This window comes from Hemitrygon akajei, chromosome 17, assembly GCF_048418815.1.
Source record: "Hemitrygon akajei chromosome 17, sHemAka1.3, whole genome shotgun sequence".
NCBI lineage: Eukaryota > Metazoa > Chordata > Chondrichthyes > Myliobatiformes > Dasyatidae > Hemitrygon > Hemitrygon akajei.
In genome coordinates, this window is record NC_133140.1 from 85,485,564 (window position 1) to 85,586,583 (window position 101,020).

The 101,020-nt window shown below is 44.8% G+C and overlaps 1 protein-coding gene across 1 annotated transcript; it reads right to left on the reverse strand.

Annotated features, from left to right (window-relative positions):
* Positions 1-1,115: 1,115 nt before the first annotated feature.
* Positions 1,116-61,460, reverse strand: LOC140740870 (fatty acyl-CoA hydrolase precursor, medium chain-like). Its single transcript, XM_073070451.1, has 14 exons — positions 61,303-61,460; positions 57,769-57,973; positions 53,935-54,076; positions 47,714-47,847; positions 46,134-46,287; positions 43,793-43,897; positions 41,717-41,821; positions 35,120-35,254; positions 32,415-32,489; positions 22,587-22,731; positions 11,648-11,797; positions 8,270-8,342; positions 3,875-4,083; positions 1,116-1,368 (listed from the first exon to the last, which is right to left on the reverse strand). Exons 1-14 carry the CDS (start codon positions 61,358-61,360, stop codon positions 1,361-1,363), a joined length of 1,698 nt encoding a protein of 565 aa, XP_072926552.1. The 5' UTR covers positions 61,361-61,460; the 3' UTR covers positions 1,116-1,360.
* Between the last annotated feature and the right edge of the window lie 39,560 nt (positions 61,461-101,020).

The following is a 101,020-nucleotide window of genomic DNA, read 5'->3' on the forward strand; positions in this document are numbered from 1 at the left end:
TAACGAGGATTATTCCTGGGCCGAGGGGCCTGTACCGCGCTCTAATGCTCGGCGTTCTAACGAGGATTATTCCTGGGCCGAGGGGCCTGTACCGCGCTCTAATGCTCGGCGTTCTAACGAGGATTATTCCTGGGCCGAGGGGCCTGTACCGTGCTCTAATGCTCGGCGTTCTAACGAGGATTATTCCTGGGCCGAGGGGCCTGTACCGTGCTCTAATGCTCGGCGTTCTAACGAGGATTATTCCTGGGCCGAGGGGCCTGTACCGTGCTCTAATGCTCGGCGTTCTAACGAGGATTATTCCTGGGCCGAGGGGCCTGTACCGTGCTCTAATGCTCGGCGTTCTAACGAGGATTATTCCTGGGCCGAGGGGCCTGTACCGTGCTCTAATGCTCGGCGTTCTAACGAGGATTATTCCTGGGCCGAGGGGCCTGTACCGTGCTCTAATGCTCGGCGTTCTGTGGTGAACTAGATATACCTGTCTGACTGCTCCTGTGGCTCCTCCCAAGACCCTGCTGACTACCCCTGTGGCTCCTCCCACAGACCCCTGTATAAAGGCGACTGTAGCCTGCTACTCTCCCTCATTTCCCCAGGATGTAGTGTTGTTCTTCAGTCAATAAAAGCCGATATCTCACTTCCTAAGTCTCGGCGTGAGTTATTGATGGTGCATCACGTTCTAACGAGGATTATTCCTGGGCCGAGGGGCCTGTACCGTGCTCTAATGCTCGGCGTTCTAACGAGGATTATTCCTGGGCCGAGGGGCCTGTACCGTGCTCTAATGCTCGGCGTTCTAACGAGGATTATTCCTGGGCCGAGGGGCCTGTACCGTGCTCTAATGCTCGGCGTTCTAACGAGGATTATTCCTGGGCCGAGGGGCCTGTACCGTGCTATAATGCTCGGCGTTCTAACGAGGATTATTCCTGGGCCGAGGGGCCTGTACCGTGCTCTAATGCTCGGCGTTCTAACGAGGATTATTCCTGGGCCGAGGGGCCTGTACCGTGCTCTAATGCTCGGCGTTCTAACGAGGATTATTCCTGGGCCGAGGGGCCTGTACTGTGCTCTAATGCTCGATGTTCTAACAGGATTATTCCTTGAAACCAGAAAAAAATGCGGACAAGTTGAATGATACATCTTGTCCTTTACTGCAGAGGATTAATGGTACATTATTTCCCAATGTTAAATTTGTAAAAAGAATCATGATGAAAGAAACAGCAATGGTGATGACAAACCCACAGGTCCAGATGGTTTCCAACAGCAGTTTTGAAAACAAGTCGGCCACAACACTGCAGAATACGTGAAGCGTAACCTTCTGAAGCTCTCTTGATCCAAAAGCCGTTCCTTCTATTTGGAAAACTGCACAACTTCACACCACTATTGAAGAAAATTGTTTGAGAGAGCAGACAACAGAGACTGGTTAGCTTGGTATCTGTGGTCAGGAAATTGTCTATCAGACCTCCATGATGATTTTCAGGTGATCAGCGAGAGGTTGGGCCTACAGAGGTTGTTTAGCCTGAGTAAAGTTTTTGAAGAGGCAACCAGGTCAGTGGATATTTAACAGACCTCCACTGGCTCTTGATAATGTCCCCCTCAAAAAAGCTGTTATCATGACTTGCAACGAATGAAAATTAATGCAAATTATTCACTTGGCTGCTAAAATGGTGGAGTATCAGTTGTTTGTGGTGAGCATGCTGTGTTGCGACCGGAATTGTGGCGACACTTGCGGGCAGCCCCCAACACGTTTATTTACTTATTTATTGATTGATTGATTTGGCCCTTCAATCCGCACTGCCAGCAACCCACTGATCTATCCCCAGCCTAATCACAGGGTAATTTACAATGTCCAACTAATCTTCTAACTGATACGTCTTTGGACTGTGGGAGGAAACCGGAGCACTCTACGTCGAGGATGTACCATCTCCTTACAGAGGTTGCCCGAATTAAAATCCGAAATGCGCGCCCGAGCTGTAATAGGGTCGCACTAACCGCTACACTACCATGGCGGCTCATCCTTAGATTGTGTTGGTTGTTAACCAACAAATGATGCATTTCCCTGTGTGCTTCCATGTCCATGTGATAAATAAATCTGAATCTGAAATACGGATTGGGATTGGTGAACGGGTCAATATTCAGGTTACAGTGACACTGAGGTGATCTAAATGCAAACCATGTTTCCACACCTGTTAATCACACATACATCAAATATGCACTACCCACACATCACCACCCACTCACACACACACACAACCACCCACCCACACACACACCACCCACCTACACACACACTCACAACCACCCACCCACACACACACCACCCACCTACACACACACTCACAACCACCCACCCACACACACACCACCCACCTACACACACACTCACAACCACCCACCCACACACACACACACAGACACCACCCACCCACACAGACACTACCTACACTACTCACCCACCCACACACACACACACTACCCACCCACACCCACACAGACACCACCCACCTACACACACACACAACCCACACAGACACCCACACAGACACCACCCACCCACACAGACACTACCTACACTACTCACCCACCCACACACACACACACTACCCACCCACACCCACACAGACACCACCCACCTACACACACACACAACCCACACAGACACCCACACAGACACCACCCACCCACACCCACAAAGACACCACCCACCCACACATCCACACAGACACCACACACCCACACACAGAGACACCACCCACACATCCATGGCAGGGTGGAGGCATCAAATCATAAAGAAATATTAAGCAAACAGAAGGAAAGGCAGGAGGAAGGCCACCAGGGGCAGGTGAGAGGCAGGCGATGACAAGAGGTAAGAGGCCAGTGTAAGGGTTGAGGCTACCTAGACAGAATATGAGGTGTGCTCCTCCAACTGAGAATAGCCTCATCATAGTAGAAGAGGAGGCCATGGAAGAAGTTAGTAAGGCAGTCTCCTGGAGAGAGACAACACGAGGAAATCTGCAGATGCTGGAAATTCAAACAACCACACACAAAACGCTGGTGGAACACAGCAGACCAGGCAGTATCTATAGGAGAAGTACTGTCGAGACTTCGAGACTGTCAAGACTAACTGGAGAGAGAAACTGGAATGTTTCAGACCAGGCGATCCTTCCCCCAAACCGAGGGAGAAAGCTTCAACACCAGAGATTCAACAGATTCTTTAGTATTCCGAGTCCTGATGAAGGATCTCAGTCTGAAACTTTGACTGTTCTGTTCCCTCCATAGATGCTGCCTGCCCTGCTGAGTTCCTCCAGCATTTTGTGTGAGAAAGAAAGCAAGCAGTGGCAGAGAAGGTGGGAGTGGGTCAGTGAGTGAGACAAGGGGAACATCGGCCATAGGGTAATTGCAAGGACAGCAAGGTGCTTTTACCTGTTACTGATTTGTTAGTGTACCTCACCAAGCCTGGCTGCAAAAGGAGGAAGGTCATGCATGGGGCTAGCAACCCCTTTCCAGCAAATCCCACTGCCAGAGAAACGCCAACAGAATCTTCAAAAATCTCATTCCTGGGAGAGGAAGGATCTTCGAAGATGGGCTACTCCTGGAGACAACTTGGAAGAGTGGCTGAGGACAGACGACCTGGCAAACGAGCAGCTTTCGATTGCCTATGCCCCAGTAGGGGAGATGGGTTGAAGAGAATTTGTTAATGAATGAGTTGGGTTAGATCAGCTGAAAGGCTTCTGCACCCCTCATTTTGCTTAACCGGATGGCGTAACCATTCCAGTGGCATTGAGGATACCCAGCTGGAAGCAGGCTCACAGAGTTAGTTCATTTAAGCAGGGGGTTTAACGTGTGCTTGCTGGAGGCTGCAGTTCTACTCTCTGGCCTTTATCACCTGTCGAGCTTTGCTCGGTCTTTGCCCCAGCAAGGTTCTCTGGGGTTTGTTTGATCTCGCTCCCAGCTTGGGGATTGCGGACTTTGGTCAGGATTTTCATTCGATGTTCCTTCAGCTTCGTCCCAACCGTCGGCTTCAGGTTCAGCTGCAGGTAGCTCTCACTCTGATCATAGACTGGCCACAGTGCCAGTCCCTCTCCATTGGGGTTCCTGCAAGCAGTAACCTACACATTAGGGGTATGGTTCACTCAAGATTCAACAGGTAGTCAGAACTTCCCAATGCATCACTGGCACCAGCCTAACCGCCATCAAGGACATATATACAGAAAGGTGCTGGAAAAGGGCCAGTAACATCATGAAGGGTCCCACCCACCCTGCTCAAGGACTGTTAGTCCCACTCCCATCAGGGACGAGGACCAGGGACCACCAGACTCAAAAACAGTTACTTTCCCCAAGCAGTAAGGCTGATCAACACCTCCACCCACTAACCCACCCCTCCACACCCCCCACCACCACTACTTTATCATTTCCAGTCAGTCACCTGATGTACTGACACTCCTGTGCTGAGCGTCACTTTATAGCCACACAATCGATCAATGTATATAAGCTATCTTATGTATTCATATTTATTGTGTTTTTATTAGTATTGAGTGATGTATCTTATTGATTTTTTTGTGCTGCATCAGATCCGGAGTACCAATTATTTCATTCTCCTTTACACTTGTGTGCTGGAAATGACATTGAACAATCTCTCCCACCCACTCCCGTTCCCTTCCCCAAGACGGTGCTGCGTATGGCAGCCGTGTTGCGAGCGCCATTCCAGCTTCACGGTGTACTGCTAATTTCTGCACTTCCTTTCATATTCCTTGTTGAAGAAGCTGATAGTCACATCAGATACGACTGAGTGACTCCTCTGAACATCGGGAAGATGGCATTTACCCGCAACGTGCTTCTTTTGCTACACTGGGAACCCCAGCTTCTGCGATCCATGGGAGGCTCATTTATTACATCACAGCTACCTCGGAAGTGGCGCCAGAGGTGAGGGAGAAGGGCTGTCGCCTGGTGAGGTTGAGACGGCATGCAAATCGACCGCTGCTCACTAGCCTACTCTTGGCTAACATTCATTCCCTGGACAACAAGCTCTGTGAACTGAGAGCTAGAATCTCCTATCAAAGAAACAAAGGAATGTGGAGTCCTGGCTGATGGAGGAGATACCGGATAACACCTTTGAGCCATCTGGATACCCCTCTTCCGGGAGGGTGTATGCGCCCTTAACTCCTGGCGGAGTCGTCGGGGCGCGTCAGGACAAGCTTTTTGCACGAATCTTTTGGTGATTGCTCATCGTACAGTGCGTCTTGGGCATCTGAAACTTGGCGGAGCCCATCCATCTCCAGGCCTTTTTTATACGAGATGGAATTGCTGGCTCGACACTCAACCCAGGCACGGATGGAGAGCGTGCAAGGGAGCTGGGCTGGAGTTCGCTCCAGGTGAACAGGTCTACAAACCTCTGGGAAGAATAAAAGAGATGGGGTGTGCTTCATGCTGACTAATGCTTGGTGTGACCCCCGGAATGTGCATGCTCTCAAATCCTTTTGTTTCCTGGAACTGGAGTACTTGGTGCTGCTGTGTAAACCTTTTTGGCTACCTAGGGAACTCACGGCTGTTATTAACAGAGCTGCGCACATTCCACTGCAGGCTGATACTGAACTGGCTCTGAAGGACCTGTACGAGAACATCAGCATGCTGGAAGACAGAACACCCGAAGGCTGTCAGAGACTTCAACAGAGTGTCGCTGTCTGAAGTCTTTCCGAAATTTTGTCAACATATCCAGGTGAGCACACGGGGAGATAGCACGGCTACTCTCCCTTCCGCAACGCTTACAAAGCGCTCCTCCATCCGTCATTTGGAAAATCCGATCACTCCTCTGTCTTACTTCTGCCCATGTACAGGAAGAAGCTGAAACAAGAGGCGTCCATAGTTAAAACCGTCCACTGTTGATCCAACCAATCAGTCTTCATGCTACAGGACTGCTTTGATGACATCAGCTGGAATGTCTTTCATGGTGAAGATGTCTCCGAGTTCACAGAAAGGGTCACGAGTTTCATTTGGAAGTGCATTGTGACTTTGTCCCCTAAAGATCGGTCAGGGTATATCCAAACCAGGAACCCAGGACCAACAGTTCCGTTCAAGCAGCACTTTCCGCGAGGGACAGAGGTTTCGCTGAAGCTAACCACCAGGAACTCAAGAAACGTGGCTACGATCTACGCAAGGTCATCAAGGCAGCGAACGACAATACAGGGACAAGATCCAGACACAACTCTCCACCAACACACGCAGCTTATGGCAAGGTCTGCACACCATCGCAGATATCAAAGCTAAACACAGTGGCACTGCCAACCTCACAGCCTCTCTCCCAGATCAGCTGAATCTTTTTTACGCTCAGTTTAACGTCACTAACACTGAGCCCCTGAGGCGAGCTGCCGATGTGACCTGCACTTGGTCATCTCTGAGGCTGAGGTACACAGATGTTTCCAAGTGGACAGTCGCAAGGCTGCGGGATCTGACGGCATCCAAGGGCGGGTACTCAGGATGTGTGGGGCACAACTGGCAAGTGTGTTTACAGACAGTTTTAATCTCTCCCTCTCCCAGTGTAGAGTTCCCCCCGCTTCAAATTATCCACCATTGTTCCGATACCCGAAAAGACCAAGGCAACATTTCTGAACAACTGACGTCCTGTCACACTCACCTCAATAATAAGCGAATGCTTTGAAAGGCTGGTCAAGGACCACATCTGCAACATACTACCACCCACACTGGACACCCTACTATTCACCTACTGACACGACCGATCGACAGATGACACAATAGCCACAGGTCTACACTCCGTGCTTACACATCTGGAGAAGAAGGATGCTTATGTGAGAATGCTGTTCTTGGGCTACAGTTCAGCATTCAACACCATAGTTCCATCCAGGCTCGACAAGAAGCTCAGAGACCTCGGCCTTCATCCTGCCTTGTGCAGCGGGATCCTGGGCTTCCTGTCAGATTGCTGGCATGTGGTAAGAGTGGGCTCCCTCACCTCCACCCCTCTGTCTCTCAACACAGGAGCCCCTCAGGGCTGTGTCCTAAGCCCCCTCCTTTACTCTCTGTCCACCCATGACTGTATCACCACTCAGTGCTAATTAAATTTGCTGAAGATACTACATTGATTGGCCTTATCTCAAATAATAATGAGAAGTCACCACCCTGACACAGTGGTGTCAAGAAAACAACCTGTCCCTCAATGTCACAAAAACAAAGGAGCTGGTTGTGGATTACAGGAGGAAAGGAGACGAGCTAGCCACTATTGATGTCAATGGATCTGGGGGTGAGAGGTTGTACAGCTTTAAGTTCCTCGGCATATAGATCACCGAGGATCTCACGTGGTTTGTACGTACCGGTCGTGTGGTGAAAAAGGCACAACAGCACCTCTTTCACCTCAGATAGTTGAAGTATGGGCCCCCAAATCCTAAGGACTTTCTACAGCGGCACAATTGAGAGCATCCTGACTGGCTGCATCACTGCCTGGTATGGGAACTGTAATTCCATCAATCGCAGGACTCTGCAGAGAGTGGTGCAGACAGCCAGCGCATCTGTAGGTGTGAACTTCACACTATTCAGAGACATTTACAACATGTGTAAAAAGGGCCCAAAGGATCATTGGGGATCTACATCACCCCAAACACAAACTGTTCCAGCTGTTACCATCCGGGAACCAGTACCGCAGTATTAAAGCCAGGACAACAGACTCTGGGACAGCTTCTTCCACCAGGCCATCAGACTGATTAACTCATGGTAATACAGCTGTATTTCTATGCTATATTGACTGTCCTGTTGTACAAATTATTTATTACAAATTACTATAAATTGCACATTTAGACAGAGACATAACATAACGATTTTTATTTCTCATGTATGCGAAGGATGTAAGAAATAAAGTCAACTCAATTCAATTCACCAGGTCTCACCTATCACCTGGCAGCTTTCCCTTTACCCCCAGCGCCCTGCCTTCTAATTCTGGCTTCTTCCCCCTTCCTTTCTAGTCCTGATGAAGGGTCTTGGCCCAAGAATGTTTATTCCTCTCCGTAAAGGTTGCCTGACTTGTGGAGTTCCTCCAACTTTTTTTGTGTGATTTACTGTGAAGCACTCAACAAGGCAAACAGCTCAGGTTTTTAGACGTTCCGTCACACTGCACACCCACCACTGCCTACAAAACGCACTGCGGTTTGCCACCCAGGGGACTCTGACAGTAGCTCCCCAATGAGAGGGGAACTGAGAGCCTAGAGCACTGCAGTATAGAAAGAGACCCCAGGTTGTCCATCCCTCCAAGCCCTCGAGAATCAAACATGTTGCTTACCCAGTCTTGGCAAAGTTGGCCCAGTATTTCATTATAGTTCTGCTCAATGCCATCTCCTCAGCAGTCATACTCCCTGGAAAAGTCACACCATCAATGAGACCTCTGAGGCTCGGGCCTAGCATGACACTGAGAAACTGATAGCAATCGAGGTCAGTCACCTTTAAGCGTATCCGCAGGGGATAACATTAACACAATGTGGGGATGCTAGGTCCCGCAAGTGAAGTTAGGGTAAACAAAATCATGAGGGGTATAGATTGGGTAAATGCAAGCGGACTTTCTCCAGTCAGGATGGGTGAGACTAGTACTTGCAAAAAAGTTTTACAGTGGTGTCGCCAGGACTTGAGGACCCAAGTTATAGGGAAAGGCTAATTTGGTTTGGACATTATTTGTGGAAGAATGAGGGAGATTTGACAGAGAAATTATGCGGGTTATGCAGTAGAGAGGGTAAATGCAAGCAGGCTTTTCCACTGAGGAGAGTCTGGACTTAGAGGTCATGGTTTAAGGGTGAAAGATAAAATATTGAAGGGGAACTTGAGGGGGAACTTCTTCACTCAGAGGGTGGTGAGAGTGTGGAATGAGCTGCCAGGAGAAGCGATGGATGCAGGTTCGATTTCAATGTTTAAGAGAAATTCGGATAAGTACATGGATGGGGGAGGTATGTAGGGCTATGGTCCAGCTGCAGGTCAATGGGACTAAGTTTAGCATGGACTAGATGGGCCAAAGGACCAGTTTCTATGTTATAGTGTTCTATGACTATGCAGAGCAAATGGGGAGGAGAGTGTGGGAAGGGGAAGTAATGTATCAGGGCAGTACCAACAAGTCTCTAGAAACATAACACCAGCCTGGACAGATTAACCTGCCCACTGGCATTCCCTCAACCTCCCTGAGCACAACCCTCTCCACCCTGGCACACTCTGGCTGCAGTGCACGCTGTCTCCAAAATGCACTGGATACTCTCATATCCAAGTCTCACACCGCCCTGACTTGGAAATATGTCACCGATGCTTCATCATCGCTGGGTAGAAATCCCAGAACTCCCTCAAAGTGAAAGTTATTGTCAAATGCACAAAAAATGTGTGCACAGATGCAATGGAAAAGTTTACTTGCAGCAGCATTGTGGGTCCATCACGGGTCAAGCCCTTCCCACCATTGAGCACGTCTCCATGAAACACTGTCACAGAAAAGCAAGATCCATCTTCAGGGGCCCCACCACCCAGATCATGCTCTCTTCTCGCTGCTGCCATCAAGAAAAATGGACAGGAGCATCAAGACTCAACCACCAGCTTCAGGAACAGTTATCATCCCTCAACCATCGGGCTCCTGAACCAAAGGGGATAACTTCACTCAATTTCACTTGCCCCATCATTGGAAAGTTCCCACAACCAATGAACTCACTTTCAAGGATTCTTTGTCTCATGTTCTTGATATTTATTTTTGTTTGTTTGTTTATTTATTTATTTATTTATAATTTCTTTTTGTTTGTGCACAGTTTGTTGTCTTTTTCACATTGGTTGAATGCCCAAGTTTGTGCAGTCTTCCATTGATTCAGCTATGGTTATTATTCTATTGATTTAATGAGTGCACCCACAGGGAAATGAATCTCAGGGTTGTATATGGTGACATATACGTACTTTGACAATAACGTTTCTTTAAACTTTGATCACAGGCACATAGCATTATGTAAGCAGCATTCAAAAGAAAAGAGTAGAGAATTTGTGGATGCCAAGTCATTGGTATATTAAAGGCAGAGGTTGATAGATTCTCATTTAGTCAGGGCATGAAGGGATACAGGGAGAAGGCAGGAGATTGGGGCTGAGAGGGAAAATGATTCAGCCATGATGACATGGTGAAGCAGACTCGATGGTCCAAATGATCTATATTACCTTGAGATTCATTTTCTTACAGGAATTTACAGAAAATAAAGAAATACAGTAGTGTTTATTAAAAAGAACTATACATAAACAAAGCAACACACTGGATAGAAGAAGGGTCTTGGCCCAAAACGTCGACTATTTATTCCTTTACAGAGATGCTGCCTGACCTCCTGTGTTCCACCAGCATTTTGTGTGTGTTGCTTTGAATTTCCAGCATCTGCAGACTTTCTCATGGTTACACATAAACCAAGACTGACAAAGAACCAATGTGAAAAAGAAGGCAAAACGTGCATATTTTAAAAATGCTGATAACGTGAGTTGTAGAGTCTGTAGATTGTGGAATCAGTTCAGAGTTGTGCTGAGTGAAGTTATTGACGCTGGTTCTGGAGGCTGATGGTTGTTGGGGAATAACTGTTCCTGAGCCTGGGGGTGTGGGACACAAGGCCCCTGTACCTCTTGCCTGATGGTATAGGTGAGAAGAGAGTATGGCTTGGATAGTGGTGTCCCTTGATGATGGATGCTGCTTTCTTGGGCCAGCACTCCACGTAAATGTGCTCAGTGGTGGGGAGGGCATTGCCTGTGATGGATTGGGCCTTATCCACTTTCTCGAGCCTTTTCCGTTTCTACTTCTGGGGTGCCACCGAGAAGGTGACGCGTGCCTGCAGCTACGCTGGACAACATCAAATACTCCAGTTTCAGTCTGCTACAGCTGAGAACCACAACTACATCGAAGGTCTGTACAGTCAGTAACGTTATTTTAATGGGACTAAAAAAATCTATCACTACCAAAAATCGATGGAACTGGAATGGACTCTGGTCACCGGTGCTGACACACTTCCCTTTTAGGATGGCAGAAGAGAGGATGCCGAGCTGGGCTAAAGGTTCATTCAAGGAAATGTGGTTTTCGGCTCCCAATGCCAACCATCTTGCTGGCAAATACAGTTCTGGTAAATAAGATCTCAGAGCTAGGGCGCTGTACCAGAGGGACATTAGGACCATTTGTGTCTGTTGTTTCATGGAATCTTGGTTAAAACCTTCATTCTAGACACAGCCATTCAGATTGACGTGTTCACAGTACACTATCAGCATAAGACTTTTATATTATATATTTAAAAAATCCGTAGATACAAAACAGTCCGCAGATTCCTAACAGACCTCAGCTCCTCACCAAGTAATAGGAAAGTACACAGAACTGTCGGACTGAGAACGGAGGGTTGATGTTTTTAATTTTCTTTCCTTTAGAGGCACAGCATTGGAACAGGCCCTTCCAGCCAAACGAGCCCGATTGCACCACGAGTAAAATTAACCTACTAACCCGTATGTCTTTGGAACGTGGGAGGAAACTGGAGCAGCCGGAGGAAATCCATGCGGTCATGGGGAGAACGTACAAACTCCTTACAGACAGTGGCGGGTATTGAACTCACGTCGCTGGTGCTGTAAAGCGAATGCGCTAACCGCTACACCACCGTGCCATCCATTCAATGTCACTGAAGGGTTTTCTCACCGTTTATCAAAATGTCTCCATTCCAGAAAGCACTACCAAAGACATATCCAAGCTCGTCTCCGTGGTCAGCCTTCACAAAATCAGGGCGGCTCTTGCTAAGGATACTCGTCCTGTGCTGGAACTCGTACAGATAGACAGGACACCTTGCATCTGAGGAGGGAAGACAGAGGAAAATTAGAGTATTATTACAATCACTCATTTCTCTCTGATACAGCAATCTTGCCCTCAGGTCCTCAATTCTATTCTCCAGTGACTGCACATTTGCTAACCAGATGCTGGGTAGAGATTAGATCAGTGATTAAGAGACTCCCTCTGCTGTCAGCACAGAGACTATATGTTCTCCCCTTCCCGGCATGCATTGCCTCCAGTGCTCTGACTTCCACCCACATTCCACAGACGTACGGGTTACGTCAATTAGTCATGTGTGTGTACTTGGACGGAGTGGTCTTGTGGGCCTCCCCGCCTGTTTCTGTGCTGTATCTCAAAATAAGAACTAACCCCCCAGGAAGGGCAGGGAATGGGGACACTGAAACATGATGAAAAGGTAAGGCATCGGCCCCTTGGAAGAGCAGTTAGTACTGACTTACATTTGCTGGCAGATGTGAATATGGACAGACTTCAATGAGTAGTGAGGTTCTGGAACTTTCTGCCCGAATGGGTGATGAAGGGAGGTAGAAACACTCCCCAGTGAGGGATCACTTGGAAAGCACATTTCAAAGACCACAGATTGACACCCTGGAAGTGGGATTTACCCAGTCAAAGTTCAAAGTAAACTCATTATCAAAGTCTCCATACACTACCCCAAGATTAATTTCCTTGTGGGAATTCACAGTAGATTCAATGAAATACAATAAATTAATGAAAAGAGTGGAGGATCGGAAAATCGGAAGGGATAGGAAAATGTGACAGAAGATTAGAAGATGTTGAATCCTTGTGAGTTGAGTTAAGAAACTGCAAGGGTAAAAGGACCCTGATGGCCTCCCAACAGTGACTGGGAGGTGGACCTCAGATCACAATAAGAAATAGAGAAGGCGTGTCAAAAGGGCAATGTTATGATAATCATGGGAGATTTTAACATTCAGGTCGATTGGAAAATCTAGTTGGTAATCGATCTCAAGAGAGTGAGTTTGATAAATGCCTAAGAGATAGTTTTTAAAGCAGTTTGTTGTTGAGTCTACTAGGGGATCAGCTATACTGGATTGGGTGTTATGTAATGAACCCAAGGCAATTAGGGAGCTTAAAATAAAAGAACCCTTAGGAGCCAGTGATCACAATATGATTGTGTTCAACTTGAAATTTGATAGGGAGAAAGTAAGATCTGTGATGTAGCAGTATTTCAGTGGAGTAAAGGAAATTAGGTTGGAATGAGAGAGGAGTTGGCCAAAGTAAATTGGAAGGAGCTGCTGGCAGGGATGTCAGCAGAGCAGCAATGGCATTTGTTTCTGGGAAAAATAAGGAAGGTGCAGGATGTGTGTATTCCAAAAATGAAGAAATACTCATAGAAACATAGAAAACCTACAGCACAATACAGACCCTTCAGCTTACAAAGCTGTCTCGAACATGTCCTTAACTGGAACCACCTAGCCCTCTATTTTTTTGAAGCTCCATGTACCTATCCAGGAGTCTCTTAAAAGACCCTATCATTTCTGCCTTCACCACTGGCAGCCCATTCCATGCACTCACCACTCTCTGCATAAAGAACTTACCCCTGACATCTTCTCTGTACCTAATTCCAAGCACTTTACAACTATGCCCTTTCGTGCTAGCTATTTCAGCCCTGGGAAAAAGCCTCTAACTATTAACACGATCAATGCCTCACATTATCTTGTACACCTCTATCAAGTCACTTCTCGTCCTCCGTCGCTTCAAGGAAAAAAGGCCGAGTTCACTCAACCTATTCTCATAAGGCATCCTCCCCACTCCAGGTACCATCCTTGTAAATCTCCTCTGCACCCTTTCTATGGTTTCATAGAACAAAGAACATAGAATAGTACAGCACATTACGGGCCCTTCGGCTCACAATGTTGTGCTGACCCTCAAACCCTGCATCCCATATAACCCCCCACTTTAAATTCCTCCATATACCTGTCTAGTAGTCTCTTAAATTTCACTAGTGTATCTGCCTCCACCACTGACTCAGGCAGTGCATTCCACTCACCAACCACTCTCTGAGTGAAAAACCTTCCTCTAATATCCCCCTTGAACTTCCCTCCCCTTACCTTAAAGCCATGTCCTCTTGTACTGAGCAGTGGTGCCCTGGGGAAGAGGCGCTGGCTGTCCACTCTGTCTATTCCTCTTAATATCTTGTACACCTCTATTATGTCTCCTCTCATCCTCCTTCTCTCCAAAGAGCAAAGCCCTAGCTCCCTTAATCTCTGATCATAATCCATACACTCTAAACCAGGCAGCATCCTGGTAAATCTCCTCTGTATCCTTTCCAATGCTTCCACATCCTTCCTATAGTGAGGCGACCAGAACTGGACACAGTACTCCAAGTGTGTCCTAACCAGAGTTTATAGAGCTGCACGATTACATCGCATCTCTTAAACTCTATCCGTCGACTTATGAAAGCTAACACCCCGTAAGCTTTCTTAACTACCCTATCTACCTGTGAGGCAACTTTCAGGGATCTGTGGACATGTACCCCCAGATCCCTCTGCTCCTCCACACTACCAAGTATCCTACCATTTACTTTGTACTCTGCCTTGGAGTTTGTCCTTCCAAAGTGTACCACCTCACACTTCTCTGGGTTGAACTCCATCTGCCACTTCTCAGCCCACTTCTGCATCCTATCAATGTCTCTCTGCAATCTTCGACAATCCTCTACACTATCTACAACACCACCAACCTTTGTGTCGTCTGCAAATTTGCCAACCCACCCTTCTACCCCCTCATCCAGGTCGTTAATAAAAATCACAAAAATTAGAGGTCCCAGAACAGATCCTTGTGGGACACTGCTAGTTACAACCCTCCAATCTGAATGTACTCCCTCCACCACGACCCTCTGCCTCCTGCAGGCAAGCCAATTCTGAATCCACCTGGCCAAACTTCCCTGGATCCCATGCCGCCTTCTGACTTTCTGAATAAGCCTACCGTGTGGAACCTTGTCAAATGCCTTACTAAAATCCATGTAGATCACATCCACTGCACTACCCTCATCTATATGCCTGGTCACCTCCTCAAAGAACTCTATCAGACCTGTTAGGCACGATCTGCCCTTCACAAAGCCATGCTGACTGTCCCTGATCAGACCATGATTCTCTAAATGCCCATAGATCCTATCTCTAAGAATCTTTTCCAATAGCTTTCTCACCACAGACGTGAGGCTCACTGGTCTATAATTACCTGGACTATCCCTACTACCTTTTTTGAACAAGGGGACAACATTCGCTCCCTCCAATCCTCCGGTACCATTCCCGTGGACAACGAGGACATAAAGGTCCTAGCCAGAGGTTCAGCAATCTCTTCCCTTGCCTCATGGAGCAGTTGGGGAATATTCCGTCAGGCCCCGGGGACTTATCCGTCCTAATGTATTTTAACAACTCCAACACCTCCTCTCCCTTAATATCAACATGCTCCAGAACATCAACCTCACTCATATTGTCCTCACCGTTATCAAGTTCCCTCTCAGTGGTGAATACCGAAGAGAAGTATTCATTGAGGACCTCACTCACTTCCACAGCCTCCAGGCACATCTTCCCACCTTTATCTCTAATCGGTCCTACCTTCACTCCTGTCATCCTTTTGTCCTTCACATAATTGAAGAATGCCTTGGGGTTTTCCTTTACCCTACTCGCCAAGGCCTTCTCATGCCCCCTTCTTGCTCTTCTCAGCTCCTTCTTAAGCTCCTTTCTTGCTACCCTATATTCCTCAATAGACCCATCTGATCCTTGCTTCCTAAACCTCACGTATGCTGCCTTCTTCCACCTGACTAGATTTCCACTTCACTTGTCACCCATGGTTCCTTCACCCTACCATTCTTCATCTTCCTCATCGGGACAAATTTATCCCTAACATCCTGCAAGAGATCCTTAAACATTGACCACATCCTTCTTGGAGTGAGGCAACCAGAACTGAGCACAGTACTCCAAGTGAGGTATCATCAGGGTCCTATATAACTGCAACATGACCTCTTGGCTCTTAAACTCAATCCCACGATTGATGAAGGCCAATGCACCGTATGCCTTCTTAACCACAGAGTCAACCTGCATAGCAGCTTTGAGAGTCCTATTGACTCAGAACCCAAGATCCCTCTGATCCTCCACACTGCCAAGAGTCTTGCCATTAATGCTGCATTCTGCTATCATATTTGACCTACCAAAATGAACCACCTCACACTTATCTGGGTTGAACTTCATCTGCCACTTCTCAGCCCAGTTTTGCATCCTATCAATGTCCCGCTGTAACCTCTTACAGCCCTCCACACTATCTCCAACACACTCAACCTTTGTGTCATCAGCAAATTTACTAACCCATCCCTCCACTTCCTCATCCAGGTCATTTATAAAAATCATAAAGAGTAGGGGTCCCAGAATAGATCCCTGAGGCACACCACTGGTCACCGGCCTCCATGCAGAATATGACCATTCTACAACCACTCTTGGCCTCTGTGGGCAAGCCAGTTCTGGATCCACAAAGCAATGCCCCTTGGATCCCATGCCTCCTTACTTTCTCAATAAGCCTTGCATGGGATACCTTATCAAATGCCTTGCTAAAATCCATATACACTATATCTACGGCTCTACCTTCGTCAGTGTGTTTAGTTACATCCTCAAAAAATTCAATCAGTTTCGTAAGGCACAAACTGCCTTTGACAAAGCCATGCTGACTATTCCTAATCATGTTATGCCTCTCCATATGTTCACAAATCCTACCTCTCAGGATCTTCTCCATCAACTTACCGACCACTGAAGTAAGACTCACTGGTCTATAATTTCCTGGGCTATCTCTACTCCCTTTCTTGAATAAGGGAACAACATCCACAACCCTCCAATCCTCTGGAACCTCTCCCATTCTCATTGATTATGCAAAGATCATCGCCAGAGGCTCAGCAATCTCCTCCCTCGCTTCCCACAGTAGCCTGGGGTACATCCCGTCTGGTCCCGATGTAACTATGAAAATGGAGAAGGGGAAGCCAGTGGATGTAGTATACCTGGACTTTCAGAAAGCCTTTGATAAGGTCCCACATAGGAGATTAGTGGGCAAAATTAGAGCACATGGTATTGGGGGTAGGGTACTAACATGGATAGAAAATTGGTTGGCAGACAGGAAACAAAGAGTAGGGATTAACAGGTCCTTTTCAAATTGGCAGGCAGTGACTAGTAGGGTACCGCAAGGCTCGGTACTGGGACCGCAGCTATTTACAATACACATTAATGATTTAGATGAAGGGATTAAAAGTAACATTAGAAAATTTGCAGATGACACAAAGCTGAGTGGCAGTGTGAAATGTGAGGAGGATGTTAGGAGAATGCAAGGTGACTTGGACAGGTTGGGTGAGTGGGCAGATGCAGTTTAATGTGGATAAATGTGAGGTTATCCACTTTGGTGGCAAGAACAGGAAGGCAGATTACTACCTGAATGGTGTCAAGTTAGGACAGGGTGAAGTACGAGATCTAGGTGTCCTTGTTCATCAGTCACTGAAAGTAAGCATGCAGATACAGCAGTCATTGAATAAAGCTAATGGCATGTTGGCCTTCATAACAAGGGGAGTTGAGTATAGGAGCAAAGAGGTCCTTCTGCAGTTGTATAGGGCCCTAGTGAGACCACACCTGGAGTATTGTGTTCAGTTTTGGTCTCCAAATTTGAGGAAGGACATTCTTGCTATTGAGGGAGTGCAGCGTAGGTTCACGAGGTTGATTCCCAGGATAGCGGGACTGTCATATGTTGAAAGATTGGAGCGAATGGGCTTGTATACACTGGAATTTAGAAGGATGAGAGGGGATCTGATTGAAACGTATAAGGTTATTAAGGGAATGGATACACTAGAGGCAGGAAACATGTTCCCGATGTTGGGTGAGTCCAGAACCAGAGGCCACAGTTTAAGAATAAGGGGTAGGCCATTTAGAATGGAGTTCAGGAAAAACTTTTTCACCCAGAGATTTGTGGATCTATGGAATGCTCTGCCTCAGAAGGCAGTGGAGGCCAATTCTATGGATGCTTTTAAGAAAGAGTTAGATAGAGCTCTTAAAGATAGCGGAGTCAAGGGATGTGGGGAGAAGGCAGGAACGGGGTACTGATTGTGGATGATCAGCCATGATCACAGTGAATGGTGGTGCTGGCTCGAAGGGCTGAATGGCCTACTCCTGCACCTGTTGTCTAGTATCCAACTCGATGCTTTCCAAAAGCTTCAGCACATCCTCTTCCTTAATATCTACATGCTCAAGCTTTTCAGTCCGCTGTAAGTCATCCCTACAATCACCAAGATCCTTTTCCATAGTGACTACTGAAACAAAGTATTCATTAAGTACCTCTGCCATTTCCTCTGATTCCATACAGACTTTTCAACTGTCCTATTCTCTCACGTCTTATCCTCTTGCTCTTCACATACAAAATAGTGACAAAATGACAAATGACAAAATAGTACAACTGTGGCTGACAAGGGAAGTCAAAGATAATGTAAAAGCAAAAGAGAGGGCAGACAGCAAAGCAAAAATTAGTGGGAAGACAGAGGATTGGGAAGTTTTTAAAAACAAAGGAAGTAAATGGATCATTGGAGGGGAAATGATGAAATATGAAAGCAAGCTAGCAAATAATATCAAAGAGGATATTGAAAGATTTTTCAAATGTATAAAAAATAAAAGAGAGATGAGAGTGGATACAGGACCGCTAGAAAATGAGGCCGAAGAAATAATGAAGCCAAGGAGATGGCAGATGAACTAAATGTGTATTTTGCATCAGTCTTCACTGTGGAAGACACTAGTAGTATGCCTGATGTTGTTGTGTGTGAAGGAAGAGAAGTGGGTGCAGTTACTATTACAAGGGAGAAGGTGCTGAAAAAGCTGAAAGACCGAAGGGTACGTAAGTCACCTGGACCAGTTAAACCGCACCCTAGAATTCTGAAAGAGGTAGCAGTACAGATTGTGGAAGCATCGGAAATGATCTTTCAAAAATCATTGGACTCTGGCATGGTGTCAGAAGAGTGGAAAATGCAAATGTCACTCCACGTTTTAAGAAAGGAGGAAGGTAACAGAAAGGAAATTATAGACAGTTAGTCTGACCTCAGTGATTGGGATGATGTTAGAGTCAATTGTTAAGGACAAGGTGATAGAGTAATTGGTGACACAGGACAAGGTAGTACAAAGTCAGCAAGGTTTCATTCAGGGAAAATCCTGCCTGATGAACCTTTCGGAATTCTTTGAGATTACAACTAGGATAGATAAAGGGGATGCAGTGGATATTGTAGATTTGGACTTTTAGAAGGCCTTTGACAAAGTGCCACACATGAGGCTGCTTACCAAGTTAAGAGCCCATGGTATTACAGGAAAGTTACTAACATGGTTAGAGCATTGCTGATTGGTAGGAGGCAGTGTGTAGGAATAAAAGGATCCTTGTGTGGTTGGCTGCCAGTGACTAGTGTTGGGACCACTTCTTTTTATGCTGTATATAAATGATTTAGATAATAAAATAGATGGCTTTATTACCAAGTTTGTAGATGATATGAAGATTGGTGGAGGGGCAGATATTGTTGAGGAAACAGGTAGGATGCAGAAGGATCTAAATAGATTAGAAGAATGGGCAAGAAAGTGGCAAATGAAATATAATGTTGGAAAATGCATGGTCATGCACTTTGGTAGTAGAAATAAATGTGAGAGCTATGTTCTAAATGGGGAGAAAATCCAAAAATCTGAGATGCAAAGGGATTTGGGAGTCCTTGTGCAGAACACCCTAAAGGTTAATTTGCATGTTGAGTCAGTAGTGAGGAAGGCAAATGTAATGTTAACATTCATTTCAAGAGGTCTAGAATACAAGAGCAAGGATGTGATGCTGAGGCTTTATAAGACACTGGTGAGGGCTCATTTTGAGTATTGTGTACAGTTTTGGGCTCCTCATCTTAGAAGAGATGTGCTAGAATTGGAGAGGGTCCAGAGGAAGTTCACAAGGATGATTTCAGGAATGAAAGGATTATCATACGAGGAACGTTTCATGGCTCTGGGTCTGTACTCGCTGGAGTTTAGAAGGATGAGGGGAGGATCTCATTGAAACCTTTTGGATGTTAAAAGGACTAGACAGAGTAGATGTGGAACGGATGTTTCCCATGGTGGGAGAGTCTTGGACAAGACGGCACAGCCTCAGGATAGAAGGGCGCTCTTTCAAAGTAGAGATGCAGAGAAATTTATTTAGCTAAAGGGTGGTGAATTTGTGGAATTTGTTACCACATGCAACTGTGGAGGCCAGGTTGTTGTGTGTATTTAAGGCAGAGATTGATAGGTTCTTGATTGGACATAGCATCAAAGGTTATGGGGGGGGGGGGGAAACCCAGGGAATGGGGTTGAGGTGGAGAGAATAAAAACAGATCAGCCATGACTGAATGGTGGAGCAGACTCGATGGGTCAGGTGGCCTAGTTCTGCTCCAATGTTTTATGGTCTTAAAAATTTCACACAAACAAAGATGGACAAACAACCAATGTGCAAAAGAAAAGTAAGTGTGCAGATGCAAAGACACAACAAATAATAAATAAATAAATAAATATGTATGAACATAATTACATAATATTGAGAACACGTGTAGTAGAGTCCTTGAAAGCACATCCATTGGTTGTGAAATCAGTTCAGTGTCGGGATGAGTGAAGTTATCCCCTCTGGTTCAGGAGCCTGATGGTCGATTGGTAATATCTGTTCCCTGTAGAGCTAGCAGGTGTGGGCTGAATGGCCATAAATATCTACAATTCTAAGCAGCAATTGGCCTCTTTACTATGGACAGGAAAATGTCATAGTCATGGAGTTATACAGCATAGAAACAGGCCCTTCCGCCCAAGTAATCTGTGCTGACCAAGATGTCTACTTTATCTGGTCTCATTTGCCTACATTTGGTCCATGTCCCTCCACCCTTTCAGATCCATGCTGGCCTGATGCTTTGCTCTCTCCAGGAACGGTTTATGAATGCTGGATCAAGGTCTCTTTGGAGGCTTTGCTGTGTTTTGCATATCGGGGGAGTGGGAGAGTCCTGTTGAAGGGGCTTGACCAGAAACGCTGACTGTACTTCTTTCCACAGGTGCTGCTGCCTGGCCTGCTGAGTTCCTCCAGCATTCTCTGGGTGGGAGGGGGGTTTGATGCTTTTGCTGGTGTGTAGGGAGGGGGAGGGAGGAGTTGGAGGGGGGAGAGGAACCTTCAGGGCTTTGATGTTCTATCTTCTGTTCGGCTGTCCATCGATTTTCAAGGTTGTATGGAAGACCAGCGGTTGCCCAAGCTGCAGGTCTCCCCTCTCCATGCCACCGATGTTGTCCCAGGGAAGGGCCAGGGCCAAAACAGCTTGGGACCGGTGTCGTCGCAGACCAATGTGTGGTTAAGTACCTTGCTCAAGGACACAACACTGAGGCTCCAACTAGCGACCTCCAGATCACTAGACCAACGCCTTAAACACTTGGCCACGCGCCACACTTAATGTTCTATTGATCTTTGAGAGGGTCTCTTGTTTCATTGATGTCTGTGAAGAGTACGAATTTCAGGTTGTGTACCGTATACATTCTCTGACATTAAATCTAAATCTAAACAGACGGATAATAATGAACTCTTGACCTCACAATATAATTTGTTGTGGCCCTTGTGCCAAGCATATTGCCCACCCTGTATTTTCTCTGTAACTGTGGCACTATATTGTGCATTCTCTTTTTAGAACTAGAAATTGTTATTACCCCTCAACCATCAGGCTCTTGAACCAAAGGGGATAATTTCACTCAACTTCACTTCAAGTCACGTATAGAAGTTTGGTTAGGCCACACTTGGAGTACTGTGCACAGTTCCAATCATCTCATTACAAGAAGGATGTGGAAGCTTTGGAGAGGATGCGGGAGAGGTTCACCAGGATGTTGCCTGGATTAAAGGGTATAAGTTGTGAGGAGAGGTTGAATAAATGTGGATACAAATTCCTCTGAAGTGCCGGAGGCTGAGTGGAGACACTCAGCTTGGTGTAATTAAATTACACTAGTGAAATTTAAGAGACTACTAGACAGGTATATATAGACAGGAATTTAAGGTGGAGGGTTATATGGGAGGCAGGGTTTAAGGGTCGGCACAACATTGTGGGCCAAATGGCCTGTACTGTGCTGTATTCTTTGTTCTTTGAGACGGTCAGTGCTTTTCCCAGGTTAGATTCCCAAACGTTAAATACTAGAGGGTTTAGGCTTAGGGTGAGAGGGGATAAGCTTCATGGAAGTGTCTGGGGTAAGTTTTTTTTTATAAATACAGTGGATTCCAAATAATTAGCCATTGATTAATCAGGGCAACTGCTCATTTGGGAGAACTTTTAAAGAACAAACACAAATTGAGAAAATAGCCAGGATTCCCTTTGTTTATTTGGGACACTGTGCCACTGAATTGTGTCAGGAGTGTGTTGCTGAACAGTTTCTAACTAGAGTCAGTTCCGTGGGGGAGGGCATATGTCAGCGTAAGTTATCACACAGAGAGGTAAGAGGAGGAAATTTCAAAGGAGATATGGGAAGCAAGTTTTTTATATACAATGTGTGGTGCGTGCCTAGAATGCGCTGCCTGGGGTGGTGGCAGATACATTAGGGGCATTAAAGAGACATTTTTTGTTAGGATGAATATGAGGAAAATGCAAGGATATGGACATCATACAGGCAGACGATAATTAATGATTTACGTAATTGGCTTGGCATAACATTGTGAGTCGAAGGGCTGTTCCTGTGCTGTACTCTTCTGTGTTCTATGTATTCACAGTGCGAGACTTAAAGACAGGATACTTGTTTGGATCTTTTACCTCTGAAATATCTTGCGGCTCGGATTGTAGGCTCTATCATCAACACATCTCCCAGCAACTCAAGGTGTAGATCTCTGATCTCTATCCTGTCCTGTGTGTCTCCCATGTACTCTTCTTGGGCTCGTTGCACCTCCTCCTCTGTCAGCTGCCCTCAGAAAGGGAACAACACAGCCACAGTTAATTCTAGCAGAGCAAATTCACAAAACAATAGTGTGCATACAGCTGAACTGCCATCGTACAGCAGAACTTTGTAAATCTCAATCTCCTAACAGACTGGGGCACAGACGGGCTGAATGCACGGCCTTTCTCCCAGCGAAAGAGAACCAAAAACTAGAGGGTGTGATTTAAGAAGGGATGAAGATTGAAAGAAGACCTGACGGGCAACTGGGTGCCACGGTAGCGAAGTGGCTGGTGCAACTCCGGAGTTCGGAGTTCAATTCCAGCCCCATCTGTAAGGAGTTTCTACGTTCTCCCTGTCACTCTGTGGGTCTTCCTCTGGCTGCTCCTTTTCCCTTCCACAGTTCAGAGATGGTTAGTAGGTTAATTGGTCATTGCAAATTGTCCTGTGAGTATGCTAGGGTTAATAGATGTGGGCTGCTGAGCAGTGAAGCTCATTGGGACAGAAGGGGCTGTTCCTCTCTGTATCTCTAAACAAATAAACAAACTTCTTCATGCAGTAAATTTATGATCAAAGTATGTACATGTTTCCAAATACCTCCTTGAGATTCACTTCCTTACAGGCATTTACAGGAAAATTAAGAAAGACAACAGAATTAACACATATACTATGAAATATGTACAGAGGCCACGCTGAAACCCGTCAGAGATCTCTAACCGGTCAGCGACCTTGCTGAATCCCATCAGAGGTCTCAAAACCGTCAGAGGCCTCACTGAAACCAATGAGCAATCTCATTGAAACCATAGGGTCATACAGAAGTACAGAACAGAAACAGACCCTTCAGCCCATCTAGTCCATGCTGAAATTATTTAAACTGACTACTCCCATCAACTTGCACCAGGACCACAGGCCTCCATACCCCTACAATCCATAGACCTATCCAAACTTCTCTTAAACATTGAAATTGAGCTCGCATGCACCACTTGTGCTGTCTGCTCTTTCTACACTCGCACCACCCACAGTGAAAATTGGGATTCCCCTTAAGTTCCCCTTAAACATCTCACTTTTTGCCCTTAACCCATGACCACTGCTTGTAGTCCCACCCAACCTCAGTGGAAAAAGCCTGCTTGCATTTACCCTCTCTGTTGCCATCATAATTTTGTGTACCTCTAGCAAACCTCCTCTCAATCTTCCATGTTCTAAAGGACACAGACTTAAACTATTCAATCTTTCTTTAGAACTCAGGTTCTCCAGACCCAGCAGCATGCTTGCAAATTTTCTGTGCTCTTTCAACCTTGCTTACATCTTTCCTGTAGGTGGGCGACCAAAACTGCACACAATACTCCAAATTAGGCCTTATACAACTTCAACGTAACATCCCATCTCCTGTACTCAGAACATTGATTTATGAAGGCCAACGTGTCAAAAGCTTTCTTTCTGATCCTATCTACCTGCGATGTCATTTAATTATGTACCGGTATTCCCAGATCTCTTTGTTCTACCACTCTCCATAGCGCCTTACTGTTCACTCTGCAACACCTATCCTGGTTGGTCCTCCTGAAGTGCAACACTTTGTACTTGTCTGCATCAAATTCCATCTGTCATTTTTCAGCTCATTTTTCCAGCTGATGCAGATCACACTGCAAGCCATGATCGCCCTCCTCACTGTCCACTACACTCCCAATCTTGGTGTCTTCTGCAAATTCGCTGATCCAGTTAACGCATTATCATCCAGATCATTGATATAGATGACAAACAACAAAGGACCAGCGCCGATCTCTGCGGCATACTGCTGGTCACAGGTCTCCAGTCAGAGAAGGAACCCTGTATGACCACTATCTGGCTTCTACCACAAGGCCGATGTCTAATCCAATTTACTACCTCATACTGAATGCTGAACAACTGAACCTTCTTGACCAGCCTCCCATATGGGATGTTGTTACATGCCTTACTAAAGTCCATGTCGACAATCTCTACTGGCTTGCCTTCATCCACTTTCCTGGTAATTTCCTTAGAAAACTCTATAACATTGGTTAGACATGGCCTACCACACAACACACACCATGCTCTTTTCTCTCTGCTGTCCTCAGGGAGAAGGTGCAAGTACCTCAGGACTCGCACCACCAGTTTCAAAAACAGTTACTACCCCCCCAACCATCAGCTCTTGAACAAAAAGCGATTTACTACACTCATTCTACTTCTGGTGTTCCCACAACCAATGGTTTCACTTTAAGGCCTCTTTATCTTGTAGAATGCCTTGGGGTTTTCCTTAATCCTGCCCACCAAGGCCTTCTCATGCCCCCTTCTGGCTCCTTTTTAAGCTTCTTCCTGTTAGCCTTATAATCTTCTAGATCTCTAACAGTAACTAACTCACTGAACCTTTTGTAAGCTTTTCTTTTCTTCTTGACTAGATTTATTACAGCCTTTGTACACCACGGTTCCTGTACCCTACCATAACTTGGCTGTCTCATTGGAACGTACCTATACAGAACTCCACACAAATATCCCCTGAATATTTGCCACATTTCTTCCATATCTTTTCTTGAGAACATCTGTTCCCAATTTAAGCTTCCAATTTCCTGCCTGATAGCCTCATAATTCCCCTTACTCCAATTAAATGCTTTTCTAACTTGTCTGTTCCTATCTCTCTCCAATGCTATTGTAAAGGAGATAGAATTATGATCACTATCTGCAAAATGCTCTCCCACTGTGAGATCTGACACCTGGCCAGGTTCATTTCCCAACACCAAATCAAGTACAGCCTCTCCTCTTGTAGGCTTATCTACATATTGTGTCAAGAAACCTTCCTGAACACACCTAACAAACTCCACCCCATCTAAACCCCTTGCTCTAGGGAGATGCCAATAGATATTTGGGAAATTAAAATCTCCCATCACAACAACCTTGTTATTATTACACCTTTCTAGGATCTGTTTCCCTATCTGCTCCTTGATGTCCCTATTACTATTGGGCGGCCTATAAAAACCACACAGCAAAGTTATTGACCCCCTCCTGTTCCTAATCTCCACCCATAGAGACTCTGTAGACAATCCCTCCATGACGTCCTCCTTTCCTGCAGGTGTGACACTATCTCTGATCAACAGTGCCACACCCCCACCTCTTTTGCCTCCTTTCCTGTCCTTTCTGAAACACCTAAAGCTGGCACTTGAAGTAACCATTCCTGTCCCTGAGCCATCCAAGTCTCTGTAATGGCCACCACATCATAGCTCCAAGTACTGATCCATGCTCTAAGCTCATCAGCTTTGTTCACAATACTCCTTGCGCTAAAATAGACACATCTCAAACCGTCCATCTGAGCGCATCCCTTCTCTATCACCTGCCTATCCTCCCTCACACACTGTCTCCAGTCTTTCTCTATTTGTGAGTGAACCACCTGTTCCCCAGTCTCTTCAGTTTGGTTCTCACCCCCCAACAATTCTAGTTTAAACTCGCCCCAGTAGCCCTAGCAAACGTCCCTGCCAGGATATTGGGCACCCTGGGATTCAAGTGCAACCTGTCCCTTTTGTACAGGTCACTCCTGCCCCAAAAGAGGTCCCAATGATCCAGAAATCTGAATCCCTGCCCCCTGCTCCGATCCCTCAGCCACACATTTATCCTTCACCTCATCCTATTCTTATTCTCACTGTCACGTGGCACAGGCAATAATCCCAAGATTACTACCTTTGCAGTCCTGCTTCTCAACTTCCTTCCTAACTCCTTGTAGTCTGTTTTCAAGACCTCTTGTATTGAGAGCATCCTGAGCAGCTGCATCACTGCCTGGTTTGGAAATTGCACCATCTCGGATCGCAAGACCCTGCAGCGGATAGTGAGGTCAGCTGAGAAGATCATCGGGGTCCCTCTTCCTACCATCATGGACATTTACACTACGCGTTGCATCCGCAAAGGAAACAGCATTATGAAGGACCCCACGCACCCTTTATACAAACTCTTCTCCATCCTGCCGTCTGGGAAAAAGCACCAAAGCATTTGGGCTCTCACGACCAGACTATGTAACAGTTTCTTCCCCAAGCTATCAGACTCCTCAATACCCAAAGCCTGGACTGACACCTTACTGCCCTATTGTCCAATCTATTATTTATTGTAATGCTTGCACTGTTTTGTGAACTTTATGCAGTCCTGGGTAGGTCTGTAGTCTAGTGTAGTTTTTTTTTCTGCGTTTTTTTACGTAGATCAGTCTAGTTTTTGTACTGTGTCATGTAACACCGTGGTCCTGAAAAACGCTGTCTCATTTTTACAATGCACTGTACCAGCAGTTATGGTCGAAATGACAATAAAAGTGATTTGACTTGACTTGACTTGACTCTTCCCTTTTCCTACCCATGTCATTGGTATCAATATGTACCACGACCTCTGGCTGTCCTCCCTCCCACTGCAGGATATCTTGGATGCGATCTGAAACATCCCTACCCTGGCACCTGGGAGGCAAACTACCATCTCAGCTTCTTTCCTTCGTCCTCCCAGACGGCCATATCTGCACCCAGTGTGTCGAGCTGCAGCTTCTAAGGGACCGAGTCAGGGAACTGGAGATGCAGCTCGATGACCTTCGTCTGGTCAGGGAGAGCAAGGAGGTGATAGAAAGGTGTTATAGGCAGGTGGTCATATCCTTTTATTCCTCAGTTGTACCCATAACGCCTCACTAGATGAGTTCTCCAGACTGTCCTGACTGAGGACTGCTGTAACATTTTCTCTGACTAGTAACGCCACCCCTCCTCCTTTAACCCCTTCCACTCTGAAACAACAGAAGCCTGGAATAATGAGCCTCCAGTCCTGCTCTCCTCAACCAAGTCTCACTCATGGCTACAACGTCATAATTCCTGGTGTTGATCCATGCCTGACGCTCACCCATCTTTCCTACAATACTTCTTGCATTGAGATATATGCATCTCAGGATTCTAGTCACACCAGGCTCAACCTTTTGATTCCTGACTTTGTCTGAGGTTTTACCAACATCAGCCTCCACAACCTCTCCACTAACTGTTCTGGCACTCTGGCTCCCATCCCCCTACAACCCTAGTCTAAACCCCACCATGCAGAATTAACAAAACTTCCCACTAGGATATTAGTCCCCCTCCAGTTCAGGAGCAAACCGACTCTTCTGTACAGGTCCCACCTTCCCTGCAAGAGAGCCCAATGATCCAAAAATCTTATGACCTCCCTCCTACACCAACTCCTTAGCCACGTATTGAACTGTATAATCTTCCTAGTTCTAGCCTCACTAGCATGTGGCATGGGTAGCAATCCCAAGATCACAACCCTGAAGGTCCTACCCTTTAACTTTGCACCTAATTCACTGACCTCACTTTGTAGAACTTCATCACTTGTCCTACCCATGACATTGGTATCTACATTGACCACAACTTCTAGCTGTTCACCCTCCCTCTTAAGAACGCCGATGACTCAATCTGAGATTTCCTGGGTTTTGGCATCCGGGAGGCAACATGCCATCTGGGAATCCTATTCTCGCCCACTGAACCTCCTGTCTGTTCCCCTAACTGAAGAATCACCTATCACCACAGTGTGCCTCTTCTCCATCCTTCCTGTCTGGCTCACAAAGCCAGACTCAGTACCAGAGTCCTGACCACTGTGACTTTCCTCTGTTAGGTCAATCCCCCCAACAGTATCCAAATCGATGTACCTGTTGTGGAGGGGGATGGCCACAGGGGTATTCTGCACTGGCTCTTTAACCTCTTTCCCCTTCCTGACTGTCACCCAGTTTCTCGTTTCCTGCACCTTGCATGTAACTGCTTCTCTATTTGTCCTATCTATCACCCCTTCAGCCTCCTGAATGATCCGGACTTCACCCAGTTCCAGCTCTTCAACATGGATCATGAGAAGCTGCAGCAGGATGCACTTCTCACAGTTGTAGCGGTCAGGGATACTGCAGGTCTCCCTACCTTCCCACATACTGCAAAAGGAACTGTTCGGGAGGGTTTAAAAAAATTGGCAGAGGTAATGGAACCAGAGTGACAGGGCTGAGGAAGGGGAAAACAGAAATAAATCAAAGATAGTGTGCTACAGAGATGATAGAAGAAAGAGGCAGGAGATGAGGCATAATCACAGCCAGTGGGATGAGTTACAGGGCAATAGAGGCATGGGAGAGTTAAAACAGAAAGCAACAAATACTGGACTGCAAGTGTTTTATTTGAATGCATGCAGCATAAGAAATAAAATGGATGATCTTGCCTACTGGCAAGTATGACGTTCTGGCCATCTCTGAAACTTGGCTAAAGGATGGCTGCCATTGGGAGACGAATGTACAAGGATTTATGGTGTAGCGGAAAGGTTGATTAGTAGGCAAAGGGGGCAATGTGGCCTTGTGTATAAGAAATATTAAATCATTAGAAAGAGATGACATAGGATCAGAAGGTGTAGAGTCTCTATGGGTTGAGTTAAGAAATTGCAAAGGTAAAAGGACCCTAATGACAGTTGTATACAGGATGCGGATTGCAGATTACAACAGGAGATAGAAAAGGCATGTCAGAGGGCAATGTCATGACAATCGTTGGGCATTTTAACATGAAAGTGGATTGGGAAAACCAGGCCAGTACTAGACCTCAAGAGAGGGAATTTCTAGAATGTCTAAGGGTTGGCTTTTTAGAACAGCTTGTTGTTGAGCCCACTAGGGGATCGACTGGCTGTATTAGGTGTTGTACAATGATCTGGCAGTGATAAAAGAGCTTAAGGTAAAGGAACCCTTAGGGAACAGTGATCACAATATGATTGAGTTCACTTTGAAATTTGAAAAGGAGAAACTAAATTCCAACATGTCAGTATTTCAGTGGAATAAATACAATGGCATGAGAGGGCCAAGGTTGACTGGAAAGGGACACTAGCAAGGAGGACAGCAGAGCAGCAATGGCAAGAGTTTCTGCGAAAATTGAGGGAAGTACAAGACAGATATATTCCAAATAAGAAGAAATTTTCTTATGAAAGAAGGACAAGAGATGTCAGAGGCAAAGTAAAAGCAAAAGAGAGGGCATACAAGGAAGCCAAAGCTAGTGGGAAGATAGAGTATTGGGTAGCTTTTAAAAACTTGCAGAAGGAAACTAAGAAGGTCATAAGGATGAAAAAGATGAATTATGAAAAGAAGCTGGTGACTAATATCAAATCAGATATTAAAAGCCTTTTTTTAAGTATATAAAAGGTAAAACAGAGTTGAGGGTAGATGTAGGACCAAAAAAAAAGATGCTGGAGATATTCTAATGAAAGATGCAGAGATGGCAGAGAAACTGAATGTGTATTTTGCATCAGTCTTCACAGTGGAAGACATCTGAAGCATACAGGGCATTGAAGAGTGTCAGGGAAGTGAAATTTGTGCAATGAAAATTATGACGGAGAAGTTGCTCAGGAAGCTTAATGGTCTGTGGTTGGATAAACCTCCTGGACCTGATGGAATGCACTCTCAGGTTCTGAAGGAAGTAGCTCGAGAGATTGAGGAGGCATTAACAATGATCTTTCAAGAATCGATAGATTCTGGCATTGTACCAGATGAGTGGGAAATTGGAAATGGTACTCTGCTATTTAAGAAGGGTGGGAGGCAGCAGAAAGGAAACTATAGACCAGTTTGCCTCACATCACTGGTTGGGAAGTTGTTGGAATCAATTGTTAGGGATGAGATCACTGAATACCCGGAGGCACATGACAAGACAGGCCAAAGCCAGAATGGTTTCCTAAAAGGAAAATCCTGCCTGACTAACCTACTGCAATTTTTTTGAGGAAATTTCAAGCAGGGTAGACAAAGGAGATGCAGTAGATGTGGTGTACTTTGATTTTCAGAAGGCCTTTGACAAGGTGCCGCACATGAGGCTGCTGAGCGGGATAAGAGCCCATGGAATTACATGGAATTACCACGTGGGTGGAGCAGTGGCTGATTGGCAGAAAACAGAGAGTGGGAATAAAGGGATCCTATTCTGGCTGGCTGCCAGTCACCAGTGGAGCTCCACAGGGGTCGGTGTTGGGACCACTGCTTTTTACAATCTATGTCAATTATTTGGACTATGGGATCAATGGATTTGCCGATGATACAAAGGTTGGTGGAGGAGCGGGTAGTGTTGAGGAAACAGAGAGCCTGCAGAGAGACCTATATAGTTTAGGGGATTGGGCAAAGAAGTGGCAAATGAAATACAATGTTGGAAAGTGTATGGTCATGCACTTTGGTGGAAGAAATAAACGGGCAGACTATTATTTAGATGGGAAGAGAATTCAAAATGCAGAGATGCAAAGGAACTTGGCAGTCCTTGTGCAGCATAGCCTAAAGTTTAACCTCCAGGTTGAGTCAGTGGTGAAGAAGGCGAATGCAATGTGGCATTCATTTCTAGAGGTATAGAATATAAGAGCAGGGATGTGATGTTGAGGCTCTATAAGGCACTTGTGAGACCACACTTGGAGTAATGTGTGCAGTTCTGGGTTCCTTATTTTAGAAAGGATATACTGACATTGGAGAGAGTTCAGGGAGGATTCATGAGAATAATTCCAGGAATGAAAGGGTTACCATATGAGGAACGTCTGGCAGCTCTTGGGCTGTATTCCCTGGAGTTCAGGAGAATGAGGGGGAATCTCAGAAACATTTCAAATATTAAAAGGCCTGAACAGATTAGATACGGCAAAGTTATTTCCCATGGTAAGGGAGTCCAGGACAAGAGAGCAAGACTTCAGGATTGAAGGGCATCCATTTAGATCTGACTGGAAGAATTGGATCAGTCATGATTGAATGGCCCAAATAGCCTACTTCTGCTCCTATATCTTATGGTCTTATGGTCATTCCACTATCCTGCCTGGCATCTCTAATGTCCTAGCTGAGCAGATATAAAGAAGGGAACAACAAGAAGTTAATGTCAAGCTTTTCTCTGACTGAAGCCTCTCTTTGCAGAAGCCTCAATATCATCACACAGATGACAACCACTTCGATGATAGCCACTGTGCTTGCTTCTGCATTCCTTTAATTTCCTCTTGTTAATCAATCCCAAACACGGATCGATCATTGGTCAAAGCTCTATTACGCTGGCATGTCCTCCTACTGCCTTTTACTACTTGAGCAGTGGAAATGGGTGGAATCCCCTCCACTCAAACTTCCAATGTCTAGATTGGCCACTGGTGAAAACTCTATTACTCTGCCGTGACCTGCTGCTGCTTTTCCCTATTTGGGCAGTGGACTTCAGTGAAATCCTGTTCCCTCAAATTTCCGATGCATAGATTGGTCGCTGATGAAACCTCTATTCAACCAATGAGGGATCTCGCTGAAACTTGAAGATTGAAGAGTCTACATAGAGTGGACATGGAGAGGGGGAATGTAGGACAAAAGGACTAGAGGGAGGTGCATTTAGAATGGAATTCATTGCCACAGACAGCTGTGGAGGCCATGTCATTGGGTATGTTTAAAGTGGAGATTGATAGATCTTTGATTCGTCAGGATGTCAAAGGAATGGGGAGAAGGCAGGAGAACATGATTGAAAGGGATAATAAATCAGCTATGATGGAATGGTGAAGCAGACAATGGACTGAATAGTCTAATTTGTTCTGATGTCTTATGGTCTAAACACAGACTGACATACAACTTTGTGCAAAATAAGACAAATTGCGCAAATAAAAAAATACTGAGAAGGTGAGTTCCAAGTGAGTCTGTAGGTTTTGGAAACAGTTCAGGAGTTGAAGTGAGTGAAGTCCAGAGATGAGATTGGATAGAAGCTCACGAATTTTGTTGCATTTATGATCATTCTGGAGGTCTCCCTGTCCAGTCCGCTCTCCCAGCCTGGTGGACTCAGCATCTGTAAGGAGAGAACGGTGAAAATTGATGACCAGTGTGTACATTGCTAGCTTCAACATTCAAGGATTGTTTAATGTCATTTCCTGGACACAAGTGTAAGGAGAACAAAATAATTTTTACTCCAGAACTGATGGAGCATAAAAACACACAAGTAAGATATAAAATACATTAATAAAAAAACGCAATAAATATAAATACATCAGATGGCTTATACACATAGACTGATTCTATGTACATAAAGTAACACTAAGCACCGGAGTATCTGTACATAAGGTGACTGACAGGAAATGATAAAGTACTGGTTGTTGGGGTGTGGAAGGGTGGGTTAGTAGGTGGAGGTGTTGATCAGCCTTACTGCTTGGGGAAAGTAACCGTTTTGAGTTTGGTGGTCCTGGTGGGCATCGATGACAGAATGCTGCCAGTGATCAAGGAGAGTGGCTTGATCCAAAGCTGGCTAAGTTTCACTGCCTCAGCCGATGAAAGAACTGTGGGGTGGGAATTACAGCTGGGCTCTCAGCAAAGATTCAGCAACAAGCAAAGAATTCCTGATGAAAACGACAACAAAATTGCCAATAAACTTCAGATTCAGATTTATTTATCGCATGTACATCGAAACATACAGTGAAATGTGTCATTTGCATTAACAACCAACACTTAAAGAAGGCGTATGGTGTGTTGGCCTTCATCAACTGTGTGATTGAGTTCAAGAGCCGTGAGGTAATGTTACAGCTATATAAGACCTTGTTTAGACCCAACTTGGAGTACTGTGCTCAGTTCTGGTCACCTCACTACAGGAAGGATGTGGAAGCCATAGAAAAGGTGCAGAGGAGATTTACAAGGATGTTGCCTGGATTGGGGAGCATGCCTTATGAGAATAGGTTGAGTGAACTTGGCCTTTTCTCCTTGGAACGATGGAGGATGAGAGGTGACCTGATAGATGCATATAAGATGATGAGAGGCATCAATCGTGTGGATAGTCAGAGGCTTTTTCCCAGGGCTGAAATGAGGACACAGAGGACACAGGTCTAAGGTGCTGGGGAGTAGGTACAGAGGAGATGTCAGGAGTAAGTTTTTTTATCCAGAGAGTGGTGAGTGCGTGGAATGGGCTGCCAGCAATGGTGGTGGAGGCGGATACGATAGGGTCTTTTAAGAGGCTTTTAGATAGGTACATGGAGCTTAGTAAAATAGAGGGCTATAGGTAAGCCTAGTAATTTCTAGGTAGGGACATGTTCAGCACAACTTTGTGGGCCGAAGGGCCTGTTTTGTGCTGTAGGTTTTCGATTTTTCTGTTTGTATAACAAGCAAAAAAACAACAAAACAAGCCACGTTTTCTCTCTTTCTCTCTCTCTCTCCCTCCCTCCCTCCTCTAATTCCAGGCATCTCTGCCTTCAGCCTCCAGTTAACTCGCAGAGTGGCAGAAAATGAGCCTTCAACTTCTCCAGCAGTCTCTCAGAAAATCACAGACCTAGCCATTGGGCCTCAATTTCTGGACTTCTGATCAACTTTTGGGCTCTGATCTGAACTTCTGATTGAACCTGAATGAAGTCTGAACTCCAGGGTTCAAAGGCTGAACTCATCAATGACAGGACCTGAACACTAGATCTCAATCTCGGAACTCTCACTTAAGATACAAATGATAATGAATAAATAGGCAGTGAAACGATAGACGGAACTTAATCACACAGTGGTGATGTACTTGAGAGTTAATCCGACAGGGGTGATGGAACACAATCCTAGAGGGGTGATGGACTTGGAACATTATCCGACAAGGGTGATGTACTTGAAGTGAAACTGATAGGGGTGATGTACTTGGGTGTTAATCCCACAGGGTTGATGGACTTGGGAGGATGAAAAAGGGTAGAACGCGAGTCCTTCATTGAGTGCATGTTGACGTTTGAGAAAATTCGGTGTGTGCCGGTTAAGTCGGGGATGACAACTGATGACAGCCAGTACTACCCACAGTGGCAGAGGTGGCACAGTAGCAAAGCGGTTAATTAACACTTTACTGTGCCAGTGATCCAGCTTTTGTTTAAAGAGTGGTTTCATTTCTCACATACAGTACTGTGCAAAAGTCTGAGACACATATAAAGCTAGAGTACCTGAGACTTTCGAAGAGCACTGCAGCGATTTACTGTTTTGCAGGATACTGTTGCAAAAAAACTGAACAAATTTCATGAATATGTGAGTGATGATAGACATGATTTTCATATTGGGTCTCTAATATGGACTGAGAGCGGGAAGGGGTCAGGGAGAGGGGAATTATGGTCAGGAAAAGGAGAAGGGAGAGGTGAGGGAACAGGAAGGACCAGAGCAACATGGGGGGGGGGGGGTGTAAAAATAACTGAAAGTTAGATGAGTCAATGTTCATGCCATCGGGCTGGGGGCTACCCAGGTGGAATACGAGGTGTTGCTCCTCCAAACTGAGTTCGGCCTCATTGTGACAGTAGAGGTCAGACTGCATCTGGACTTAAACTGATCTGGAGATACAAAATGCTGTAGGTGCTGAAACGTAGAGCAAAAAAAATGCTGGAAGAACTCAGTGGGTCAAGCAGCATCTGTGGAGACAGAGGGATGGTCAACGTTTCGGGTGGCAATCCTACAACAAGGTTAAATTGATAAATTTGATCTTACCCTTGACATTAACCAACCACATTCGTGATTAGTGATTCCCAACAAGTAGGGGACCACAGTTATTTCTTTGGCTTCAAAGAGCTGCTCAGCATTTTTCGTTAGGAAGATCCCATCTGCCACTATAGGTCCAAACATCTGTTTGGAAAAATAAAGCAGAAAAGTTTAACTGGGGCAATCAGTGTCAAAAACAGTGTGAAACAGTTCAAACATGAGATGGAGTTACACACTTCCCTGAATATGAAGCTTCCTTTGGTCAAGAAAGCACAATAGCATGCTGAGGAGATTGAGACATAGAAGGTGCCTTCCCCCCACCCCCAACACCATTTGAACCATTTTTCACAGGGGCAGCATCGAGACTGTCCTGACCAGCTGCACCGCCGTCTGGTTTGGGAATTGCTAGGCATCTGAACACAAGTCCCTACAAAGGGTTGAAGGGACTACTGAGAGGATCATAGATTGAGCTCCTCAGCGATACACTGTGGATTAGGCCCTACAGACCTTTGAACCTTGCCGCCCGGCAACCCTCGACAAACCAGAGCTAAATCATGGGACAACTTCATATAGATTATTTACCTCCATCATGGCCAAACAATTAGAAGAGTTTCTACCCATACTGATACATAACGATCAGCCAGGTTTTATACAACGCCAAACACAAGACAATATACAAAGGATACTTCACATTATGGATCATATACAAAAAATAAAATTGAAGCAATAGTGTTAAGTATGGACACTGAAAAGGCATTTGATTTAGACAATAGACAATAGGTGCAGAAGTAGACCATTCGGCCCTTCGAGCCTGCACCGCCATTTTGAGATCATGGCTGATCATCTACTATCAATACCCGGTTCCTGCCTTGTCCCCATATCCCTTGATTCCCCTATCCATAAGATACCTATCTAGCTCCTTCTTGAAAGCGTCCAGAGAATTGGCCTCCACTGCCTTCTGAGGCAGTGCATTCCAGACCCCCACAACTCTCTGGGAGAAGAAGTTTTTCCTTAACTCTGTCCTAAATGACCTACCCCTTATTCTCAAACCATGCCCTCTGGTACTGGACTCTCCCAGCATCTGGAACATATTTCCTGCCTCTATCTTGTCCAATCCCTTAATAATCTTATATGTTGCAATCAGATCCCCTCTCAATCTCCTTAATTCCAGCGTGTACAAGCCCAGTCTCTCTAACCTCTCTGCGTAAGACAGTCCTGACTTCCCAGGAATTAACTTTGTGAATCTACGCTGCACTTCCTCTACAGCCAGGATGTCCTTCCTTAACCCTGGAGACCAAAACTGTACACAATACTCCAGGTGTGGTCTCAATTGGTTAATTGGAATTTTCTTTACAGAGTTTTACATAGATTTGGTTTCCATGACACAATTATTAAAACTATACAGGCACTATATGACAACCCTACTGCTAGGATTAAAATCAATGGATATTTATCAAACAGTTTTACCCTAGAAAGGGGCACGAGACACGGTTGTGTATGGTCGCCGCTACTCTTCGCATTATATCTGGAACTATTAGCTCAATACATCAGAAAAAATGAAGATATCAGGGGAATTACTATTAAAGGGACAGAGCATAAATTGGCTGTTACGCAGATGACATTTTGATCTATCTGGGGCAACCAACATACTCTTTACCTAAATTGATGCAACTCTTTAAACAATATGATCAATTATCAGGATACAAGATCAACATAGATTAAACCCAATTACTTTCATATTACTATAGCCCACCAAGAGAAATAGAAAGTAGATATCCCTGGGCATGGCACACAGAGTCTTTCAAATATTTGGGCATCATTATGCCAAAAGATTTGGCAAAATTATCAGAATGCAATTATCAGCCTATATATTAAAAAATCAAGAAAGATATAACAAGATGGAACCTTTTTTCAGTCTCAGTTCAAGGATTGAATCTATTAAAATGAATATACTGCCCAGACTATTATATCTCTTTCAGACCCTACCAATAGAGATTAATCAAAATCAATTCAATGAATGGAACAAAATGTTATCAAGATATACTTGGCAAGGTAAAAGGCCTAGAGTTCATCTCAAACTTTGTAGTTAGCCAAGGAAAAGGAGATTATAATTTTGCAGCACAGTTGAAAGCTGTGATATGTTGGTGCAACCCATTATATGATGCTCAAAGGAACAACATTGAGGAGGGGATACTTCCCATCCCCATTCAGGCAATTTTGGCTGACAACAACCGACAAAGGTACATAAATACTATTGATAGCCATTGGGTGAAATGGATTCTTAAAATATGGAAAACTATTATAAAAGAATATATACTAGAAGGAGATACTGCTATTCTTAAATGGTGTGCATATGACTCGGAATTTACGTCGAATAAACTGGATGCTAGATTTAAGGACTGGACAGCTAAAGGAATAACAGTTCTTTGCAATATAATGAAAGAAGGAACACTGTTCAGTTTTGAAATGCTTAAAGAAGCAACACTTAATAGAAAAACAATACTTTTATCGGTATTTACAGATGTGACAATATGTTAATAAGATGGTTAAAAATGTAACCAAGGCAAGAACATGTTTGATAGAGCTATTTAGGAAAGCATATAATTCAGATAACGGAAGTAGAATTATTTCAAGTGTGTATAAGGGTTTGTCAAATCTTAAAACACATTCGACTTCATACATTAAAACAAAATGGGAGAAGGAAGGAAGGATAATTATAATCTGAGGAAGAATGGACAATAATATGGAGATATCAATGGAAGTGTACCAGTTCACAGAAATGGAGGGAGTTTGGATGGAAAAACTTGATAATATGTTTTATTACACCCTCCCAGAAATCCCATTATGATAGTAACCTCCGTTTGCTGGAGAAATTGTGGAAATCAAAATACAAACCATTATCATATTTTCTGGGAATGCGCCGTTATCAAAGACTATTGGAGTGGGATACACAATGCCCTATAAGACATCTTTAAATGTGAAATACTCTTAGAAAGTAAGACCATATATTTTGGGAATATACCTCAAGAATTGTTGAAAAGAGATAAATATTTAATGAATATACTGCTGGTGGCTGGTAAAATACAGGAGAGCCCAACTTTAAATACATGGATGGAAATTACAATGGACATTTACAAAATGGAGAAGATAACAGCATCTGTTATTCATAAGTTGGAACAATTTGATTCATACTGGGGGAAAATGGTTTAACTACATAACACCTCATTGGCCTGATTTTATCCCCACAAATCAATGAATATGTTGTGAAAAAAAGACCACTCCCTACTTGTACATAGTTTTCTCCTTTCTTGTTCTTTCTTTCCTCTCATTTCTATACCTCAGATAAATATTATGTGGAGATTTGTGGCATACATGACTATATGATATACATGTACAGTATCTGAAATACAGAGTCGACTGTACTTCCTTAGAAGGTTGGCGTCATTCAATGTCTGTAGTGAGATGCTGAAGATGTTCTATAGGTCAGTTGTGGAGAGCGCCCTCTTCTTTGTGGTGGCGTGTTGGGGAGGAAGCATTAAGAAGAGGGACGCCTCACGTCTTAATAAGCTGGTAAGGAAGGCGGGCTCTGTCGTGGGCAAAGTACTGGAGAGTTTAACATCGGTAGCTGAGCGAAGGGCGCTGAGTAGGCTACGGTCAATTATGGAAAACTCTGAACATCCTCTACATAGCACCATCCAGAGACAGAGAAGCAGTTTCAGCGACAGGTTACTATCGATGCAATGCTCCTCAGACAGGATGAAGAGGTCAATACTCCCCAATGCCATTAGGCTTTACAATTCAACCGCCAGGACTTAAGAACTTTTTAAAAGCTATTATTAATGCTTTTTGAGATAGTGATTTTGATGCATATCATATTTTTTACTGAGTTAAGTATTGTATGTTATTAGTTTTGCTACAACAAGTGTATGGGACATTGGAAAAAAAGTTGAATTTCCCCATGGGGATGAATAAAGTATCTATCTATCTATCTTATGGAAATGTTTGTTTGATAATGAACTTCAATAAAAAATAAATTGCAAAAAAAAATCATGGAACAACTTACAATGACCAGTTAACCTACCTAGTATGTCTTTGGACTGGGGTGGGGGGGGGAGAGAACCGGAGGACCCAGAGCAAAATCATTTCTCCCTCGGGGAGGACTTACAGAACTCCTTGCAGAATGGCACCAGAATTGAACGCTGAACCCCAGAACACCTCAAGGTGTAATAACATCACACTAACAGCTACGCTACATCGATGTCTCATTTCTACCCATCAGAGATATTCATCAGGAGCACTACGTACACAGGGCTCTGAACATTCTGAATGATCCCTCCCATCCTATGAGGATGTGGTAGCCGGTGCTATCATGTTTGCTGTTGTGTGCTGGGGCAGCAGGCTGAGGGTAGCAGACACCAACAGAATCAACAAACTCATCTGGAAGGCCAGTGATGTTGTGGGGGTGGAACTGGACTCTCTCTGACAGTGGTGTCTGAAAAGAGGATGCTGTCCAAGCTGCATGCCATCTTGGACAATGACTCCCATCCATTCCATAATGTACTGGTTACGCACAGGAGTACATTCAGCCAGAGACTCGTTCCACCGAGATGTAACACTCAGCGTCATAGGAAGTCATTCCTGCCTGCGGCCATCAAACTTTACAACTCCTCCCTCGGAGTGTCGGACACCCTGAACCAATAGGCTGGTCCTGGACTTATTTCCACTTGGAATAATTTACTTATTACTATTTAATTATTTATGGTTTTATATTGCTATATTTCTGCACTATTCTTGGTTGGTGCGATTGTAATGAAACCCAATTTCCCTCGGGATCAATAAAGCATGTCTGTCTGTCTGTCTGTCATCCATCCAGCAGTCTCTTTGCCCCCCTACCATCAGGCAGGAGGTACAGTAGCATTAGGACAAGACCGTTTGGATGGGAAACAGCTTCTTCCCCCAGGCCGTGAGACACCTCAACTCACTACCACCACTCAGGCCTCATCACAGTCGTGTTAAACTGTTTGCATTTTAAACTTGTGTCTTACACCATCTTATTATTTGTTAATATATTTGTGGTAATAATATTTTGTGTTATGTGTGAATTATAGAGAGAGGTAGTTGCACCCAAGGTGCAGGAAACTGGGTGACAGCCAGTAAGGGGAAAGGGGTTAAAGACCAGTACAGCGCACCCCTGTGGCCATCCCCTCAATTACACATATATCACTATGGAAACTGTTGGCGGGCGGGGCTGACCTAACAGAAGAAAGTCAGTGGTTGGGTCTCTGGCTCTGAGTCTGCCTCTGTGACTCAGAAGGGAAGGGGGGAGAGAGGCATGCTGTGGTGATAAGGGATTCATTAGTTAGGGAAACAGGAGGTTCTGTGGATGAGAACAAGAGTCCTGAATGATATGTTGCCTACAGGGTGCCAGGATCCCCGATATCTCAGATCGAGACTTCAGCATTCTTAACTGGAAGGACGAGAGGCCAGAAGTCGTGGTCCATGTAGATACCAGTGACGTGGGTAGGACGAGTGACGAGGTTCTGCAAAGTGAGTTTAGGGAGTTAGGTGCAAGTTAAAGGGAGAGGCCTCCAGGGTTGTGATCTCAGGATTGCTACCCGTACCACAGGCCAGGGAGGCCAGAATTAGGAACATTACATTGTTTAATACATGGCTAAGGAGTTGGTGTAGGGGGGGCATAAGATTTTTGGATCATTGTGCTCTCTTGTAGGGAAGGTGGAACCTGTACAGAACGGATGGCTTGCACCTGAACTGGAGGGGGATTAATATCCTAGTGGGAAGGTTTGTTAAAGCTGCATGGTGGGGTTTAAATGAGAGTTGCAGGGGGATGGGAGCCAGAGTGCCAGGACAGTTAGTGGAGAGGTTGTGAAGGCAGATGTTGGTAAGAGTTTAGACAAAGTCAGGGATCAAAAGGTTGAGCATGGTGTGACTAGCGTCCTGGGCTGCGTATATTTCAATGCAAGAAGTATCGCAGAAAAGGTATTTTAGGATAGTGCTAAAGATGAGGTAGCTGGTTAACGAACAGAGGCAATGTGTAGTGAGGAGAAGCTGTAGACAGTCAGAGTGAGTTACAATGTAAAAGGACAATATTGTAAAGAGTGAATACAGGACTGAAGGTGTTATATTTAAATGCTCGCAGTATACAGAATAAGGTAGATGAACTTGTAGGTATGATATCCTGGGCATCACTGAATCATGGCTGGAAGACGATTACAGCTGGGAGCTTAATGTTCAAGGATACACATTGTATTAAAAGAACAGGCAGAGAGGGTGGCATTGCTTTGTTGGTAAAAAAAAAACAAATCATTAGAAAGAGGTGACATAGGGTCAGAAGGTGTTGAAACTTTGTGGATAGAGCTAAGGAAATGTAAAGGTGAAAAGACCCTGGTGGGAGTTGTATACAGACTCCCAAACAGTCATAATGATATGGTGTCCAAATTACAACAGGATATAGATACAGACCTGGACAACCCATCTCAGAGATAATGCTCTGAAGACCGAGAACATGTGAGGCTGGTGACGTTACAGTAGATACACAAATGAAAACATTCACAAAGCAAAGAGGCTAAGAGAGTGCCTTTCACATACCGCGCTCCTGGTGAGGTTAAGTATTTCTACTTCAGACTTGTTCCTGAGGCAAGTCACAACCTCCAGTGAGGTGCTCAGGTCACAGCTCAGCATGCCTGCGATCTCCTGCAGAGAGATTGACAGTTAGTCAGTTTGATAAAGGACAGAAACTTATCTATCAATAGGTTTGAAAGAGTACAGAGAAAATTTATAACGATGTTGCCAGGACTTGAGGACTTGAGTTAAGTGTGAAATGTGAAACGTTTAGGAGGAATATGAGATGGAAACTTCTTCACTTAGAGGTTGGTGATAATCCAGAAGGAGCTGTGAATGTGGGGTCAATTTCAACATTTAAGAGAAATTTGGATAGGTACACAGATGGAAGGGTACAGAGGGTTATGGTCCGGGTGCAGGTCAATGGGACTGGGCAGAGTAATAGTTTGGCACAGTGAGGGTAAGAATAGGATGATTTGGCAGATGAGAGCGTGGCTGAGCTATTGGTGCAGGGGGCAAGGTTGCAGATTTCTGGAACATTGGGATGTCTTGAGGAAGGTGAGACCTGCCACAAGAAGATGGGGTACACCTGAACCCAGTGCCCTTGCATGCAGGTTTGCTACAGCAGTTGGGGAGGGTTTAAACTAAATTGGCAGTGAGATGGGAACCAGAATGATAGGGCTGACAATGGGGCCTGCATCTAGGTGCGATCTGTAGCGAGACTGTCAGGAAGCACAGGCAGATGATAGGGCAAAGTTGTAGTCAGTGGGATGTTAAAGTTTACCGGGGGCAAAATCACAAAGGGTGGAGGTAGAATGTGGAATAAGGTAGATGATCTTGTTGCGCAGTTAGCAGGTTACCTACTGCTGTTGTAGTAGGGATGAGATTGTGGGCAATTCTGAGTCACGGCTGTAAGACGACTATATTTGGAAGCTTAACATTCAACATGTACATCTTATCAAAAGGACAGGCAGATAGGCAGGTTGTGTGGCACTATCGGTAAAAAATCAAATCAAATCCTTGAAAGGGGTGATATAGGATCAGAAGATATAGAATCCTTATTTAAGAAACTGCAAGGGTAAAAAGACCCTGATGGGAGGTATGCACAGGCCTCCGAATGGTAGCCAGGTTGTGGGCTACAAATTACAATGGGAGATAGAAAAGGCATGTCAAAGGGGCAATGCTGCAATAACTACGGGGGATTTCAATATGCAGGTAGATTAGGAAAATCCAGCTGGTGCTGGATTCCAAGAGAGGGAATTTGTAGAATGTCTGTGAAATTGCTTTTCAGAGTAGCTTGTGGTTGAGCTCACGAGGGGAATGGCAATTCTGGATTGGGTTTTATGTAAAGACCCAGAATTGATTAGGGAGCTTAAGGTAAAGGAACCCTTTGGAGTCAGAGATCAAAGTATGATAGAATTTATCCTTCAGTTTGAGAAGCAGATAAATTGTATGTATCAATGAGGGCATATAATAGAGCAAAAATTAGTGCGAAGTTGGGGGATGGGGAAGCTTTTAAAAACCAATAGAAGGCAACTAAAAAAGCTAGTAGCGGAAAAAGATGAAATATGAAGGTAAGCTGGCCAATAATATAAAAAAGATACCGATTTTCTTTCCCAGATACTTAAAAGGGAGATGAGAGTGGATTTAAGACTGATGCAAAATGACGCTGGAGAGGTGGAAATGGGGGAGAAAGAAATGGTAATAAATATTAATAAATAAAAGAACTTAATAAATATTTTGTGACAGTCTCTGTGGAAGACACTAGCAAAATGCCAGAAATGTGAGAGTGTCCACCATCTACATCGGGTTTGTTTGATCTCTGGTTTCTGATTCTGCAAGTTCTTCTGGATTTCAGTTTCTTTCAGAGTACAAACAAACATCAGATACTCTGCAAACGTTAAGAGGTAGAATGAATACAGACAAAAAGAATAAAGAAGCCAAAATGGTGCCTCTGAAAAATGTATCATTTTTATAATAAGACAAGGAAAATCTTTGGATGGGTAGAGGAGACCGCATTGGGAGCACCGGATGTGTGTGTATTTTACTGAATGTACCTGTGAGAAATAAATCTGAACCTGACCTCTGAAAGAAGTTACTTACCTGAACTGTCGCATTTGGATCAGTGTTAAAAAGTACTTTGTAGAGAGCAGTGCCACTCTCGGATATCGCCTTGTGGAACAGACCTTTCGCCAAGGGGGAAGCAAGCTGTGGAAGCAACAGATGTAATCAGTTCAGGTGGTTCTTTGGCAGCCAGAGCGGTGGGTGGGGCAGTGGTAGTGGGGATAAGTTCACTCCCTACTAAATGCTCCCAATGGCGTCTGCCTCATATAGCCTCTGACAATTAAGTCCAGCTCCTGGCTGAATTACCAAGCCCAGCTGAACTGTTTCTATAGACAGGAGAAGTGGCAAAGGCAGGTTACTGGCGTCTTAACGCAAGTTGCTTCAGGGAGATGGGGCTTGTCAGCCATGATTGGCAGCTTATCAAGGAGAAGGACAACTGAACTCAAACCACTACAGCCTTGCAACTATATCAACTCATGGGGAAGGCTTCAGGAGCAAACCCCGAAAATAAAACCTGGAGCTGGAGAGCCTAAGGCAGTCATACATCGCGTTCAACACCGACTAGCGACTCCTGTGACACTGCTGGTGCTAAACAGAGATTTCTCTGCCATTCATTGGCTGCATGGAGAAGGGCAGCCCTCTTGCTCTCCATGTTGTACTGCCCTGGCTTGTGTACTGGCCTGCATAAGGCTGCTAGGATGCGGCATCCATTGTTGAACCCAACCAGAGAGCCTCGAGCAGCTCAGACTGCACCGAAAGTGTCCCCTCCCAGCCTGGGGGAACAATCGCAGCAGGATTCACAACACCGCAGTGGTGATGGGATTCAGGTCGGCTGCTGTCAGCGGAATTTCTAACCATATGGAATTAGAATCCGGTGTTTTAATCATTCTCTTATATGACATGACATTTTAAACACAAGAGATTCTGCAGATGCTGGAAATCCAAAGCAACACACACAAAAATGCTGGAGGAACTCAGCAGGTCAGGCAGCATCCAAATCAACATTCAGACTATTTCTTTTACAGCTGTGTCGATCAACAATTGCTCTACACAGCCTGAAAACTATGTGGCACGTGAATAAAACATTTTTAAAAGAAAATTCCAGCTACGCAGCACTAAGAGCTATGTACTTGGGAGCATTTCAGTTACTGTCCAGCTGCGCACCCGAGAAGGAATAATGATGTAGGGAGGGGAATAAACAGTTGATGTTTCAGGTCGAGATCCTCCATCAGGATGGGGAGGAGGGGAGAAAGGTGGAGGGAAGGGGGTCATCGGTGGATCCTGTTGTGGAGGGAGATAGGCAGCTGAGAACATAGAACAGTACAGCACTGTAACACACACAAAGATGCTGGAGGAACTCAGCATGTGAGGCAGCATCTATGGAGGGAATAAACAGTCATCACTTTGGGCTGAATCTGAATGGGAATTTGACCTTCATCAGGATCCACATGAAGTTTGTTGCTTTGCAGCGGCAGTACAGTGAGGCGTAAAATTATTATAAATTACAAAATAAATATTGCTAAAACAAAGGAGTAATGGGGTCATGTGCAATGGTTCATTTAGAAATCTGACAGCAGAGGGGAAGAATCTGTTCCTTGAACTTTGGGCGTGGGTCGTCAGGCTTGTGTACCTCTTCTCTGATGGTAGTAATGAGAAGAGGGCACGTCCTGGATGGCAAGGGTCCTCAGTCAATGATACTGGTGAAATATTGGTTCTTACTGTAGGATGAATCACACAGTGAGTGGCTGGTGTGAGGTGAGACATCAGGCCAGAAACTGGGTCCCAGCCCTCAGACCAGCAGAGGCTGACTTGGGATGTAGAGCTGTCAGGCTGCATCACTGTTCCACTCACGTTAAGTTGGTTTACTGTTGTACTAAGGATACACTGGAGCAGGATTTCCCAGTGGCTGTAATGGGATATATGTGATAGATAATGGAATCTTAATCGGAATCGACTAAAATTGTCTTGATTCTGGAGAGGTGTCAGAGGACTGGAAAACTGCAAACTCATTGCTTCTACTAAAGGAAGGAGGGAAGACAAGAAGAAGAACTGCATTATTAAGGAGTTAAGAGCAGGACTTTTAGGAAACAAAACACCAGAGATGGTATTTTCACCGATTACCTTCCGGTTTGTACTGCTTTCTCTCACCAACTTTCTTGTTCTGGCATCTTCCTCCTTCCTCTGCAGTCCGGACTGAAATGTCAACTGCTTATTCCCCTCCATAGATGCTGTCTGACCTGTGAAGTCCTTCAGCATTTTGTGTGTGTTATTCAGGAGTGAAGAGAGAGTTCAGTGAGAAAGATTCCAGTGAACTCCCTTGGCCTGGGCCAGTCAGGGGAAATGTCAACTAACTCAAAAAAATGGAAGGCAAATAGCTTACGAGCAATGATACAGAAATTCCTCCAGCAGACTCCCCGAATATGGTGACCGAGTTGGGATCTCCTCCGAAGCTCTTGATGTTTTCTTGGACCCACTTCAGCGCTTCAATCTGATCCACCATTCCCAGGTTTGCTGGCATATGCTCGTCCGCTGAGCTGAAGGAACAACTTGCCGTGTCAGTAAGTGTATGGTCAGGCACTTTGGTCGAAGAAAAATAGGGTAGAATATTTTCTAAATGGAGAGAAAATTCAAAATCTGAGGCGCAAAGGGGCTTGGGAGTCCCTGTGCAGGACTCCCTAAAGGTTCATTTGCAGGTTGAATCTGTGGTGAGGAAGGCAAATGCAATATTGGCATTCATTTCAAGAGGACGAGAAGTTAGAAGTAAGGATGTAATGTTGTAACTTTATAAAGCACTGGTGAGGCCTCACTTGGAGTATTGTGAGCAGTTTTGGGCCCCTCATCTTAGAAGGGATGTGCTGAACTGGACAGGGTTCAAAGGAGGTTCATGAAAATGATTCCAACTTTGAACAGCTTGTAATATGAAGAACGTTTGATGGCTCTGGGCCTGTATTCACTAGAATTCAGAAGAATGGGGGTGATCTAATTGAAACCTATCAAATGGTGAAAGGCCTTAATAGAGTGGATGTGGAAAGGATGCTTCTGATGGTGGGAGAGTCTAGGACCAGAAGACATAGTCTCAGAACAGAGGGGTGGAATGAATTACTTGTTTAGCCGGGGAATGGTAAATTTGTGGAAGCATTGTCACAGGGAGCTGTGTGGAGTTGTTTGTATATTTAAGGCAGAGGTTGATAGATTCTTGATTGGTCAGGGCAGGAAGGGATATGTGGAGTAGGCAAGAGATTGAGCTGAGAGGGAAATGGATCAGCCATGATGAAATATCAGAGCAGACTCGATGGACCAAATGGCCCAATACTGCTCCTATATCTCATGGTCTCTTTAGTGTGCATCTGCCAGCTCCTGTCTGTTTCACTCTGTGTCTGACCCCGGGAGTGTGTGATGGGAGGATGTGGAGGGAGTTTCACTCTGTGTCTGACCCCGGGAGTGTGTAACGGGAGGATGTGGAGGGAGTTTCACTCTGTGTCTGACCCTGAGTGTGTGATGGGAGGATGTGGAGGGAGTTTCACTCTGTGTCTGACCCTGAGTGTGTGATGGGAGGATGTGGAGGAATTTCACTCTATGTCTGACCCTGAGTGTGTGATGGGAGGATGTGGAGGGAGTTTAACTCCGTGTCTGAACCCGGTAGTGTGTGATGGGAGGATGTGGAGGGAGTTTCGCTCTGTGTCTGAACCCGGTAGTGTGTGACGGGAGGATGTGGAGGAATTTCACTCTGTGTCTGACCCTGAGTGTGTGATGGGAGGATGTGGAGGGAGTTTCACTCTGTGTCTGAACCCGGGAGTGTGTGACGGGAGGATGTGGAGGGAGTTTCACTCTGTGTCTGAACCCGGTAGTGTGTGACGGGAGGATGTGGAGGGAAATGAACCCTGTTCCATTACTTGGGGATTAAGCAGTGCAAGGGGGAGTTGATGAAGAAAGGCTTGTAGAGGAGGAGAGGCCATTCACCTGAGGAATCCAAGAACTCCCAGCCGATACTGGATCGCCACGACCACCACGTCCTCGTAAGCTGCAAGTGAAGATCCATCGAAGAATAATGCACTCCCCACCACAAAGCCCCCGCCATGAATCCAGACCATAACCTAGGACAAAGCAGCCTGTGGTTAGAACCTGGGCCTCCACTAACTGGCTGCAGGAGCAGCTGAGAGCCAGCAGAGAGACAAGGCTCATTTGGTTCAAATGGCTTTGTTTCTGCACAGTGATCCTTCGCAGGTATCTTGGTTTAAGGTGAGAGAGGAAAGATCTAGAGGTGGTTCCAAGGTCCCACACTGCCAGGTTTGGAAAAAATTATAACCTACAGCAATCGTGAAGCAGTTTGGATTACTTTATTCAACTTATCTCTGAACTAGTTCTACAAACTCTACAACCCTTTCTCAGTATTATTCATTTTTATTTTTTTTACAATTTGTATTATTTTGAACATTGGTTGTTTGTCAGCCTTTATGTATAATTTTTCATAAACTACTGTATTTCTTTTTTCAGTAAATGTCTGTAGGAAAATGAATCTCAAGGTATGGTCACTGACATTTACTTTGAGAATGAATTGACGTTGAACTTCAAGGGGCAAGTTTTTCCACACAAAGACTGTTAAGAATATACACTCAGTGGCCACTTTATTCGATACCTCCTGTACCTGATAAAGTGGCCGCTAAGTGTATGTTCATGGTCTTCTGCTGCTGTAGCCCATCTACTTGGCCTCCACTGCAGTCTGTGGCAGAGAATTCCACAGATTCTCCACCCTCTGACTTAAAAAATCCTCCTTACCTCTGTTCTAAAAGGTCACCCCTCAATTTTGAGGCTGTGCCCTCTAGTTCTAGATATACCCACCACAGGAAACATCCTCTTGATATCCACCATATCTAGTTCTTTCAAAATTCGGAAGGGTTCAATGAGATTTCCCCGCATTATTCTAAATTCCAGTGAGTCCAAGCCCAAATCTGCCAAGAACTCCACATTTGTAAACTGCTTAATTCCCAGAATCATCCTTGTGAACTTCCTCCGGACTCGCTCCAATGACAACACATCCTTTCTGAGATATGGGGCCCAAAATTGTTGACAATACTCCAAGTGTGGCCTGGCTAGTGTCATATAAAGGCTCAGCATTATCTCCTTGCTTTTATATTCCATTCCTCTTGAAATAAATACCAACATTGCATTTGCCTTCTTTACCACAGACTCAACCTGTAAATTAACTTTCTGGGAGTCTTGCACAAGGACTCCCAAGTCCCTTTGCACCTCTGATGTTTGAACCTCCTCCCCGTTTAGAAAATAGTCTGTACGATTTTTCCTTTTACTAAAATGTATTATCATTCATTTCCCAATATTGTGTTCCATCTGCCACTTTATTGCTTATTCTTCCAATTGTCTAAGTCCTGCTGCAATCACATTTCTTCCTCAGCACTACAAAGGAGATGACTTTATAGGCGGGTGTCAGAGGAGCGGGCGATGGAGTAGAGGGAGACAGAGTAGGAATGCTTTGGCTCAATGGGGCTTCAGCGATAACGGGTCAAGTTGAGGTAGGCTGCCTGTGTAGAATACAGACAGGAATACAGGCCGGTGTTCTGTGCTCGGTGTCAAATGTGGGAAGTCCTGGAGACTCCCAGCCTCCGGGATGGCCACATCTGCACTAGGTACGTTGAGATGCAGCTCCTTAGAGACCGCGTTAGGGAACTGGAGATGCAGCTCGATGACCTTTGTCTGGTCAGGGAAAGTGAGGAGGTGATAGAGAGGACCTATAGGCAAGTAGTCACACCGGGGCCTCAGGGGACAGATAAGTTGGTAACAGTCAGGAGAGGGAAGGGGAAGAGTCAGATGCTAGAAAGTACCCCTGTGGCTGTCCCCCTTAACAAGTACTCCTGTTTGAGTACGTTGGGGGGGGGGGGCCTACCTAGGAGAAGCAACAGAGTTTGTTGCACAGAGTCTGGCCCTGTGGCTCAGAAGGGTAGGGAAAAGAAGAGGATGGCTGCAGTGGTAGTCAGGGAGTCAGACAGTTGATTCTGACAGGAAAGAAGCACGGATAGTAGTTTGCCTCCCAGGTGCCAGGGTCCAGGATGTTTCTGATCACGTCCACGATATCCTAAAGTGGGAAGGAGAACAGCCAGAGGCTGTGGTACATATTGGTACCAACGACATAGGTAGGAAAAGGGAAGAGGTCCTGAAAACAGGCTACAGGGAGTTACAAGTGAAGTTGAGAAGCAGGACTTCAAAGGTAGTGATCTCGGGATTACTGCCTGTGCCACGTGACAGTGAGAATAGGAATAGAATGAGGTGGATGATAAATGCGTGGCTGAGGGATTGGAGCAGGGGCATGGATTTCTGGATCATTGGGACCCCTTTTGGGGCAGGAGTGACCTGTACAAAAAGGACGGGTTGCACTTGAATCCAAGAGGGACCAATATCCTGGCAGGGAAGTTTGTTACAGCTATTGGGGAGACCAGAATTGCTGGGGGGTGGGAACTGAACTGAAGAGATGGAGGAAGAGGCAGTTGGCTCACAGATACAGAAAACTTGTAGACAGTGTGAGAGGGAAGATAGGCAGGTGATAGAGAAGGGATGCACTCAGACCAATGGTTTGAGATGTATCTATTTTAATGCAAGGAGTATTATGAACAAAGAGGATGAGCTTAGAGCGTGGATCAGTACTTGCAGCTATGATGATGTGGCCATTACAGAGATTTGGATGGCTCAGGGGCAGGAATGGTTACTTAAAGTGCCAGGCTATAGATGTTTCAAAAAGGACAGGAAGGGAGGCGAAATAGGTGGGGGCATGGCACTGTTGATCAGAGATAGTTTCATGGCTGCAGAAAAGGAGGAAAACATGGAGGGATTGTCTACAGAGTCTCTGTGGATGGAATTTAGGAACAGGAAGGACTCTATTGGGTGTTTTTGTTTATAGACCACCCAATAGCAACAGGGACATCGAGGAGCAGATAGGGGGACAGATTCTGGAAAGGTGTAATAATAACAGGATTGTTGTGGTGGGATATTTTAATTTCCCAAATATTGATTGGCATGTCACTAGAGAGAGGGGTTTAGATGGCATGAAGTTTATTAGGTGTGTTCAGGAAGGTTTCTTGACACAGTATGTAGATTAGCTTACAAGAGGAGAGGCTGTACTTGATCTGGTATTGGGAAATGAACCTGGTCATGTGTCAGATCTCTCAGTGGGAGAGCATTTTGGAGATAGTGATCACAATTCTATCTCCTTTACCATAGCATTGGAAAGGGATAGGAACAGACAAGTTTGGAAAGCGTTGATTAGAGTAAGGGGAAATATGAGGTTCTCAGGCAGTTAATTGGAGGCATAAATTGGGAACAGATATTCCCAATGTGTGGCAGAAATGTGGCAAATGTTCAGGGGTTATTTGCATGGAGTTCTGCATAGGTATGTTCCAATGAGACAGGGAAAGAATGGTAGGCTACAGGAACCGTGGTATACACAGGCTATTGTAAATCTCCTCAAAAAGAAAGGAAAAGCTTACGAAAGGTTCAAAAAACTAGGTAATGCTAGAGATCCTGAAGATTATAAGGCTAGCAGGAAGGAGCTTAAGATTGAAATTAGGAAGAACCAGAAGGGACCATGAGAAGGCCTTGGCAAGAAGGAGTAAGGAAAATCCCAAGACATTCTACAAGTATGTGAAGAGCAAGAGGATATGACATGAGAGGAGGAGATAGCAGAAGTATTTAATGAATTCTTTGCTTCAGTATTCTCTCCAGAAAAGAATCTTGGCAACTGTAGGGATGATTTGCAGTGGATTGAATAGGAAGGGAGGAAGGGAGGAAGGGAGGAAGGGAGGAAGGGAGGAAGGGAGGAAGGGAGGAAGGGAGGAAGGGAGGAAGGGAGGAAGGGAGGAAGGGAGGAAGGGAGGAAGGGAGGAAAAAAGAAAAAAGAAAAAAGAAAAAAGAAAAAAAGAAAAAAGAAAAAAGAAAAAAGAAAAAAGAAAAAAAAACTGGAGCTTTTGGAAAGCATCAAGTTGGATAAGTCAGCGGGACCAGATGAGATGTACCCCAGGCTTCTTTGGGAGGTGAAGGAGGAGATTGCTGATCCTCTGGCGATGAGCTTTTCATCACCAATGGGGATGGGAGAGGTTCCGGAGGATTGGAGGATTGCAGGTATTATTCCCTTATTCAAGAAAGGGAGAAGAGATAGCCCAGGAAATTATAGACCAGTGAGTGTTACTCCAGTGGTTGGAAACTTGATGGAAAAGATCCTGAGAAGTGGGATTTATGAACTTTTAGAGAGATATAATATGATTAGAAATAGTCAGCATGGATTGAATTTTTTGAGGATGTGACTAAACACATTGATGAAGGAAGAGCAGTAGATGTAGTGTATATAGATTTCAGTAAGGTATTTGATAATGTACCCCATGCAAGGCTTGTTGAGAAAGTAAGGAGGCATGGGATCCAAGGGGATATTGCTTGATGGATCCAGAATTGATTTGTTCACAGAAGGCAAAGAGTGGTTGTAGACGGGTCATATTCTGCTCGGAGATCGGTGACCAGTGGTGTGCCTCAGGGATATGTTCTGGAACCCCTACTCTTCATGATTTTTATAAATGACCTGGATGAGGAAGTGGAGGGATGGGTTAGTAAATTTGCTGATGACACAAAGGTTGGGGGTGTTGTGGAGTGTGGAGGGCTGTCAGACGTTACAGTGGGACATTGATAGGATGCAAAACTGGACTGAAAAATGGCAGATGGAGTTCAGCCCAGATAAATGTGAGGTGGTTCATTTTGGTAGGTCAAATATGATGATAGAATATAGTATTAATGGTAAGACTCTTGGCAGTGTGGAGGATCAGAGGGATCTTGGGGTCCAAGTCCATAGAACACTCAAAGCTGATATGCAGGTTGACTCTGTAGTTAAGAAGGCATACAGTGCATTGGCCTTTATCAATCATGGGATTGAGTTTAAGAGCTGAGAGGTAATGTTGCAGCTATACAGGACCCTGGTCAGACACCTCTTGGAGTACTGTGCTCAATTCTGGTCACCTCACTACAGGAAGGATGTGGAAAGTATAGAAAGGGTGCAGAGGAGATTTACAAGGATGTTGCCTGGATTGGGGAGCATGCCTTATAAGAATAGGTTGAGTGAACTCGGCCTTTTCTCCTTGGAGTGGCAGAGGATGATAGATGACCTGATAGAGGTGTCTCAGACGATGAGAGGCATTGATCATGTGGATGGTCAGAGGCTTTTTCCCAGGGTTGAAATTGCTGGCATGAGAGGGCACAGTTTTAAGGTGCTTGAAAATAGGTACAGAGGAGATGTCAGAGGTAACCTTTTTTATGCAGAGAGTGGTGAGTGCGTGGAATGGGCTGCTGGCAGCAGTGGTGGAGGCGAATACAATAGGGTCTTTTAAGAGACTCCTGGATAGATACATGGAGCTTAAAAAAATAGAGGGCTATGGGTAACCTTCGGTAATTTCGAAAGTAAATACATGTTTGGCACAGCATTGTGGGCCAAAGGGCCTGTATTGTGCTGTAGGCTTTCTCCTATCTATCTATCTATTTATTTATTTATCAATCTTTTTTTATTGATTTCCAAATAAAGAATATACAAATAGGAAGAGGAGTTTAACAAGTAGATAATATAAAAGACATATAAACAGCAATAGTAAAAACAGAAAGTATATAATATCAAAATCAAATAAGTAAAATATTATGCTGTTATATATACAATGGTAAAAAAAACTACTCCTCATAGTAATCATTAAAAACAGATTGGAAATTTTATTGATAAGAAAAAAAACCACTAACTAAACTGAAAGAAAAAAAGAGAAAGAGAAAAAAAAAGGAAAGAAAAAGAAAGATTGGGCAGTCCAATTGAGGATAAAATTAGAAAAAAAAAAGAGGGAAAAAAAACACATTTTTTTGAACCATGTTGTCTGAACTTAAACACGTATCACTGAAAATAAATGAAATGTGCTTTAAACTAGTTTGTTAGCTGTAAGTAGGGTGAGGGGACAGCTGAATTGACAGCTGAAGTCAGTGTGGTGAATAAACAGGAAGTGGACTAGTCTTTGTAGATTGGATAGTCACAGTATAACCTCCCATTAGTGAGGATACCCATTGCTATTTATATCCGATAAAACATAAAATCTTAGTTTGAGTTTAGAGATTCACAGTCAGTGGACCCAACAGCATCACAAACCCCAGACAGTACTCACGGAAAGCTTTGTCTTGGTGTCTCTGGGCCGGACAGGTGTGTGCACATTCAGGTACAGGCAATCCTCACTGTACGTTGCTGGTCCTGAATTAATAATCAGGAGTTCTGACAGAAGCTCCATCAAAGTTGAATTCTGAGGACATCTGAGACATGAGAGAGAGAGAGAAGTGGATTGAGTACGAGTGGAGGTCTGTAACCCTGACCACAGGAGAATAACCCAGTTCAGCCTGCCAAACAACCAGGAGCTGCCAATCTGTGGCCATCATGTTAACATTGGCTGGCCATTACAATGAATCCTTCATATCACTGCTTTCTACCCAGTCCCCCTCCTCCCTCACCACTTTCCCCCAGAAAGCGTCCCATCCAGATGCTTCACGGCTTGGTTATGGCAGCTGCTCTGCCTGAGACCGCAAGGAGCTGCAGAGTTGTGGGCACACTTAGTACATCAAAGAAACCGGCCTCGCCTCCATGGATACGGTAACAGGCCGTGATCTCATCTCTGTTGTCAGGAGGAGGTACAGAGCCTGAGGACCGGGAAATTATTCCCTACCCCGCCAGGCTCCCGAACTGGTGTGGATAACTTCACTCACCTCAACTCTGATCTGACTCCACAAACTATGGACTCACTTTCAACAACTCGTGTTCTCTGTAATATTTATGTACTTATTTATTATTATTTTTAGTTTCATTTTGTAGTTGCACAGTTTGCCTTCTTCTGAATATCAGTTGTTTGTCAGTTTTTGTAGATTTCCGCTGATTCGTTTCTATTTTCTACTGCGGATGCCCACAAGAGAGTGAATCTCAGGGTTCTATATGGTGACATAGATGTACGTTGATAATAAATTTACTCTCAACTTTGCTGGAGCTTGCTATGCACAAATTGGCACTGGGTACCCCCAGCTTGTTCCCCATTGATTCCCATATTCTGGAATCTCAGTAGGTGTGTCGCTACCCCTCTTCACATCCTTTGCATGACCCCTGTGACCCTCACCAATATTTATTGAAGCATCCTATCCAGACGCGTCTCAGCTTCACATGGCAATGGCAGAGAGTTGTGGACCCAGCTGTGCACCTCACAGGAACCGGCCTGCCCTCCATGGACACTGTCTACACTTCCCACTGCCTTGGTAAAGAAGCCAAAATAATTAACGACCCCTCCCACCCTGGATATTCTCTCCTCTCCCTTCAGGCAGAAGATACAAAAGTCCGTAAGCACGTACCACCAGGCTCAAGGACAGCTTCTATCCTGCTGTGAAAATGAACTTGATCTCCAATCTACCTTGTTTTAGTGGGAAGGTTTAACACCAGCTGCCGGTCCAAAGCCACTGCCGCCATGTTAGTTCTTGAGTGGCCTGTTTAAAGAACACTTCTGGCACCGCTTCCTGTGTCCAAGTACCGCTGTAGTATAAATATAGCACATGAGAGCACTTGCTCTTGTTTCGGGGGCTCACCACGGACTGGGGTTGTGACCAGTGACACGGAAAGATCAGAAATGTGCTGCAGAGAAAGGGCCCATGTGCACACTTAGATAAGCATCTATGTAACTTAATTTTCAGTGAATCTTTTATTGTTTGTTTTTATTTTCTTAATAAATACAGTGGATTCCAATTAATTGGGACACATCAGGACGTTCTGACCCAACTAAGCGGCTGACCCAATTAGCCGAAATTTCTTTAAAACAGTTAAAACACAAAGACAAACTCCTATTTAACTGAGTAACAAGTGAGAAATCAGAATACTACCTATACTACTACAGTACTATAAACCTGTGTATTAGTTCCTAATAGTTATCCACGGAGGAATTCATCCAGTGTACTCTGCCGTGTTCTTTTGATTGACAGTAAGTGAACAAAATCAGCACAAATACCTCGTACAGATATGGACGGCCTTCATCGCCTTTCTGAATAAAGTCAAATAACAAAAAAAGTCAAAAATCGCTGCTTTTTGAATCAGCATCCGTCAGCCCAGCGAGCACAAAGAGAGGTTGAATTAACCAATTTGAGAATCGAATCCCAAGTCTCATCAGATAAGGAGATATTTAAATCATGCTCCCAAGCCATTCTAATTTTATCCGCAGGGACACGCCGTAAGGATGACTGTGATTTTATTAACAAAAACTTTACTCGGTTTTGAGTTAAAATGATCAGCACTTTTACGTATCATACGGCTGTGGTTTACCGTTTAGTATCTTTTCAATTCTGTTGGAGCCATTTGTAAGCTGTTTGCCACAGACTAGGCACATTGGAATCGGGCAGCTTGGATCACGTAAACTGCATTGATCAGTAGCTGTCATTGTGAAGAGGGACTTCACCGTTGTTGCACCAGCTAATGACCCAGAAGATTGTACCATTAGACATTGGACCGTTAGACATGTCTGTAGAATGCAGGGGTTAATATAATATTTTAAAAGCGGCATTATAAATAACTAAAGGACAAAACCACAAAAGTACGAAAACTTCACAATGCAATTCACTTCAAACCTACACAAACCACCCTTTGCAATGTTTACAACAACAGCAAAGTGGCAGGTCCTGAGCTGAGTCACGGCACGTAAAATTTCCTTTTACCTCCAACTTCATACTACACCGGTAAACTTTCTTCGTTCCCATAAGTTAGAGGGCGAGCGCTAGTATTGCGTGATGCACGAAGTTCAAAAAAATGTTTCTTTTTAAAAAAAAAAATCATGATCTCTCGCGGAACCTCGAGCGACCTCTCATGGAAGCCTGGAGTTCCGCGGAACCCTATGGGTCAAATGTTACAGGGAGAAGGCAATAAATCTGTCATGATGGAATGGCAGACCAGGCACAATAGACCGACTGGCCGAACCCACCTCCTGTGGTCTTTTTGTGCGCACTGTTAGAACAGTACAACACAGCACAGGCCCTTCAGCCCATGATAGTGTGCTGATCTTTTAACCTATTCCAAGATCAATCAAACACTAACCCCCACCCCACCACATGCCCACGAGTTTTCTTTTATTTATGCGCCTATTTAGGAGATTCTTAAATGTCTTCACCAGCACCCTTGGCAGAATGTACCATGTAAGAAACCTACCTCTGACGTCCCGCGACACTTTCCTCCAATCACATTAAAATTATGCCCCTTGTATTAGCCACTTGGGCCCTGGGAAAAAGCTTATCATTGCACAGCGCATTGGGTAGAGTGAGGGAAAACAATAACAATGCAGAATGAAGAGTTACAGTTACAGAGGAAGAGCAGTGCAGGCAGACGATAAGGTGGAAGGTCATAATGAGGTAGATTGAGAGGCCAAGATCCCACCTTATCATCTGATTCCTGCTCGGTGTCCGCAACTCTGCAGTTTCTTGCAGTTACAGGCACATCAGTTGTCACACCAAGCTGTGATACATCCAGATCAAATGCTCTCTATGGTGCACCAATAAAAAAATTGGTGGGGTCGACACTGACTTGCCTAATTCCTTCAGCTCCCGGAGGAAGTAGAGGTGTTGGTGAGATTTCATGGCAAGAGCTGGCAATGACGGGCCATTCCCACTGCTGCCAACCCTGCCAGCAGGGTAGCAAGGTGGTTACTACAACACTTTACAATGCCAGCTGTAAGACCGGGGTTCAATTCGTGCCACTGTAGGGAGTTTGTACGTTCTCCTTGTGACTGTGTGGGTTTCCTCTGGGCGCCCCAGTTTCCTCCCACATTCTGGTTAGGGTTAGTAAGTTGTGAACCCGTTATTTTGCCGTAGCATGGCAATACTTGTGGGATACCCCAAGCACAATCCTCGCTGATTTAATTCACTGTGAACAACACATTTCACTGTATGTTTTGATGTACATCTGACAAATAAAACTGATCTGTAATCTTTACCCTGGAGCGAAGGTCCTCGCCTTTCGTGTTCCAGTCCACGTCTCTGGAGTCTGCGGGACGGAGAACCTCAAGGGACCAACTGGCGGCTTCGCAAAAGGGATACCGAGGTAGTTATAGACGGGCTTGGCCATTCCCTTCACCGACACCTGCTTCCCCTCCAGGGCTCCGTACTTGGTGACGACAATCGGAGGTCCATCATCTACATCTGAGAGACCAGGACAGGGTTAGAGACTCACGTTCTGGCTGCCCTACACCCAATATCATCTTGTACACCTCCATCACGTCACCTTTCATCCTCCTTCATTCCAAAGAGAAAAGGCTCAGCTCACGTAACCTCTCCTCATAGGAATGTCCCCGTAACCTATATTTTTGTATATTATGTTGTGTATGCGTAACTTACGTTCAGTTGATGTCATTTATAAGTGTCATATTTGTGATGCACTGTACTACTGCTGGAAAAAAAATCACATTTTTACGGCATTTATCCTATCGGACCATAAGAATTAGGAGCAGAATTAGGCCATTCAGCCCATCGAGTTTGCTGACGATAACTTGAATCTGAAATGCAAAGAATAGAATCAGAGCCATTCGGCCTCCGTCCCGGACAGAAGGCAAATACCGTCAAATCTGACCTCATTCTTCCAGCATTCCCGTCAACATGCTTCTGAACTTCCGCAGTGAAACGTGTCTGTCATGTATCGGCGGGACAAGAATGACAACGGTGTCCCATGGGCCTGGGGAATGGGTTAGTTTAGCTCAGCCGGACGCTACAGAAGCCAGTTTCCAATTTTTTGAATCAGTGTTTTCATCTACAAAGTTAATTTCATAGTTCAAAGTAAATTTATTATCAAAGCCATCATATTCTACACTTAGAGGCATTCACATTACAACAGAGAAACACAATAAAATTAATGACAAATGACACACAAAGACGGACAAACAACCAATGAACAAAAGACAAAATGCATATAGAAAGATAGATAGACACAGACAGAGAACACGAGTTGTTGAAAGTTCGGAGTTGAGGTGAGAGTTTGTTCTCACAGCAGGAAATTCACCTTTACAAAGAAGGAAAAGAATGGGATGACTTTTGGACAATTGTATAGCAAACTCCTGGGACTCTGAAATAGTCGCTGGTTTCCCGAAACAGATTGAAACCAATCCTTGATTCCTCCTGTAACTATTGAGGAACTTCCTAAAAATCTAACATAGCAATCTGCTCTCCCGCGATGATGAGTGCATCCTGCTACGTCTGTTAAGTTTTCAAGAAGTGATTTCACAAACTTTCGGTAACAGAAGTCTGGAAACGCGAGACGGAAAGGCCACAATTCCACATTTCATTCACAGGAGGCTTTTGAAGACACGTCTTCTTCTCCTGCACCATCAGGAGCTCAAAGAAACACTCAATACTTCAGCAACAAATTCTTCCCCTCTGCCATCAGGTTCTGAATGAAAAATGAACCCATGAACTCTCCCTCACTACTTTTACTTGTTTTATTCTCCTTTTACACTACTCACTTTATTTAATTATATGTTACTGTAATTAAATTTTGTAATTATTATCCTGCATTGCAATGTACTGCTGTCACAAAACAAAACATAAGCTGAACATTTGCCAGAAACAACTTTAGGCCTTCGTGAAACGAGAGAACACGTAGAACTGCCGAGCAGTGATTTTGCAATCTTGTGCGTTAGGTAATAAAACTCTTCATCCGAGCCAAGTAAACAGGAGAGATCCCTCTTCACCAGGAGACATCCCTCTTCACCAGGAGACATCCCTCTTCACCAGGAGACATCCCTCTTCACCAGGAGACATCCCTCTTCACCAGGAGAGATCTCTCTTCACCAGGAGAGATCCCTCTTCACCAGGAGACATCCCTCTTGACCAGGAGAGATGCCTGCTCAGGGAGCTTTCTGCTGTGTTCGTCACCGCCGCCTACATCCTATCCCCTGAGCGCAAACGCCAAGGACACACGGGGAGAACTTTACAGTTTCGACAGCTCTCCACGAAAGCAAACACCCAGATGGTGTCTTCATAATTGCGGGAGAGCTCAATCACGTTAACCTGTGGGGAGGTTGATAAGTCCCACCTGATGACTCCCATCAGGGAGGAGGCTACATAGCGTCCACGTCAGGGCCACCAGACACAAAAACAGCTACTTTCCCCAGGCACTAAGGCTGATCAACACCTCCGAGCTCCGAGGAGAGATTGGACAAACTTGGGGTGACTTCTCTGGAGGGGCAGAGGCTGAGATGAGATCAGACAGAGGTTTATAAGCTTATGAGAGGCATAGATAGAGTAGACAGATAGTACTTTTCCCTGGGTTGAAAGGGCAAATTTGTAAAGTTTAAGGGAGGTGTGCAGGAACGGGTTAGTTTATTTTTCTCAAAGAAAGGAATCTGGGATTCCATCAGCTTTCTAATCTACAATGATGCTGGAAGTTGAAAGTGAAAGGAAATTCAGAATCAGGTTTACTGACGCTGCTAGGTTTGTTTGTGTGACAGTACAGCGCAAGAGAAAAATACCACAAGTTACAAAAACAATGCATCATCATCATTATTATTATGTGCCGTGTCGTATGACGTGACCAATTGTGGTCTTTCCATGACCATGATTATTCTTGGCAAATTTTTTCTACAGAAGTGGTTTGCCATTGTCTTCTCCTGGACAGTGACGGGGGACCCCAACCATTATCAATACGCTTCAGAGATTGTCTGCCTGGTGTCAGTGGTCGCATAACCAGGACTTGAGATGCACACTAGCTACTCATATGACCATCCACCACCTGACTCTCATCGGGGTAGGGGCTAAGCAGGTGCTCAGGTGTGACCTGCAGGCTTACGGAGGGCAAGAGCGCCTTAAATTCCCTTTGGTAGAGGCGTATCTCCACCCCGTCAATAATGCCCACCAATCTTGATAAAACTCCCTTGCACTCTCCTGTAATGGGGCGTCCCGGACTGCAAGGTGAGACCAGAATTCAGTTGAAGGCAATGACAGAACCTTGGGAATAGACCCCAACCTTCACCAGTGCCCTGCTGGGACCTAGACACAAGTGAATTCCTATCCCCACGCTGGGGCTCTCTGCCAGCTGATCCCATTATCTAACATTGATTTTTGACTCTGAACTCCGAAAAAAACGTTCGGATTGTTTCCGATTTTACTCCCAGTCCACCATAGCGATAGGAGCAGAATTAGGCCATTCAGCCCATCAATACTGTTCAACCATTCAATCAGGGCTTATTTATTATTCCTCTCAACCCCATTCTTCCCGCAACCTTTGACGCCCTGACTAATCAAGTATCTATCAACCCCGCTTTAAATATACTCAATAACTTCTCCAGAGTAAACTGCATGCCAACCCGGGCCCGTCAGCTCAACAATCACCCCCTCACACCACTGTACCGTACCCGCCTCGGTACAGGAAGACCCGAGGCTGCTCGAACCAGCAGGACGAATGCCTGCAGACCTGCTCGGGACACTTGAGGAGCAAAGAGGTGAAGGTGCGTCCGCTCCCCGCTGGATTCACCCCTCACCTGCGGCCGAAGCCACCACCAGGACGCCGAGCAACGCCACCAACCAGCCGGACAGCATCTCGCCGATTGCAGGTGGCCGGCTTCGGCGGCAGATGATGTACCGGCTCGGGAGGGAGCGTGGTGATAATCTTGTTCTGTCAGCCGACGAAAAACGCGTGCGTGCGCTCACCACGGAGCCGAAAACGAAAACACTTAGAGACAGTCCCCAAGGCTGGACCCCGGCAAAGTCCGAAACGAACGATTGTGAAAGGGGAATGGACTTTGCAAAACGATCAATCTTTCAGTTTTCAATTTTATTTCAAAACTAGTCTTCAATTGTAATATATACGTACACACACACAAAAGTTTCAAGATTGTTTAGAGACATTTCCAGTAAACAAACACAATTGTAAAGGAGAACGAAATAATTGTTACTCCCGACCCGATAATGAACAAGAAATGCAAAAAGATAAAGAACAACATAATAATAATAAAACACAGCCAATGTAAATACATCAATTAGCTTAAATACACAGTCTGATTGTATGTCCATAAAGTGACGCTCGGCACAGGAGTGTCTGTACATAAGGTGACCGGCAGGAAGTGATAAAGTGGTGGTATCTGGGGGTGTGGAGGGGTGGGTTAGTGGGCGGAGGTGTTGATCAACCTTGCTTGAGGAAAGTAACTGTTTTTGAGTCTGGCCATCCTGGCGTGGATGCTACGTAGCCTCCTCCCTGATGGGAGAGGGACAAACAGTCCATGAGCAGGGTGGCTGGGATTCTTCCTGATGGTACTGGTTACTGTTAGAGTCTGGTGGTCCAGGCGTGGATGCTACGCAGCCTCCTCCCCGATGGGAGTGGGACAAACATTAATTATCATACATTCATGGACTTTGCCACCACAGATCTTAACCAAATTCAGGTTTGCCACATGTACATTCAGACATTCAGTGAAGTCTGTGGAATTTATTACCATGGACGGCAGTGGAGGCCAGGTCATTGGGTATATTTAATACAGAGTTTGATAGGTTCTTGATCCATTAGGACACCAAAGAAGGCTGAAGAATGGGGTTGAGAGGGATAATAAATCGGCCATGATGGAATGGTGGAGCAGACTTGATGGGCTGAATGGACTATGTCTTCTGGGAAATGTGTTGATTGCTTTAACAACTAACACACCCAAGGGTGTGTTCGGGGCAGCTTGCAAGTGTCAACACAGGTTCTGGTGCCAATATAGCATGGCCACAATGTTCAACAGAACAGAACAAGAACAAAACAAAAGACAAAGCAAGCCCCTTCCCACCCTTCCACCCACTCACCCACACAGACAGACAGGCCTCCAACGCAAGGACAGGTCATCCCCGGGCCTCCAAACCTTGTTCCCAGACTCTCAGACTCACAGGCGTTGGATCTACAACTTTCAGTCCCTGGGACAAACTCCCAGGCATCTGATCTCTAAATTGCAGACAAGCCAACCCAGTCAGGGCTTCAACCTTTGGGCCTCTGTCTCCACATGACGAACCCTGGCCTTTGCCCTCCGATTTTAGCTGAGCTGGGTATCAGCGACAGGACTCATTGCTCATGGGTTTGACCTTTGGGCCTCAACTTCCAAAACTGCACTGACCTATGACATTGGTGGCCTGAGGGGAGGTGGGAGGGGTGGCATCAATCCTCATATCTCCCACCCATACTGACCTCTGACCTGGGACTCGCAGACAAACTCCAAACTGCTGTTCCTGCCCCCATTCTTCATTTACTGCCCCTGACCTCTAACTCCCCTAGGCCCCTGTCCCTAAATGCTAACCTACCCCGGAGTGTGAGTGTGTATCTGAGTCTACTGGAGGCTGAAGAATATGGACTGTCCTGGGTCTGGAGGACGGTGTGTGTGGGTGGGAGGAACGGGGCTTCTTTTACTGTTGTTGTTTTGATGTTTGTTGTTTTCTGTGTTGTTCTGATGCTTGTTGTGTTGTTTGTTGTTTTGTCGTGCATTGTGGGAATGCTGTGTTGGTGCCAGAATGAGTGGCGACACTTGCAGGCTGCCCCCAGTACACCTTCAGGTGTGTTTGTTGTTAATGCAAACAACATATTTCACTGTATGTTTTGACGTACATGAGATAAATAATCTTGAATAGAACTCCTCGCACTTCCCTCAAAACCATCCCTACGAACCTAAAACGTAACCAAGTTCAAGCCAAAACATTGATGGACATTACAGCTTGTTGCCATCTTCAACATTTACATGACGTCAGGATTTGCTTCCAGTGATAAACTGTGAGGGCAATTCATTCTTTAATATCCTTTTGTCATGTTTTTACATGTCGGCACCTCACAGTCTCTGCCCAACTGAAAAGTTTCACATGCCGTTCATTCCAGACTCATCACCTGCAGCCTATTTAACCCCAGACTTTGTTATTCATTGAACCAGCTGGCCTTAACCAGTTGCTCCTCGGTTTCAGTTACCTTGTTGCCGGTTATGTTTAGTATCTGTCCCTCCTGTTTTGTGCCCCCTCATGGCTTGTTATTTGCTGTCAATTAATAAAGTCATCACTAACCATTAAATCATCTCCTCTGCTTTGCCTCTGGGCCAAGCCTCCTCTGTATTTCCCAACTGGATGAGTGATTATTGGATTCATCGTGAAGTTCTTAACTGTTCTGTGTAACATCTTTTGGAAAATGAGTTAAGGGGGTGTGATAAGAGTGAGAGGCTGTGGGTACAGGAGGACTTGAGTCACGACCAGGTTCTGGAGAGACTGGAAGAGATTCTGCAGATGCTGGAAATCCAGAGAAACACACACAGATGCTGGAGGAACTCAGCAGGTAAGACAACATCCATAGACAGGAATAAACAGTTGATGTTTCGGGCCGAAACCTGTCTTGATGAAGGGTGTTGGCCTGAAATATCGACTGTTCATTTCCCTCCATAGATGCTGCCTGACCTGTTGATTTCCTCAGCATTTTGTGTGTGTTATTTTCACTGTACTTGTATATGTGACAATAATGAACCAATTTAAATTCCATTTCCACAGGATAGAAGCTATTCTTGAGCCTGGTGGTATGTATTTCCATGCTTTCATATCTTCTGCCCTTCATCTCGTTCAGCAATTGACTTCCCAGCTGTTCACTTCACCCTCCCCCCTAGTTTCCCCTATCACCTACCACCTAGTACTTCTTCCTCTTCCTCTCCGACCACTCCCCCACCTTCTTGCAGCATGTCGAATTATCGGGTGAACAATGTAGTCTTTGGGGTAACTGCAAGTCTGTGTCCTTGCTATCGCTTTGCTCACGCTTGAGTGCTGGTAGCAGGGGCACTTTTCTTTTGCTGCTGGGGGGAGGGGGATGGTTGTTCACTGCCGCTTACACGCAGGAGGGGGGAGCTGAGGGGGGGGGCTTTGGGGTTCTAACCTTTAACTGTCATTCATTCTTTGGGGCACTCCTCTGTTTTCGTTGATGGTTGTGAAGAAAAAGCATTTCAGGGTGTACAGTCAAGGTGGTAGTCAGGGAGTGAGGGAGTCTGAAAGGTTTAGATTGTTTGTGGGTGGATCATCTCTGTACAATGACTCAGTGACCACAGAGGTACTTCAGTAAGGCCACCCTTACACAAGGGTAAACGTACATGGTGAGTACACTTGATCATTGAAGTATGTAACTGACCCGGACAACAATAAAAGAACTTAAGCTCTTTACACTGGACTAGGAAATCTGATAGCTGCTTCAAATGATTATTTTTCTGAGGTGGTAAAGTGAGAAAATAATTGGCACAGCTTGGCGAGTTGGTAACAAGAGCAGATGTGAGATCATAAGACATAGGATCAAATTGGGCCATTTGGCCCATCATGTCTGCTCTGCCATTCCATCATGGAAGATTTATTATCCCTCTCAAACACATTCTCCTGGCTTCTCTCTGTACCCTTTGATGCCCTGACCAATCAGGAACCTATCAACCTTTGCTTAAAATATACTCAATGATTTGGCCTGCACAGCTGTCCGTGGCAATGAATTCCACAGTTTCACCACTTCCTTTCTCCCCTTCTCTGTTCTAAAAGAATGTCCTTTTATTCTGAGGCTCTGCCTTCTGATCCTAGATTCCCCACAATAGGAAACATCATCACATCTACTCTATCTAGACTTTTCAGTATTCAACAGGTTTTGATTGAATCCGTACGTGCCGCCTGAGACGTCACCTTCCAAACCCACCACCTCTACCAACTGCAAAAACATGGAAGTTTTTAATATTTAAGAGAGAGGAGCTCATCAACAAAACTCACTCAGGAGTAATAGATGAAGAGAAAATAAAACACTGGATCTTGTTTGCAAATGTTAAACACTCACACAGCTCCCCCCTCCCCCCACCACTTGGAAGATCAGATCACAACCTGGTTCACCTCATGCCCCTGTACAAGCCCAAAGTACAACAACAGCTAGCTACCACCAAGATAGTAAGAAATGGCTTCCAGAGCCCATTGACACCTGAAGGGCTGCTTTGAGATTACTGACTGGAATGTGCTTTGTGAACCACGTGGGGAGGACATCAATGGACTTACTGATTGCATCACTGGCTACATCAACCTCTGTGTGGACACTTAGACCATGAAGGCTGTTCACTGCTTCCCCAACAACAAACCATGGGTCACCAGTGAACTAAAGGCACTTCTCAACCACAAAAAGAGAGCCTTCAGATCAGGAGACAGTGAGGAATAGAAACATGTGCAGAGGGAGCTAAAGGAGAAGATCAAGGTGGCTAAAGAGGAATACAGGAGAGAGCTGGAGAACAAGCTTGGGCAGAGTAGCACACGGGAGGTGTGGGGAGGCATGAAGAACATCACTGGCTTCAATCAGCCTAGCTGTAGAGCCTTGGAATGCAGCCATGAATGGGCTAATGAGTTAAACCAATTCTTCAGTAGGTTTGACAATTGCCCTCCTGTTCGCACTCCCCTCAGCACACCAGTCCAGGGGCCGAGGCTCCTAATGGTCTCTCAGCACCAGTGCCTCCACTCTTCCCTCCTCCCACCTGCTATTCAACATGTGGATGAACAACACAGGTACCACTGTCTACATCCCCTCCTTGCCCTGCACCTACCATCCACACCTCCACATACCAACTGCTATCAAACTTGATCTTCACCTCCCACCTTCCACCAGCTCCTCAGTCATCATGGACTCACCTTCACTACTGAGCAGGTGGGCAAGGCTCTGGGGAAACACAGACACGGCAAAGCATTGGGACCGGATGGTGTGAACCCCAAGGTCCTGAAGGAGTGTGCTGAGCAGCTGTGTGGATCCAGGCAACATCCTTCTAAATCTCTTCTGCACCTTATCTATGGTTTCCACATCCTTCCTGTAGTGAGGTGACCAGAACTGAGCACAGTACTCCAAGTGGGTCTGATCAGGGTTCTATATAGCTGCAACATTATCACTCGGCTCCTAAATTCAATTCCATGATTGATGAAGGCCAATACACCTTCTTAACCACAGAGTCAACCTGCGTAGCTGCTTTGAGCGTCCTATGGACTTGGACCCCAAGATGCCTCTGATCCTCCACACTGCCAAAAGTCTTACCATTAATACTATATTCTGCCATCATATTTGACCTCCAAAATGCATCACTTCACACTTATCTGGGTTGAAATCCATCTGTCACTTCTCAGCCCTGTTTTGCATCCTATCAATGTCCCGCTGTAACCTCTGACAGCAGTGGCGTATCTAAGGTATGGCAGGAATGGCACGTGCCCTGGGCACCACTTGAAGGAGGGGGTGCCACTGAGCAGTTTCTATTAAAGTCAGACAAGCCATTCTAAGATAGTGAAAAAAGCATTTTCTTCAGATGTATGTTCTGTCTTTGATTATCATGGCCGAGAAGCACTAGGATGGCCTTATTTCAGAGCACTGTGTAAGAAGACCATAGAACGTTTCTTCACGAAGAAGGAGGAAAGTAGAGCTGAAGGACAGAAGAGATGCAAGTTGGAGGTGGAGGAAACCAAGAAGTTGAGCAAGTTCTTTATGCCCTTCTCTGAAAAGCCTGGAACAAGTAGTTCGACATGTTCCATGGAGTCGCCCGCACCTGCTACAAGTTTGTTAGAATCTGAAGGTGGATCAAGTACAAATGCTTCACAAGCCGAGATAAATCCAAGTATGATGAGATTAAGAGTGAGGCTGCCACAGAGAATGTGGACATGACAGGAGGGGAAGATGATTGTGGTGGTGATGTTGAGTTTATTGTCGAGATTTTACCTGACGAGATTGAACCTGACGACACTGATCCTCGAACTGTCATACCAGAAGTGATTGAACAGCATGACATTGGACTTCTGAGGTTCGATAAGGATACTGGAAAAGCAATTCTGCGTGACGCGTTGAGAACAGAAATAATAAAGCTGGGTTCAAAGTATTTCCAGACATTGAGGGGCCTTTCCGATCAACAAATAACCACTCAATGAACAAAACTTGGTTCAAGAGGAAATTGGGAAATGGTCGTGGTGAGGAAGTGACTCCCTCATGGCTGGTCTATTCCCCTTCTAAAAAGTCTGCATTTTGTATCTGTTGTATCTCATTTTGTATCTCTATTCCCGGTCAGACCATCAATCCTCATTGGAGCAGGAAAGTGGATTCAACCAGTGGAAAGCACCTGAAAGGATTAGTGTTCATGAAAATGCCAAGTATCATCGGGAATGGGGACTTCCGGTAAGATGGTGATTGTTTAGCTGCTCCGAACTTTTGTTCCGTTACTGTCGCTATCTTTGCACTAAATGTCTCCATTTTTTAAACCTTAGTTAGGAATTATTTCGGGATCTCTTACCTGCCTGTGAATATATCTAACATACAATGTCTAGCAAGAGTTCTAAATCCAGGAGAAAAGAAGCTATGACCCCGTCGGACGAGACGCTGGTTGCGCTTGGAAAGCTCCGAGACAAAATCTTAAAGGAATTTAAAATCGCTTTCAAGCAGTTAGAAGACAAACTGGATCGGATCAACGATAAAGTGGACAAACATGCTGAACACTTATCTCGCATCGATTCGACTTCTGAAGATTTAGAAAGTCATGTTCGATACTTGGAGACTCTCTGCTCCAGCTTAGAGGAAAAATCTAACAAACTTCTTTCCAAAATGGTGGATCTCGAAAATCGCAGTAGACGCTGCAATATCAGAATTCTGGGATTGCCAGAGGCGACCGAAAAGGGATCAACCGTGAAGTTTTTCGCCGAGTTTCTCTGTGAGTTATTCGGGAAAGATTTGCTTCCAAAGCCGCCCGAGCTCGAACGGGCACACAGAGTTTACGTTCCCTCCGGAATTCTGGACTCCCGCCCGCGACCAGTAATCTTGTGTTTCCATCAATACCAGGTAAAACACAGTCTGATCGTAGAGGCGCGTCGCAGGGGGTTGCTTCCTTTCAAGGATACAACCATTCGCTTTGTGGAAGATTTTGCACCCCAGACCTTAAAGATGCGCGCTGAGTTTAAAGACGCAATGAAAGTGCTTTTTGATCGTGGTTTCAAACCTTCCCTTCATAACCCTACGAATCAAGCTTAATACCAGGAAATACAAGTGGTTCAAATCAGCGAAGGAAGCTGAAGCGTTTGTGGCAAGTCTTCCGGCTATCCAGTCATCTTCGGAATCTGATCGGACCTCCTAAAATGGTGGATAAGTACTCCTCGTAGTAAAATTACTTTCTCTGGACTCGGAATTCACTTGAATCACTCAGACATTATTCATTGAAACTTTAAGGGCTGTTGACAATCTCTCCCGGGATTTGGTGTGTGTGTAATCTATTTTTATTCTTGTATAACTTTACCTACAGAGTTCTACAACTAACTCTAACTTGTTTTGGAGGTTCGAAGTCTTTAGTAAAGGCCTCCCTGTTTGTCGGTTCACAGTTCAACTGCTGATTTATTTTTCCTTTGTTTTAAATATGTATTTATTTTATCTTTTTCTTTTCTTCACCCCTTTTTTCTAATCTCTGAATTTTTTTCTCCCTTCTCTGTAAATGGTTGATAAATACTCGTCTTGAATTTATATTTTTCCCCTTCCTCTTCTTTTTTCTTTTTCCTTCTTACCTTTTTTTCCCTTTCTCTTACTTTATTCTTCTATAATTTTTCGTTGGTAGGTTAGTTTTGGTTTTCTTCCGATTTTCTCTGTATTAAGTTTTATATTTCTGCAGAAGGTGTTCTAATCTGTAGTTATGCTTTCTAGTGCATAAACTAGTTATTATTTGCTATAGTATTTATACGGAACTGTTGTTAATGACACAGATCTGGAAGTTGTATTTGGGTTAATTTTTTTGGTAGAGCTAGCTACTTGTTTTGGTAGCCGTCTAGTTTTGGGTTGTGCGGATGGGGTGGATTTTCCAGTTCCAACATCTCTTTATTGCTTAGGACATGTTTATATTTTGACCTTACAAATCTATGTTTACATCTCTGCTCCCAGACTGCTATTGTACTGCTTGACTTTTTATATGCCTGCTACCTTTTATGCATTAGTAATTGATAATGGCTAGTGCACTTAAATTCGTGAGCTGAAATGTAAAGGGATTGAACCACCCTGTTAAAAGGAGGAAGGTATTCTCACATATTAAACAACTCAAAGCTGACATTGCTTTCCTCCAAGAAACTCATATTCGTTGTTTTGATAACTCCCGGCTTCTGTCAAAGTGGGCGGGTCAGCATTTTCATTCATCCTTTGCCGCTAAAGCTAGGGGAGTTTCCATTCTTATTAACTCAAATATTCCTTTTGAACTCCATAATAAAATATCTGATACAAATGGCCGTTTTATTATTGTTTCTGGTAAACTATATAACACTAAAGTTGCACTAGCAAACCTGTAAGCCCCCAACTTTGATGATGTTAACTTTTTTGAACGGTTTTTTTCCTCACTACCAGACTTAAACTCATACTCTCTTATACTGGGTGGTGACTTCAACTGTTGGTTGGATCCTAAACTGGACCGATCGTCCTCTGTTACCAGATCACCTACTAAATCTGCCTTAGCTATTCAATCGTTTCTCTCTAATTTTGGTATCTCTGATATATGGTGTTTCCTCCATCCTACGGAGAGAGATTATTCTTTTTTCTCACATGTTCACCATACCTTCACTAGAATTGACTATTTCTTACTCGATAACCAACTTATCCCATTTGCCCACTCTTGTGACTATCAGAGTATACTGATTTCTGACCATGCCCCAATTACCCTCTCTCTGAACTTTCCTGGTCTCCCTCAGAAGAACAAACACTGGCAGTTTGATTCAACTTTATTATCGGATGATGATTTCGTAAAATTTATTAAGGACCAGATATCCTTTTATTTTAACACTAATACATCACCTGAAGTGCCATCCCAGATTGTCTGGGATGCCATGAAAGCATATCTGAGGGGTCAAATAATCTCTTACACAGCAAATCTCAATAGAAGATCCCGTGCAGATCGAGCAGACCTCATTAACCAGATTAAAGATTTGGATCAAATATATGCCCAAACTAAGAACCCTGAATTATACAAGAAGCGCGTTGAACTCCAAACTAAATTTAACCTTCTGTCCACTCAACCTGTCGAACGCCAACTTCTCGAAAGCAAGAGCCGCTTTTACATTCATGGGGATAAGTCTGGTAAATTCCTAGCCAATCAGCTGAGGCGTTCCAAAGCCAAACAACATATTACAAAGATCTGGAAGGAGAACGGAGACTTTACATCAGATCATTTAGAAATTAATGACGCATTTAAAAATTTTTATTCTCGGCTTTATTCCTCTGAATCTCTGAATGACAATATCTCTGTGGATCAATTTTTACAGAATCTGAATATCCCCTCACTTTCATCTGATTTCAAAGCCAAACTCAATGCACCTATATCACCAGAAGAAATATCTTTTGCAATTTCTGCACTGTCCTCAGGGAAATCTCCTGGACCTGATGGGTTCCCTGTGGAATTTTATAAATCATTCTCTTCACTTCCTTCTCCTCAGTTACTTTCAGTATTATCTGACTCGTTTAATTACGGCAAATTGCCACCCTCTTTCAATGAGGCATCTATTATTCTTCTTTTTAAAAAGGGCAAAGACCCAACAGAGTGTTCCTCGTACAGGCCGATCTCTCTGCTCAATGTTGATGTAAAGATCTTAGCTAAAGTGTTGGCTCACAGATTAGAAACCGTTATTCCCTCCATTATCTCTGATGACCAAACAGGCTTTATTAAAAACCATCTCCCTTTTTTTAACATTCGGCATCTATTTAATATTTTATACTTAGTTCCAACTGGGACTCCTGAATGTGTTATCTCCCTTGATGCGGAGAAAGCATTTGATCGTATAGAGTGGAACTACCTTTTTGCAGTCTTAGAAAAATTTGACCTCGGCCAAAGTTTCATCTCTTGGATCCAATTGTTGTACCTGTGTCCTACTGCTTCTGTTCTAACTAATTTTCAGAAATCCCAAGTATTTAATCTCAAACGTGGCACCCGTCAGGGATGCCCCTTAAGTCCCTTTCTCTTTGATTTGGCTATAGAACCTCTGGCGATAGCATTTCGAAATTGTCCTGAATTGACCGGGATTTGGAGAGGGGGTGTTGAGCATAAAGTTTCTCTCTATGCTGATGACTTATTACTCTTTCTCTCAAATCCGTCTACATCCTTCCCTCTAATGTTTTCACTTCTTGACCAGTTTAGCCAGATCCCTGGCTATAAACTCAACTTACATAAGAGTGAACTTTTCCCAATTAATAAAGAAGCACAAGAACTAATATTTCGTGATCTCCCTTTTAAAGTAGTCCATAATCAATTTACTTATCTTGGAATTACAGTCACAAGGAAGTTTAAAGATCTCTTTCGTGAAAACTTTGTCAATCTTTCATATGCTATAAAACAGAGTCTGGTACAATGGTCACCTCTATCTATGTCCTTGGTAGGTCGTATTAATGTTGTTAAAATGTATGTTCTCCCCAAATTTGTATACTTATTTCAATCTATCCCAATTTTTATTCCTAAATCTTTTTTTGATTCCTTAGACTCTATTATTTTGTCATATCTGTGGCAGAATAAGCGCTCTAGAATTAATAAAATCCACCTCCAAAAATCTAAAAAAGAGGGTGGCATGGCTTTACCTAACTTTCGCTTATATTACTGGGCAGCTAATATACGTTGTGCTGCCTTCTGGTCTTTCTTCCACGGTCAACCCGAGTGCCCTAACTGGGTGGCAATGGAGTTGAGCTCCACTAAAGAATTATCTATATCTGCACTTCTTGGCTCTGCACTCCCTAGCAGTCTGCCCAGATCAATAGCTAATCCTCTGGTTAGACACACTTTGCATATATGGGCTCAGTTCAGGAAATGCTATGGTTTCCAGGGGTTTTCCGTTTCTAGCCCTGTCGCACATAATCACCTTTTTTTACCTACTACGTACGATTCAGCATTCCATGTTTGGTACAGGAAGGGCATTAGACATTTTGAAGATCTCTTCATTGATAATCGCTTCGCTTCTTTTCAGCAGCTCTCCATTAAGTTCAACCTGCCTAACGCTCACTTTTTCAGATATCTCCAAATCCAACACTTTACTGCTCCTTTAATTCCTAACTTTCCTGAAATGCCTGCGAAAAATGCTATGGACCTATTTCTTTCCATTAATCCACTAGGTAAAGGTTTAATTTCAATTATCCGAGATAAACTAGCAGCCTTACGACGGGCCCCTGTGGATAAAATTAAAACGGCCTGGGAGCAGGATTTAAATATCTCCTTATCCAAGGAGAGCTGGGACTCAGTTCTCAAATCGGTTAACTCAACCTCCCTTTGTGCTCGCCATTGCCTCTTACAGTTTAAGATTGTTCATAGAGCCCATATGTCTAAATCTAAACTATCTCGATTCTACCCTGGCATTAGTCCACTCTGTGATAAATGCAAGAGGGGCGTGGCCTCTCTCATCCATATGTACTGGTTCTGTCCTAGCTTGGAGAAATTCTGGAAAGATGTCTTTACTACATTATCGGGTATTCTGAATCAGTACCTAGAACCTAACCCCTTAATTGCTCTGTTCGGTTTTTGGGGCGAGACAGATTTATGTCTGGGTCCAACCAAATGCCGAATACTATCCTTTGCCTCTCTCCTGGCGAGACGCTTGATCCTCCTTAGATGGAGCGATGTTGCCCCGCCCACTCATGCGCAATGGCTTAACGACATTATGGCCTGCTTGGACCTCGAAAAAATTCATTATTCAGTTCTTAATTCGGATCTAAAGTTCCATAAGGTCTGGGGACCTTTTATCGAGTACTTTCATAACCTTCCTCTTGACTAGGGTTTTTTTTTCTCTTCTTTTCGGTCCCTTGCTTTCAGCTCCCTTTTTTTTTCTGGTAGTTGGCATTATTATCCTCTGTTGCTAAGTGTATTCACAGTCTGGGAGTTTGACTGTCTGGAATTATACTCTTTATACTGTGTGGTGGTTTGTCTGGAGTTGTTGTTGTTTTTTTCTTGTGTTGTGGGGCTTGGGGAGGACACTAAGCTCACTTGTCTTTAATTTAGGTGCTTTTTTGTTAAATTCTCTTCCTTTGTAGCATATTGTTATTGTATGCTTAATCTTGCACTGTATTAATGCTCCTCATTGGGATTTGGGGTTTTTAATTTTGTAAAATGTTTTGAAAAACTAATAAAAAAAATTAAAAAAGAAAATAAGTATCATCGGAATGCTTCTCACAGTGGAAAGAAATGGAAAGTTTTGTTTACTGTTCTTTGGTACGTGTGACAATACAGATCAGTTTTATAGTTATATGAAGATTAGTTTTATTTGTCACATGCACACTGAAACACACAGTGAGATGCATCATTTTCATCAACAACCAACACAGCCTGAGGCTGTGCTGGGGCAGCTGCCAAGTCTCTCCAGGCTTCCAGTGCCAACATAGCATGTCCACAGTTTACTAATCTGAAGCAGCATGTCTTTGGAATGTGGGAGGAAACTGGAGCCCCTGGAGAAAGCAAACCTGATCAGGGAAAGAACATACAAATTCCTCACTGACAGCAGCTGGAACTGAACCCCAATTGCCGATAGATTCAGTGCCACAGAAATTCTTTTGAGGTTTTCAAGGAACCATGCGAAGAGAAAGCCATTACTCCACTGCCAAGTCTTACAAGTTCATCCCTGATCTGGGTCCTTTAATACCAGTGGTTCCTAAAATATATTAAGTTCATACAGTACTAAAAATTCTGGCCACTTCTCGCTTTTCTTCCAGTCATGATGAAGGGTCTTGGCCCAAACCGTTGGCTGTTTACTCCCCTCCATAGTTGCTACCCACTCACCTGAGCTCCTCCAGCATTTTGTGTGTGATGCTCTCGATTCCCAGCATCTGCAGAATCTCTTGTGCTTACATATGAACTAATTCAGAATAGGTGGCAACTATTCATGCCTGCTCTGGGGTAGAACTAATCAACGATACCCTCACTCCTGGGACCTAAGGCATAAGACACAGGAGTAGAATTAGATCATTCAGCCCATCCATGGCTGATTTATCATCTCTGTCAATCCCATTCTTCTGTCTGCCCATAACTTTTGACACGAATCAAGAACTTATCAACCTCTGCTTGAAATATACCTAATATGGGGAGAAGGCAGGAGATTGGAGCTGAGAGAGAAAATTGGGTCAGCCATGATGAAATAGTGGAGCAGATTCGATGGGCCAAATGGCCTAATTCTGCTCCTAGATCTATGGTCTTATGCCCTTTTGTCATTGTTCTTTCTTTATCAATCTTTTTATTAATGAATAAAAGTACATATATATATATATAAACAAGAGGAGAATGATCTCAAACATCTATATCAATAACAATTCATATAAAAGGTAAAATAAACATGATCAAGATCATACATAGTATTAATCTAATAGTATGTAATAATAAGATCATCGATTCTCCTCTTATCATTCCATGAAAAGAAGAAAAAAGATAAAGAAACTTTTTTAATTTTAGTAAACATTAAAAAACCCTTTAAACAAAAAAAAACTAACGAAAAAAGAGAACTGGGCAGCTCAAACTGAGAGTGGAGGCAAGAAAAAAGAAAAACTTTCTGATCAAATCCAATGTTTCGAGAAGGTAACTGGAAGAGCCATAAATCAAGGCATATGAAAATATTGAAAAAAAGGTGGCCAAGTTTCCTCACGTTTAAAGGACATATCAAATGTCCGACTTCTTATTTTCTCTAAACTTAAACAGGATATAATGGAAGTAAGTAGGTGGATTAGAATCCTTCCATTTAAGCAAAGTGGCTCTCCTAGCCAATAAAGTTGTAAAAGCTATCATCCGTTGAGGGGAAACAGGAATATATCCTGCTTCCGATGGAATGATCCCAAAAAGTAAATTGGATTGTAGATCCAAATGCAAGACTTTTGATAAAGTTTTAAAGACTTCTTTCCAAAAATTCTGCTCCTACATCTATGGCTTTATGCCCTTTTGTCATCAGGGACATGGTACAGGGGCCTGAAGACCAACATTCTTCATTTGAGAAAGAGCTTCATTCCAGATTTCTGGACAGTCATGAATCCAACCTCAGTTGATAGCTCGGGATCTCTGATCCGGGAATTGAGAAGAATGAGGGGAAATCTCACTGAAACATACGAATATTGAAAAGCTGAGACAGAGAGGGCATGGAGGATGCTTCCGAAAGTGGAGGAAGTCTAGGTCCAGAGGGCACAGCTTCACAATAGGAGGCATCCCTTTAGAACAGAGCTGAGGAGGAATTTCCTCAATTTCTTCAGCCAGAGGGTGGTGAAACTGTGGAATTCATTGCCACAGATGGCTGTGGAGACCAAGTCAATGGGTGTATTTAGAATGGAAGTTGATAGGTTCATGGTTAGTCAGGGTGTTAAAAGTGACAGGGAGACGACAGGAGAATGGGGTTGAGAGGGATGATGAATCAGCCATGATGGAATGGTGGAGCAGACTTGGTGGGCTGAATGACTTGATTCTGCTTCTCGATCTTATGTCTTATTATTCCTTCTTGTGTATTAATTTCAAATTTTATGTTGCAACAAGAATCATCCTTTGTAATAATGATCAGAGAGACACAGAGAAGTACCAACAAGTACTTTTATTGTCTCAATGGAAGAACACGTGAACTTGCATAACCAATACCTGTGTGCACGCCAACTAATTTTTCCTGACTTTCTGTGACCAGTCAAAGAACAGAAAATATAATACCAGTTAAATAGGAGCTTCTGCTGCTGGCCACATATTCCTTGTAGTCCCATTTTTAATCTCCACGTGTCCGTGGGATCCTTCTCACCTGCAATGGTTGTTCTCCCAGTTATCACCACCAGCACATTTGAAGCATCTGCTTTTATATTCATTTCTTACCAGATCAAATATTGCAATCCAGTATCATTGGCTGTATGTAGGTCATGTGTCTGACCTTTAACACCTTTACATTGCAGGCCAACATCCATTTATTGCCCCCTTCCCAGCAAGTGACAATTGGTCATTTATGGTTCTTTGTTCTCAATCAGCCACCAGCTTGAAACTTGCGGACCAACATTGACAATGTTATATCCAACCGAAGAACACCTCACAAATAACTTCTTATTTGGAAATGATCCCCAGTTCAGCAGATTACCTGAGGCATCATGTCTCCTTTAAGACATTGATCAAGTCAAGAGACTGATTGACAAAATGGAGAATCCAGTCTTCTTCATAAAATGGCAGCCTCCATCTCCTCCCTCATGGCAAGAACAAAGGCAATTGGTCAACTGCTTCAACTGTTCTTGATTCATTTGAATTCACTGATTTGCAGACTGTAGTTCTTTCTGGCCAGCAATGTCATGCGCTGTATTGTGGCCACATAGCAACAAATTTCATGATTGGTCAATGATAATAAAGCTTACTCTGATTAAATCTAACATTCAAAGTGCCAGATTCAGTACCTTCTCCGGGATTTGTAACCCTTGCACCATGTAATAGAAGCTTCTCTTAACCTTAAAGGCAAGAGGAGAGCAGGGATGTAGAGATGTGCTGGTTGGATGAGAAAGTTGTGTCTGATGAAGTGGGGCAAACCCTGGTTGGACCACAGATGGAATATAGTGTTCAGTTCTGGTCATCTCATTACAGGAAGGATGAGGAAACTTTAGAGAGGGTGTGAAAGGAATTTTCCAGGATGCTGTGTGGGGATTGGAGAGCATGTTTTATGAGTAAAGGTTGAGCGTGCCAGGGCTTTTCTCTTTGTAGCGAAGGAGGATGAGAGGTGATTGATGGAGGTGTTCAAGATACAAGGAATAGGTAGAATGGACAGCTAGGGCCGAAATGCTAATATCAGGAAGAATAATTGTAAGGTGATTGGATGAGAGCACAGGGGCGATGAAATAACACGAGGAAACCTGCAGATGCTGGAAATTCAAACAACAACACACACAAAATGCTGGTAGAACACAGCAGGCTAGGCAGCATCTATAGGGAGCAGCGATGTCGATGTTTCGGGCCGAGACCCTTCGTCAGGACTAACCGAAAGGAAAGATAGTAAGAGATTTGAAAGTACTGGGGGGAGGGGGAAATGCGAAATGATAGGAGTAGACCGGAGGGGGTGGGATGAAGCTAAGAGCTGGAAAGGTGATTGGCGAAAGTGATACAGAGCTGGAGAAGGGAAAGGATCATGGGACAGGAGGCTTCAGGAGAAAGAAAGGGTGGGGGGGAAGCACCAGAGGGAGATGGAGAACAGGCAAACAACTAAATATGTCAGGGATGGGGTAAGAAGGGGAGGAGGAGCATTAACGGAAGTTAGAGAAGTCAATGTTCATGCCATCAGGTTGGAGGCTACCCAGCCGGTATATGAGGTGTTGTTCCTCCAACCTGAGTTTGGATTCATTTTGACAGTAGAGGAGGCCATGGATAGACATATCAGAATGGGAATGGGACGTGGAATTAAAATGTGTGGCCACTGGGAGATCCTGCTTTCTCTGGCGGACTGAGCGTAGGTGTTCAGCGAAATGGTCTCCCAGTCTGCATCAGGTCTCACCAATATATAAAAGGCCACACCGGGAGCACCAGACGCAGTATACCACACCAGTCGACTCACAGGTGAAGTGTCGCCTCACCTGGAGCTGTTTTTTCACAGAGAGTGGTGGGTGTGTGGAATGCACTGCTGGAGCTGGGGGTAGGGTTGGGGGAGGTGGTAGTGGCAGATACATTGCAGACATTTAAAGGACTCTTGCATAGGTAAATGGAGAGCTATGTGGGAGGGAAGGGTTAGATTGATCTTAGAGTAAGTTTAAAGGTCAGCACAAAATTGTGGGCCCAAGGGCCTGTACTGTACCGTAATGTTCTATGTTCTATTTTTAAGCTGCAACTCCCCCAGAATATTCATCCAATATGGTCCAACAAGTGTATTTCAAATAAAATCAAAGTCAAGTTTAATTATCGATTAACCATAGCTAAATACTGCTGAATGAAATAGCGTTCCTCTGGGGCCAAGGTGCAAAACATACACGGCACATTCAAACTAAATATATGTACTGTATACTTGACAGTTGTAACACTGGGAGGGAGGTCTGTGAAAGAATTTGAACAACAAGATAAGAATGTGCCAGTACAGATCAGCAAACAGGACGGGTGGGTGAATGAACGGTGAGAGTTCGGGTTATTCAGCGAGATCAGGTCTTTTTGGTTGCAACTCCACGCCTCCCAAGATCAACCTTTACCCAGCGTGTTATGTTCAAAGTGCACAGAAAAGAACTTGGTTTAAAATGTGCAATGTCACAGGTTTCACTGGTGTTTGTAGGATACTTCAGCACAGAAACAGGCCCTTTGGCCCATCTAGCCCATGCAGATCTGACCTTCTACCAAGACCCATTGACGTGCACCCGGACCACGGCTCTCCATACCTCATTTATCCGTCTATCTACCCAATTTTCTCTCACAATGTTACAAATGAACCCGCATCCGCAACAGCCAGTGGCAGCTCATTCCACACTCACACCACTGGAAAATTGGAAATGTTACTCCGCTATTTAAGAAGGGTGGGAGGCAGCAGAAAGGAAATGAGAGACCTGTTAGCCTGACATCAGTGGCTGGGAAGTTGTTGGAATTGATTGTTAGGGATGAGATTATGGAATACCCGGAGGCACATGACAAGATAGGCCAAAGCCAGCGTGGTTTTCTGAAAGGAAAGTCCTGCCTGACTAACCTACTGCAATTCTTTGAGGAAATTACAAGCAGGGTAGACAAAAGAGATGCAGTAGACGTGGTGTACTTGGATTTTCAGAAGGCCTTTATCTTGCTTAGCAAGATAAATTTGTGGCTAAATTTGCCGATGATCAAAGATAGGTGGAGGAGTGGGTAGTGTTGAGGAAACAGAGGGCTTGCAGAGAGACGTAGATAGTTTAGGGGAATGGGCAAATAAGTGGCAAATGAAATACAATGTTGGAAAGTGTATGGTCATGAACTTTGGTGGAAGAAATAAATGGGCGAACTATTATTTAGATGGGGAGAGAATTCAAAATGTAGAGATGCAAAGGGACTTGGGAATCCTTGTGCAAGACAATGTAAAGGTTAACCTCCAGGCTGAGTCAGTGGTGAAAAAGGCAAATGTAATGTTGGCATTTATTTCAAGGGTAATAGAATATAAAAACAAGGAGATAACGCTGAGGCTTTGTAAGACATTAGTCAAGCACACTTCAAATATTGTCAACAGCTTTGGGCCCCATATCTCAGAAAGGACGTGTTGTCATTGGAGGTTCAAAAGGATGATTCCAGGAATGAAGGGGTTAACATATAAGGAGTATTTGGCAGCTTTGGGCCGTACTCAATGGAATTTAGAAGAATCTCATTGAACCGTACCAAACTGTCATGGTTCCGGTTGGCCGTCCCCTTTTAACACTACTTTCTCCCCAATTATGCCCCAATTTCAGTCAATTGCTGCTAGTTACCTAATTACCGTACATCTGGCTCTCATCAGAGACTGGGAATTAAATACAATGTCAACTCTATCACAGGTTGCCAGTTCGTTGGTCAATTCTCATGTGATACTTCGTTCCCTGTTCCGAATAGAACCGGTAGTTCTAAGTTCCACTCTAGTTTCTGGAGAGTCCCTGTGAATCCCGTCTCCTTGTCAAGTTCCCTCTGGTTTCCTGCTCTTCGTTCAGGTCTACGCCAGCCTCCCCAACGGAGTCGACGTGCCAGTGTCCTGCACTTGGGTTCTCCTCCGTCACCCCCGTGTAACAAAAATGTTGAAAGGACTAGATAAGGTGGATATGGAAAGGATATTTTCTATGGTGGGTGTATCCAGAACTAGAGGGAACAGCCTCAAAATTGAGGGTCGACTTTTAGAACAGAGGTAAGGAGGATTTTTTTTATATAGCCAGAGAGTGGTGAATCTGTGGAATGCTCTGTCAGGTCCTCAGGCCAAGTCCATGAGAATATTTAAGGGGGAAGTTGATCATTTCCTGATTGGTCAAGGCATCAAAGGATATAGTGGGAAGGCAGATGTATGGAGTTGAGTAGGATCTGGGATCAGCCGTTATGGAATGGTGGAGCAGACTTGATGGGCTGAATGACATAATGCTGCTCCTATGTCTTATGGTCTAAGTGTAGACAGAGTCCATGGGGATGAAGCTGGTTTCCATGATGTGCTGAGCTATATTCACAGCTCTCTACAGTTTACAGTAGTCTTAGACCAGACTGTGGTGCATCTGAACAGGATGCTGTCTCTGGTAGGTCTATAAAAGTTAGTGAAAGTCAATAGCACCTTGTCAAATTTCATTAGTCTTTAGTCAACATATTTGAATGATGTTGCGGCCATTATGGAGAATTGGATGACTCAGGGGCAGCAATGGTTACTTTGAGTGCCAGGCCTTAGAATGTTTCAGAAAGGACAAGGAGGGAGGCAAAAGAGGTGGGGGTGTGGCACTGTTGATCAAAGATGGTGTCACGGTTGCAGAAAAGGAAGAAGACATGGAGGGATTGTCTATGGAGTCTCTGTGGGTGGCAATTAGGAACAGGAAGGGGTCAATAACTCTACTGGGTGTTTTTTATAGACCACCCAATAGTAACAGGGACATTGAGGAGCAGGTAGGGAGACAGATTCAGTAAAGGTGTAACAATAACAGGGTTGTCGTGGTGGAAGATTTTAATTTCCCAAATATTGATTGGCATCGCCCTAGAGTTTAGATGGGGTGGAGTTCGTTAGGTGTGTTTAGGAAGGTTTCTTGACACACTATGTAGATAAGCCTACAAGAGGAGAGGCTGTACTTGATGTTATTGGGAAATGAACCTGGTCATGTGTCAGATCTCTCAGTGGGAGAGCATTTTGGAGATAGTGATCACAATTCTATGTCCTTTACCATAACATTGGAGAGGGATAGAACAGACAAGTTAGGAAAGCATTTAATTGGAATAAGGGGAAAAATGAGGCAGGAACAGATGTACTCAGGGAAATGTATGGAAGAAATGTGGCAAATGTTCAGGGGATATTTGCGTGGAGTTCTGCATAGGTACGTTCCAATGAGACAGGAAAAGGATGGTAGGGTACAGGAACCACGGTGTACAAAGGCTGTTGTAAATCTAGTCAAGAAGAAAAGAAAGTATAAAAGGTTCAAAAAACATGGTAATGATAGAGATCTTGAAGATTATAAGACTAGCAGGAAGGAACTTAAAGAAATTAGGAGAGCCAGAAGGTGACATGATAAGGCCTTGGCAGACAGGATTAAGGAAAACCTCAAGGCATTCTACAAGTATGTGAAGAGCAAGAGGATAAGACTTAAGAGAATACGACCAATCAATTGTGACAATGGAAAAGTGTGTATGGAACCGGAGGAGATGGTGAAGGTACTTAATGAGTACCTTGCTTCAGAATTCACTATGGAAAAGGATCTTGGTGATTGTAGGGATGACTTACAGTGGACTGAAAAGCTTGAGCACGTAGATATTAAGAAAAAGGATATCCTGGAGCTTTTGGAAAGCATCAAGTTGGATAAATCACCAGGACTGGACAGGATGTACCCCAGGTACTGTGGGAGGCGAGGGAGGAGATTGCTGAGCCTCTGGCAATGATCTTTGGATCATTAGTGGGGACAAGAGAGGATTGGAGGGTTAGGGATGTTATTCCATTATTCAAGAAAGGGAGTAGGGATAGCCCAGGAAATTATAGACTAATGAGTCTTACTTCAGTGGTTGATAAGTTGATGGAGAAGATGCTGAGAGGCAGGATTTATGAACATTTGGAGTGGCATAATATGATTAGGAATAGTCAGCATGGCTTTGTCAAAGGCAGGTCATGCCTTACGAGCCTGATTGAATTTTTTGAGGATGTGACTAAACACACTGAGGATAGAGCAGTAGGTTTCATGTATATGGATTTCAGCAAGGTATTTGATAGGTATTTCATGTAAGGCTGATTGAGAAACTAAGGAGGCATGGGATCCAAATGGACATTTCTTTGTGGATCCAGAACTGGCTTGCCCACAGAAGGCAAAGAGTTGTTGTAGATGGGTCATATTATGCATGGAGGTCAGTGACCAGTGCCATGCCTCAGGGATCTGCTCTGGGACCCCTACTCTTCGTAATATTTATAAATGACCTGAATGAGGAAGTGGAGGGATGGGTTAGTAAATCTGGTGATGACACAAAGGTTGGGGGTGTTGTGGATAGTGTGGAGGGCTGTCAGAGGTTACAGCTGGACATTGATAGGATGCAAAACTGGGCTGAGAAGTGGCAGATAGAGTTCAACCCAGATAAGTGTGAGGTAGGTCAAATATGATGGCAGAATATAGCATCAATGGTAAGACTCTTGGCAGTGTGGAGGATCAGAGGGATCTTGGGGTCCGAGTCCATAGGTCACTCAAAGCTGCTACGCAGGTTGACTCTGTGGTTAAGAAAGCATTCAGTGCATTGACCTTCATCAATCGTGGGATTGAGTTTAAGAGCCGAGAGGTAATGTTGCAGCTACATAGGACCTTGGTCAGACCCTACTTGGAGTACTGTGCTCAGTTCAGGTCGCCTCCCTACAGGAAAGATGTGGAAACCATAGAAAAGGTGCACAGGGGATTCACAAGGATGTTGCTTGGATTAGGGAGCATGCCTTATGAGAATAGGGTGAGTGAACTCAGCCTTTTCTCCTTAGAGCGACGGAAGATGAGAGGTGACATGAGAGAGGTGTATAAGATGATGAGAGGCATTGATTGTGTGGATAGTCAGAGGCTTTTCCCAGGGCTGAATGGCTAACACAAGAGGGCACAGTTTTAAGGTGCTTGGGAGTAGGTACAGAGGAGATGTCAGGGGTAAGTTTTTTTTACGCAGAAAGTGGTGAGTGTGTTGAATGGGCTGCTGGCAATGGTGGTGGAGGCAGATATGATAGGGTCTTTTAAGAGACTCCTAGATAGGTACATGAAGCTTATAAGATAGAAGGCTGTGGGTAACACTAGGTAATTTCTAAGGTAGGGGCATGTTCGGCACAGCTTTGTGGGCCAAAGGGCCTGTATTGTGCTGTAGGTTTTCTATGTTTCTTTGATGTGGATGTAACCAGCTGGTGGCCTAGTGGCATCGGCGCTGGACTTTGGGGCCAGAGGTCCCAAATTCTCAAATCCGGCCAGCTCCCTTGCACCCTCTCCATCCGTGCTGGGCTAAGAGCTGGTGATCTCTTCAAAAAAAAGTTACCCGGCAGAATGAAAAGGCAAACCACTGCTGTAACTTGCCACGTACGTGATTTCCCGATACGTCAGAGTGAAATCGTCCTCCAACTGGTCCTACCGACGATGATGTGGATACCATTGTGTATAACCAATGGCATGAGGTTCTGCAGAGAGGGGCTGACCTTCTGATGCTAAATTGAAAATCAAAACCAGAAATGTAGTTTCTGCCTTTATGCAAGACTTAATGGTGTTGGTTTGAAATGGAACAATAACTTTGAATGTCCAGCAGGGGACAGTGTGATCCACCATACACTGGGTTAAAGACGGGGACCAACCGCAACACTCACACTGACACACTCACACACTCACACACACATACAGCTATATCAAACAACGCTCAGAGCCATAGAGCATTACACGTGACAATAATAAACTGCTTTATTAATTCACCACTGTTGCAGCTTAGCAACAGCTTGTGAAATAGGTAATGGATAGTGTTCATTATCAACCACAAGCTCAAGATCACCTTGTAACCAGAAGAAACAATTTTCTCTGCTTTAATTCTCTTTTCTTGCTCATAATTCCAATTCATTTTAAATTACTTCTTTCCAGTCTGGAGCAACACACACAAAATCCTGAAGGTACTCAGCAAATTAGACTGAATCTTTGTAGAATAAGAGTCCACATTTTGGGCCGAGTCGCTTTCTTGGGGCTGGAAAGGAAGGGGGAAGACCCAGAATAGCTAGTTGGGGGAGGGGATGGAGGGCAAACTAGGAGGTGATAAGTGAACCCAGGTGAGTCAGGGAAGGGATGAAGTAAGAAGCTGGGAGGTGATAGGTGGAAAAAGCAAAGGGCTAATAGAAATGAATCTGTTGGGAGCGGAGAGCTGACCATAATGGAAAGGGAAGAAGGATGGGCACCAGGGGGAGGTGATAGGCAAGTGAGGAGAGGAGGTAAGAGGCCAAAGTGGGGAATCAAATGCAGGTACCTGGGATCCTCCATGCGTCTAAACTGGGGGGCCTGAAAACAGAGCTAGAAACTACATGGAACAAGATGGTGGTGAATACCAGTTCACTGCCATCTTGTTCCATATGGCTGTGGTAGTGAGTCTGGGTGAGCACGTGATCGAAGAGTTGGAGGGCCACAGAGAGGGGGCAGTGAGAGTGGGTCTCACGAAACACCTGTCGAAGAGAAGATTTAAACTTCTCCAGGATAGGCATCCGTTGAAGACACTTTGCTGTAGAGCTAGGTCTTTCGAATGTAGCTATTCAACACTCATGGACAGCTTGTTTACTGTAGATTGGTTGAGCCTGATGAGCTTTATCATCTGCAGCACTTTTCAAAGTATCATAGAGTCATAGAACGCAACAATACAGAAATGGGCCCATTTGGTCCATGCCAAACCATTAATCTGACTTGTACCCAGCCCATAGTCCTCCACAACCCACCCAACCATACACCTATCGAAATTTCTCTTAAATGTGAAATCAAACCTGCATCCACCATCTCCACTGGCAGCCCATTCCACACTCTTACCACTCTCTGAGTGAAAAAGATCCCCTTCAAATTACCCTTAACCCATGACCCTCGGTAGTCTTGCGCAACCTCAGTGGAAAGAACCTGTTTGCATTTATCCTATCTATACCCCTCAAAATTTTGTATACCTCTACTGAATTTTCCCTCGTTCTCCTACACTCCAGGGAATAAAGTCAGCATTTCCTTATAACTCAGGTTTGACTAATATCAAAGAAGATACTAAAAGCTTTTTTATATAAAGGGTAAAAGAGAGTCGAGGGTAGATATAGGACCAATACAAAATGATGCTGGAGATATTGTAATGAAAGATGCAGAGATGGCAGAGGAACTGAATGTGTATTTTGCATTGGTCTTCACAGATCAAGATGTCTGCAGTATACCGGACATTCAAGAGTGTCAGGCAAGTGAGGTTTGTGCAGTGAAAATTACAAGTGAGAAGGTGCTCAGGAAGTTTAATGGTCTATGGTTGGATAAATCTCCTGGACTTGATTGAATGCACCCTCAGGTTCTGAAGGAAGTAGCTGGAGAGATTGAGGAGGCATTAACGATGATCTTTCAAGAATCAATAGATTCTGGAATTGTTCTGGATGACTGGAAAATTACAAATGTTACTCTGCTATTTAAAAAGGGTGGGAGGCAGCAGAAAGGAAACTATAGACCTGTTAGCCTGATGTTAGTGGTTGGGAAATAGTTGGAATCGATTGTTATGGATGAGATTATGGAATACCCAGAGGCACATGACAAGACAGGCCAAAGCCAGCATGGTTTCCTGAGAGGAAGATCCTGTCTGATTAACCTACTGCAATTTTTTGAGGAAATTACCATCAGGGTAGACAGAGGAGATGCAGTAGACGTGGTGTACTTGGATTTTCAGAAGGCCTTTGACAAGGTGCCGCACATGAGGCTGCTTAGCAAGATAAGATCCCATAGAATTATAGGGGAGTTACTAGCATGGGTGGAGCATTGGCTGATCGGCAGAAAACAGAGAGTGGGAATAAATGGATCCTATTCTGGCTGGCTGCCAGTTACCAGTGGAGTTCCACAGGGGTAGGTGTTGGGACCATTAATTTTTACGATGTATGTCAATGATTTGGACTACATACAGTATTATGGGATTTGTGGCTAAATTTGCCGATGATACAAAGATAGGTGGAGGAGCAGGTAGTGTTGAGGAAACAGAGAACCTGCAGAGAGACTTAGATAGTTTAGGGGAATGGGTAAAGTAGTGGCAAATGAAATACAATGTTGGAAAGTGTATGGTCATGCACTTTGGTGGAAGAAATAAACGGGTGAACTATTATTTAGATGGGGAGAGAATTCAAAATGCAGGGATGCAAAGGGAATTGGGAGTCCTTGTGCAAGATACCCTGAAGGTTAAACTCCAGGTTGAGTCAGTGGTGAAGAAGGCAAATGCAATGTTGGCATTCATTTCTAGAGGTACAGAATATAAGAGCAGGGATGTGATATTGAGGCTTCATAAGGCACTTGCGAGACCACACTTGGAGTATTGTGTGCAGTTTTGGGCTCCTTATTTTAGAAAGGATATACTGACACTGGACAGGGTTCAGAGAAGATGCACGAGAATGATTCCAGGAATGAAAGGGTTTACCGTATGAGGAATGTCTGGCAGCTCTTGGGCTGTATTCCCTGGAGTTCAGGAGAATGAGGGGGGATCTCATAGAAACATTCCAAATGTTAAAAGGCCTGAACAGGTAAGATATGGCTAAGTTATTTCCCATGGTAAGGGATTCTAAGACAAAAGTGCATGACTTCAGGATTGAAGGATGTTGTTTTAGAACAGAGATGCGGAATTTGTTGCCACAAGTGGCTGTGGAGGCCAGATCATTGGCTGTATTAAAGGCAGAGGTAGATAGGTTCTTGATTAGCCAGGGCATCAAAGGGTATGGGGTGAAGGCAGGGGAGTGGGGATGACTGGATGAAGTGGATCAGCCCATGATTGAATGGTGGAGCAGATTCGATGGACTTCTAAATCTTATGGTCTAAGGTCCTCAATGACCTAGCAACATCCTTGTAAATTTTCTCTGCACTCTTTCAATCTTATTGATATCTTTCCTGTAAGTAGTTGACCAGACTGCAGACACTATCCTTGTCTGAAAATGATTTTGAGACAAAAATAGAAATAACTTGAAACACTCAGCAGGTCAGAATCTGTGGAAAGAACATAGAATGTAGCACCTAGCACATAGAATACATTACATCGCATCTAGAACATATTACATAGCACATAGAACATATTACACAGCATCTAGAACATATTACCTAGCACATAGAACATATTACACAGCATCTAGAATATATCACATAGCACATAGAACATATTACACAGCATCTAGAACATATTACATAGCATCTAGAACATATCGCACATGATCTAGAACATATCACACATCATCTAGAACATATCACACATCATCTAGAATATATTACATAGCATCTAGAACATATTACATAGCACATAGAACATATTACACATCATCTAGAACATATTACACAGCATCTAGAACATATCACACAGCATCTAGAACATATCACACATCATCTAGAACATATTACACAGTACTTGCAACATAGAACGTAGAACATCGAACATAGAACAGGACGGGAACAGACCCTTCAGACCATGTTTGTCGTGTCTAAAATGTACTGTGCTGCTGCTTATGCTACAACAGTCTAATTTTCTTGATATTTATACCCTGGGTATGTATGCCTATGACAACAAACCTGCAATGGAGAAGTGAATTTATTTGGATTTTTGTTGATTTAAATGTAAGGACCCTTTCAAAAGAAGTTTTGTACATAGCCTACAGAACATCACCACAACACCCGTCTTTGTTCAACATACTAAGAACTGGGGACATTTCAAGATAACAGAGACCATTCAGTCCATTAAGGCTACCCTCTTTTATCCACATCCCTGTTATTTACAGAACATAGATCATAGAAGATAGAACATAGAATGGTACAGCACAGGAACAGGCCCTCTGACCCATGGTATTGCACCAAACTAATTAAACTAATGCCATTAATCCCATCTGGTAAGACAGTGATGTGCTTGGTCACAGCGGCATCTCCCAGTCCAACAAAAGATGCAAATGTTTGTCTTAAGAGTAACATTCAGAGTAACACAGAAAATGCTGGAGGGAATCAGCATCCATAGGAAGGAATGAAGAGTTAAAGTCTCGGGCCGAGACTCTTCACTGGGACTACTTTAAACTTTCCACCTCCTATCTTAAATACACGTCCTCTGGCATCAGGAACTCCGACCCTGAGGTAAAGGTATTGACAGATTACTTTGTCTATGCTTCTCATTCCCTTCTAAACTTGTTAGGTTTGGCCTCAGCATCCACTACAGAAGCAAAATAATGTTCCAGTTTGAAAATCCTTTATCAGATCTGGGAGAAAGGAGTATGCGAGGATGGTTATCCAACAAGGATAGATAGATCAACAAGAATATCTCTGATTGACTGAGGGAGGCCTGAGTTATCCAGTGAGGGTGGCCAGGGCAACAAGAATATCTCTGATTGACGGAGGGAGGCCTGAGTTATCCAGTGAGGGTGGCCAGGGCAACAAGAATATCTCTGATTGACGGAGGGAGGCCTGAGTTATCCAGTGAGGGTGGCCAGGGCAACAAGAATATCTCTGATTGACTGAGGGAGGCCTGAGTTATCCAGTGAGGGTGGCCAGGGCAACAAGAATATCTCTGATTGACAGAGGGAGGCCTGAGTTATCCAGTGAAGGTGGCCAGGGCAACAAGAATATCTCTGATTGACTGAGGGAGGCCTGAGTTATCCAGTGAGGGTGGCCAGGGCAACAAGAATATCTCTGATTGACAGAGGGAGGCCTGAGTTATCCAGTGAGGGTGGCCAGGGCAACAAGAATATCTCTGATTGACTGAGTCCTGGATTTTCCTGGTGACCAGTCAATGGAGCCACCTTTTAAATGGATTAATGAGATAGTTAGAGAGGCAGAGAAAGGGAGAGAGAGAGGTGAGAGAGAAAGAAGAGATAGAGAATGAGAGAGAGTGGAGAGAAAGAGGGAGAGAGGCATAAGAGAGAAAGGAGGAGAGGGAGGGGAGAGGGAGGGGTAAGAGAGAGGGGAGATAGAGGGAGAGAGAATGAGAACGAGATGGTGAAAGGGAGAGATGTGGAGAGAGGGGGTAGAGGGAGAAAGGAAGAGAATGAGAGAAGGTGGGAGAGGGGGAGAGGACAAGAAAGGGAAAGAGAAAGAGGGGAAGGAGAGAGATGGGGAGAAAGAGAGGGAGGGGGAGAAGCAGAGAGACAAGGAGGGAGAGGGAGAAGAAGAGACAAGGAGGGACAGAAGGAGAGGATAAGAGAGGGAGAGAAAGAGACCAAGGGAGAGAGGGAGGGGATGAGAGAGTTGGAAAGAAAGGGGGAGAGTAAGAGAGAGAGAGAACGATGGAGAGAGGAGAGAGAGAAGGGGAGGGAGAAAGAAAGAAAGTGGATGGAGTGAGGAAGAGAGAGAGAATACATTTTACAGTATATTGCTGACAGAATCCACTGTTAACCACAGGCGAGAACTGTAGGGAATGCCCTGCAGACAGTGGGAGAGGAAATCTGGGCTAATGTCATGGACGGACAATCTAGCAGATGTGGCTAATTCCGAAACGAGCCGGTAAAGAATGCTACCTGGAAAGTTTGAATTCAGTGTTGAATCTATTTGCCTGTCTGTCACCTGTAATATTATTTTTGTTGTGCAGTCCGATTCTTCGTGACCAGATATGGAAGTAGATTGCCAGGCCTTTCTTCTGCTGTTGCCCAGGCTGGGACCCGGTTGGGTTTGAACACAGGGCCACCTGCCTCGAAGTCCAGTGCTGATGCCACGACAGCTTCAACCAGCCGTAATATTATTTACCAGTCACCAATTGTCAACACACCTCCTACCCTGGCGGTTACCTCGTGTGAGTTATCCATTCTGACCTTCCCAGTACCTACTCTTTAACCCATTCACAATTTTAATCACATTTTTCTTTGCTGAAATTCCAACAGCTTCCTTTTCCTCTGTAAGCTAACATAAAAAATTCATTCAATCCCTTAGCCTTGTAGGAAGTTAACTGGAATATTTCAACCTTACAGGCCTCCCATTGTTCAGAAATACCTTTACCTGCCAAGTCTTGATGACAATTCACTTGGGCCAGATCTCACATCTGGGCCTTATTCAATTGCTTTGACTCTGTAACGTACTGAGCCAGGCTCTCTTCTCACCACTACCATCGGGCAGGAGGTACAGGAGCCTTAGGTCCCACACAACCAGGTTCAGGAACAGTTACGGTGCTAGAAAGATTGTGAACCCTGCAGAATTCTCTCTGTTTCTACATATGACATAAAATGTGATCAGATCTTCACGTAAGTCCTGAAGCTAGCACCCAATCAAATAAATAACACAAAAATAATTTTACTTATTCATTTATTTATTGAGAAAAATAAATGCATAAACGAACAAATATAATGTTTTTGTGCTATTTATTTAATTGGGTTCTCTATCTAATTTTAGGACTTATGTGAAGATCTGTTCACAGTTTAGGTGATATTTATGCAGAAATAGAGACAATTCTGCGGAGTTCACAGGCTTTCTAGCACCGTAACTGTGTCACCCTGTAGCCATCAAGCTCCAGAACCACTCAGCTCAACACTGAATCGACTCCATGGCCTACAGGCTCACCTTCAAGGATTTGACAACTTGTTCTCACTATTGCTCAGTTTATCTTCTTCCATACCTTCGCTGTCAGTCTTTGTTTCTGGATAGTTTTCATAAATTCTTCGTATTTCTGAATTCTCTCTCGCTCTCCTCCATTCCTAGATAGTACAGGTTGGCAGGGAGGGTGCAGTAGCAGCGTGGGGGGGTGGGGGGGAGGTTACAGAGACATGGAGAGGTGTGGGAATTACAGAGATAAGAAGGAGTGTAGGTGAGAGAGAGAGAGTTACAGAGACAGGGGGCATAGGGACTGGAAGGGGTTACAGAGATGGGGTGGGGTGTGGGAACTATAGAGATAGGGAGGAGTGTCGGTGATAGAGAGGGTTACAGAGATGGGGGTATAGGGACTGGAGGGGTTTACAGAGACGGGGGTTATAGGGTCTGGAGTGGTTTACAGAGAGAGGGAGGGGAGTAGGGGCCAGAGGGGGTTATAGAAATAGGGAGGGGTGTAGGTGAGGAAGGTGGGGGTGTTACAGATATAAGGTGTGATGTCAAGAAGGGAAGGGGTTACAGAGATGGGGAGGGGAGTAGAGGCTGGAGTGGGTTACAGAGACAGGGAGGGGTGTTGAATCTAGAGTGTGTTACAGAGACAGGGAGAGGTGTTGAATCTAGAGTGGGTTACAGAGACAGGGAGGGGTGTTGTATCTAGAGTGGGGTACAGAGACAGGGAGGGGTGTTGAATCTAGAGTGGGTTACAGAGACAGGGAGGAGAGTTGAATCTAGAGTGGGTTACAGAGACAGGGAGAGGTGTTGAATCTAGAGTGGGTTACAGAGACAGGGAGGGGTGTTGAATCTAGAGTGGGTTGCAGAGACAGGGAGAGGGGTTGAATCTAGAGTGGGTTACAGAGACAGGGAGAGGTGTTGAATCTAGAGTGGGTTACAGAGACAGGGAGGGGTGTTGAATCTAGAGTGTGTTACAGAGACAGGGAGAGGTGTTGAATCTAGAGTGGGTTCCAGAGACAGGGAGGGGTGTTGAATCTAGAGTGTGTTACAGAGACAGGGAGGGGTGTTGAATCTAGAGTGGGTTACAGAGACAGGGAGAGGTGTTGAATCTAGAGTGGGTTACAGAGACAGGGAGAGGTGTTGAATCTAGAGTGGGTTACAGAGACAGGGAGAGGTGTTGAATCTAGAGTGTGTTACAGAGACAGGGAGGGGTGTTGAATCTAGAGTGGGTTACAGAGACAGGGAGAGGTGTTGAATCTAGAGTGGGTTACAGAGACAGGGAGAGGTGTTGAATCTTGTTACGTACCCCGTAACTGGGTCACTTACCAGCAAAGATAGAGAGGTCCATTGAAGTCTGATGGTACTAATTTTAACAGTATTTATTAGTAAAGATTCACAAAAATAATATCAATGCAAACATACAGATAATATACATTGTCAATACTAAATCTAAAGGTGCGGGTATAATAACAATCAATAAGAAATAAGCTCTATCATTGTCTAGGGGATAATGAATTGTCCAATGGAAATGTACAGTTCACTGCAGTTCCACAAACTGCCGTCTTTTGGTTGTCGCGGTGTTGCACTTTGTTGGAGAGAGAGAGAAATAGGAATAGAATGGGAACAGTTACCCTGTGGGTTTTTCAACCTTTATGAGTTCGATCCGTCGGAGTCTCGTTAGGGGTGGCCGTTCACTTGTGGCCTCTTCTTTAGCTAAAGCCATTCTTCCGTGGTAAGGCCGCCAATCCCAGGCAAGGGAAGGACGCACACGAGCCCCCCACCGGCTATCACTCTTAAACGCTGTCACAGGATTTCTAGCGTGTCTTCTGGTGCGTCTGAGGGGCTGTTCCCACAGACCCTCTTTTTATCCTGACTCACAGGGGCTCAGGTGTCAATCAGGTTGGGGATGATGCAATCCCTCCACCAACCTCCTCCTTGGTTCATTGCCCGGGGCTTCGATTGCATCGTCCAGGATGCAATACACAAGTCCGTCTCCAAGAGACAATAGCTGGCATCAATGGGTCCGCCTCTCGGAGGCCAGGACACATTCTAACGCCTTGCGGATTCGGCATGTCTTTCTCTCATTTCCTGGGTCTCCTGAATTGACTCAATTGTGATCTTGCGATTCTCACAAAGGAGGGGGCTACCCTCGCACCCTTCGGCCCTTCAGAGCTGTGGTACATTCATAACAATCTAGAGTGGGTTACAGAGACAGGGAGAGGTGTTGAATCTAGAGTGGGTTACAGAGACAGGGAGGAGAGTTGAATCTAGAGTGGGTTACAGAGATGGGGAGGGGTGATGAATCTAGAGTGGGTTACAGAGACAGGGAGGGGTGTTGTATCTAGAGTGGGGTACAGAGACAGGGAGGGGTGTTGTATCTAGAGTGGGTTACAGAGAGGGAGAGGTGTTGAATCTAGAGTGGGTTACAGAGACAGGGAGAGGTGTTGAATCTAGAGTGGGTTCCAGAGACGGGGAGGAGTGTTGAATCTAGAGTGGGTTGCAGAGACAGGGAGGGGTGTTGAATCTAGAGTGGGTTACAGAGACAGGGAGGAGTGTTGAATCTAGAGTGGGTTACAGAGACATGGAGGGGTGTTGAATCTAGACTGGGTTACAGAGACAGGGAGGGGTGTTGAATCTAGAGTGGGTTATAGAGACAGGGAGGGGTGTTGAATCTAGAGTGTGTTCCAGAGACGGGGAGGGGTGTTGAATCTAGAGTGTGTTACAGAGACAGGGAGAGGTGTTGAATCTAGAGTGGGTTGCAGAGACAGGGAAGGGTGTTGAATCCAGAGTGGGTTACAGAGACATGGAGGGGTGTTGAATCTAAAGTGGGTTACAGAGACAGGGAGGGGTGTTGAATCTAGAGTGTGTTACAGAGACAGGGAGAGGTGTTGTATCTAGAGTGGGTTCCAGAGACAGGGAGGGATGTTGAATCTAGAGTGTGTTCCAGAGACATGGAGGGGTGTTGAATCTAAAGTGGGTTACAGAGCCAGGGAGGGGTGTTGAATCTAGAGTGTGTTACAGAGACAGGGAAGGGTGTTGAATCTAGAGTGGGTTACAGAGACAGGGAGGGGTGTTGAATCTAGAGTGGGTTGCAGAGACAGGGAGGGGTGTTGAATCTAGAGTGGGTTGCAGAGACAGGGAGGGGTGTTGAATCTAGAGTGGGTTACAGAGACAGGGAGGGGTGTTGAATCTAGACTGGGTTACAGAGACATGGAGGGGTGTTGAATCTAAAGTGGGTTACAGAGACGGGGAGGGGTGTTGAATCTAGAGTGGGTTGCAGAGACAGGGAAGGGTGTTGAATCTAGAGTGGGTTACAGAGACAAGGAGGGGTGTTGAATCTAGAGTGGGTTACAGAGACAGGGAGGAGTGTTGAATCTAGAGTGGGTTACAGAGACATGGAGGGGTGTTGAATCTAAAGTGGGTTACAGAGACAGGGAGGGGTGTTGAATCTAGAGTGGGTTACAGAGACAGGGAGAGGTGTTGAATCTAGAGTGGGTTACAGAGACAGGGAGAGGTGTTGAATCTAGAGTGGGTTACAGAGACAGGGAGAAGTGTTGAATCTAGAGTGGGTTACAGAGACAGGGAGGAGTGTTGAATCTAGAGTGGGTTACAGAGACAGGGAGGGGTGTTGAATCTAGAGTGTGTTCCAGAGATGGGGAGGGTTGTTGAATCTAGAGTGGGTTGCAGAGACAGGGAGGGGTGTTGAATCTAGAGTGGGTTGCAGAGACAGGGAGGGGTGTTGAATCTAGAGTGTGTTGCAGAGACAGGGAGGGGTGATGAATCTAGAGTGGGTTACAGAGACAGGGAGGGGTTGTCAGGGCTGGAGGGGGTTACAGAGACAGGTAGGGGTGTAGGGTCTAGAGTGAGTTACAGAGACAAGGAGGGTTGTCAGGGCTGGAGGGGCTTACTGAGACAGGGAGGGATTACAGAGCCAGCGAGGGCTATAAGGATTGGAGGGGTTTACAGAGATAGGGAGAGGTGAAGGGGCTGCTGGGGTTTACAGAGACAGGAAGGGTTGTCAGAATAAAAGCATGAAGGAGGTGTGGGATGGGATGAAGATCATCACCGGATGCGGTGCAAAGCGGGGGGCGAACATAAGTGGAGATGTGGAGAAAGCGAACCAGCTGAACAACTTCTTCAACAGGTTCGACAGCTCAATCTCATCCTCACCGCAGAAATCCACACCAGGCTTACTTCCCTCACAGGAAAATAGCCACTCACAGGAGACCTTGCCCACGCCCAGGATTACAGCTGAACAGGTGGAAGGTCAACTGAGGAAGATCTGTACCAGCAAGGCGGCTGGACCGGATTGAGTTTCCCCACGATTACTGAGGGCCTGTGCGACTGAGCTGGGAGAACCACTACAGCGCATCTTCAACATGAGCCTGGAGCAGAGAAGAGTACCCAGACAGTGGAAAACATCCTGTATTGTCCCGGTACCGAAGAAACCACAACCAAAGGAGTTGAATGACTTCAGACCTGTTGCCTTGACGTCGCACGTGATGAAGACAATGGAGCGGCTGATAATACAGAATCTGAGGCCACAAACCAGGCACGCCCAGGATCCTCTTCAGTTTGCGTATAAGGAGAAGGTGGGAGTGGAGGATGCTATCACGTATTTGCTGCACAAATCACTCTCTCACCTAGATGGGGTCAGTTGTGCTGTGAGGATTACATTCCTTGACTTCTCTAGTGCCTTTAACACCATCCAGCCCAAGATCTTAAGGCACAAACTAACGGAGATGGGAGTAGACTCTCACATGGTGGATTGGATAGTGGACTACTTGACAGATAGACCGCAGTATGTGCGGTTGGGAGACTGTAGGTCTGACACGGTGGTCAGCAGCACAGGAGCGCCGCAGGGAACCGTACTCTCTCCGGTCCTGTTCACCCTGTACACATCAGACTTCCAATATAACTCGGAGTCCTGCCATGTGCAGAAGTTCGCTGATGACACGGCCATAGTGGGGTGTGTCAGGAATGGACAGGAGGAGGAGTATAGGAAACTGATACAGGACTTTGTGATATGGTGCAACTCAAACTACCTGCGTCTCAATATCACCAAGACCAAGGAGATGGTGGTGGACTTTAGGAGATCTAGGCCTCATATGGAGCCAGTGATCATTAATGGAGAATGTGTGGAGCAGGTTAAGACCTACAAGTATCTGGGAGTACAGTTAGACGAGAAGCTAGACTGGACTGCCAACACAGATGCCTTGTGCAGGAAGGCACAGAGTCGACTGTACTTCCTTAGAAGGTTGGCGTCATTCAATGTCTGTAGTGAGATGCTGAAGATGTTCTATAGGTCAGTTGTGGAGAGCGCCCTCTTCTTTGTGGTGGCGTGTTGGGGAGGAAGCATTAAGAAGAGGGACGCCTCACGTCTTAATAAGCTGGTAAGGAAGGCGGGCTCTGTCGTGGGCAAAGTACTGGAGAGTTTAACATCGGTAGCTGAGCGAAGGGCGCTGAGTAGGCTACGGTCAATTATGGATAACTCTGAACATCCTCTACATAGCTCCATCCAGAGACAGAGAAGCAGTTTCAGCGACAGGTTACTATCGATGCAATGCTCCTCAGACAGGATGAAGAGGTCAATACTCCTCAATGCCATTAGGCTTTACAATTCTACCGCCAGGACTTAAGAACTTTTTAAAAGCTATTATTAATGCTTTTTGAGATAGTGATTTAGATGCATATCATATTTTTTTTACTGAGTTAAGTATTGTATGTAATTAGTTTTGCTACAACAAGTGTATGGGACATTGGAAAAAAAGTTGAATTTCCCCATGGGGATGAATAAAGTATCTATCTATCTATCTATCTATCTCTATCAGTGTTGGAAGTGCTGGGGGCTTACAGAGATGGGGAGGAGTTGGAATGACTGGAAATTGCTTCTGATGTGTAGGTAAGTGATAGTATCTCAAGAGTTGATGCAAAACGTGGGGGTTAGTGTAGGATTAGCATTAATGAATCGACCATGAATAGGCTGAATGGCCTATTTCCATGCTGTACCTCTGTGAGTAAGGAAATGACGACACGGTCACAAGAAATTGTGTCTTGGCCAGGTGATGGTTCAACACAGGGCAAGGGGCCGAATGATTGGTCTTTAAGTTTCATGTAAGTTTTCCAGATGTTTGTAGAGCTTTGGTGTCTGATTCCTAATACTCAGTGTGATCTCTCCTCCAGAACCTTGCAGGTGAAATAAGGCACAGACGATGTTATTGTACAATGCGGCCTGGTCAGAGTTTGGCTTCTGGACCATCTGCAGCAAGTTACCCAGGAACAAGGTCGACCTCCTGTGTGACTGGTTCACAATCAGATTCAGGTTTATTTAATCATGTACACACAGGGAATACGTTGTTTGTGTCAAGGATGTGCTGGGGCAGCCCACTAGCGTCGCCACACAATCTGGCTCCGACACAGCATTCCCACAATGTTCATTAGAATAACAGCAGTGTAGGCTGACCACTTGGGTAAGGCTGCAGGATCGATCCCCTGGGTGCTGGAGATATCTGTCCACCTCCTCCTGGCGTTCTCCTGCAGGTCTCCACAGTTCTGCCAACCTCGGATGCACTGAGGCGTGTCCATGGGAATTGGCAAGAGGTGATCATTTCACACACCAGTTTCTCACAGTTTAAAAATAATCTTTTTCTCTGCTCCTCCTTCCGAAGCTCCATCTTGCCCACATTCTTCCCTCACAGACTGCCTCCTCCTTAGAACGTTCTGTCTCAGCCAGCAAAGCTGGATACATTACACCCTTTTTTACGTCAGTGTTGTTGACATAAATTGTGCCGGTTCATTGGCTACATTTAAGAGGAAGTTAGATATGGCCCTTGTGGCTGAAGGGATCAGGGGGTATGGAGAGAAAGCAGGTACTGGGTTCTGAGTTGGATGATCAGCCATGATCATACTGAATGGTGGTGCAGGCTTGAAGGGCCGAATGGCCTACTCCTGCACCTATTTTCTATGTTTCTATGTTTCTATGAATAGTTATGTACCCAACACTAATCCCCGTGTGTCCCCACTATTAACAGCTACTAACCTGAAAACAATCCCTTTACACCAACTGTTCTTTCAGCAATCCTCTCACTATTACCTCAGCCTTGTAAGCTCTTATATAATAGTCTTTTGTTTTCCAATACACAAGTGTAAAGGAGAACAAAATGTTTGTTACTCTGGATCTGATGCAGCACAAAAAAAACCCCACAATAATAATCATGATAAATATAAATTCATAAGTTAACTTATGTAGATAGACTGATTGCATGTCCATAAAGTGACGCTAAGCACAGGAATGTTTGTACATAAGGTGACCCTGACAAAAATGACAAAGTAGTGGTGGTGGGGGGTGTGGAGGGGTGGGTTAGTGGGTGGAGGTGTTGATCAGTCTTACCGCTTGGGGAAAGTAACTGTTTTTGAGGCTGGTGGTCCTGGTGTGGATGCTACGTAGCCTCCTCCCCGATGGGAGAGGGACAAACAGTCCATGAGCAGGGTGGGTGGGATCCTTCATGATGTTACTGGCCCTTTTCCAGCTCCTTTCTGTGTATTTGTCCTGGATGGTGGGTGGGCTGGCGGCAGTGATACATTGGGCAGTTTTGAACACTGATTGTAGAGCCTTGCTAACCGCTGCAGAGCAGTTTCCGTACCGTACAGTGATGCAGCTTGTTAGGATGCTCTCTATCAAGTGCCTTGAAAGGCTTCTTTCACATGGCTGTGGGCGTGGGGGTCAAGCAAGGTGGGACACACACAGTGAGACTGTAAACCAGATGTGTCTTCATCTCCTTGAGATATCAAGTTGGTCAACAAATCAATAAATGTATCTTTACAGGATAATCACCAGAGCAAATGTAAATCAGATAAGGCTCTGTATGGAAAGAGCTTTCGTTGTATTGGTGCAATTGAGTGTTACAACCCAGAGCACAATAAAACACTCAGCTCAGGAAGGACCTTGGCCACTTGCGATCTCCAGACTGGCCTGTAGTCGCAGTCAAGGGCATTGTAAAGATTGCTGATATTGTGGCAGCTTGCTGTGCATAGATTATCAGCTGTGTCCCACGTGACAACAGTGGTTCCACTTCATTGACTGTGGAAAATCTAGAAAATACCATAAGAAATAGGATCAGAAATATGAAAACATAAGACACGCTGCAGAAATAGGCTGTTCAGCCCTCTCCACCATGGGCCCCCAGCAAATATTCACCTCCGTAATTGATCCTGTACCCGTCGGAAAAATAGAGCATAGATTGGCCCTTCAGCCCATGGTCTTGTGCTGATCCACCCCATAACCAACCTAAACTTAGACAGCCCATAGCCCTCCACTGTACCTATCTAAGAGTCTTTTAAATGCCCCTAATGACTCCACCACCCTCTCCTGTGCCACGTTGCCTTTCATCAGCCACAGTAGCGTAGCAGTTAGTGCAATTGCTTTACGGCAATTACTGATTGTGGTTCCATTCCTGCCACTGTCTGTAAGGAGTTTGTACATTCTCCCCGTGACCACGTGGGTTTCCTCTGGGTGCTCCGGTTTCCTCCCGCATTCCAAAGATGTACGTTGCCGCTGGAAACGTGGCGACACTTACGGTTTTTCCAGCACAATCCTCACCGATTTGTTCTGACATAAATGATGTATGTCCAATGTACATGACAAATAAAGCTAACCTATCTACCAATTTAAACATCAAAACATACAGTGAAATGTATTGTTTCTTCAGTGAACATGCTGGAGAAGTTTTGCTGTATTAGTAGCCATCTTCCTAATGCCCTCCATTGTTGCATCCTAGCTGTCTTACACAAGCCGGGGCAGTACGATACGGAGAGCAAGCTGTTGCCCCTGTAGCAGGCTCCCCCTCTCCACGTAGCTGATGCATTCAAAGGAACGGCAGAGACCGATACCGTTCGGCACCAGCAGTGTCGCATGAGTTGCCCGTCAGCGTTGAACTCAATGTCGGACTGCCTTAGGAACTCCAGCTCCAGGTTTCTCCTCAGGGTTCACTCCTGTGGCTTTCCCCATGAGTGAGCATAGCTGCAAGGCAGCGGAGGTTTGAGGCCAGAATTTTCGTTTTCTTAGATGAGCTACTAACCATGGCTGACAAGCCCCATCTGATCAAAGTGACTGGTTTTAAGGCGCCAGTAACCCGCCTTTGCCCCTTCTCCTGTCAGTGGACATGGTTCCACCGGACTTAGTAGCCAAGTCATTCAGGAAGGCCAGGAGCTGGATTTGGTTGTCAGAGGCTATTTGAGGTGCACGCCATTGGGAGCATTTAATAGGGAGTGGGAGCTTGTCCCCGTTAATATCCACAGCTAGAACAACCTTAAGGAACATGCCTAATGCCACATCAACACCAAAAGGCAGATAGATGTGGAAAGGATTGTGCTCAGGTCAGCCTAATCAAACTGAACTGTATCCTGCACCAAAGCCCTTTCTGCCCTTCCTTTCCATGTGCACTACGTATCTAAACCTCTCTTAAATATTGAAATTGAATCTGCACCCACAACTTCCACTGTCCGATGTTGTACGACATGGGTCCTTCACCTCGTGCTCAGCTGGGTGTCAGCTGTGAATGGACGTGCCCATCAGTCAGAGAGTTCAGGTGTCAGGTCTCAGGCAAGGGAATTTATTTATTTATCTATTTATTTCTTTATTGGGATACAGTACAGAACAGGCCTTCCCCGCCCTTCGAGCCATGCTACCCAGCGATCCCCGGATTTAATCTGAACCTAATCACAGGACAATTTACAATAACCAATTAGCCTACCAACCGGTACGTCTTTGGACTGTGGGAGGAAACCAGAGCACCCGGAGGAAACCCGTACAGTCACGGGGAGAACGTACAAACTCCTTACAGAGAAGGGTGGGGAATGAACCTAGGTCGCTGGTACTGTAAAGCGTTGTGCTAACAACTACGCTACCATGCCGCTGAGAAAGTGCTGCTCTCTCCATCGGGCTCCATTTATCTGAC

Excerpts from the sequence above, each read along its gene's own strand:
- LOC140740870 (XM_073070451.1), bottom strand. The coding sequence starts at position 61,360 with ATGCTGTCCGGCTGGTTGGTGGCGTTGCTCGGCGTCCTGGTGGTGGCT. Across the intron at positions 35,255-41,716 it reads TTAACCTCACCAGGAGCGCG|ATGTTTGGACCTATAGTGGC; the intron begins GTATGTGAAAGG and ends TTTTCCAAACAG. Across the intron at positions 11,798-22,586 it reads AGCCGCAAGATATTTCAGAG|ATGCAAGGTGTCCTGTCTAT; the intron begins GTAAAAGATCCA and ends TTCCCTCCTCAG.